Consider the following 142,098-nt stretch of genomic DNA (forward strand, 5'->3'; position numbering starts at 1 on the left):
TGAGAATGTGACTTCCCGGATGGATATGGCTGTGAATGTCGCTCATCGTATTGGGAAGAAGCAAGATGCCATCGTCAGCCGCTCGATCATCATCATCCAGTTTGCTTTTCGCACAGCGAGAGATGCAGTTTGGAAGAAAGCAAAGGAAAGCACCTTTCAGAAAGAGCGAAAATGTAGATCCGGTGAGGACTTGACTGCAGCAGACAAGGCAGCAAAGGCAAAATTGTGGCCTCTTGTACAACAGGTCCGAAATCAAGGAAAGGGTGGATACTACAGGGGAATCAGAGCCTTTTTCGCAGACAGAAAAGATATACGACCGGGGTGATTTGTTCTGTCGGTAGGTTTACCAGGTAGCTCCTTCCCCACTGCAAACTGAACGTTCTAGTTTTGAATTATGGTGTTACTGTTCACAAGTTAAGACTTTTGTTAATACATATGAAGCAACTTTTTATAGAGAGGGTAGAGTTGAGATAGCATAGGATTTTTCTTTGTATTCTGTAGATATGGACTTGAAGTTTATGTCAATCAATACCAGGGGGATACGAAACCTGTTGAAGAGAATCTTTTTGTTGTTGTTGTAAGGATTGCAAGGCAGATCTTGTATTCGTTCAAGAGACACATTCATGCAAAGAGGACTGTAATTATTGGAAAAATCAGTGGGGCAATGTCATTTTTTTGGCCCACGGACTAATCATTCAGCTGGGGTTGCAATTTTAGCACACAATTTCAATGGGAAATTTTTATTTATTTCAATGGACATTTGCTTGTAGCGGTAATCAACCACATGGATAGATTATTTGTGTTATGTAATGTATATGGCTACTGTTCTAGTCCTCCAAATAACTTACCTCTAGAGGAAATTGAAGAAATTCTTAAAGGTCTTCTGAGAAAATATCCATCCAGTCAGATTATAGTTGGTGGAGATTTTAACATGGTTTATTCTAATGAGACTGATAGATTTCCCCATAGGCCTAACATTGGTGTGAACAAGTTGGTGAATTTCGGCCAAAGGCTGTACTTATTTGACATATGGAGAGTTAAAAACCCCGGAGAGAAACAATACACATGGAATAGAGATCGTTCTTTACAATCAAGAATTGATTTGTGGGTGATGGGCTCAAGACTAGAGGTTAACACTAGAGGTAAAAATACTGCCTGCAGTCCTGTCAGATCATAAAGTCATATGGTCGACTGTAAAAATGTGCAGTAATGATGGTAAGAAATACTCTGGTGGTTATTGGAAATGAAATAACTCATTGTTATTGCATGATGATTTAAAAAATGTGATTAAGAATCACATTTTTGTTTACTGGAGTTTAGCTACATCTAATGCAGAATATGGGAAATATTGGGAAATGCTGAAATTTAAAATCCGCTCAGCCTGCATTACTTATGAAAAACGGCTTGCTTTAAGGAGATGTGAGGTAGCTGAACTCTAAGACAATTGCGGATATCACAGAGATTGAGCATATTGATCTTAATGAGAAAGCTAAATTGAATGACTTACAGAATCAACTAGATACATTGTATGAGGAAAAGGCTAGAGGAGCCTTCATAAGATCCAGAAAACAATGGCTTGAAAAAGGCAAAAAGAACAGTAGATACTGTATTAATTTGGAAAAGAGGAAACTTAAGAGTAATGGGGTTACCACTGAGGATAGAGTTGTTATCAGACTTTACCACTAAGTTTTATGAGAATCTTTACTCCTTAGATAACTATTTGAGTGACTCTAAGGATCTCCTTGATTCTATAGAGAATGTGAATTCAGGTTAGTAAAGACGGTCTTGTTGTCAAGATTTATCCATTATGGACATCTAGTACGGGGTTGCTCAGTTAAAAAATACATCTCCAGGTTGTGATGGATTAATCTCTGAATTTTACAAAACCTTCTCTGAAGAAATAGCACCATTTTCACTTGAAACCTTTAACCTCAGAGATACCCCCCTACTTTTTTCAATTTCCACCTGAAGACATATCTAACAGCCTGTAGCTCAGGCACAGAACCAAGGATATGCATATTCTTGGTACCATTTGAAAGAAAACACTCTGAAGTTTGTGTAAATGTGAATTGAATGTAGGATAATATAACACAATAGATCTGGTTTAGATAATACAATGAAAAAAACATGTTTTTTATTTTTATTGTTGTATCATCATCTTTAAAATGAACAAGATAAAACAAACAATTCAGATGATGGGGACAATTGATGGGGACAATTTCAGTGAAAAACACAAGAGGGCAACAGTACTTGTGCAAAGTTTCAGAACTTCCAAAATGAGTGTGTTACATGACATTTATCATGAAGTGACCCAGGTGTCCCACACAAGTAGCCCAAATGTACCCAAGTGGCCAAATTGGTGAAGTTATACATTTTGAATGGAATAACTATATACAAAATACCAAAATGGTATTCTAACACACCCCCTCAAAAAATGGAGAAAAAAAACATGAAGAAAAAAATGATATACATTTACAAAATAACACTTTCAATATTTGGAAGACCATCAGTCCTCTACACACAATATTATGCTGCTGATGCCAGGTGCCATAGCACATCCATGCCTGCAGAAATACATTTGGGCAGATGAACACCACTTGTGGCAGGAGCTGGATGAACCAGCTTCAGTGGGGGCTCCCATTCGGAGTCAGTGTCACTGTGAAGAAAATGTTCAGTTAGAATAGTTTCACATATGAGCCCTGTATCAACAGGTATAATTAACAGATACATAGAGTACAGGGAACATAAGGTTGAATATATTATTATAGACTTGCTAGATCTACTATCTCATTTATATTATGACATTTCAGCTAGATCTACTGTCTCTATTATATTATGACAGATCAGCTAGATCTACTGTCTTTATTATATTACAACAGACCAGCTGTATCTACTGTCTCCATTTCACTTTGGCCATTGTTGTGGGCCTGCCCTCCCCTCAACAGCCTCAAATAGGCTATTTCATTTCACAAATAATATTTTATATTATTAATTTCAAACAACGACATTAGCATGAGAAGAACTTACCAGTCCAAAACGATGTCCTCTCCATTCAAAAAATATTCCTCCATTTGGGAATCGCTAAATGAATTGTCCTCGATCAATTTCTTTTAAAATTGTGTGTACATCTGTATATCTAGACTTAGATTTAGCTTTCCCTGACTTAGTCGCCATACTGATTGATATAAACAGCTGAATATGCGCTTTACCAAAACAACGCTGTGCGCAACATGCATTGCTCCTTCCGGTATGAAACTACAATGGTGAATGACCCTCTTTACGCCAGAGTTTACTACATGGGTTGGTCTTCCAACACATAAACATTACATATTGCCGTTTACCTCAGCTCATTGGCTATCTAACCAGCTAGATTTCAAGACGATCAGTGGACATTGGGTTAAAATACAGTCAATCAACGAAACAGCGGGCAAATCATTGGTGCACAATGATGTCATTACTTGTTGTCTTCAAATTGGTTTCTTTCAGTCAATACGTCCTGCGAAATGACCCATCAGGTTGTGTTACAAACAAACCAATTGATTGCAATGAAACCAAACATGACTGGAAAAGTCACGTTCTGTGTGTGTATTTACCTCGAGTGTGTCGTCAAAAATGGAATGAGACGGAATTCACGACACAAGAGGTTCACAAAATGTTTCATGTTAGGCTATAAAAATTGATTTTTATCAAACAATAGACCATTCATTGTGTAACAATGAGCATTGGGATTGCAAACAGAGGAAGATCGTCAAAGGTAAACAATTTATTTTATTGCAGTTTGTGATTTTGTTACGTCTGTGCTGGTTGAAATAGTTGTTTTTATGGGGCGCTATCCTCAGATAATCGCATCGTATTCTTTCACAGTAAATCCTTTTTTAAATCTGACAACGCAGTTGGATTAGCAAGATTCTAGGCTTTCGAAACATGTGATAGACTCGTATGTTGTCGAATTTCATCCCGCTACAGGGTTCCCTGCGCAGAGAGGTTAAGGAGGCTATAAAGGGAGAACTACCTGTCTCTCTGAAGCAAGGGGTTATTACTCTTATACCTAAACCGCACAAGGATCTCTTAAATATTGATAGTTGGCATCCAATCACACTCCTAAATAACAACTACAATATTATAGCCTTAATCTTTGCATAAAGGTTAAAGTCTTGCTTGAATGATCTGATTGTCAATCAGGGTTTAATGAAAGGGCACCATATATCTAATAATCTGAGGCTGGTGTTAGACTTGGTTGAGTATTGTAATCTATAGTGTGACTTCCCTGTTATCCTATTTTGGTATTTTCAGAAAGCATTTGATACAGTAAGTCACAATTTCATCTTTGATTGTCTTAAGCATTTGAAATGTGGTTGTTTTTTTGTTGGTGCTATTAGAACTCTGTATAATGGTGGCAATAGCTGTATCAAACTCTGTCATGGAACATCCTCAATGTTTAACATTTACAAAGGAATACAGGTTGTCCAATTTCACCTTTTTTATTTTTGTTAGCATCTCAAATTCTATGCTCATTAGTTCATAAAAGTCCATTTGAAGGCATTACATTCCAGGCCAGAGAGATCAAGATATCCCAACTGGTGGATGACTGGTGGATGACACCTCACTTTTTTTGAAAAATGTGTCACAAACTAGATTAGCATTGGATATCGTGAAGCAGTTCTCCTAAATCTCATGTTTGGCATTAAATCTTTCCAAATGTGAGACGTTTGTTTTGAAAGGAGCTGTCAATCCAGCAGGTTGTAACAGCTCTGAAAAAGATACTGTAACCTACTTCGGTGTAAAGATCACCAAAAATCTTAAGGCTGTGAATGATTTAATTTGAACCCTGCACCTGAATCTGTCAAAACAAAATTATTCTCATGGTTAGGGAGGGATTTAAGTCTTCAAGGAAGGGTGCTTTTATCCTGAGGGGCTATCTATTGACATTCCCAAATCCTCTTGCTGTACCTTAGATAGGCTATTGTACAACTTCATATGGAAAAACAAGCCACATAAGATAAAAATAGATGTTATCACCAACAGGGTTTGTGTTAGACGTCACTCTCTTCAATCAGATATCAAAGGTCAACTGGATTAAAAGGTACATAGAAAATACTTATTTTCCACCATAATTTGCAAATAAATTCATTAAAAATCCTACAATGTGATTTTCTGGATTTTTTTTTCTAATTTTGTCTGTCATAGTTGAAGTGTACCTATGATGAAAATAACAGGCCTCTCTCATCTTTTTAAGTGGGAGAACTTGCACAATTGGTGGCTGACTAAATACTTTTTTGCCCCACTGTATATATATATATATTCCATGTCAGATATATATATTTTCCATTTTTTATTCAAATGGAATGGAGTAGAACAGCAATCACACACATGGCCACTGCGCCTGCTACTCCTCTCCATTTCCATATGAAATAGCCATTGGGTGCTGTTAGTGGAGGGCAGGCCCACAACAATGGCCGGAGTTGAATGGAACAGCACTTCACCTTAGTGACTGTTCCCTCTGCTCTATAGAATACATATGTTTATTTTATGTGATGATAAAAGGCTCATACAATACAAATATTTTTTTAAATGTTTTCTTTCACAGTGATAGCGACTCCGACTGGGAGCCCCCGGTGCCAAGCTGCCCACTCTACCTCTGCCCCCTTTACTCCTGCCTCCAGTGGTGTTCATATGCCACAGTTCATTACTGCAGGCATGACTGTGCCTCAGGGCCAAAAGGGCACAGCATGGAGGCGTTGTTGTGTTCTGTGTCGCATGAAGTCCCCCATCACCTTTACCACTTGTTCAGTTTTCCTCTGCTTTACATCAGAAAGAGACTGCAATGGAACATGGCACAGGCAGCAAAATATTGTGTAGAGGACTTCCAAATGGTCTACCCCTGTTTAAAAAAAATAAAAATAAAATGATATATTTTTTTTGTGTGTTAGAATTGCTTTTTGATATGTTGTACATAGTTATTTGCACTGTTGTATATAGTTAGATCATTTCACCAATTCGGCCACTTGGGTACATTTGGGCAACTTGTGTGGGACACCTGGGTGACTTTATGCTAAATGTCATGTAGCTCATCCATTCCTGAAGTTATCAGTCTGAAACTTTGCCCTCTTGTGTTATCCATCAAAATGATCTCCAGCATCCTATCTGACTGTGTGGCTATTCTAGTACATGTGAAATATGATGCTACAACAATAACAGAAAACGTATGCTCTTTCTCTTTTCTTTCACCAGATCTACTGTATTATATTCTCCTACATTCAATTAACATTTCCACAAACTTCAGAATGTTTCCATCCAAATGATACCAAGAATATGCATATACTTGCCTCTGGGGCTGAGCTACAGACAGTTAGATTAGGGTATGTCTTCAGGCGGAAATTGAGAACAAGGGATGCAGCCATAACAGGTTTTTTACTACAATGTCCATATATTGTAGCTGACGGCTTTTCACAAGCAGGCTTTAATGTGCTGGGCTTTGTTGTATAAACACAACTTTTCACCTGAAATATTTTATATGGAACAATGGGTCGATATTACATAGAAACAATATGTTATTTAATCATAAATGGTTCTCGAAAAACACTGTCCTTGTCAGCCAATTAGTTAATATTAGTGAGAATCTATTTACACGGAGAGAATTTATGGAAAGATACAACTTTGAGGTTTCAAGCAAGGAATATGGCACTTATTAAAGCTATACCTAGTGGGATAAAAACTTTACTTCAGAATAATGCATATTTTGGAATATCTCCGATTGTAAGCGATATCCAGGTGAATGGCATATGTCTACTAGATATGAAATTCAACAATCGTTTATCAAGGGATATTTTCTACAGGAAGCCTATTCCCTCTGCAATATTTTGTTGGGCTTCATCGTTTGATGTAAACTGGTGCCGTGCTTGGCTCACTCCACACAAATTTATATTGACCAATAAAGTAAAGGAGATCTCCTTTAAGATTATCCATAGATTCTATTCGTGTAATAGCTTGATTTCTAAATATATACCTGATGTTACCAATGAATGCAGTTTTTGTGAACTAGTAACTGAATCTATTCTGTCATTGTTTATATAGTGAAGTGTTCTGGACTGATGTAAAACTATATCTTGGCCTCATATTGCATACAACCATTGACATTTCTAGGTTTGACATATTATTTTACTACACTGGTTCCACAATTGAACGTGAGTATGTCATAAATCTATTTTATTAGGAAAGAAATTCATACACAAATCAAAATGTATGAAGGAAAAGCCCCTTTTCTTAATTTTTTGATCCGATTTGGAAATCTTTTTAGTCATTAAAACTTTAACAAACCAAAATGTTTTTAAAAATGTATTCACTACATATCTGTATTTGAATTGATATCATGTGGATTAGTTTTATTTTCTCTCATTTCTTTGTGGAATCATCTCTGGCTGTTATGTTTAGCATATTAATGTTAATACAAATTAATTAAAAAACACCACTCCCCTTACAGGAAAACTCCTGCGCACGCGCTTTTTTCTGTTCCTTTCCACACTGCTAACGCAAGTGGAAGGACTGCAAATGCATTTAACAGATTACTGTGAAGTAATATCATGATTCATGTTTATTATTACCCGTTTTATGCTCATGTTTTGAAATTATACTTCATTACTATAACAATTATCAATACACCTGAACATTAATTCAGTCACCTCTGGTCAACAAAAACGTATTTTCCTAGTACATTCATTGTCAAATTTGTCAACCAGCATCGACCCGCTCTGCCTTCTCGCAAAAGTAGCAAACTCAACAAGACCCGCCAAAAGCTCGTGCTGTCAGCGGCAGCGAGCACTCAGCCTACTCGCGCAAGCGAGGGGCAGGTGGAGGTAAATTTGCTAAACGCTAGTTTTTTATAATGCATGTCTACTAGGTTTGAGGTTTAGCGCACCTGTCTAGTGATTATTTGGCCGGGGTTCAATATCTGCCATAGTCACGATTTATTTGTTCTCCCAAAGCAACACAGGCCTAATACGTGATAAATAGCTAACTGTAAAGTAACGAGTGAGCGTTTTAGAAAATCATTGGACATATAGTCTTTGGTTTCATGCCATTTTATGTCAATCTTATTGCTGCTATAGCCTATAATTGATGCTTCGTGGTCTTATGCTGCCATCTATTGGAAATATTTAGCAATTAAACGTTCTTAATTCACATAAAGGCATTAGTGAAACAGCTGAGAAATAAATTGTATTTTTCCTATTAATTCCTGAGATCAGTCTCAAACCTGCACCACCTATACCCGCCAATTGCTGGACTTTCACATATAGGTTACTAGGTCACACCCAGTTCAAACCACATTTGAAAAATAAAATGTGGCTTGTTTATCAAGTGTTCTGCCTTGCAAAAATATATATCCTCAAATAACAAATAACAAAAAATAGCAAAATGCTTGCATAGGTTTTGATTTTAAAAAGTATCAAAACGCTACTTAGTACTATAATGGTATTTACTAACATTATTACAAAATTGTTTAAAAGTGTTCTAGGCTACTCTACCTAAGAATTAAGGTTAGGGTTAAGGCTAAAATAGGTTATACCTAGGAGGGTTAGGGTTTTTAAGGCAAAAAACAGTATAAATGTATAGCCCTCTAGCCTTCTGTGGGTACTACATAACTCATTAGTGACACTTGCTAGGCTCATAATCTGAGGTGGGCAACTGCGTCAGATCTACAAATCAATGAGCTAGACCTATCCAATTCGATTTTGCAATTCTGAACCTGCGCAGCATTCGCTCCATTCGATGCCCACTAACAGAATGACGCATATCAAAATACTCAGCAGCTATTTAGAAACAAAAGTTGTTTTTTTAAACGAAGTAATTTCTTAATTAAAAAATGTCTTACGGCTGTTTAGATCGGCAACATCTTGCAAATAGGACAAGGTCACAACAACGTGTACCCAGGAGAACAGTTAGCTTATTGTTAATAATACATTACTTGAGGTAAGCCTATGTATTTAATGTGGTCATGTCTGATTGCCAACAATAGCGAAGCAGGCATTGTGACGTGTAACAATGGACAGGGAATAAAACTTTCGGAAGGCGAGTTGGTGCTCAATAGAACTAATAGGAGTTGGCAGGGTAAAAAAATTACTACAAAACTACCGCAAGTAGTTGAGACAGATGGTAATATTATGAAACTGGGCTCTACGGCGGATGCAATGAACAGAAAAAAAATCAGAAAAAAAAAGTGTTAAAAATGTAGTGTCCAGCCTACCTGGAGTAAACAAATAACGTCCTGTCCTCTCTGATGTGCGGTCCTGAAACGATTAGCTAGCTAAACTAGCTAGTTACTGTTAGGGTTGCGTCAATTCGAATCTGGTATCAGAACAAGTTAAAACACTGAGTCACTGATTGTACTCTATGTACTTTTATTAGCTAAGCAATAAATGGCAAATGCAACTTTCCTATATACAGGCTCACTTTAATACCACGCAGGGCAGAACCGGGATCTGACAGAACGTAAGAAAACAGCTGTTCATATACTGTGATAGGCCAACAGACGGGTTGGAACTATGTCTATCACAGTAGAGGCTGAGCGTAGTTTAGACTTGCTCAGCCTATCGCAGGCGCTCAGGCTGGTCCCCGCCTCTTGGCGCTTCTTGGAGTCCACCCTCTGTCGATGTATAGATTCTCACTGTTCTGGTATCACCCCCTAGTTATAACAGTTGCTCAGTTCCTGCTATTGTGTTGTTCAGTATTTTTCCATCTCGGTAAACCTCGTGATGACCTCCCTATTCCTAATTAACCACAACTTTGTAAGATACAGCAAGTCACACCATGTGCTCAATATTGTCACATACAAACACAAGGACAAAGCATCTGCTGGGCTGTTATCTACAGTTTTGCAACATGCAGCAGTCTCAGCATGTTGCTCAGTTCTTGTCACACACACAAACAGGCAAGTAGATGTAGCAAGCAGTTGTTTAATCTCATGATGATGCTCAAGTGCACAAAGGCAGATACTTCACACAGCCAACATCAGATAATATTTAATCATATAATGGCTATAATGTAAAACACAGAATCCCACATTACTCTATTTCTGACACGTGCATAATCGGATTTATGGCGCTACAGTGTTAGCTGAGAAATATATAATAGTGTATATATCGCGCTAGCTAGTAATGTTATTTCTCTCTTCTTGCCCATGTGAAATTATAAAATGTTTTAAGAGAAGAGTAACCGGTTAGCTATTAATAACCTCACTCAATTATATTTTACCAATAGTCTCCAGTATTGATTCGCAAAATGACAACTGTTAACTAGTCGTCAGTTTCTTGCATGTGCGGAGCCCAGCTAATATAACGTTATTGATTTAGATAACTTACCGTTACTGTTCCTCAGCATGTTTTAACGGAAAATAGCTAGCCAAACAGTTAATGCCCACTACAAAACGTTTTAATATCTATTTTATATGTATAACATTAAACTATATATTTATAACTTACTTTTCTATCTCGGCGGCGTTATAAAAGTCTCAACAATGAATCTTTACTTAACGTTCGCTACATTAAAACAAGCGTTGAAGTCTCCAAATCACCTCCAGTCCAACGTCTGCATCTCATTTTAAACCTAATTTAAATATGATGACGATCTATTTTATTGACTTTGAAAAACCCATCTCGACACTTGAGCCCACCTACTCGGCTCACTTGCCTCCCATTGGAAACGGCAGGATGTGGTCTATTTTAGTATAACATCATTGGTTGTGTACCATATTAGTGAGTGTCGTGTGGTAGGGTATTTATTTATTACATTTTTCAAGCAAAGTATAAGGGAATTGTACTCCAGTCTGGTAGGTTGCGGTAATGCAACAAATTGGATACCGACCGCCGTTAAAACCTCAGAAGAAGGTTGCGCGCCATACACACACACCCACTTAATTGAGGAAGGAAGGCAGGTTACAATCGAAACTGCAGTCAACGGCTCTACAAAAGCACATTTGACCTGTTTACAAACTAAAGTTTTGTGTTGGGGTCAACAAATCTAGAAAGAATTACAGGTAAACCGTCAACCAGAAAGGAAGAGTGTCTCTGGACAACTGTCAGCGTATAAAAAGGAGAATTTTGAAGATAGTGAAAGTAAAAACTTGACGCGTTTTCTGAAGGGGCCTGCAGATTCGACAGCGACGCGTTTTCTGAAGGGGCCTGCAGATTCGACAGCGACACCATGGCTGAATGTGGTTGGGATGAGGAGATGTCAGAGGTTCCATCCCTCCTTCAGGAGGACCTGACCTGTCCGGTCTGTAAAGATCTCTACCGGGGGCCCGTTCTTCTTTCTTGCAGCCACAGCTTCTGCAAGGACTGTTTAGAGAAATGCTGGAAGGGGCCGGGGCAGAACTGTCCCGTGTGCAGGAAGAGCTGTGACGGCGAGCAACCAATATCCAACCGGGCGCTGATGGATGCGACAGAGTCGTTTCAGAAGGAGAAGCGTTGGCGGGGACCGAACGCAATCAGTAACGTGCGTCTTTGTAACCTGCATCGTTTGGCGTTTCAACTTTACTGCGTAAAGGACGAGGAGCCCGTGTGCGTCGACTGTGTCCCTCTACATCGGGCTCACGAGCTGCTGCCGCTCAACGAGGGGACGCGGTTGTGTCAGGTGAGATTGAGGAGATTATATTAACTGGGCCGGGTTTCCCAGGTGAGAGGAGTTTGTTCTGGTGAAAAGTGGTTGCATTCGTTCTGGCACCGGTTTGACTCCCTGGTTTGAGCCAGATTCCCCGCTTTTGCCGACGGCTAAATCGGCCCAAAACAAAAGTGGCAGGTTAAGCATGTGGGGTATTAATATAATACAGTGTTTTGAAATGCAAAGTGATTGCTTTTAATTTAAAAAAAAAACATTTTTCTGCCTTCCCAATTAAAACCATATGTTTCTGAACGATGCACCATGCTGCCTTGTTGACATGACCAAGCGCTGCAGATTACTGTTCAGTTGAGAAGGGCACTCCTCCCTCACCGCTTTTGCACTTTATAGGTGGTTTGAAGTCAGATATACAAATCTGATTTCTGGCCTTGCGTCTTGTCTGAACTGCTGTGGCTAGCCAAAAAGTTGGATCATGTTATACTTTGAGGCTTTAAGTGTTCTTACACTGATTTTGAACATTCAAAGCAACTAAACGTCCGCCATTTTCTTCAATATGTTTTTGGCGGACTACATCCAAAAGGTGTATTGTCACCACCTACTGGGTGGGGTAGAACTGAAATAAAAGAACGTTAATAATAATAATACAAAATTAAACACTCATATTATTCTTTAAAAAAAAAAATGTAAAAAAGTCAATATACTCCTTCACTTAGGCAAATGTACTCAGATCCCTACACCGGTTCTGGGGCCTGAGAGTGGGAAGAATTTCAGACATTCCCTGGAATGTTTCAGATGTGAAATCCTGGAGTTCTAAGAACCTTAGCTGCTTTCACAATGATTTCCAGTTTCTTTTTTCTTTTTTTGTTTGTCCTGTACAATTAATCACCTGCGCAATGAATGCAACAAAAATCAACATTCTCCACGATTAGTGTTTCAGGATCTTTCAACTGACTGACATCCAGACTGTTGGGCATACACTGCCATAGCTTCATCGTCTCTACTCGCTGCGTCAACAATTTTCACTGACTGCATAAGAGACCTTCTCAACAACCCTGATCCATTCTACTTCAACCTCCTCCATCCTAACAGGGCACTCGGGGAACTCTGGAATGTGATTCCCATCACAATGGCAACATTGTGCATCCTCAGACTCTTCAACAATGATATTCCGTTTGCAAACACTTGACACATGGCCAAACATTTTACATTTATGACATGGAAGTTGCTTTTGTACATAAACTCGCACCTCATATCTCATATATCCCAGCTTTACATGGGTTGGGAGAAATTCTTCATCGAACATCAATAACCCAAATGCTTTCCTCCTTTCCATTCACCGTGCGGGTTAAGCGACGTGAATCAACTGTTCCTGGCATGTTAATCTTAAACCATGACGCCTCACTATCCATAGAGACGCCAGATATGACACCTTTTATTGGTGACTTACTCCGATAATCATAGCATTCCACTAAATGTGTCGATAATTTGTGCATTATCCTTTTTGTTCTTTTGACACGCATGAAATCAACATCACACCACTCCTGGTCACTCTGACTCCACTTTTCCCAATGCATCCTTTGCCATCTGTGACCACAAACGGTTTTCCCCAAAAACATCCTTGCTCATGAATCGCAGTCCAACAAGAAGTGAGGCAGTATCATACCGAGGCGTATCTTGATTTTAAAATGTTTGCCCTTTTTAGCTCCGTTCTTAGATGAAATGATTGGAATACTGAAATATCTATCTTCACTCGCACCAACAGAATCAAGCATTGCTTCTGGTTCCACCATTGCTCTCCCTCCCCAAGTTAGTGCTTACAACAATACCTTAGCTTGCTACATAACTTCTGAGTGAAAGGAACCACAAGCACCACCACCAATCAGCCAAAACCATTGTGGACACACCCATCGTTACTACGACATCTAGCATAGTCAGCTCGTCAGCTAATGACTGCTGTCTGAACACACATGATTTGGTCACTTGTAACTTGCTGTTTGGACAGTCAGTATTCCTAAACAGATTTGAGCATTAAGGCCTGCAGTGTGAACAAGGCTTTATTGCCCTGATTCCCTTAGTCATCACCCAATAGCTTAGGACCTGAAACAATACTGCAAATAAGTTGCTGTATGTTTTTGAATGTTTTATTATCTGGTAGTCACTAGATCACAAACTATTATGCATATTAATTATCTTTTATGTGTTCTATTGCAGGAAGAACTGACCATTAAAGTCAACATATTGGAGGAGAAAGTGGAGACCTTCAAGAGAATGAAAAATAAATACTCTAACACAGTTGATTTCATGAAGGTACTATAATACTGTATCTGCTTGACCTGCCTACATCTACACTGTAGGGCATATCAATGACCATGACTAATGGTGAAGGTTTTGTGTAAGATAATGGGATTTGTTAGAACTAGTGAGGGCATCAAAGAGCTCTATCTAGATGTGTGTAGCCTATCCAGAGCCCAACAGTTTGATGTTCATCATTGTTCTGTAATGAGATATGTGAACCAACCTGTTTGACTGGTTATGAGTAGGGACAGACTGAGATTCCTTGAGCCACCAGAAATAATTGGAAATAATAAAATAGTTGACTGTAGATCAAACCTAGGGCCTGGAGTCCTGACAAGGAAAGCCTCCAGAGGAAACTATAATTCCAGTCTATAGATGAGTAATGTTGTGTGAGATATGAATGACGAGAGGTATGTCAGTATCATTACAAAATGTCACTCTTCCTCCAACCTCTCTCGTACCCAGAGCCAGGCTGAGCAGGCAGAGAAGCAGATCAAGGCAGAGTTTGAGAGGCTCCGTCAGGTGCTGTGTGTAGAGGAGGCTGCCAGGCTGAAGGCCCTGGCAGACGAGGAGGAGGATAAGAGATCCGGTATGGAGGAAAGGATCAGCTCCTTGACCAGTGACATCGCTGCCCTCACTAAGCTGGTCCAAACAGTAAAGAGGGAGATGGGGGCGGAGGATTTAACCTTCTTGCAGGTAAGCAGGAGGGGTCTCCCTCATGGGGGGGGGGGTCATCCTAACTGTACATTGTCACTATGCATGACAGTGAGACCTTTTTGAATGCATGCATTTGTTGATCTTATTCACAATGAACTAATGGGTTCAATTGTGTTGTTTTTCAGAACTTCCCAGCCTTAAAGAAAAAGTAAGTACAGTAACATCCTATCAGTTGCCCAACAGTTCGGGTACCCTCCCTCTAATATCATGGTCATCTTCTATGATGTCATGTTTTCACAGAGCCCAGTGGCCTCGTGAAGACCCCCAGAATCCCTCAGATGCTCTCCTGAACATGGCCAAACACGTGGGCTCTCTGGGCTACAGCATTTGGAAGAGCATGCAGGCTCACGTCACATGCAGTGAGTACATGTACTGAAGGGTTAGGGTTCTAACTTGCTACATAAGTTATGATACACAATAAAATGGGTGTGGATGGCTATATAACATGTAAGGGATCAATGTTTTGAATGAAGGAGGAAACACTTTGAGTAACAGTTACGCTTCAATCATTATGTGTCGTAACACGTCTCCCTCTCTCTCTCCAGTCCCAGTGGTGATGGACCCTAACACAGCCTCTCCCTGGCTTTCCATGTCCCCAGACCTGGCCAGCGTACGGAACAGCCCAGAGCGCCAGTCTCTCCCGGACAACCCTGAGCGCTTCGACCCCTGTGTCTTTGTCCTTGGAGCTGAGGGCTTCCGCTCCGGCAAGCAGTGCTGGGAGGTCCATGTGGGAGACAACCCAAAGTGGATCCTGGGAATCTGTAAGGAGTCTGTGGCTCGCAAGAGGAAGTTCACTGTGTCCACAGACAGGGGTGTGTGGACCATCGGTCTGAGCAAAGGGGTGTACAATGCCCTGACTGGCGAACGCACAGTGCTGGTCGTGGAGAGTCGGCCAGAGAGGATCCGGGTAAAGCTAAACATGGATAAGGGGGAGGTGTCATTTTGGGACACAGGCAACGGTGGGAAGCACCTGTGCACCTTCAAACACAAGTTTACAGAGAGAGTGTTCCCCATATTTGGTCCTGGGCTCCACACCACCCCGATGGAGGTTAAGCCGGCCAAGGTGACCATTCATACTGCGTGACAGGGCAGTGTGACAGTCACTACAGCTTGCTAAGTGTCTGGTTCAATAGCAGATGGGCAGTAGTAGTACTCGCTTGGATAGAGGTCACATGTTATGGTCAGAAGGTAGCCTAATACGTGCACTTGAATAGATGGGGCATTCCACTGTTTAAGCTGTCAGGCTGGTGTGGTTGTATTCTAGTAGTTTTACTGTGGCTATAGGTTTGCGTTGAGGTTTGGATCAAGGCTTTTTGTATGGTCACAATCATCTTTGAAAATGTGCCATAGCAGTATTCATATGCTTTCCATAGGATGTACAGTATGCAGGCATTTATTACATGAGGGATTTTTTTGACACTGATTTTCTTTAACTGGTATGTTTACATTGCTGAGCGATTATACATAAATATTTTCTTGGACTAGAGGGGATCCGGGGGTAAGAACGTATTTTCTGTCAAATTTGGCTGCGTTCTGAGATTTATTGATAATTTTGCTGATTTAATTATGTATCGGTATGGAATTATGTGAACAAAAACGAATCAAATGTTATGTCACATGCGCCGAATACAACTGGTGTATACTTTACCGTGAAATGCTTGCTTACCAGCCCTACCCAACAATGCAGAGTTTAAAAATCAAAATAAAATGGTTAAACAAGGAATAAATATATACATTGTACCAGATCAATGTGCACGGGTACGAAGTATTTGTGGTCGATATGTACATGAAGGCAGGGTAAAGTGACTGGGCATCAGGATAGATAATAAGAGTAAAATAAAGAACAGAGCAGCAACAGTAAATACGTGTAAAAAAAGTGTGTGTTGTCGGTCTGTGTGTGTGCATATGTAGTGAATGTGTGGGAGTGTCAATGTAGTGTGTTTGTGTGAGAAATATATACACTGCTCGAAAAAATAAAGGGAACACTTAAACAACACAATGTAACTCCAAGTCAATCACACTTCTGTGAAATCAAACTGTCCACTTAGGAAGCAACACTGATTGACAATAAATGTCACATGCTGTTGTGCAAATGGAATAGACACCAGGTGGAAATAATAGGCAATTAGCAAGACACCCCCAATAAAGGAGTGGTTCTGCAGGTGGTGACCACAGACCACTTCTCAGTTCCTTTGCTTTCTGGCTGATGTTTTGGTCACTTTTGAATGCTGGCGGTGCTTTCACTCTAGTGGGGTAGCATGAGACAGAGTCTACAACCCACACAAGTGGCTCAGGTAGTGCAGCTCATCCAGGATGGAACATCAATGCGAGCTGTGGCAAGACGGTTTGCTGTGTCTGTCAGCGTAGGGTCCAGAGCATGGAGGCGCTACCAGGAGACAGGCCAGTACATCAGGAGATGTGGAGGAGGGCAACAACCCAGCAGCAGGACCGCTACCTCCGCCTTTGTGCAAGGAGGAGCAGGAGGAGCACTGCCAGAGCCCTACAAAATGACCTCCAGCAGGCCACAAATGTGCATGTGTCTGCTCAAATGGTCAGAAACAGACTCCATGAGGGTGGTATGAGGGCCCGACGTCCACAGGTGGGGGTTGTGCTTACAGCCCAACACCGTGCAGGACGTTTGGCATTTGCCAGAGAACACCAAGATTGGCAAAATTGACACTGGCGCCCTGTGCTCTTCACAGATGAAAGCAGGTTTACACTGAGCACATGTGACAGATGTGACAGAGTCTGGAGACGCTGTGGAGAACATTCTGCTGCCTGCAACATCCTCCAGCATGACCGGTTTGGCGGTGGGTCAGTCATGGTGTGGGGTGGCATTTCTTTGGGGGGGCCGCACAGCTCTCCATGTGCTCGCAAAAGGTAGCCTGACTGCCATTAGGTACCGAGATGAGATCCTCAGACCCCTTGTGAGACCATATGCTGGTGCGGTTGGCCCTGGGTTCCTCCTAATGCAAGACAATGCTAGACCTCATGTGGCTGGAGTGTGTCAGCAGTTCCTGCAAGAGGAAGGCATTGATGCTATGGACTGGCCCGCCCGTTCCCCAGACCTGAATCCAATTGAGCACATCTGGGACATCATGTCTCGCTCCATCCACCAACACCATGTTGCACCACAGACTGTCCAGGAGGTGGCGGATGCTTTAGTCCAGGTCTGGGAGGAGATCCCTCAGGAGACCATCCGCCACCTCATCAGGAGCATGCCCAGGCGTTGTAGGGAGGTCATACAGGCACGTGGAGGCCACACACACTACTGAGCCTCATTTTGACTTGTTTTAAGGACATTACATCAAAGTTGGATCAGCCTGTAGTGTGGTTTTCCACTTTAATTTTGAGTGTGACTCCAAATCCAGACCTCCATGGGTTGATAAATTTGATTTCCATTGATAATTTTTGTGTGATTTTGTTGTCAGCACATTCAACTATGTAAAGAAAAAAGTATTTAATAAGAATATTTCATTCATTCAGATCTAGGATGTGTTATTTTAGTGTTCCCTTTATTTTTTTGAGCAGTGTATAATAATATACAGTGCATTCGGAAAGTATCCAGACCCCTTTTTTCCACAATTAGTTACGTTACAGCCTTATTCCAAACTTGATTAAATCATTCCCTCCCCCAATCTACACACAATACCCCATAATGACAAAGAAAAAACAGGTCTGTAGAAATTTTTGAAAAATGTATTAAAAATAAAAAACTATGACATTTACATAAGTATTCAGACCCTTTAGTCAGTACTTTGTTGAAGCCCCTTTGGCAGCGATTTCAGCCTCGAGTCTCCTTTCGTATGACGCTACAAGCTTGTATTTGGGGAGTTTCTCCCATTCTTCTCTGCAGATCCTCCCAAGCTCTGGCAGGTTGGATGGGGAGCCGTCGCTGCACAGCTATGTTCTAGTCTCTCCAGAGATGTTCGATCGGGTTCAAGTCCGGGCTCTGGCTGGGCCACTCAAAGACATTGAGACTTGTCCCGAAGCCACTCCTGCGTTGTCTTGGTTGTGTGCTGTTGGAAAGTGAACCTTCAACCCCAGTCTGAGGTCCTGAGCGCTCTGGAGCAGGTTTTCATGAAGGATCTCGCTGTACTTTGCTCCGTTCATCTTTCCCTCGTACCTGAGTAGTCGCCCAGTCCCTTCTGCTGAAAAATATCCCATTAGAATGATGCTGCCACCACCATGCTTCACCGTAGAGATGGTGCCAGGTTTTCTCCAGATGGGGTGCTTGGCATTCAGGCCAAAGACTTCAATCTTAGTTTCATCAGACCAGAGAATGTTGTTTCTCATGGTTTAAGAGTCCTTTAGGTGCCTTTTGGCCAACTCCAAGCAGGCTGTCATGTGCCTTTTACTGAGGAGTGGCTTCCATCTGGCCACTCTACCATAAAGGCCTGATTGGTGGAGTGCTGCTCAGATGGTTGTCCTTCTGTAAGGTTCTCCCAACTCTGGAGCTCTGTCAGACTGACCTCCCTGACCAAGGCCCTTCTCCCCCGATTGCTCAGTTTGGCCGGGTGGCCAGCTCTAGGATGAGTCTTGCTGGTTCCAAAATTCTTCCATTTAAGAATTGTTGGAACTGGCTAAACTTTAAACATTGAGATATTAAATAAATGATAGAGAAGAAGATGCCTTGAGTAGGAAGAGTGAAAGAGAATGGGTTTTGTGTCAGATGTTAAGGGTTCTCTGTAAAAAGCCAGAAGGCTTTGGAATGTGTTTGATGGAGGAGAGGAGAGCGATGTGTTGAAATAGGGAAGACGGATGGATATCTGTAGATTAGGTGAAGGAGGGGTTCAGGTCAGGAGGTGAGGGGTGAGGTCAGTTCCCCTTAAGGGAGTAATCAGAGTTAGTATCTGGTTACCTTCTTTCTCTTGGGCATAAACTAAGGATTGGAGAGAGGGAGTGTCTTAAGTAGGATGTATATAACCAATGGAGAGAAATGTTTTGCGGTCTGATTACAGCTGTACAAAACCTTTGGGAAGAATTAAACTTGGTTAAAGCTTCTCTAGTGTCTGTGGATTATTTACTCTGAAAAATAAGAACCTAACAGAACGATAGAGGCCAATGTGTTCTTGGGGACCTTCAATGCTGCAGAAATATTTTGGTACCCTTCCTCAGATCTGTGCCTCGACACAGTCCTTTCTCTGAGCTCTACGGGCAGTTCCTTCGACCTCATGGCTTGGATTTTGCTCTGACATGCACTGTCAACTGTGGGACATTATATAGACTGGTGTGTGCCTTTCCAAATCATGTCCTATCAATTGAATGTACCACAGGTGGACTCCAATCAATTTGTAGAAACATCTCAAGGACGATCAATGGAAACAGGATCCACATGTACTCAATTTTGAGTCTCATAGCAAAGGGTCTGAAGACTGATGTAAATCAGGTAATTCTGTTTTATTTTTTAAATACATTTGCTAAATTAAAAAAAACGTTTTGCTTTGTCCTGGTGCGATATCATGTGTAGATTGATGAGGACATTTAAAAAAACAAATCTATTATAGAACAAGGCTATAACGTAACAAAATGTGGGGTCTGAATACATTCCGAATGCACTGTGTGTATGTATGTGTCACGTTCTGACCTTAGTTCCTTTATTTTGTCTTTGTGTTAGTTTGGTCAGGGTGTGACTTGGGGTAGGTAGTCTATGTTCTTTTTTCTATGTTGTATTTCTGTGTTTGGCCTGGTATGGTTCTCAATCAGAGGCAGCTGTCGATCGTTTTCTCTGATTGAGAATCATACATAGGTAGCCTGTTAGTTGTGGGTGATTGATTTCTGTGTATTCACCATACAGAACTGTCTCGTTTTTGTTTCTGTCTTTCACTTTGTTATTTTGTATTTTCGTGTTCAGTGTCTTTTCATAAAAAATTACGAACACTTACCACGCTGCACATTGGTCCGATCTGTCATACTCCTCGTCAGAGAAAGACGAATTTCGTTATAGGATCACCCACCACAACCGAACCAAGCAGCGTGGTAACCAGGAGCAGAGGGTTCTGGACTCCTGGACATGGGAGGAGATTTTGGACGGAAAGGGACCCTGGGCACAGGCTGGGAAATATCGCCGCCCCGGGAAGAGCTGGAGGCAGCCAAAGCCGAGAGGCAGCATTATGAGGAGCTTGCACGGTGTCCCCAGTGCGCAGGCATAGCCCGGTGAGCTACATCGCAGCGCCTCGTATTGGCCGGGCTAGAGTGGGCATCGAGCCAGGTGCTATGAAGCCGGCTCAGAGCATCTGGTCTCCAGTGCGTCTCCTCGGCCCGGGGTATATAGCACCAGCCCTACGCACAGTATCCCCGGTTCACCAGCACAGCCCAGTGCGGTCTGTTCCACCCAGCCACACTGGCCGGGCTACGGGGAGTATCCAGACCTCCAGTGCGCCTCCACGGTTCGGTCCATCCGGTTCCTCCTCTACGCACCAGGCTGTCTCTCCGTCTCCTCCCTCCAGGTGCTCCCTCCTGTCCAGCGCTGCCAGAGTCTTCCTCCTGTCAGTCCTGAGCTGCCAGAGCCGCCCTTCAGTCCTGAGCTGCCAGAGCCGCCCGTCTTTCACAGCTCTGCCCGAATTTCCCGGCGCTGCCGGAGTCTCCCATCTTTTTGGGACCTGCTGCAAGGGTCTCCAGTCCGAGGTCGATGGCGAGGGTCGCCGCCCTAAAAGCGCCACTGAAGTGGGCAAAGCTTTTTCTCTGGGCTATATTCAGACACTATTCAATGTTTGTTTAACCAGTAATCTATGTTGGAATAAGTTTTGTGCTGATACTGATTTTGTAAAATAATGATGAATAAATGGATTGAGTGTTTTGAAGTCTACATAGCCCAGATTCACCACCAATGCACTTGTCAGGTGATGCACAGCAGCTATAGCCATGGTAATAAAGGTTTAACTGGTAGACACTACATCTGATTAGAGATCCGAACTACCCCACTTTGCCTTACACCGTTTCTAGTCGTCAATACTCTTACTTTCTCAGGTGAGTTTCTCTGAGGATGCAATTAATGGCAATGCTGAGGTTTACAATTTTAGTGATGGAGTGATGACGAGGAGCCTTTTGAGGTTTTCGGTGGCCAGGGTCAGAATAGTGCAGAAGGTGTTGTATGTTGAGGCAGTGAAAAACGGCTCATAGTAATGGCTGGAATGGAGTCAATGGAATGGTATTAAGCACATCAAACACATCAAATCAAATCAAATTTTATTTGTCACATACACATGGTTAGCAGATGTTAATGCGAGTGTAGCGAAATGCTTGTGCTTCTAGTTCCGACAATGCAGTAATAACGAGCAAGTAATCTAACTAACAATTCCAAAAAAAACTACTGTCATACACAGTGTAAGGGGATAAAGAATATGTACATAAGGATATATGAATGAGTGATGGTACAGAGCAGCATAGGCAAGATACAGTAGATGATATCGAGTACAGTATATACATATGAGATAAGTATGTAAACCAAGTGGCATAGTTAAAGTGGCTAGTGATACATGTATTACATAAGGATGCAGTCGATGATATAGAGTACAGTATATACGTATACATATGAGATGAACAATGTAGGGTAAGTAACATTATATAAGGTAGCATTGTTTAAAGTGGCTAGTGATATATTTACATCATTTCCCATCGATTCCCATGATTAAAGTGGCTGGAGTAGAGTCAGTGTCATTGACAGTGTGTTGGCAGTAGCCACTCAATGTTAGTGGTGGCTGTTTAACAGTCTGATGGCCTTGAGATAGAAGCTGTTTTTCAGTCTCTCGGTCCCAGCTTTGATGCACCTGTACTGACCTCGCCTTCTGGATGGCAGCGGGGTGAACAGGCAGTGGCTCGGGTGGTTGATGTCCTTGATGATCTTTATGGCCTTCCTGTAGCATCGGGTGGTGTAGGTGTCCTGGAGGGCAGGTAGTTTGCCCCCGGTGATGCGTTGTGCAGACCTCACTACCCTCTGGAGAGCCTTACGGTTGAGGGCGGTGCAGTTGCCATACCAGGCGGTGATACAGCCCGCCAGGATGCTCTCGATTGTGCATCTGTAGAAGTTTGTGAGTGCTTTTGGTGACAAGCCGAATTTCTTCAGCCTCCTGAGGTTGAAGAGGCGCTGCTGCGCCTTCCTCACGATGGTGTCTGTGTGAGTGGACCAATTCAGTTTGTCTGTGATGTGTATGCCGAGGAACTTAAAACTTGCTACCCTCTCCACTACTGTTCCATCGATGTGGATGGGGGTGTTCCCTCTGCTGTTTCCTGAAGTCCACAATCATCTCCTTAGTTTTGTTGACGTTGAGTGTGAGGTTATTTTCCTGACACCACACTCCGAGGGCCCTCACCTCCTCCCTGTAGGCCGTCTCGTCGTTGTTGGTAATCAAGCCTACCACTGTTGTGTCGTCCGCAAACTTGATGATTGAATTGGAGGCGTGCATGGCCACGCAGTCGTGGGTGAACAGGGAGTACAGGAGAGGGCTCAGAACGCACCCTTGTGGGGCCCCAGTGTTGAGGATCAGCGGGGAGGAGATGTTGTTGCCTACCCTCACCACCTGGGGGCGGCCCGTCAGGAAGTCCAGTACCCAGTTGCACAGGGCGGGGTCGAGACCCAGGGTCTCGAGCTTGATGACGAGCTTGGAGGGTACTATGGTGTTGAATGCCGAGCTGTAGTCGATGAACAGCATTCTCACATAGGTATTCCTCTTGTCCAGATGGGTTAGGGCAGTGTGCAGTGTGGTTGAAATTGCATCGTCTGTGGACCTATTTGGGCGGTAAGCAAATTGGAGTGGGTCAAGGGTGTCAGGTAGGGTGGAGGTGATATGGTCCTTGACTAGTCTCTCAAAGCACTTCATGATGACGGATGTGAGTGCTACGGGCGGTAGTCGTTTAGCTCAGTTACCTTAGCTTTCTTGGGAACAGGAACAATGGTGGCCCTCTTGAAGCATGTGGGAACAGCAGACTGGTATAGGGATTGATTGAATATGTCCGTAAACACACCGGCCAGCTGGTCTGCGCATGCTCTGAGGGCGCGGCTGGGGATGCCGTCTGGGCCTGCAGCCTTGCGAGGGTTAACACGTTTAAATGTCTTACTCACTTCGGCTGCAGTGAAGGAGAGACCGCATGTTTCCGTTGCAGGCCGTGTCAGTGGCACTGTATTGTCCTCAAAGCGGGCAAAAAAGTTATTTAGTCTGCCTGGGAGCAAGACATCCTGGTCCGTGACTGGGCTGGGTTTCTTCCTGTAGTCCGTGATTGACTGTAGACCCTGCCACATACCTCTTGTGTCTGAGCCGTTGAATTGAGATTCTACTTGTCTCTGTACTGGCGCTTAGCTTGTTTGATAGCCTTGCGGAGGGAATAGCTGCACTGTTTGTATTCAGCCATGTTACCAGACACCTTGCCCTGATTAAAAGCAGTGGTTCGTGCCTTCAGTTTCACATGAATGCTGCCATCAATCCACGGTTTCTGGTTAGGGAATGTTTTAATCGTTGCTATGGGAACGACATCTTCAACGCACGTTCTAATGAACTCGCACACCGTATCAGCGTATTCGTCAATGTTGTTGTCTGACGCAATACGAAACATCTCCCAGTCCACGTGATGGAAGCAGTCTTGGAGTGTGGAGTCAGCTTGGTCGGACCAGCGTTGGACAGACCTCAGACCACATGATTTCCATGTGGTGGAAGCCATTCTATTGACTCCATTCCAGCCATTATCTTGAGCCATCCTCCCCTCAGCAGCCTCCACTGATGCCTATGGAACAGAAGGAGCATGCTCTGCGACTCAAGATCAAAGCAGATTGATTGGCATGTGGATCTTCGAATTATGTCGCCAATCAAGGGTGTTATCTGTGGGGTGGTGCTAGAAGTAAAAGCCAAGAGTATATGGGAAGAATTGGATCAAGTGGTTGGTGTGCACTGACTGACCAGCATGGTGGATGGAGTGAGAAAGCCCACTCCATCCATTCTACTGTTTTCTGATAAAGAGTCTCTCCCTTCTCACATGCATTTGGGTGTTATGAGATTCCCTGTGAGAGCCTTCGTGCCCAAACCCATGCAGTTTAATAAATGCAAATTATTTGGTAATGTGTCAAGTGTATGTAGATGGGAGGGGTATCATATGCCAGCTGAGCCTAAATGTGGCAATTGTGAACATGCACCTGCATTTCTGAAGTGTCCTGTGTAGGGTGAAGGAGACAGAGGTGGCAAGAATAAGGGCTGTCCAGCATGTCTCCTAATCTGGAGGTGGTGAGAAGAGTGAAGAAAGGAGTGAAGTTGATGAAGTAATGGTAGTAGGAGTAGAGACACCAGATAATATTCCTTGTCAACAATCCTGACATGTGGCATGTTAAAAATCTCTTAAGGATCCGACCCTTTTTTCCAATTTTCTCTTAAAATGACTTACCCAAATCTAACTGCCTGTAGCTCAGGACCTGAAGTAAGGATATGCATATTCTTGATACCATTTGAAAGGAAACACTTTGAAGTTTGTGGAAATGTGAAATTAATGTAGGAGAATATAACACATTAGATCTGGTAAAAGATAATACAAAGAAAAAAACATGTTTTTTTGTGTGCCATCATCTTTGAAACGCAAGAGAAAGGCCATAATGTATTATTCCAGCCCAGGCACAATTTAGATTGTGGCCACTAGATGGCAGCAGTGTATGTGCAAAGTTTTAGACTGATCCAATGATCCATTGAATATCTGTTAAAAATGTTGTATCAAGACTGCCCAAATGTGCCTAATTGGTTTATTAATATGTTTTCAAGTTCATAATTGTGCACTCTCCCCAAACAATAGCATGGCATTATTTCACTGTAATAGCTACTGTAAATTGGACAGTGCAGTTAGATTAAGAAGAATTTAAACGTTCTGTCCATATCAGATATGCCTATGTCCTGAGAATTGTTTTTGTTTCTTACAACCTCATGCCAATCACATTAGCCTAGTTAGCTCAACCGTCCCGCTGGGGGGACACTGATCTCGTAGAGTTTTTTTAAGAAGGTGGACTTTGTAGCGTTTATTGCATTGGTTATCAACTGCACAGCGCAAACAGAGAGGAAATCTGTGACGGATGTTTTTTTTGTATTTTGCATGATATCGGTCCCCACTCCCCTTTCCCCGCAATGGAATGTGTTTTGTTTCAACACCCTATACACTAGGTGGCGGCAATACACTAATAGGTGTGGTCTGCAATAAAACCTTAAAAAATAAGAAGCAGTGAATACAATGGAATATTTGTTTCAATACCCTGTACAGAGGAAGTCTGCCATAAACCTTTAGTGAAAGAAGAGGAGCATTTTGTGTGGGAGGCTGCCATGTACAAAAACAACAAACATTAAGTAACATTTCACGCTGGCTAGTGTGCTAAGGCAAATTTATGAAGATGTGTCTGAAGCTGCGACAGATATATTTCATTAGTATTATGATTTAGCTAAACATCATTGAATAGATGGCTGCGCTTTTGCATCTGGAATTAGCTTGCTCGCTAACTGGCTAGCAGCAGTCCAGTAAGCGCGAGCCCCTGCGGAGGGTGGTCTGGGATTCAGGACGACGGGGACTGGAGTCCAGTGCTGGAGTCCGACGACCCTCTTTGGTAGCCACTGCTGGCTAACGTTAGCTATCTCACAATCAGTTTTGCGTTGTGTCGCTCATAACTCACTGACAATGTAGAATATCATAGGGACGGAGACACGGGATCTGGTGAGTATTACGAATGCATGGGAAGGCTACGCTAACGGTCCTCTGCTAGTGTGGTATTTATTTAACTAGGTAACGTTATCTCTTTCAAGATAGCTACCGTTAGCGTAGCGGTATTTGCTGTTAACGTTCAATACTCGCTTGCTAGCTGGTTATAACTAACTAGATACTAGCAACATACAACTTTTGTATTTAGCTATTCTGTTTACGTTAGCCAACTAATGATATTACGTTAGCTAGCCTTAGCAATAACCGTTAACGTTAGCTAGCTAGTTATGATTTGTCTGCGGAAAGTTAGCATTGTTTTGATACTGGCTAACTACTAGTAACGTTGGCTAGCTACTAGTAACGTTAGCTAACTACTCGCTCACGGTTTCCTGGCATTTAGCTATAAGTTATATACGTTTATTTTTCTTTAAATTAGTTGCCAAACGTGGTTCAATTGAGATGTTTGCTAATCAGTAAACCAGAAACCGAGCAGCACCCATAGACAGAACAACTGCGATGATGATTAGCTATGCATATCTATATTGAAAACGTCTTAATGTTTTGAGAAGTGTAACTAGAAACTATTTGTACATGTATGAAATTCAAATGAATGAGATTCTATCATATTGACAGAAGCTGAATCTTCTACAATGTGCGGGGGGGGGGGGCACGTTGTCAGTTTACAACATCACCTCTGGCTCTGACTGTTGTGACTTTACAAAATGTGAATCATTAATTTACCTTTCTTAGAGACAGAAATAATTGGAACAGTAATAACACTAGGCTCATATGAAAAGCACATTCCTTAAATTGTCACTCTGCCATCGACATAAATTAAATAATATGTTCTCTGCCAGCCAGCACATATTTTTTTTTTACCCTGTTTGGTTACTTATGAATGTTACTGTAATATGTATGTATTTAGTTTGATTGGAAGTTATTGCCTAATGCCTATCTTGTGGAGTTTTAGATTTTTGACTCTGTAAATATGGTGCTGTAACCAGAATGCAGCACTGATGTGACATATAGGATGAAATATGCTCTAGTTTTGCCTATATTGAAATGCAACTTCTTTGTAAAATATTTTTTTTGCATATGTAGTCCATCTCACTGAAGTTGCATTGCTTGTCTGAACCATTTCTAGGTTCCCGGCTTGTGAGCGAGGTAATCGGACAAGCCCATCTTCTTCACCTCCTCCATCTATTCTAGGTGGGGGAGAGGATGGCCTCCCTCCTCCATGTCCCCCTGCTGGGGTTGCTGCTGGTGGCTGTAGCCCCTGGGTGTTGGGCAGGAGACTGTAAGGGCCACAGACAGGTGCTCAGGGGCCCACCAGGGTACGTCACAGACGGGCCAGGGAACTACTCTGTAAACGGGAACTGCGAGTGGCTCGTCAAAGGTGAGTGAGCCAGTGGTAGGAAAACTGAGTGCTGTGAGGACAGTGTGTGTTGATAGATTACTTGTCTTTGTTGATTGTCAGTTTGATGTGAATACATGGGTCTCAAGATATGCCAAGGAAAATCCTGTGTCGAGCAAATTAAGTGTACTCTAAATTATATCAGACTGATGTTTCTTACCTGTATTCTCTCCAAGCCCCCAGCAGCAATTACCGTATCGTCCTGAACTTTACCTTCATGGAGACCGAATGCATGTATGATTACCTGTTCGTCTACGATGGAGACTCCTACCAGAACCCTCTACTGGCCAGTCTGAGTGGCAACACCCTGCCGCAGCCCATAGAAGCCAAGTCTGGCAAGGTAACCGCATCATTATCTATGGAAGGCGGAACTAGACATGTTCTGAGATGTCAGAGATCAACCTCAGACTGCTGGGCATTTGGGTGGGGAAACTTCATACCAGCATTAAATGGATGGATTTAGTGATGGGTTTCCATGGCCTCAATTTGATTTCAGCACAAATTTGACTTTTCTGACTCGATGGGCTGAATGGATTACAATATCATGGAAAAAATGTAATCTAGTTGTCCATTGCCCCCTTCACATCCTTTCTCTCCTCCCTCCAGATGCTGCTCCACCTCTTCAGTGATGCCAACTACAACCTCCTGGGCTTCAATGCCACCTACTCGTTCTCTGTGTGCCCTGGGGCCTGCGGAGGTCACGGGCGCTGTGACACAGCCTCGTCCCTGTGCCAGTGCCATCTGGGCTGGGGAGGAGCCGACTGCAGCACCCCTCTATGTCCCCAGGCCTGCATCCTGCATGGCACCTGTGACAAGGTAAGAAGGGGAAGGGAGACTTTATTATCCACATTGGAAACTGCAGTCTTTAGACAACATACAGACAACGTATTGGTTTATTACAGTGCAATAAAACAAAGATTGGATGAGTTAGTCGTGGATTGAAAGTGGACAGCCAACTGAGATGCTGGAGACAGCTAGCTGAGGGAACCTATGTACAAGACTGCCTAAGAAGTTAATTATTAAGCAGGGTATACGTTTTAGTTCAATCACATAAGGGGAAACCGGTGCAGCAACATAAATAAGGGTTGAATGACCCTCCTTTCCTTCACATGCTGTAATATCGTTGATTGCTGATTTCTCTCAAACTTTCTCCTTCTCTCTCTTTCTCCTTTCTCTTCCTCTCAGAGAGGAGAGCGTTGTCTCTGCAGCTCAGACTTCCTGGGCCAGAGCTGTCAGCTGGGTCTCCGTGATGACAGTGGGGCGGGGCAGTGGTGGCAGGTGAGTGGGGCCGACCCCTACATGCCCCCCCGGACCGGTTCTGCTGGGGTCTACCTGTCCTCCACTGGAGCCATGTACCTGTTTGGAGGTGAGATTGAACACTGAACAACTGTTTGTTTATTTTTTTATATAGTGGTGGATCCCATTTTACATAAAACAAGTATTATACATGCCCATGGTATACCAATAATGTATACCATTCTAATTCAGGTGTTGTTAGTTAGGGTTGTTAGTTAGCAAGGTGTTGCAAGTCAGAATGTTAGGATTGTTTTGTTTTCACTTTATGTGCTGATTCATTGTCTTAACTAGACCCGATATCGACCCAGTCAGGAGTATTGGTGGGCTTGGTTAACATTATCCCAGTTTAGATGAGTCGAGCACATGGCTTCACAGAAGACCTTGACATTATTGCTGTTAGACAACTGGCTCTGCATAGTAATCATTGTGGCTTTCAATGTATGTCATGATGTAATTGGTTAACTGGTTCTGTATGGTTGGGGCTGTTTGATATTTCAGGGTTTGACTTGAACCGAGCTTTGGGGGACCTGGTTAAATACAACTTCAGCTTGAACCAATGGGAGAACAGATCTTATGGACACTCCCCAGTAAGTGCATGCCAGAAATGTCATCTTAATAAAATATGTCAAAGACTGTTCTCTTTAGTTATTCTTTCCTGTGTTTATCTTATGCTTTGATATTTTATTCAAGATCCCAGCAAAAATCGGCTTTTCATTTATCTGACTTTCATGAAACTACATGTCCAGCACTTATTTAGCCTCACAAAGTGTTTTACCATTTTCTTTTCAAGACAACCAGGGCTACAAGTAGAACACAAAACAATTTGACATAAACAGTTACTTTCATGTGTTTTATTGACAAATGTCCATAAACAAATAAGGTCAGCCAAAGCAAAAACCTGATAAATGAATTTATATGAATGCTGTAAGTACAGAAATTGTCAGTGACAACTGTTTGGAGTTTGTGACAGCAACTACAGTATGTGAACTTATTACACTATTATAGACACTATGTCCTGGGATTCACTATGATCTTCTATGTTGAATAACCCCTTCTGTTTTAACAACTCTCTTGTAGCTTGTGAGCGTAATAGAGCAAAACATGTTACATGTACTTGTTCATGTGACTCTCACCTTTTAATAATTTGTAGCCCAAACCATTCGGACTCTACAGGGGTTTTTGTATAAAAGACCCGGCCCCAGGCCCCTTCGGGTTACACCTTGTCTCGCAAATACCACTCTAGCTTCGCCCCCATTAATCACACAGACTAAAAGGGGTTGGTTCAAAATGCATCGGCGATGCAATGGGACTCATTGGACTAAACCAATGCTCCTAGAAATCTCTCTTTCCCTCCCTCTCCTGTTAACCCATTTCTACAACACTCCCTATCTTACTGCTTCACTTTCACCCCTCCCTTTTCTCTTTTTTCTTGTTCCCACTTCCACTCATCCTTCCCTTCCTCCTGCCCACCCTATCCCAACTGCCATCTCTCTTCTCATCACCCCCCTCTTCCTCTCTCCCTTCTTTCTTTCCCTCCTCCCTCTGTCAGGCGGCTCGTCACTCCCACACGGCAGTAGAGTGGAAGGGGAACATGGTTATCTTCGGAGGAGAGCTCGCGAGCGGCGCTTTAGCCAGTGACGTCTGGATGTACCGCCCAATCCAGGATGACTGGCAGCAGCTCGGCCAATCCCATTCGCCCGGGGCACCGAGGGTGGCCAACCATGCAGCAGCTGTAGTGGACAACTATCTCTACATATTTGGAGGTAAATAACTTATTGAAATACAATGTTGTTAACTGAATTTGTAGAATAGTTTTCAAAAACTTGAAAACTTCTTGCAGAATATGTTTCTAAACACTTCTCCATTAATGTGGGTGCTACCATGATTACGGAAAATCCTGAATTAATCGTGAATAATGATGAGTGAGAAAGTTAGAGTAAATGCTAACCTCCCCTGTTATTGTAATGGTAAGATGTTAGCATGTATTGGGGGTATGATATTTGCGTCTAACTTTCTCTTTTACGCTGTACTGTTAGATCTCAGATTCCAAAAAGCAAGTTGTGCAGGCTCTAGTTTTGTCTTCTCTTGATTATTGTACAGTCATGTGGTCAAGTGCTGCAAAGAAAGACCTAGTTAAACTGCAGCTGGCCCAGAACAGAGTGCCACGTCTTGCTCTTCATTGTAATCAGAGAGATAATATACAGTGCATTCGGAAAGTATTCAGACCCCTTGACTTTTTCCACATTTTGTTATGTTACAGCCTTATTGTAAAATTGATTCAATAAATAATGTTCCTCATTAATCTACACACCCCGTAATGACAAAGTGAAAACAGGTTTTGAGAATTTTTTGCTAATATATTAAAAACAGAAATACCTTCTTGACATAAGTATTCAGACCTTTTGCTATTAGACTCTAAATTGAGCTCAGCTGCATCCTGTTTTCATTGATCATCCTTGAGATGTTTCTACAACTTGATTGGAGTCCACCTGTGGTACATTCAATTGATTGGACATGATTCGGGCTCCCGAGTGGTGCGGCGGTCTAAGGCACTGCATCTCAGTGCTAGAGGCGTCACTACAGACACCCTGGTTCGAATCCAGGCTGTAACACAACCGGCCGTGTTTGGGAGTCCCATAGGGTGGCGCACAATTGGCCCAGCGCTGTCCAGGTTTGGCTGGTGTAGGCCGTCATTGTAAATAAGAGTTTGTTTTAAAATGTCTTGCCTAGTTAAACTAAAAAAACATGTATTTTCTGTCTATATAAGGTCCCACATTTGACAGTCCATGTCAGAGCAAAAACCAAGCCACGAGGTCGAAGGAATTGTCCGTAGAGCTCCAAGACAGGATTGTGCCGAGGCACAGATCAGGGGAAGGGTACCAAAAAATGTAAACAGCATTGAAGATACCCAAGAACACAGTGGCCTCCATCATTCTTAAATGGAAGAAGTTGGGCATCACCAAGACTCTTCCTAGAGCTGGCCAACCTGAGCAATCGGGGGAGAAGGGCCTTGGTCAGGGAAGTGACCAAGAACCCGATGGTCACTTTGACAGAGCTCCCGAGTTCCTCTGTGGAGAAAATACATTCCTCAGTAAATGGCACATGACAGCCCACTTGGAGTTTGCCTAGGCACCTAAAGACTCTCAGACCATGAGAAACAAGATTCTCTGGCCTGAATGCCAAGTGTCACGTCTGGAAGAAACCCGGCACCATCCCAATGGTGAAGCATGGTGGTGGCAGCATCATTCTGTGGGGATGTTTTTCAGTGGCAGTGACTGGGAGAATAGTCAGGATCGAGGGAAAGATGAACAGAGCAAAGTACAAAGTGATCCTTGATGAAAACCTGCTCCAGAGCGCTCAGGACCTCAGACTGGGGCAAAGGTTCACCTTCCAGCAGGACAACGACCCTAAGCACGCAGCCAAGGTAACACAGGAGTGGCTTCGGAACAAGTCTCTGAATGTCCTTGAGTGGCCCAGCCAAAGCCTGGACTTGAACCCAATCAAAAATCTCTGGACAGACCTGAAAATAGCTGTGCAGTGACGCTCCCTATTCAACCTGACAGAGCGTGAGAGGATCTGCAGAGAAGAATGGAAGAAACTCCCCAAATACAGGTGTGGCAAGCTTGTAGCGTCATACCCAAGAAGACTCAAGACTGTAATCGCTGCCAAAGGTGTTTCAACAAAGTACTGAGGAAAGGGTCTGAATACTTATGTAAATGTAATATTTCAGATAATTTTTTGGGAATACATTTGCAAACCTTTATAAAAACCTGTTTTGGCTTTTTCATTATGGGGTATTGTGTGTAGATTGATGAGGGGGGGGAAACTATTTAATTCGTTTTAGAATAAGGTTGTAACGGAACAAAATTAGGAAAAAGTCAAGGGGTCTGAATACTTTCCGAATGCACTGTATGTTGTGTTTTGTGTTGACGCCCGGAAGATTAGATCCTGCTTTTGCAACAGCTAATGGGGATCCAAATAAAACACCACATTATTTGCGATTCATTCAGGACTAGTGAGTAATCATGGTAGCATCCACATTCATGTAGAAGTTTTTTTAAGAAACATTATATTCTTATTTACAATAAAGGTAACTCCAAAATGACACTACATTATTTACCATTCATTTAATTTGGACGCACAATCTGAAACACAACCGAAACAAACAGAAAATGCATCCAACAAGTTTATAAAGCCACAAGCTCAATGTAATCAATGTGTACTACGAATATTGGACCATATACTAAACTTTTGACTTCTTTAATACACACACAATGGAATTATGTACAAAAAGTGCAGTTCTATCTAAACAGTTCACCCAATATGTATTAAAATATCCTCTGTACTTTAACCTCGTAGCCCATTGTATCATTTGAAATGCAAAGTGCTGGAGTACTGCACCCAAACAACAACAAATGTGTCACTGTCTCAATACTTCACTCTATCCTAAGATTGTACCTATCCGTTGTGAATACGTGCTCTTGTAATCTTTCTCTCCTCTCCCCCTGCAGGTCGTACGGAAGAGGATATGTTCTCGTCATCTCTGTATCGGTTTGGTCTGTGGGGGTCTGGGGTGTGGGGGTCTGGGGTGTGGGAAGCGGTGCAGCCCACTGGGGGGAAGCCCCCTGCCACAGCAGGCCACTCCATGGTGTTCCACCCCCCGTCCCGGGCCCTGCTGGTCTACGGGGGCCACAGGCCTACCACTGCCAGGTACAGTTGGAGGAGGGGATTGTGGGGCTGATGGTGATGTGTGTTTATTATCAAAGTTGAAGTATGCACTGAGGGTACACTGTGTCGTGTGTGTTTGATGCTATTTGGTAATGCAAGAACAGGTTCTCGCTAGGTTCTTGGCTTCTCCAAGTGTCAGTGTCCGTGGGATTCCCAGTAGTGTTGGTATCTATTTGTGTCTCAGCAGGTGTCTGTGTTAACGTTGGACTGTTTCTATTGTATCAAATAATCTGCCTCCTTCCTGCCTCTCTCTCCCCTTCAGGTTCAGTGTACGTGTGAACTCCACAGATGTATTCCACGTGGACCGGAGGTTCTGGACCTCTTTCCGTTCCCGTTTCCCAGCCACAGGCCCCAGGGAGAGAGCCTTCCACTCAGCCACCGTCATCGGAAACTATATGGTGGTCTATGGTGAGGGGGACGTATGGCAGAGGTGGAGATCACAGAGAAAATAGGAAAGGGATGGAGACCTCTTGAATGGATTCATACAATTGTTTGCTGTCCAGCCCCTTTTCCCTCTAATATTGCTCTTATTCTCTTTCTCACTCACTCACTCACTCACTCACTCACTCACTCACTCACTCACTCACTCACTCACTCACTCACTCACTTGCTCACTCTCTCTCAGGGGGAAATGTGCACATCCACTACCAGGAGGAGAAGTGTTATGATGAGGAAATCTTCTTCTACCACCTGGGGTGTCACCAGTGGGTGTCAGCTGGGTCGAGCCTCCAACACAGTGAGTCCCTACACACACACACACACACATTCTCACTCGCTCATACACAGACATATTCATGTTGCTTTATGTTGAATCATCTCTCTCTTTTCGTACAGGAGGAGAGGCTGTGAGAGGGCGGTACTCCCATGTAGCTGCTGTGATGGAGGGCAGGGTGCTGCTGGTTGCCGGGGGTTACAGTGGTATTGCCCGTGGAGACCTGGTGGCGTACAAAGTTCCACTGTTCGTGAGCAGCGACCCAGGAGACCGGGTGAGTCAAGAAGTAAGGAAGGGGGAGGGATGGAGAGTTTATTAAGGAATATTATTGCATGGTGGATGGGGGCATATGGAATGGGGGAGAGGAGGATGGTTGAAACTGCAATTCTCTCATCTCCTGAAGCATAATGTTTTTCAGTGATAATGTTTTTTGGGGATTGAACGCAGGGCTTGTTAACATTGTATTTCTTGTGCACAATTTTGTGGTAGTTCACAGTATAGTGTGGTGCAGGGCTCTCCAACCCTGTTCCTGGAGAGATACCCTTCTGTAGGTTTTCACACCAACCCCAGTTGTAACTAACCTGATTCAATCTTATCAACCAGCAAATTATTAGTATTAGGGTTGTAGCGAAAACCTACAAGACAGTAACTCTCCAGGAACATGGTTGGAGAGCTCTGCTGTGGTGTGTATATCTTTGACTGTCCGTTTCTGTGTGTGTCAGGACGCTGTGTGTGCCGAGGCACCAGACGAGAGCATGTGTCTGAAGAACCCAGAATGCAGCTGGTGTGAGGGCCGCTGTCGGGAGTACCAACCCACCAACCCGGTAACACACCTATCCAACACCCTGCTTTTTCCATCCCTTTTTCTCCATCTTCAACCCAAACCTCCTCAATCTGTCCTCCCCATCCACCTTCTAAGAATCTAACTTGACCATGGATAAAAACAATGTTCAACTGTCTCTCTCCAGTGTGGCAGCACAGGGTGCCTGGGCCTGGCCCGCTTTCTGTCTGACTGCCAGTCCTGCCTGGTGTTCAGTGGGGCTCCTGGTTCCCTGCCCCGTGCCCCCGGTGACTTCGGCTGGTGTGTCCAGAACGAGTCCTGCCTACCTGTGTCAGGTGAGATGCACAGAGGGAGGAGGGGAAATACAAATATCAAAAGCTAAAATGCATAGGAGAAAAAAGACATGAGGGACCATGAATTGGGGCTCCCCACTAGATATCTACTGCAGCCCTCATCCTCCACATACAACACCCATCTGCCAGTCACATTCTGTTAAAGGTCCTCAAAGCACACACATCCCTGGGTCGCTCCTCTTTTCAGTTCGCTGCGTTTAATCTCCATCTCGTCATTCAAAGAATCAATCATGGACGTTCTTACTTACAGTTGTGGCTGCTTCGTGTGATGTATTGCTGTCTCTACCTTCTTGCCCAATAATGTTTGTACCATGTTTTGTGCTGCTGCCATATTGTCATGTTGTGTTGCTACCATGCTGTGTTTTTATGTGTTGCTGCCATGCTATGTTGTCGTTTTAGGTCTCTCTTTATGTAGTGTTGTGGTGTCTCTTGTTGTGTGTGTGTTTTGTCCTATATTTGTTATTTATTTTTAATCCTAGCCCCTGTCCCCGCAGGAGGCAATTTGCCTTCTGGTAGGCCGTCATTGTAAATAAGAATTTGTTCTTAACTGACTTGCCTAGTTAAATAAAAATGAAAAGTATTGTAAGATTAAGGTCTGGTACTGTGTGTGTTGTTTAATGAGCTCTCCCTCTCGGTATTGCAGATCAAAGTGCTTGCCGTGTGGACCAGATCTCAGGGGCGTATGGCTGGTGGGGGGAGCGTACCCGTTTCCTCACCTCACTCCTTTCCTGTCGCACTGAGAACTATGTCCCGGGGCTGCACCTGCTCACCTTCCAGCACCCCCGCAATGACTCCCAGCCTGACAAGGTACAGAGGCCACGCCAAGTAAGGTTGTCACATTGCCAACATCGCAATGCTACTATAACTGATTTTCCATGGCAAAAAGGAAAACACAAAGCAGACATAACTCTTTGGTCTTTTAAAAAACCTACTGTATGTAGATTGTGTGTTATAGCTTGGAAAATAAACTGAATTCTGGGTGACATCAGACTGCTTGTTTCCAACATTGGGACTGTTTCCTCAGAACATTTACTCCGCTCCATGTTTTGTGTCATGCCACAATTACCTCTGAGTATCAGTATACTGGTACTACTCGTGACAACCCTACCGCCAAGTATTGTGGTCCTGTGTGGCTCGTGGGTTCGATTCCCTCACAAACACAACCAGTCATGATGTTTTCATCTGATTTGTCAAACAATCCCTTCAAAGGGCTCCTTTACGAGGTTATCCAGGCACATTCATCCACTCTCAACATAGTTCCAGCCTCCAAGCAGTGGTGAATGGAAAGCCACATCTTTTGCACAAAACACCAAAAAGTGTAATGACATTTGGCGATTATCATTAGGCAATAATTTATGCGTCCACTGCTGTCCTGGTGTCGGCCACTTAACTCTGGCTTGTCAAAATGTCAGTGTTCTCGTCGAACCACATCACAGTTTGGAGTGTAGGCTAATACCACCCATTTATTTTCAAGTCCATTCGCAAATGTTTCATGCCTCTGACATGCGGTAATGAAAAATAATGGAGTAGTAGCCTACAGTTTTCTTGACATTTTGTTTGAATTATTATGATAGGCCCGTGTTTTACCGGTATGGCGTACCCCCAGTTTCTTTTGCAAGGACACTGTACCACCTTACCTCTACTTCTAGCTATACTGTGTCTCTAAAGCCCCTCTAAATACTTACCCTCCTCCCACCCTGCTTAAGATACTGTGGGCTTCCCAAACTCTTATCTGACTGAATGTAATGCTGCTGACTTCTGACATGTTGTACCTTGCTGTCTGTTGTAACACCACCCTCCAATCCCTCTTGAACCTCCACGCCTTCAGGTGTCCATCCTGCGCAGCACCTCCATCATCCTCAGCCCCACCACAGAGATGGATGTCACCCTGCAGTTCCGGGGCTTCATCCACCCTCTGTGGGGTGCCCCTCCACCTGCACCCCCTCCCACCGAGACAGTTTCCATGTGGGCCCGGATACAGAGGCTACACTTTGAGGCCCGCATGGCTGCTGGACCCAACTCCCTGCAACTGGTGAGCGAGGGAGAAAGCGCGGGAGATGGTCGCTTACATTACACATTTTTTGAGAGATACGAGTAGATCCAGCCTGTAATTTGTTTTACTGAACTCTCTCACTCCCTCTTCCTCCTCCACTCAGAAGGAGGTGGTAGGTCGCTGGGCAGCTCACCAGGAGAAGGAGACGAAGCTGCTGTCCCGTCCTGACATGGGTCGTCTGTTTCCCAACCTGACCCGGGGGAACCGCTACCTGGTCCAGGCCGAGGGATACCTCAACAACTCAGGCTCTGGACAGACCAGTGAGATGGCCCTGACCTGGAACAGAACCGCTCTGCCCGGCGGAAGTGTGAGTACCAGCTGACAATTACACATTTTATAAACAAAAGGTTTTCACAGTAATACTGAGGCTCAATACCCTTAACATCAATATTGAAGATGTTTGTTTCTCCCACTGTCTCTCAATCTCTTTTTTTTGTTGATCTCCTTTCTTTCTCTCTGTAGGAGATTTCCTTCCTGTTCTTGGAGCCGTACCGTTCTGGCTCTTGCTCGGGGTACCAGTCTTGCTTGGCATGTCTGTCAGACCAGTCCTGTGGCTGGTGCCCATCTCTGGGCCGCTGTCTGTTCCGTGCACTGCCTGACCTGGAGCCCTGCCCGGAGGACCAGGGGGGAGGGGAACGCCACCTGCTGCTGGCCCCGCCACAATGCACCCTCTGTGAGGAGTACAGGGACTGCTCCGCCTGCACTCAGGTATTTAACATACAGAACACACCACTGCCATTAGCGTCATAAAACATTTTATATTTTTATACTCCCCTTATAGATCTTATAGACCTTTGACTCTTATGATCTTTGGCCGACAGGACCACTACTGTGAGTGGCAGATCAACTCCAGCAAGAAGGGTGACTACCAATGCAGCCGACGGGGAAGACTGGATGGATCCATTCGCGACCCAGAGAGGTGCCCTAAAGTCTGCAACCAGTGAGTACCCACTGTCAGGCTCATCGTAATATAATGTTGCTTGGGGCAATTACTTCTAGGTTATGTAACTCTCTCCACCTCTCTCTCTCTCTCCCTTCCCCACCTCTGTAAACAGGAGGAGGACGTGTGGAGAGTGTCTGTCTAACTCCAGTCAGTGTGCGTGGTGTGAGTCGGCCCAGGCCTGCTTCTACTTCGCTGCCTACCTCACCAAGTATCCCTACGGAGAGTGCAGGGACTGGTATGACAGGTAAACCATTAGAACCAATGAGCTGAACTCCTGTAGTCAGCAGTTTAAAATGGAGGTTTAATCTTATTTCTCTTTCCTATTTAGAATCTATTATGTACCAACAACGTTCAATAACCTTTTCTCTCTCCCTCTCCCTCCTTCCCCCAATCCTCCCTCCATCCCTCTCTCCCCCACTCCAGTGTTCACTCAGTGCCCCAGTGTAAGCAATGCTCAGCTCTGGTCACCTGTACAGACTGTCTCCAGACGTTTCAGTGCGGCTGGTGTGGAGACTACAACAACCCCACCATCGGCAGGTGTCTACGAGGAGACTGGGGAGGGATGGACGACCCCTCTGTGTATAACTGCAGTGTGGCTGTCGATGAAGTACGGGCTACCAGGTATGATGACCAGCAAACTACCATACTTCAAAATGCTTACTTACCCAGGTTTGACTTCAACTGAGGACAAGCCCACAAAATGGGCTGTGGTGATGGAAAAAATCATTATCTGAGCAGGTCCAGTGTAACTAATGCCTACGTACACTGGACCTGCCTGTGAAGTTACCATGTCAATACCAGACCACCTCTCTGCATTAGGATGTAATGCTGAACCTTGTTATTCCTCCTCCCCCTCTAGTCCTGAGCCCCAGACCTTGGCCCCTCCACGGCCCATGGAGATGGAGATGGAGCTGGAGCACATGGAGGAGGGGGAGAGGGACCCAGTCTGGTCCTACCCCAGCTGTCCCGATGTGGAGGAATGCAGGCTGGGCCTCCACAGCTGCCACCCCTTCGCCACCTGTGTCAACACCCCCACCTCCTTTGAGTGCCACTGTGAGAGGGGCTACACCGGGGACGGCACCCTGCACTGCAACCAGACGTGAGCCTCTCTCTCTCACTCCCTGACGCTCTTTTTCTCTCCCTCTCATCCTCCCTATCATGACAAGCCCTTTTCCCTTCCACTAGCTTTTATGTCTCGTTCTCTGAATAACTCTATTCTCCTAAAACCAACCTCTCTCTTTCTGCTCCAGTTGTTATAATGAGTGTCGTGAGGGCCAGTGCAGCGGCAGCCCGCGGTTTGAGTGTGAGTGTTCCCTGGGCTGGACATCTGACCCAGCCACACTGGTGCTGAGCGGGGTGGAGTGTGACGTGGACTGTGGCTGTAACTTCCACAGCACCTGTATCACTGCCCCAGGCATCTGTGACCACTGCCAGGGTGAGACAGACATAAATATCAGCCCATTCTAAGCCTTCCAAAAAAGGAAAAATTACAGCAACACCCCAAGATGACCAGAAAAACTAAATATACAGTCGTGGCCAAACGTTTTGAGAATGTTAAGAGAATTATGTTCTCAATATTCATAAACTGAACTTCAATTAAACTACTCGGTCTGCTACCAAGAATTTGTAAGATTCTTGTTGAAATGAAACAGACAGAGGCCAGTCTACAATAGTCAGCAACGTTTATTTACGTTTATTTACAAGAGCTCTACCAATCATCATGTACATTGATTTATATATCTCCCATTTCGTCATAAATGTCCCTCCTCTCAGACAATGACAATCTAGTTTACAAGTCTTCTCCTACGCATACATCGCTTATCACATCCTGCTTGGAATCATGTTACACAATCTACTGCAAGCCCAAGGTTTCTCCCCTCCCTAGGTGGGGAGACTTCCTTCCCTGTTATAAGTTTCACAGTGGTCACAAGTTGTCTGCCACAGTTCCTTGCCTGGTAACAGTCCCTCTTTTCTTATGGACAAACATTCTTCATCATTATACAGAGACAGGGTAGAATTCTTTTAGATATAGTCCTATCATTACTTTAAATGTATACATCATTTAGTCATTATACATCAAATTCATAACAGAGAATGACACAAATATTAATTTCCACAAAGTTTGCTGCTTCAGTGTCTTTAGATATTTTGATCAGATGTTACTATGAAATACTGAAGTATAATTACAAGCATTTCATAAGTGTCAAAGGCTTTTATTGACAATTACATGAAGTTGATGCAAAGAGTCAATATTTGCAGTGTTGACCCTTCTTTTTCAAGACCCCTGCAATCCACCCTGGCATGCTGTCAATTAACTTCTGGGCCTCATCCTGACTGATGGCAGCCCATTCTTGCATAATCAATGCTTGGAGTTTGTCAGAATTTGTGGGTTTTTGTTTGTCCATCCGCCCCTTGAGGATTGACCACAAGTTCTCAATGGGATTAAGGTCTGGGGAGTTTCGTGGCCATGGACCCAAAATATCGATGTTTTGTTCCCGAGCCACTTGGTTATCATTTTGCCTTATGGCAAGGTGCTCCATCATGCTGGAAAAGGCATTGTTGTTCTCCACACTGTTCTTGGATGGTTTAGGAGAAGTTTCTCTCTGAGGATGTTTTGGTACCATTCTTTATTCATGGCTGTGTTCTTAGGCAAAATTGGGAGTGAGCCCACTCCCTTGGCTGAGAAGCAACCCCAGACATGAATTGTCTCAGGATGCTTTACTGTTGGCATGACACAGGACTGATGGTAGCGCTCACCTTGTCTTCTCCGGACAAGCTTTTTTTCCGGATGCCCCAAACGATAAGAAAGGGGATTCATCAGAGAAAATGACTTCACCCCAGCCCTCAGCAGTCCAATCCCTATACCTTTGCAGAATATCAGTCTGTCCCTGATGTTTTTCCTGAAGAGAAGTGGCTCCAAAAGTCTTCTGCCTGCTGCCGTTCCTGAGCAAGCTCTGTACTGGTGGTGCCCAGCTGAATCAACTTTAGGAGGAGGTCCTGGCGCTTGCTGGACTTTCTTGGGCGCCCTGAAGCCTTCGTCACAACAATTGAACCGCTCTCCTTGAAGTTCTTGATGATCTGATAAATGGTTGATTTAGGTGCAATCTTACTGGCAGCAATATCCTTGCCTGTGAAGCCCTTTTTGTGCAAAGCAATGATGACAGCACGTGTTTCCTTGCAGGTAACCATGATTGGCAGAGGAAGAACAATGATTCCAAGTACCACCCTCCTTTTGAAGCTTCCAGTCTGTTATTCGAACTCAATCAGCATGACAGAGTGATCTCCAGCCTTGTCCTCGTCAACACTCACACCTGTGTTAACGAGAGAATCACTGACATGATGTCAGCTGGTCCTTTTGTGGCAGGGCTGAAATGCAGTGGAAATGTATTTGGGGGATTCAGTTCATTTGCATGGCAAATAGGGACTTTGCAGTTAATTGCAATTCCTCTGATCACTCTTCATAACATTCTGAGGTATATGCAAAATGCCATCATACAAACTGAGGCAGCATACTTTGACACATTTAAATTTTCACATTCTCAAAACTTTTGGCCACGACTGTAGTTTATTAATTTCAAAAGTTATAACTTTCTCTAATTAGTTAATGTGCTCTCCGTTCTCCCTTCTCCTCAGATTGGACAATGGGTCTCCAGTGTGAGCACTGTCGACCAGGGAGTTTTGGTTCTGCGCTGGCCGGGGGCGGGGGCTGTGTGCCCTGCCAGTGTAACGGCCATGGAGGCCCCCTCCTGGGCTTCTGCCACAATCAGACAGGCCAATGCTACTGCACACACCACACCCAGGGACCACACTGTGAATCCTGCTTGCCTGGATATTACGGAGACCCCAGGTGAGGGGGACAGACAATGGACTCTGGATGAGTGGATGTATTATCCCCAGTGAGGAAATTAGTTTTGCAGCATTACAAGGGGAAAATAATAGGCATTCTGTAATTGATCTGTTTTATAGAACAGTATGTGTACTGTGCATCAGCAACTAGTTGCTATGTGCTCTGTAATTAAGAACCTGCTTCACTATACATTTGAATGTTTGAATTTCTCTCACTTAATGCATATCACTTATACAACTCTCTCTTCCTCAGGAATAATGGCACCTGTTTCCGTCAGTGTCAGGGGCGCTCTGTGATCCTGTCCCACCAGTCACCCCTCTCTGAACTCCCCATCTCGTCCTCCCTGGGGTGGCGAGGGGGCGTCGGGGGGAAGGGGGGGCTCTCCCACTGTCTGTGGGTCCTGTCTGTCTCTGAGCACTTGGTCCCCTGTGAGCCTGGCGAGCTGTGCCCTCCTGTGGCTCTCACCCTGCACCCAGACTCCTACACACAGTGCACTGTGAGTACTAACTACACACTAACTCCTACAACACAGACTGATGTTTATTGTGCTGTAGTGAACAGAGCCACCAGCATTCCCATGGCCTGAGATGTATTTTCTGTCTCTCACACACAGAGCTCCTACGTTTACGTGTTTGATGGCCTGCCTCGTTTCTTGAGCAACGGGGTGGTGCACTCAGACCACAACCTGATTGGCGCGTTCTGTGGGACGACCCGGACTCAGCCAATTACAGTGGAGGCCACTTCAGGTTAAAACTTCTAGTCATTTTTTAAAAAGTTTTAAAATAAAGTTTTTCTCCTTCTCCTTATTTTCTGACTGTAAATATCATGACTAGTATTGAAAGATTCCCTCTCTGATCCCTCTGTTTTTCTCTCCCAGGTGTGATTTCTGTGTACTTTGAGGCCAACGTCTCGTCCGACCGCCCTCAGGGTTTCAACGCCTCCTTCTGGGTGCGGCGTTGTCGTCAGGTTTCTGAGGCGGGGGAGGATGGGTCACCCGTATGCCAGGGAGGGGCGCAGTGCAGCGAGGGGCTGTGCCAGTGTACTCAGGGGTATGGGGGACCGTACTGCGACAGGCCCCTCTGTCCCGAGGGCTGTGGGCTAGCAGAGGGCCGAGGCTCCTGTAACTTGGTGAGAGGGACTGAACACTAGCACTGTGACTGCAAGACAGTTTGAATGCTCATTGTTGTTTTTTTGGTGTTTTGATGTTTTCCTCTTTGTTTATCCTGTTCCTATATATTGCAGTCTCTTGTGTGTCTCTAATGTTAACCCTCTCTCTCTCTATGTGTACGTTTTAGTCTCTGGGAGTGTGTGTATGTGCAGACGGTTGGGGCGGCTCTGACTGCTCCACCCCTCTGGACTCCAGCAGCCTAGTTTGGGAAACCCTACTGGACACACAGCTCACAGCGGTAAGAACCAGGACACACATATATAAAAACACTCCCACCACAGAGTGTCACATTGTTAACTTCTTGGCGCACCCATCCCGTTAGCGGGATCATTTTCGTCAACATCCTCTGAATTGCATGGCGTCAAATTAAATCACTAAAAATATTTAATTTTCATGAAATCACAAGTGCAATATAGCAAAACACAGCTTAGCTTGTTGTTAATCCACCTGGATAGCTTTTTGGCGAAAGCTATCCAAGCGTTTATGTTAGGACATCTCTCTCAGCAGACAAAACATTACAAACAGCTAGCACCAAAGTAGATTGGTCACGAAAGTCAGAAAAGCAATAAAATGAATCTCTTACCTTTGATCTTTGGCTGTTTGCACTCACGAGACTTCCAGTTACACAAAAAATGTTATTTTTGTTCCATAAAGATTATTTTAAAATCCGAAATGCCTCCATTTGGTTGACGTGTTATGTTCAGAAATCCACAGGCTCGAGCGATCACGACGGGGCAGACGAAAATTCCAAATAGTATCCGTAAAGTTTGTAGAAACATGTCAAATGTTTTTTATAATCAATCCTCAGGTTGTTTTTACAATAAATAATTGATCATATTTCAACCGGACCGTAGCTTTTTCTATAGGAGTGAGAGAGAAAATGTCTGCTCCAAGCTGCTCACGCATGCAAAACTCTGCTGGCACCAAGCCATCCAATGACGCGATGTGATCTTTTTCGCTCATTTTTCTGAATAAAAGCCTAAAACTATGTCTAAAGACTGTTCACACCATGTGGAAGCCATAGGAAAATGAATCTGGCTGACTTCCATTTAAATGGAGGGAAGGCATGCAATGAATCAGAGAGGTTTCAGGAAAAACAGCACTTCCTGGGTGGAGTTTCCCCAGGTTTTTGCCTGCAATATCAGTTCTGTTATACTCACAGACAATATTTTGACAGTTTTGGAAACGTTAGAGTGTTTTCTATCCTAATCTGACAATTATTTGCATATTCTAGATTCTGGGCCTGAGAAATAGGCAGTTTCATTTGAGTATGTTTTTCATCCAAACATCAAAATACTGCCCCCTACACTCAAGAGGTTAAACTTCCCCCTCCCTCCACAGAACCAGGCCCACAGGTTTCTCCACCGGATGGGCCATTCTCTAGTGTCTGGGCCCCAGGGGAACCTCTGGATGTATGGAGGCCTCTCTCTCTCAGAGGGCATCCTGGGAAATGTCTACAGGTGGGGGGGATGACTTTTTAATGCCTGTGTTTTTATTAGCGTTCATTTAAAGATGCCTTTTATGAAACAGCAATTTTTTGTTGTTGTTGTAATTGTTTGAAATGACAAGTAACAATTAGTATACTTTATTAGCATATCAATTAGTTTCTCTGTCTTTCTTCCCTCTCTGTGTTGATTGGTGGGTTCAGGTACTCTGTGTTGGAGCGGCGCTGGACTCAGATGCTGACCAGTTCAGTGGAGGAAGGCTCCACCCCCAGCCCCCGCTACCACCACGCCTCTGCCCTCCTGGCCAGTCATGAGCCTCTCTCTGACGCCCAGGGAGCCACTCACAACCTCATGCTGGTGGTGGGCGGTGTCACGCAGAAGGGCGTCGCCATGGACACGTGGAGCCTCAACCTCAGCAGTCTGGTGTGGAGACAGCACAAGGTCAGAGTTGGTTTGTTTAGTTTTAGTTATCCACCATCTTGCCTTACTTGAGAAAATATAGGAACAAAAAAACACTAAACATAAAATATTGGTTAACTGTCAGCCTACACCGCACGATTCAATTTACTATAGACTTCTATGTAACCAATTAGTCTGTGTCCTCTTCCCCCATAGAGCTCAGTGCTGCCACCGGTGGCAGGTCATACTCTAACGGTGCGTCGGGACTCCTCTATGCTGCTCATCGGAGGTTACTCTCCAGAGAACGGCTTCAACCATCACCTGCTGGAGTTCAACATCCACTCTGGCAACTGGACCGTCGCTCCCCACACCGGCACACCTCCTACAGGTCAGAAGGACTTCCACCTGCACTCATTAACTCACTTAGTACCTGCCAATCTGGAAAGTCCCTACTCAGCTTTCGTGGAACCTCTCCCACTAAGTAGGCATAGAATATAAAGATTGAGGTGCATCCATTATGGTTGGAGCAAAGAGTTATTTCTGACACCATGAACTGTAAACTGCTGTCCCTTATGATGTTGCATAATTTACCAGTCTGTTGATTAACCCTTAACCCTCCCGTGTTGTCTCTTGACTGACTCCTGTGTGTCCTGTCCTCTCTTCAGGTCTGTATGGCCACTCGGCTGTGTACCACAAGCAGACAGACGCCGTGTACGTGTTCGGAGGCTACCGCTTCCACGTGGAGACAGTGGAGCCTTCAGGAGAGCTCTACAGTCTCTACTATGCCAACCTCACCTGGTCCCTACTGGTCCCCTCACAGGGGAATAAGGTAGGTACTACCACGGCAGCTTTACCACGAGAACATGCTTCTTTCACAACTAGCTAACCGGTATTTAAACAGCTTTTACATGTTCCCAGGCTGGTCTTAATTGATGACATCGTCATTATATCTTAACAATTTTTCTTATATTAACACGTTCTTTTTTCTTTCTCCCTCTCTCACTTTCTCCCTCTTTCTCCCTCTCTCACTTTCTCCCTCTCTCTCCCCAGCCCCTGTCCCGTTTCTTCCACGCTGCAGCCCTGATAAAAGACACCATGGTGATCGTGGGAGGGAGGACAGGAGTGGAGGACTACAGCAACACAGTGTCTCTGTACCAGATCAACTGTAACACCTGGATACAGCCAGGTAACTGTGTGACTGACACTACATGTGGCTAGCCAAAACACTGCGTATATGCTCAGTTTGATGATGATGTGGAGATTATCCTTCCTCTCGCTCAGACTCGGCGGTGGGCGAGCCGGTTAACCGTTCAGTGTCTCTGGCCATGGTGGGCTGGGGTGGGCGGCTGTTCCTCTCTGGGGGGTTCAACGGGGTCACCCTGGGGCGTCTTCTCACCCTGACCCTTCCCTCTGACCCCTGTGCCTTGCTGCCCACGCCCGAGGCCTGCAACACCACCACAGGCAGCTGTGTCTGGTGCAGGGGTACCTGCGCCGCCTCTGATACTGCTGAGAGGTAAAGCTATGGTTATCATGGGAATTATGTTGTTTCCAAGTTGTGACTGTCTTTTATTTTGGAGGTGTTTCTTGGTGTTGTCACTTTATGTAATCATGTTTATTCTTTCCCTATCTCAGAATTAGTGACAAACTATCCCTTCTCTCCCTCTTTATGGTGTGTTGTCCCTGTCTCTCAGACTGGGCTGTTCCATTGGTCAGTCTCCCTGCTCCCCCACCCCTCGTCTACCAGACCAGTGTCGCAGACTGAAGACCTGCAGCGAGTGTCTGGCACGCCACCCCAGGACCTTCTCTAGCCCCTCACAGGTAATATACACACGCAAATGCACACAAACATCAGCTCAGACAGTACACACACACACACACACTAACCTCCCCTCTCTGTCAGTCCCAGTCTGCTCTGCAGTGTAAGTGGTGCACCAACTGTCCAGAGGGAGCATGCATCAGCAGTACAGTCAGCTGCACCTCAGAACACGACTGCAGGATCAACCAGAGAGAGATCTTCCTGTCCAGCAACTGTACTGAGACCAGCTGTGAGGCCTCCGACTGCCCCAAGTGCACCGCCTCAGGGAAGTGCATGTGGACACGCCAGTTCAAACGCACCGGTGAGAGACACCTCCATTCACCTTCTATTGCTAGGGACAGGATTCTATGGGTAGACCACTAGACTAAGTTGTGGCTGAAATAACTGAGAACTACTCTCTTACAAGTTGTGTTGCGGTCAACCCAGGCGAGACCAGGCGCATCCTGAGTGTGAACCCCACCTACGACTGGACGTGCTTCAGCTACGCCCTGCTCAACGTGTCCCCCATGCAGGTGGAGTCCTCCCCTCCTCTGCCCTGCCCGCCCCCCTGCCACCACCTCAGCACCTGCAACCTCTGCCTGGGCTCCCGGGGCTCAGACGGGGGCTGGCAGCACTGTGTGTGGAGCATGGCACTGCAGCAGGTAAGACGGAGACAGACTGTGTGGGTGGCGGGGTAGGGCCATATCTATGTCAATGTTTTGCAAAAAATATATTTCTGCATTGTAGCTTAAAAAAATGAACACGACTATATTTCTGCCCTCCCTTCCCTTCCCCCTCTCCTCTCCAGTGTGTGAGTCCGTCCTTCGTGCCTCTGCGCTGTGAGGCGGGTCAGTGTGGTCGTCTGCTGTCTGGTGGGGACTCTTGCTCCCCCCAGTGCGCTCAGCTCACCCAGTGCTCTCAATGCATCGCCTGGCCCCAGTGTGGCTGGTGTGCTGCCCAGGGGGGCAACGGGGCTGGACTCTGCCAGCAGGGAGGCCTCGACGGTGAGGGGAACAGAATTAAGTAGATCTTGAGAATATCCTTTTATAGGATAGAATAATAGATCCTGTGTGTGTGTGTGTGTGTGTGTGTGTGTGTGTGTGTGTGTGTGTGTGTGTGTATATATATATATATATATATGTATATATTACAGCAAGAGAGAATAAAATATGAGCTTTATAGAATACAACTTTATTGTCCGACATTTAGTGTTATATTCTCTACTCCCGATAACTAACTATTTCAAGTTACCTCTTCTCCTCACTTTACCCCGTGTGTGTGTCAGGTGTGAGTGAGGGAGTGTGTCCCCAAGGAAACCGTAGCTGGTCCTTCCTCCACTGCCCAGAGGAGGATGAGTGTGCCAACGGCCACCACCACTGTAACATCACCCAGGACTGCCATGACCTGACCCAGGGATACCACTGCACCTGCAAGCAGGGCTACGTTCTCAGCCGGTAGGAAGCCACACGTCACAATCATCATTAACGGCAGAAGTAGCAGCACTTGGATACCTCCACAGCTATACACACACACAACCTCATCATCATCACAATCATCAGTACTATCACTCCACCTGTCCTGCAAACACAGCTACATATTCAGTTGGTATACATACATAGTATCCTGAGAAGGTTCTACAGCTGTATCATTGAGAGCATCTTGACTGACTGCATCACCGACCTCGATCGTATGGCGCTACAAAGGGTTGTGCGGACAGCCCAGTACATCACTGGGACCGAGCTCCCTGCCATCCAGGACATCTTTATCAGGAGGTGTGGAAGGAAGGCCCGAAAAATTGTTAGACTCCAACCATAGACTATTTTCTCTGCTTCCGCACAACAAGTGGTACCGATGCATCAAGTCTGACACCAACAGGCTCTTAAACAGCTTCTATCCCCAAACAATAAGCCTGATAATTAGCTAACAGAATAGCTACACAGACTGAGTTTGTCTTGTATCTTTATTGACCTTCTATTTCAATATTTGCACTGTCTCTAAGCACACTCACAGGGCCCTACACACTCACACTGTCACTCCAACACACACACACACACACACACACACACACACCATCATCTGCTAACTCACACATAAAATGCACATACATTTATACTGACTCTACACACCCTCCCACTCACTCACTCACATACAAGCTGCTGCTACTCTGTTTATCTTATATCCTTTTGCCTAGTCAGTCACTTTATCCCTATACATATCTACCTCCATCACTCCAGTATCCCTGCACATGTAAATATGGTATTGGAACAGACTTTCTAAATATTTATTGTATATAGTATCCTTATTGCTTACTTTGTGTATTTCATATTTCTTATTTCTCGTGTTTTTTTCTAGTAATACATTGATTATTGCATTGTTGGGTTTTGAGTTTGCAAGAAAGGCATTTCACTGTACTTGTGCATGTGACATTAAAACTTGGAAACAAACAGAGCTACAAATTCAGTAGACACACACACACACACATATACATACATAGTATCTGTTTGTTTCTCCTCTTTCTCTCTACTCCCTCTCTGCAGTGCGTCAGGCCAGTGTGAGCCAGTCTGTGCTCAGGGCTGTGTCAACGGGACCTGTGTGTCCCCGGGAGTGTGTCAGTGTCACTTTGGCTTTGTGGGGGACAACTGCTCGTCTCAGTGTCGCTGTAACAAACACAGCAACTGTAAAGGAGTGTCTGAGCCTGACAAGTGTCTGGAGTGTAAAAACAACACTATGGTGAGTGGGGCAGACACACACGCACATATATACACACACACTCAGTATTTCAGCACATCAACTGTAAGATTATGCATGTCACAGCCCAGTGTGTATATTGAGTGCCAAAACACTAGTGACACACTGGTGCTGATCCCAGGTCAGATTCTCAGTTCATTCAGTGTATCCTATACGGATGTTTGTGGCTCTCTCTCTCCTGTTCCAGGGTGATCACTGTGAGAAGTGTAAGCCCCTGTATGTGGGGTTGGCGGTGGGCGGGGGGACGTGCCGCCCCTGTCGGGAGTTCTGCAGGGGGAACAGCGCAGTGTGTCTGTCCCGGGACGAACACAAGAGGGCGCTAGACCACCCCCAAGACCACCCTCTGGACCCAGACAGAGTAAGTGCTTTGAGTTTATTAATGCATTACTTTGGATCTGATCAACAACATCTTTTGTGGTCATATCAAATTTTATTAGTCACATGTGCCGAATACAACAGGTGTGGACCTTACAGTGAAATGCTTACTTACGAGCCCCTAACCAACAATGCAGTGTAAAAAAAATACGGATAAGAAATAAAAGTAACAAGTAATTAAAGAGATTTATGTGCAAGCTAGAAACTCACTGTGTAGGAACGGGTATACCACCTTGGATGTCATTTAACTGCAATTCTCTTGTTGAACTCCCTCTCCTTTATCAGATTGTTCAGTGGGTGTCGGAGGGTCCTACAGAGGACTCAGCGGTTTGTGTGAGCTGCCAGAACAACAGCGTGGGGGACAAGTGTGAGAGCTGCCTCAGCGGCTACTTCCTATTGCAGGGGAACTGTGACAAGTGAGTAGTGATTCCTTTCAAATGAACCTCTAGCCACATCTAATTCACTTGCAATCAGTGGTGGAAAAAGTACTTAAAATCTCATACTTGAGTAAAAGTATAGATATCTTAATAGAAAATGACTCAAGTAAAAGTGAAAGTCGCCCAGTAAAATACTACTTGAGTAAAAGTATTTGATTTTAAATATACTTAAGTATCAACAGTAAATGTAGTTGCTAAAATATACTTGATTATCAAAAGTATGAATAAGTTAACATTTCTTATATTAAGCAAACCAGGTGGCACAATTTTTATTTTTATTTTTTATTTACGGATAGCCAGGTTCACACTCCAACACTGACATCATTTAAAAAAGCATTTGTGTTTAGTGAGTCTGTCCGATCAGAGGCAGTAGGGATGACCAGAGATGTTCTCTGTTTAGTGAGTCTGTCCGATCAGAGGCAGTAGGGATGACCAGAGATGTTCTCTGTTTAGTGTGCGAAATGTGACAATTTTTGTGTACTGCTAAGCATTCAAAATGTAATGAGTACTTTTGAGTGTCGGGGAAAATGTAAGGTGTAAAAGTACATTTTCTTTAGGAATGTAAAAGTTTTCAAAAATATAAATAGTAAAGAAAAATACAGATACCACAAAAAAATACTTAAGTAGGTCTTCAGTACTTTACACCACTGCTTAATGGATGAAAGGGACATGAGCCATATTTTGGTGTTCACACCCATCCGAATCAAATCAGTTTATTTGTCACATGCACCGAATACAACAGGTATTAGAGTGAAATGCTTACTTACAGGCTCTAAACAACAATGCAATTTCTAAGTAAAAAAAGGTATTAGGTGAACAATAGATAAGTGAAGAAATAAAAACAACGGTAAAAAAACAGTGAAAAATAACAGTAGCAAAGCTATAATAGCAGCAAGGCTATGTACAGGCACCGGTTAGTCGGGCTGATTGAGGTAGTATGTACAGTGGGGCAAAAAAGTATTTAGTCAGCCACCAATTGTGCAAGTTCTCCCACTTAAAAAGATGAGAGAGGCCTGTAATTTTCGTCATAGGTACACTTCAACTATGACAGACAAAATGAGGGGGAAAAAATCCAGAAAATCACATTGTAGGATTTTTTATGAATTTATTTGCAAACACACCAAGACAATCGTGGGGTCAAAATGATCACAAGAACGGAGAGCAAAAATCCCAGACGACTGTGTGATCACGCTCTCCGTAGCCGACGTGAGTAAGACCTTTAAACAGGTCAACATACACAAGGCTGCGGGGCCAGACGGATTACCAGGACGTGTGCTACGGGCATGTGTTGACCAACTGTCAGGTGTCTTCACTGACATTTTCAACATGTCCCTGATTGAGTCTGTAATACCAACATGTTTCAAGCAGACCACCATAGTCCTTGTGCCCAAGAGCACTAAGGTAACATGCCTTAATGACTACAGACCCGTAGCACTCAAGTCCATAGCATGAAGTGCTTTGAAAGGCTGTAGTCATTTAGGCATGTTACCTTAGTGCTCTTGGGCACAAGGACTATGGTGGTCTGCTTGAAACATGTTGGTATTACAGACTCAATCAGGGACATGTTGAAAATGTCAGTGAAGACACCTGCCAGTTGGTCAACACATGCCCGTAGCACACGTCCTGGTAATCCGTCTGGCCCCGCAGCCTTGTGTATGTTGACCTGTTTAAAGGTCTTACTCACGTCGGCTACGGAGAGCGTGATCACACAGTCGTCCGGAACAGCTGATGCTGTCATGCACGCCTCCAGTGTTGCTTGCCTCAATGCAAACATAGAAGTGATTTAGCTCATCTGGTAGGCTCGTGTCACTTGGCAGCTCGCGGCTGTGCTTCCCTTTGTAGTCTGTAATAATTTGCAAGCCCTGCCACACAAGACAAGCGTCGGAGCCGGTGTAGTACAATTCAATCTTAGCCCTGTATTGACGCTTTGCCTGTTTGATGGTTCGTCGCAGGATTTCTTATAAGCTTCTGGGTTAGAGTCCCGCTCCTTGAAAGCGGCAGCTCTACCCTTTAGCTCAGTGTGACTGTTGCCTGTTATCCATGGCTTCTGGTTGGGGTACGTACAGTCACTGTGGGGACGACATCCTCGATGCACTTATTGATAAAGCCAGTGACTGATGTGGTGTACTCCTCAATGCCATCGGAAGAATTCCGGAACATGTTCCAGTCGGTGATAGCAAAACAGTCCTGTAGTTTAGCATCTGCTTCATCTGACCACTTTTTTATAGACCGAGTCAGTGGTGCTTCCTGCTTTAATTTTTGCTTGTAAGCAGGAATCAGGAGGATAGAGTTGTGGTCGGATTTACCAAATGGAGAGCGATGGAGAGCTTTGTACGCTTCTCTGTGTGTGGAGTACAGGTGATCTAGATTTTTTTTTTCTCTGGTTGCACATTTAACATGTTGATAGAAATAAGGTGGAACTGATTTAAGTTTCCCTGCATTAAAGTCGCCGGCCACTAGGAGCGCCGCCTCTGGGTGAGCGGTTTCCTGTTTGCTTATTTCCTTATACAGCTGACTGAGTGAGGTCTTAGTGCCAGCATCTGTCTGTGGTGGTAAATAAACAGCCACGAAAAGTAGAGCTGAAAACTCTCTTGGCAAATAGTGTGGTCTGCAATTTATCATAAGATACTCTACTTCAGGGGAGCAAAATCTAGAGACTTCCTTAGATTTCGTGCACCAGCTGTTGTTCACAAATATGCACAGACCCCCCTCGTGTGCTGTTCTATCTTGCCTGTGCTGCATATATCCCGCTAGCTGAATGTCCATGTCATCATTCAGCCACGATTCCGTGAAACATAAGATATTATAGTTTTTGATGTCCCGTTGGTAGGATATTCGTGATCGTTCCTCGTATAATTTTTTGTCCAATGATTGCACGTTGGCGAGTAATATTGATGGTAACGGCAGCTTTCCCACTCGCTTTCTGCGGATCCTTACAAGGCACCCCGCTCTGTGTCCTCTGTACCTGCGTCTCTTCCTCTTGCCAATAACTGGGATGTTGGCCTTGTCAGGTGTTTGGAGTATGTCCTGTCTTTGTCTAATCCAATGTGAGTGATCGCTGTCCTGATATCCAGAAGCTATTTTTTTGCCGTAAGATACTGTGGCAGAAACATTATGTACAAAATAAGTTTACACACAAAGAAACACTTAATTGCACAATTGGTTGGGCGCCCGTAAACTGCTGCCATTTCTTCCGCCGCCATTTTCCTTCCGCCGCCCATTTCCAAACTGTGCACTTCAGAAGAGTGTTCTTGATGAAGGTGTGATTCTGTAAAAAGCACTTTGGAGGGCTGAATCCCACAGAGAACTGAAATGCTCTTTGTTCCTCCCACCTGCAGGTGTCAGTGTAATGGCCATGCGGACACATGTAATGAACATGACGGCACAGGCTGCCCATGTCAGAACAACACAGAGACCTCTTCCTGCCTCAGCAGCCCGCAGAGCGACAGGAAGGACTGCTACAGAACACAGGTATGGATAGGATGGTGCAGGCACTAGACACAGTTTACAAGCAGGTATACTGATACAGCAGGGGGAGTCCTGAATAAGGATACCTTGATATTCCTGGTTGTAAAGATCACATCCATATACAGACAATAAGCACAGTACTTACATGCACTTGTATTTCTTGTTTCTTCTCTCTATCTGGAATCCTCCACGCAGTGCGCCAAGTGCAAAGACTCCTTCAACGGCACACCGGTAAACGGGCGCCAGTGCTACCGGCAGTTCAATGTGGACAATGAGTGCTGCTTCGACCCCACCTCTCAGACAAATTGCTTCCACGATCCCACCATCCGCAATCTGCCCAAGGGACGCACCGTCTTCTTCGCTGCCCAGCCAAAGTTCACCAACGTTGACATCCGGGTCACCATCGACGTGACCTTCGGGGAGGTGGAGGTGTACGTGTCCAACTCCCACGACACCTTCATCGTAGAAGTGGACCGCCACACAGGCATCCACGCCATCAAGATCGAGGACGAGTCGGCGGCCCGAGGTGGGGCGGGCGGGGGGGATAAGGAGACGCCTCCATCACCTTTGAAGGTCTATGCCAACTCCTCATCCAGCCTGGCTGGGCCCATGCTCCCCAACACCCCCCTGCAGCTCCACGCCAAGCCCCAGGGGGCGGACAGGGAGGTACGGGAGGCCAAGACGGAGGGGCTCATCTCCTACATCACGGTGTGGAAGCCCCAGACGGTACTGATTGTTCGAGGTGTCCGTGACCGTGTGGTCATCACCTTTCCCCATGAGGTCCACTCCCTGAAGTCCAGCCGCTTCTACATCGCCCTGCGCGGTGTAGGCACAGAGGAGAGACGAGGCGAGTCCCAGGGCCTGCTCTTCCTCCGCCAAGACCAGGCTCACATCGACCTGTTCGTCTTCTTCTCTGTTTTCTTCTCCTGCTTCTTCCTCTTCCTCTCTGTCTGCGTCCTCCTCTGGAAGATCAAGCAGTTCATGGACTTCCGCCGAGAGCAGAGGCGTCATATCCAGGAAATGACCAAGATGGCATCCAGGCCCTTTGCCAAGCTCACTGTCTATTTGGAACCAGAGGAGCCCCAGCTCATCTACCTGCCCTCCACAGGGGGCGGAGGGGTGGGGGGCAATGCCGTGTCCCTGGCCCATGCACGTACAGGCAAGCTGGGGGGCATTGTAGTTGGCCAGAGGGGGCGAGCTGGAGCCATCTCCTACAAACACGAGCCAGGCTCCGGCCCCACCGTCCACCACCACCTTACCCTGGGTGGAGGGGGCAACAGTGGTCAGCACCTGCCCCTGCATTACCTCAACACCCACCACTATGTCCCCACCACCGCCAACACCACGGCCTCGCACCACCACCACCCGTCCTCCCACAGTGGCTACCAGCACTTCTGCCGCTCCGACCCCTTCTTGTCCCAGCTCATGGGCTTCTCCTACTCCACCTTCAAGGTGGGGCCCATCACCCTGGAGCCCACGGATGACGGCATGGCCGGGGTGGCCACCGTCCTCATCCAGCTGCCGGGGGGCATCCTGGCCCCTAACCGCGCCTGCCTAGGGTCCGCCCTGGTCACACTACGGCAAAACCTCCAGGAGTACTGTGGTCACGGCAATGGAGGGGGACACCCCGGGGTGGGAGGGGGGCGCAAAGGCCTGCTAGGGCATCAGCACCTCACCACCATGGCTATGTAGAGAAGAGGGGGAGAAAGGAAAAAAGAAAGTGGGTAAGAGAGAGAGAGGGGTATGTGGTGGGGTGGTAGTAACATGTTAAGAGGTTAGAAGAGAGATGGGGAGTAATGTGAAAAAGGCCATACAGGAGAAAGTTATATAAGAGTCTGTTGAAGTTGATAGGATGATACCTGTATTTACACTGTTTCAATATTGATTGTCTTTTATTCCGTTATGTATCGCTATATTTCAAACGCTTCACGTGACCAAGCCAGCTATCTCTAAAATGCACTACAACTACACGTTATATCAGCTCAACCATTCAGTTGCATCCTGACTGCGTCCGCTATCGAGGTATGAGTGCAGTCGACAACAAGAGACTTTTGCTGCACTGTCGTTTTTTGGAATGACCAATTAAAGTAGGGATGATAACTACTGGCGTTGGAACCAACATGTGCTTTATACCCCAAAAGGTGACAATCAAACATTACCATTAAAAACAAGAGACAGAAGGGGCAGTCTACCAGGATGTGCAACATTGAATTGACATGATAGGAAAAATTCAAAAGTGATGCTTGTTGTCAATGTTTTTTATATCATGGTAGTAATGATGAGTAATATTAATTGTAACTTAATATATGGCAGGCTTTTAAGCTACGTGTCTGATATTAACTCATAACCCTAAGTATATATTTGTGCATGTTCATTCACAGGACCTGTTACATAGTTCTTTATCGGTTGTTGTATTTGTTTCTCTGCTCATCTGCCTCCGGTTCTTCTGTCTTTGAACTCCCAGGCCTACAACTAACAATCCTGTTGTGTAATGTTTCCTATTGTGAGGCTTATGGAGAACATATTAAGCAAAGCAACACTTTTGACACCATTTCATATCTGTTTAAATTGATTTTGTTTCAAATGAAGGATTTAACTTGGTTGTTATAACAAATAACAGCTTTCTTGTTTAGTAGCATTGCACCTAATTAAGGCAAATTGTAACACTATCTTCAGCTACGCTTGAGTCCGGTCACAAGCATTATTAGACTGGTTACATTGTGCTTGTCTTGTATTTGTTTACGTGTTTAACACTTTTTTAAAACCATTTTTAATTTGCTCTTTTTTTTTAAGGGAACACTGCCCTGGTGAGGAGTAGGTGCCAATATTAAAAGTGCAAGAAATATGACACACCTCTTCTTGTGCATGTTTTATTTTTAGTGGAAGGGAGGCGACAGTTGCGATAGACTAGTTATATTCTCTTTTATTATTTAACTAGGCAAGTCAGTTAAGAACAAATTCGTATTTGCAATGACGGCCTAGGAACAGTGCCTTGTTCAGATCGGGAATTCGATATATCAACAAGACTATAGGCGTTCGTAAATTCGCTCTGGCTATCGGGTGCAATGATTGAATAACATGTATGTGTACATGTATTTTGCGAGGCGAGCGGTGTGTGTGCCAGAGCGCAGAATAACTGATGCATTTACGAACGCTCAACACCTGTTGAATATGGCCGGTGTCGGTAAACATCGGCAAAAACATTTAATTAAATTGTTTCCAGCAGCACAGTTACAGTCGCCAACGCTCTGGATAACTTGAAAACCGCCTAACCAGCTCTGCTAGGTCAAGTAAAATGGTCAGAGTGCGGTGTTCTCTCATTTATGTCTGAAAGTAACTAGCAAGCTAGCTAACTTTAGGCAGTTAGCTTGGGTGTTTGACTGCCGTTGTGAGTTCAGAAGGCTCGGATCAACCCTACTCCTCGGCCAGAGCGTCCACATGTCAGGTCTAAATTATTTTAAGTGGTTAAAATGAATTGTTTTACTTAGTTTAATGTTTGATTTGGTACGTTTAAATTATTCAGTATTGACTTGTTTTTATCGCCAGTAAGAAACTGCTAGTTGCGAAAGTAATAATCGCCGAAAATGTATTTTCAAATAATTATTTGTCGAAGAATTTTAAAAAATTTAAGAGGCATATTAAGACTAAAACGTTAGTGTGTAAGTGATAACACTAGTTCAGGAAATGAAGAAATTTATAAAAATTCTGCAATTAAACAACTATGCAAAGGTGTGTGCATTAAGAAAATACCACATTTTCAAAGATTTTACTGAGTTAAGGAAATCAGTCATTTGAAATAAATTCATTGGGCCCTAATCTATGAATTTCACATGACTGGGAATACAGAATTGTCTGTTCACATATACATACAAAAGAAAAAGGTAAGGGCGTGGATCAGAAAACCAGTCTGTATTTGGTGTGACCACCATTTGCATCATGTAGTGTGACATCTTCATATAGAGGTGATCAGGCTGTTGATTGTGGCCTGTGGAATGTTGTCCCACTCCTCTTCAATGTCTGTGCGAAGTTGCTGGATCTTGGCGGGAACTGGAACACCCTGTCGTGCACAACAATCCAGAGCATTCCAAACATGCTCAATTGGTGACATATCTAGTGCATATGCAGGCTATGGAAGAACTGGGACATTTTCAGCTTCAAGGAATTGTGTACCGATCCTTATGTCGTGGGGCTGTGCGGAAACATGAGGTGAAGGTGGCGGATGAATGGCACGACAATGGGCCTCAGGATTTCGTCACGTTATCCTTGTGCATTCAAATTGCCATTGATAAAATGCAATTCTGTTTGTTGTCCGTAGTTTATGCCTGTCCATACCATAACCCCACCGCCACCATGGGGCATGTTGACACAAGCACACTACTCCAGCGTGCCAGTAGCCATCGAAGGTGAGCATTTGCCCACAGAAGTCAGTTACGATGCCCAACTGGAGTCAGGTCGAGACCCTGATGAGGACGACAAGCAAGCAGATGCACTTCCCTGAGACGGTTTCTGCAGAATTTCTTTGGTTGCGCAAACCCATAGTTTCATCAGCTGTCCAGTAGCCTGTCTCAGACAATCCTGCAGCTGGATGTGGATGTCCTGGGCTGGTGTGGTTAGACATGGTCTGCGGTTGTGAGACTGGTTGGATGTTTGAGGCAGATTCAATTAACATTCCTGCAGTCAGCATGCCAATTGCAGGCTCCCTCAACTTGAGACACCTGTGGCATTGTTGTATGACACACCTTTTAGTGGCCTTTTATTGTCCCCAGCTCAAGGTGCAACTGTGTAATGATGTGTATGGTCCGTGTGTCTCAGTTGGTTGAGCAGGGTGCTTTCAACACCAGGGTTGTGGGCTCAATTCCCACGGAGAAATAAACTATGGGATAAGAGTGTCTGCTAAATGACTGAAATGTAAATATATTCATGCTGTTTAATCAGCTTCCTGATGTGCTACACCTGTCAGGTGGATGGGTTATCTTGGCAATGGAGAAATGCTCACTAACAGGGATATAAAACAAATTTGTGCAACATTTTTTTGAGAATCTTTTTGTACATATGGAAAATTTGATCTATTATTTTAGCTCATGAAACATAGGACCAACACTTTTGCGTTTATTTTTGTTCAGTGTAGATTACTTGCTCAAATAGAAGCCTGTCTCTAATAATGGCCTATTATGTAGTGATTTAATAAAATAAATGCCTGGGACATTAATTTATGGTAATTTAAGACTACTAGCCTTGTTAGTTGAATGATTCCACTTTTGACTAATTATCCATAATTGTGTGTTATCATTTCCTAGCAGCCTAAGTCTGCAGTGTTGGGTGTATAGGCTGTAATGGTCCTGGGATACACTATCAAAGTGCAATGAAAAGAAAGTGATTTTCGTAGCCGGTAAGGAGAGCATTTTCCTAACCTTAACCAGTCTCCTAACCTGCTACGAAAAAGTCACTAAAATATTGAAGTGCCTTGAGAAGAGTTTTCCTTATGGTCCCTGACCTAGTCTAGCTCGTCTTGGTAAGGCTGATGCTCACTGACACTCTGCTTCTCTTTTCACTCAGAATGCGAGTAAGGAGGATATTAGAGGCACTTTAGTCAACAAGATGAAGATGAAACAATGTGCAAAAACTAAACCACTGCACAAAAAATCAAGGGGACTAAACACCATGGAAAACTGGGTATAACACAAACTGAACATTACCCACAGTCAGGTGATGACTCCACCGGCAGAGATGAATCAGATTGTACCCTCTCAAATAGCACCAGTTCAACTCATCATTCAGATTCTAGTCCACTCCACAAGGATCCTGTGGTAGTGCTAACCAGGTTGGCTGAGGTAAGTAGGATTAGTGTTTTCTAATGTTCCTAGTATTGTGACAAGATCATTAAGATTGTTAATGCATACTTGTAGTTTCTGTATCTTTCTAATCCATAAGGTGGTGGTTAAGACACTTCTGAGAGACATTAAAGTGTGTTTGGTGAAAGAGGAGACGAATGTCAGGAGGGATGAAGACAACCATGGAGGCAGGACATACTGTTTAACATACTCCAGTCTACTCCCAACAGTGCAGTTTAAATGGGTGATGGTTACTGGAACATTCATATTAATATCGGCAAGGACTATTGATTGAGGAAAATTACATGTACCATTATGGTCTCCCCTTTTCCCTCCTCTTATCATACCCATCTCTTCTATCCCTCACTCTCAGGTAATTCTCCTCGGTTTTTCCTTGTCCACACTGCACCATCTCCTTTACTGACTGTTATTTCTTAGAGAATCACATCAAGAACAAACACCAGAAGCAGTACCTGGCCATGTTGAAAAGCCAAGTCTCAAAGAGTAAAAGAGTGTACGGCCCCACACACAGCTGTCCCCACTGTAGCTGCATGTTCCATACACCACGACAGCTAGACATTCATACCCGCCAGGCCCACCCCTCTGCCCGTCCCCAGAAACCTGCCCCTCCCCGGAGAACTGGCCGTCCCCACAGGGTTCAGGAGAAATTCCACACCTGCCCACAGTGTTCCCGCAGAATCAAGTACCTGGGCAGCCTGCTGAAGCACTACAAGAGTTAGCACAACATGTCCATTGTTCGCACCGATGGACACATCAGTTGCGCGGACTGTGAGAAGAGCTTTGAGAATTTCTGGAGCCTGGGGCCTCACCGGTGTCACGAACCAGAGGGTTCTAGACCTAAGGACACTAAACAGGTGATCTGTCTGGAAGTCGGTTTCCAATGCTTAGATTGTGGCAAGATCCTCACTACTCTTACAAGCCTGAACACTCACATGCGCATCCACACTGGTGAGAAACCTTATGTCTGCAAGGAGTGCGGCAAGCGCTTCTCAGATACCAGCGCTTATCGTTATCACTTGTTAATACACAATGGGGTCAAGCCATTCAAATGCCAGGACTGAGGGAAGGATTTCAAACAGAAGTCGCTCCTCAGGAAGCACATGACTGTTCACTCTGATGAGAGAAAGTACTCCTGCTTCCAATGCGACAGGCAGTTTTCCTGAAGTCTGAATCTTCACCTGCGCACACACTCAGGGGAGAGACCTTTCAAATGTACTGTCTGTGGTAAAGACTTTGCTGACAAATGTTATCTGAAGACTCATCTGAAGATCCACAACAACCAGAAAAACTACCATTGTGGGGTTTGTGAACAGAAGTTCATAAGGATTGGGGTGCTGAACATACACCTGCGCTCACACACCAGTGAGAGGCCTTACCATTGCACAGTGTGTGACAAGCAATTTGCCGGACTTGACCACCTGAAGAACCGCCAGCGCACTCACACGTGAGAAACCATACACCTGTACCGAGTGCGGTAAAAGCTTCACTCAGTCTGGAGATCTGGCTAAACACAAGCGCCACCACACTGGGGAGAGGCCATTTGAATGTTCTGAATGCCACAAACTGTTTATCTGCTCAGGTTTTCTGACCCTGCACATGAGGACCCACAAAATCCACAATGGGAAACGTTATTCCTGTCCCCTCTGCTTTATCAGCTTTGCTCGCAAGTCCAACCTCTCCAAATACCTGCTTAGATGTCATAAACCTAAATGATAATGATCTATGTTTTTAACATAACACATTTTATGAAGCTGTTACTCTTATGAATTAATAGGAGTGGAGTCCGATCTCTTGTCAGGGATGGATGTGTGACCACAAATGCTAACGAAATGTTGCTCCCCTGTTTATGATAACGCCACAATGGTTTAGCAGTCCTCCAGTTGGGTCACACAGTGAGCTCCATGTATTGGGACAGTGACATGTTTTGGATCTGTACTTCAGCACTTTGGATTTGAAGTGATACAATGACTGAGGTTATAGTGCAGACTGTCAGCTTTAATTTGGGGGTATTTTCATCCATAGCGGGTGAACTGTTTATAAAGAACAACACTGTTTGTACATATTCCCTGCCCGTTTTAAGGGAAACGTTAAATTATTTGGTCCCATATTCCTAGCACGCAATGCTTACATCAAGCTTGTGACTGGATGCATTTGCTGTTTGTTTGGGTGTGTTTCAGAGTATTTTGTGCCCAATAGAAATGAATGGTAAATCATGTATTGTCACTTTTATTAAAAATAAGACTAGAATGTTTTCTTCTATATTAGTGGCTACCAAGATTACGGATTATCCTGAATGAATCGTGATTAATGAGTGAGAAAGTTAGAGGCATAAATATCATACCCCCCGACAGACAATATCTTAACCTCCCATGTTATTGTAATGGTAAGAGGTTAGCATGGGGTATAATATGTGTGTGTCTGTACTCTTAACTTTCTCACTCGATATTCACAATGTATTCAGGACTATTAGTTATCATGGTAGCATCCAACAAGTTTGTTACTCTACTATCTTGATGTAATCATTTGGTTCCTAGGAATATGGAACCAAATACTAAACTTTTGACTACTTCACTACACAAGTGAATTTGTCCCAATACTTTTGGTCCCCTAAAATTGAGGGACTATTTTCAAAAAGTGGTGTAATTTCTAAACAGTTCATATGGATAAAAATACTCAAATATTAAAGCTGACAATCTGCACTTTAACCTCATAGTCATTGTATCATTTCAAATCCAAAGTGCTGGAGGTACAGAGCCAAAGGAACAAAACAAAAATTCACTCTCCCAATACTTTGTGCTCAGTGTATATTAGGTTGTTACTTTTGTTTTATGGTTATTTGTTTTTAACCAGTAAAATGTAATCTACATAATCCCCAAAAGTAATTATCATGAGGGCCATGAACAATAACTAGTAATGCTGTATACTCAAAGAAGGAGTTTTATCTAACTTTTCTGGTAAAAAAAAAAAGTTAAATTACTGAGATGGTCACTTTGAGGACACAAGCTCAAGTACACAGTACAAATATGATGCATAAAGTTTCATTGTATTTCCTATTCAACAAAATTGTATGAATAAGGCTTGAAATGACTTGCTTTCTGAATATAGCATAAATAAATTATAAAATGACAAAGATTTCATGTTCCTTATAACTTTAAATGACATATTTGTATGTTTACTGTCAATGTTTGCCCCCATTGCTGTGAACGTCTCACAGAGCTCTAGATTGGCTTCATGAACTCGATAGGAACTCTCCTTTCATTTCATATTAATATTTTTTGTTTAAATCTGAATTATTTTAGATTATTGGCTATAAATCAATCTCTGAATGTGCAACTGTGATGAAACCACTCCTGATGTGCTATGATGCAAGCATTTCAGGCATGTCAGTGGCTGTGATGTTGGGTTCAACCAGGAGCTGGAGAGTTGGAAGAGCAATTGAAATGGTAGAAGGGACATCCCAGCTTCAAGTGGTCTAAGATTTCATATCCTACGTTAGAGGGTCTGAACCTGTACCAGAACAACAGAGGTCTCCCGAACGGGACCTTAAGTCTAAGAGGTTTTAAACACTAGTTGTTTTTGTATTTTTTTATTTGCTCTTTAAACAACAAATAAAATATACTGATGTACAGAAGATGGTTTTATGACTGATTGTCCTGGTGATCTGTAGGTGATAATACATTCTGAAAGATCTTCAGTTTTTTTGCTTTGTGTTTTTAGTGTATTCCTTGATTTGGAAAATTAATTTATGTAATGGTCTAGTATTGTTAAATATGTTTATATCTAAGTTAATTAGTTAGAGACCACATGATTTGTTTCAGTCCATACGCCGTCATTGGCCGTTTTCTTTGTTTATTAAACCTTTATTTAACTAGGGACGTCAGTTCAGAACAAGTTTTTATTTACATTGATGGCCTAATCCGGACGAAGCTGGCCAATTGTGCGCCACCCTATGGGATTCCTGCTCACGGCTGGTTGTGATACAGCCCGGGATCGAACCAGGGTCTGTAGTGACGCCTGTAGCACTGAGATGCTGTGCCACTCAGGAACCCTGCACTGGTTGTGATTTATTGCGTTACCAAACATTTGAACATGGCTGACAAGCATATAGTATTATTTCTCTCTCTCTCTCTGTATGTTTGTGTGTGTTTATATACTGTGCATTCGGCAAAGTATTCAGACTCCTTCACTTTTTCCACATTGTTATGTTACAGCCTTATTCTAAAATGGATTAAATACCTTTTCCTCAATTTAAACACAATACCCCTTAACGACAAAGCAAAAACAGGTTTTTAGGGTTGAAAATATGAAATTATATTTACATTAGTATTCAGACCCTTTACTCAGTACTTTGTTGAAGCACCTTTTGGCAGCGATTACAGCCTTGAGTCTTCTTGGGTATGACGCCACAAGCTTGGTACACCTGTATCGGGTGAGTTTCTCCCATTCTTCTCTGCAGATCCTCTCAAGCTGTGTCAGGTTGGTTGGGAAGCATCATTGCACAGCTATTTTTAGGTCTCCAGAGACGTTTGATCGGGTTCAAGTCCAGGCTTCTGCTGGGTCACTCAAGGACATTCAGAGACTTGTCCTGAAGTCACTCCTGCGTTAGCTTGGCTGCGTGCTTAGGGTTACTGCAGACATTTTTTTGGTACCCTTCCCCAGATCTGTGCCTTGACCAAATCCTGTCTTAGAGCTCTACGGACAATTCCTTTAACATCATGGCTTGGTTTTTTTCTCTGACATGCACTGTCAACTGTGGGACCTTATATACATTAAATTACATTTTATTGGTCACATACACATGGTATGTGAGCAATAAAGTGGAGCGAAATGCTTGTGCTTCTAGTTCCAACAGTGCAAAAATATTTAACAAGTGATCTAACAATTCCACAACAACTACCTAATACACACACATCTAAGTAAAGGGATGGAATAAGAATATGTACATATAAATATATGGATGGGCCATGACTGACCGGCATAGACGAGATGCAATAGATACATCTGGGATGAGTAGTGAAAGATATGTAAACATTATTAAAGTGGCATTATTATAGTGACTAGTGATCCATTTGTTCGATTGGCCAATGATTTCAAGTCTGTATGTAGGCAGCAGCGTCTCTGCGTTAGTGATGGCTGTTTAACAGTCTGATGGCCTTAAGGTATAAGCTATTTTTCAGTCTTTCAGTCCCAGCTTTGACACACATGTACTGACCTTTCCAAATCATGTTCAATCAGTTGAGTTTGCCACAGGTGAACTCTAATTAAGTTGCAGAAACATCTCAAGGACAATCAATGCACCTGAGCTCAATTTTGAGTCTCGTAGCAAAGGGTCTGAATACTAATACTAATTGAAATATCACATTTACGTTTTTTATTTGTAATACATTTACAAAAATGTCTAAAAACCTGTTTACGCTTTGTCATTATGGGGTATTGTGTGTAGATTGATGAGGGGGAAAAACGATTCAATACATTTTAGAATAGGACTGTAAACATAAAATGTGGAAACGGGCCTGAATAGTTAACGAATGCACTGTATATATTGTGTTTTTATTTTATGTAACTTGGCAAGTTAGTTAAGAACAAATTATTATTTACAATGAAGGCCTACACAAGCCAAACCCAGACCACGCTGTGCCAATTGTGCACCGCCCTATGGAACTCCCAATCACGGCCGGTTGTGATACAGCCTGGATTCAAACCAGGATGTCTGTAGTGACACATCTAGCACTGAGATGCAGTGCCTTAGACTGCTGAGCCACTCGGGAGCAATATAGTGCAGACATAGGTCTACGGTGCAGACTAGTAGCTAGTTTGTTACAGCATTAACAAAGAGGCCAGTGCCATAAAAGGCACTTTCTGACATGGTAGCAACCCGCAACATTATGATCATGTTGGGAATAGATCACTGATATTGCTGGTGTTTTGTTTATAAATAGACGAGCTAGCTATTTACAATGATGGCCAACCAAAAGGCCTCCTGCTGGGATGGGGGCTGGGATTAAAATATAGGACAAAACACATATAAAAAATAAATAAAAAATATTGGGACAAGAGAGACAACACCACATAATGAGAGGCCTAAGACAACAACATAGCATGGTAGCAACATGACAACAACATGGTAGCAACATGACAACAACATGGTAGCAGCACAAAACATGATATAAATATTATTGGGCATAGACAACAGCACAAAGGGAAAGAACACACTGTATATAGATTTTTCTATTGTGTTATTGACTGTCTCTTTATTCAACCAATGTGTAACTCTGTGTTGTTTGTGTCGCCCTGCTTTGCTTTATCTTGGCCAGGTCACAGTTGTAAATGAGAACTTGTTCTCAACTGGCCTACCTGGTTAAATAAAGGTGAAATAAAAATATATATATATAAAAAAAGGTAATACATCACGCGAATCAGCCACAACTGTATGTATATATAGTATGTATATAAAGTATGTATATAAACTCTATATCTATCTATATTGTATATCTATGGTAGTATCGTTCCTACATTTTGACTACCATTTATTATGTACATGATTCCACAGGAATATTCCTTTAAGGATACACACCCAATCAACAGCCTCTTAATCTTTGGCTATTACCTGATTGGCCAGTTGTCCCCGCTAAAGTAAATTGTTTTCTGGTTTTAATCTCGGCCAGTACGAAATCCATGCTGTTTTATCCGTGAAGATTAACGAGAAATAAAAACTGTTCCTGGTGAATTTGGTAATTGTTGGGTGAGACGGGTTAAAAGTTGTCCAACGTTAGCGTTCTTGCTTGCCAGTTTATAGCGTTGAATTGCAGGTGGTGGTTTGCTATTTTAGCTCGCTCTGTTCTCATCAACAAAGATCCTTATTAGCTAGCTACCTAGCGCTAGCACAAATCAATTTAGTGCAGACACAGGTCTACGGTGCAGACTAGTAGCTAACTTGCTACATCATTAGCAAAGAGGCTAGTGCCATAAAATGCACGTTCTGACATGGTAGCAACCCGCAACATTATGGTAATGTCAATAGATCGCCGCGGTTGGTTTGTTTATAAGTAGTCCTGTTAGCTAGTTCCGAACATTTGATAATGTAGCCTAATGTTACATTTTTTGTGTTGGATGTGTGATGGCCTGGTCTAACTCTCGAGTTAAGTCAGCTTGGTCTTTTGCCCACAGAATTCAAAGAAAGATGAATGTTAACCAGGCTGAGGTACTCAAATCAACTAGATGGAGAACAAACCTGGAGAAAGTTAACATAACCAAGAGGACTAAACATTCCAAAACGAATGGGGTTACTTTGAACTCCATACAAGTAAAACAGAAACCAAGAAACTTTGAGCAGAAGGAAATTGGGGACGGTGACCGTTCCAAACTTTCCTTGCTGAAGAAGCCTGTCAAGCAACAACAAACTACATCCAACCAACCGACCATTGGTAGTCAGATATCATGGAGTCCTCTAGTGCTGTTAACCAGATTGTCTAAGGTCAGAAGAGTTAGTCTTTCCAAACATGTGACAGTTAATAACTAGTCGAGTATTTAGATTGTTGGTTAATGCATGCTGTTTTCTCATCAATATAATCCATAAGGTGGTGGTTAAGACTCTTCGGAGAGATACTAAAGTGTGTTTGGTGAAGGAAGAGACAGATGCCAGGAGGGATGAAGACAACAAGGGAGGTAGGATATAGTGTTCATACATCAGTCTACTCCCAATACTGCAGTTTAACCCTGTAAGAGCCTTAACTCATGTCAAATACTACATAGTTCATCTCCTGTGACCCAGATATAGCGCTAAGTGATTAGTGCTTTTTGAGGTCTGTTCGGTTTCAATTAAAATAATAAGAGGTTCATGGTTTTCAGTTTGGATCAGTTTTTAAAACCTTAAATGCACCATGCATTATGTGGGTTGAATGCTGTAACATGGAATATAACAATTAATGAAGTTAATTTGATGCCCATTACTGCTTATCACTTATTAACCATAGTTTATTCCCATTACTTTACTTAGAATATTTGTGTATTACACTTATGACTTTATTATTACATTCCAAGTCATCATTTCCTCTCTATAGAGCTGCTGTCTATTTTCTGACAAAATCACTGTTTTAGTAGTTCAATGTAAATAAGGCATACTTTTATGACTGAATGATTACCAACTATCAATCACTTAGATCATGTATTTTCAGATAAAGATACCTCTCGAAGCAACTGCTCTCGATCGTGCATTCGAATGGCTCTTTTACATAGCAGGCGTAAAAGAAACGGACCGGACAAGTAGGCACGCAATTGATTATGGTCATTGTAGTTAATTACTATGTTTTCTTTGCAAAACTATGTAGACTATTTGGAAACTACAACTCCATACTACATTGCAGAGTTTGGGCTTGATCTGATTAATCTCTAGAGAAACTGTGCCTTGAGCTCGCATAAAAATAAATTGAATTTTAATAATTGAACCGACGTCGGTAATTTAGTTTAACAAATTTTTAAATAACCAACATTTCGGTTAATCGCTCAGCACTACCCAGATGTATCTCTTAGAAGCATTTGTTGTGTTCTATAGTCTCTAATATGTAGTGATTATGTAGAAAACAAGTGTTGCAAAAATCCTTGGGTCTCACAGGATTAAATGGGTGAATTAAATGTCAGCAAGGATTTTTAACATTTTTTATGAGGAAAATAACATTTCTGTCCCCTTTCTCTCCTCTTATCATACCCTTCTTCTTTACCTTCCTTCCTTCCACCCATCTCTGTACTCAGTCTTGTCTCCTCAGTTCTTTCCTTGTCCACACTGCACCATCTCCTTTACTGACTGTTATTTCCTAGAGAATCACATCAAGAACAAACACCAGAAGCAGTACCTGGCCATGTTGAAAAGCCAAGTCTCAAAGAGTAAAAGAGTGTACGGCCCCACACACAGCTGTCCCCACTGTAGCTGCATGTTCCATACACCACGACAGCTAGACATTCATACCCGCCAGGCCCACCCATCTGCCCGTCCCCAGAAACCTGCCCATCCCCGCAGGGTTCCGGGGAAACTCCACCCCTGCCCGCAGTGTGCCCGCAGATTCCCTTACCTGGGCACCCTGCTGAAGCACTGCAAGAATTTCCACAAAATGGCCGTTGTTCGCATCGATGGACACCTCAGTTGCGCGGAGTGTGGGAAGAGCTTTGAGAATTGTTGGGGACTGGGGCCTCACCGGTGTCACGAACCAGAGGGCACTAAACCTAAGGACACTAAGCCTGTGATATGTCTGGAAGTCGGCTTCCATTGCTCCGAGTGTGGCAAGATCCTCACTACTCCTACAAGCCTGAACACTCACATGCGCATCCACACTGGAGAGAAGCCTTATGAATGCAAGGAGTGCGGCAAAAGATTCTCGAATAGCAGCAGTTTAGGCAAACACCTGCTGATACACAAGGGGTTCAAAGAATTCAAATGCCAGGATTGTGGGAAGGCTTTCGCCCAGGCAAATCTTCTCAGGAATCACATGACTGTTCACTCTGGTGAGAGAAAGTTCTCCTGCTCCCATTGTGACAAGCGGTATGCATACAGGGGTAGTCTGGAGCTTCACCTGCGCACACACTCAGGGGAGAGACCTTTCAAATGTACTGTATGTGGTAAAGACTTTGCTGACAAATGTTATCTGAAAACACACCTGAATATCCACAATAACCAGAAAAACTACCATTGTGGGGTTTGTGGGCGGAAGTTCATAAGGCTTGGGTTGTTGAAGTTACATATGCGCTCACACACCGGGGAGAGGCCCTACCATTGCACAGTGTGCGACAAGAAGTTTTTTAGACTCTCACACCTGAAGAACCATCATCTCACTCACACAGGTGAGAAACCATACACCTGTACCGAGTGCGGTAAAAGCTTCACTCAGTCTGGAGATCTGGCTAAACACAAGCGCCACCACACTGGGGAGAGGCCATTTGAATGTTCTGAATGCCACAGCCGTTTTATCTGTTCAGGTTCTCTGACCCTGCACATGAGGACCCACACTCACCGTGATGTAAAGCCATTCTCCTGCCAAGAGTGTGGGAAGAGCTTTTATGAACAGAGTCATGTAAAAGTCCACATGAAAATCCACAATGGGAAACCGTATTCCTGCCCCCACTGCTTTTTTTGCTTTGCTCGCAAGAGCAACCTTTCCAATCACCTGTCTAGATGTCCTCAACTTAAATGAGTTAAACCTATGAATGGGGGGGGGTTTGTTCCCTTCAGTGGTTGATGCTGGACAACAGATGCGAACTGTACCCCTACTGTGTATGGTAACTCCATATCACAGAATCTACCTATGATACCACAATGTCTTTAGCAATACTCCAATATGTTCATATACATTAGATTGTTAGTTACGTTTTTGTCTGTTTTTAACCTGTATTTTATGTTTTTAAATTTGTACTGAAGGGACAGTGATGTACAGAAGATTGTTTGACTGATTGTCCTAGTGATTAGTAGGTGATGATGTTTCGAAAAGATGATGGGATGTTTATTTTCCTTTGTGTTTGTGGTGTATACCTTGATTTGGAAGAAGAAGAGCATTTATGTAAAGGTCACACCCCTAGTATTGTTATAAACATGACATTAGATTCATGGGGCTCCCGAGTGGCGCAGCGGTCTAAGGCACTGCATCTCAGTGCTGGAGGCGTCACTATAGACACCTGGTTCGAATCCAGGCTGTATCACAACCGGCTGTGATCGGGAGTCCCATAGGGCGGTGCACAATTGGCCCAGCGTCGTCTGGGATAGGCCGGTGTAGGCCATCAGTGTAAATAAAAACGTGTTCTTAACTGACTTGCCTAGTTAAATTTTAATGAAAGGTAATTACATAAAGACCACTTGAACAGTTGGAACACATGATTTGTATCAGTCCATAAGCCATCATTGGCCTGCACTGGTTGTAATATTGCAGTCCTAAACTTATGAAGCCATACTTCTGCCAAGAATGTGGGAAAAGCTTCTATGAACTGAAACACTTTAGATGCCACATGAGGACACATGGGGGAGATATCATACCCCTTCCCCCTTGCTTCTCCAGCTTCACTCACAAACCAAATCTCTTGAAACACCTGCCTAATGTTGTAAATGATCATGATTTGCCTTTTTTATTTAACACCATATATAATGAAACGCATTGTATTCATAGGTATCACTTGGAGATGACTCTGCCACTGTGAAATTCTAATGTTATAATGGATCGTCATTAGGTTATAGTTACATTGTTTAATGAACTATGTTTTGTACTTTTTCTGTATTTTTTTCTTAATTTCTTCGCTTTTTAAATGATATACATGAGATTTGTATGCCGACTCCTGGTGATGACTGACAATAAAGATGCCATATTTCACAAACTGTCACGTCTGTTTTGTGCTTAAAGGTAGACTCAGTAAAATGAAGTTGCCACGAGCAGCACCACAGATAATGCGATGAGGGAGATGCAAAACTGCTCTCACGTGGTATCTGTGCCAGTGGAGGCTGGTGGGAGGAGCTATAGGAGGATAGGCTCGTTGGAATGTCTGGAATGGAACAGAGTCCATGTTTTTGTTTTATACTGTTCCATTCCAGCCATTACAATGATTCTGGCCTCCAATAGCTCCTCCCACCAGCCTCCTCTGATCTACGCTATGTGCATGGGTCACTTCATACTATTACAGCGTGATAGCACCAGGACCAAAACCGCAGAGAGATTTAGCCTCGCACTTCAATGCACTTAGTTCTTGTGGAAATTGACCTGCTATGTTGTTTACTTTGTGCATGTACGTCATATCGTTGAGTCTACCTTTAACGTAAATCCACATCACTCCCAGAGTAATGTCAATTCAGTTAAGTTGGGTTAACAGGGTTACCACTTGAACAGAGAACCACCCATCCTGTCATTAACTGATTTGGACCAGTCCATAAGCTAAGAACCATCATTGGCTTGTAGTGGTGTTGATATTCCCTTGTCCTGTACAGTATTGGTTCCCAACTAAGGGTACAAGCCTAGGACCCCTGGGGGTACTTGAGAAGACTCATGAGACTATAAGCCTACTGGTAAAATGTACATTATGGTACACTTCAAGGGTACTCCAGGCAAAGCAACATTTAGTTGGTGGTACAGTATCGTTCCTACATTTTGACAGAAGAGGCCTGTTATTATTGCAATAAAATAACTTTTTATTATCATAAACATAACACATTTCCAATATAATTTATTTTGAGGAATATTTCTTTAAGAATCCACACCAATAAACCGCCTCCAAATCGTTGCATATCGAGGAGCCATTACCTGATTGGTCAAGGCCACGTGTAGTAGGCACTTTAAGGACATAAACTAGGATGTGCAACGTTTTTATGGCGTCGACAAAGGTAGGCGAGGCTGTGTTGGCCCTTCTATCATTGAGCATTTACGAGATATACAATAATACGTTAGCCTTTGCTGTATTATTCTCATCAACAAAAACGAGACTACTCGTTAACGACTAAGGTGAAACTCCATATGATTATTCATTTTCGTGTTCGTGTGTTGCACCAAAGATACTGGATATACGAGATGCTTGTCTCTGCCCTAACAATGGGGATTCGTTGTCTACAGAGTATAACGGCGGGCTCCCCCCTATTCCTTTCTTTAGATAGGTGGATACGTCTCGTTTTTTGAATATTCTATGAGGGGTGTTGACCGCCGCCTGTAAAACAGTCTCGAATTTCATCAGGGACAACTCTTGTATAAAGTGTTTTTTCTTAAATCTGCCTGGATGTCAGTGCATCACACTTATATCAGTATACTCGTAACAACCTAAGCATTACCGAACTTCTATTATATCAAATAAGCCACACGTATAAAAATAGAATTTCCTTTTTATCTTGACCAAATTCGACACTCATTGCCCCGACCCCATACAAAAACTCCTCACATAAATAATGATCGTGGACAGATTTTGGGCAGAGACACGCTCTCGCTTTGCCTCTTCCTATCTGGTTGCACTTGCATTCAGTAGCATCTATGGATTACATAGAATAGACGTAAACGGAAGAATCAAGGACAGGACGGTTCCAGGGGCTATTTATTACTCTGATGCTGTTGCAAAACGTTTCTTTAACGGAAGCAAAAGGAACGAAACGGGGAGGGACTTATCTGAATTTGTCCAATAGAAACTCGTGGTTGGACATGATTACACCCCTGATGTTCTGAGATTCTCTCTGGTGTTTACAAAACCACTTCTACTGTGAGATTATTATATCATGAGGATGCTGCTAGATTAGCATATCAGGGCCTGTTTAAAGGCGTTACGTGGTCAATCTGATGTTTGCATTGGCCGTTCAGCATTTACAACGATAAGCCTCTGTAGAAGTCAGGACATGTATACTTATTGCGCTTTGCGGAGCAGCGCATATCTGTTGTAAAGGAAGTTGTCAAGGAATGAGTTTGTGTTTATACAGGACCTCCCATCCCCACCTACCGTCACCCAACCATGTCAATGCGAAGGAGCTATATGGAGCCCTCCACATTGTTACAACATTTGTGAGGCGCACGGCGGTGCTGTATGGAGCTCAATTTGGCCTCTGCATGCGACCAGAGGCTCCGGGATTGCTTTACACCATCCATATAGAGCCTCTGACCACATTTTCGGATCAAGCATTAATCGGCTCTTTTTTTAAACGGTAGAGCAAAGGATGGCACTATATGGGAAATTAATTGCCGCAGTATTGCCGTTATAATGACTACATTATGCATGGAATGCCAATGCATAATTGTATAAAAGTGTGTATTCTCTCATTTAAAATGTATGTTGTTCTGTACCTATCTATTAATGTTATGTAGGAGTAGCTGCTGCTTTAGCAGTAGCTAATGGGGATCCTAATACAATACTAATACTAGCAGCTCAAGACATAAGCTAGTTAGACTGCTGCACCATTTGAGATCCCTAAACGAAGGTACTGCATCTCAGAGCTAGAGGCGTTACTACAGACCCTGGTTCGATATATTAGTATGATCCCTGCCTGATATTGCTGTCTAAGGGATGATGCTCAATAAAACCTGGTATTTTCCCCACAGAATTCAAATGAAGAAGCACTCCAGCAAGATGAAGAGCACACCTGGGTAAAAGCAACACAACAAAACTAAGATGTCTAAACACCATCAAGACCCCATCAAAACAGAGTGTGGAACACAGTCAGATGATGTTGACTGCAATAGAGAAGAACTAGACATTAGCCAATCACCCTACATTACTAAAGGGGTATGTATCAGCTCCATCCAAATCAAAGAGGAACCAACAGACTTTGAGCAGCAGGGAATGGGAGAGGAACCAAACCGTTCTGTTCCTTCCTTCCAGAAGAAGCACATCAAACATCAAAATACATCCAATCCAATGACCGGGTGTAGCCAGATATCAAGGTGTCCTGTGGTGACGCTAACAAGATTGTCTAATGTAAGAAGAGTTAGTGGTCTTTCCCAACATGTGACAGTAACTAGACAATAGTATTTAGACTTTTGCTTCATGCATACTGTGGTTTCTTCGTCTTTCTAATCCATAAGGTGGTGGTTAAGACTCTTCTGCGAGACACTAAAGTGTGTTTGGTGAAGGAGGAAAACCCAGACGAGACAGATGGAGGTAGGGCATAGTTTATACATCCAGTCCACCCTCAACACTGCATTTGAAATGGATGATGGGATTACTTGAACATCATTTGAACATTAATTTACCAAACTTTGAAATTAATTTTCAGCAAATATTTACTCAAGCATTTTTTTGTTGAATGAGGAAATGTAGGAAATCACAACTATGTTCTGTTTCCTCTCCTCCCATCGCTCTCTTCTCACTCTTTCTACCATCCTTCCACTGCTCTGTCCCTCTCCCTCAGTCTCTACTTCTCAGTTCTTTCCTTGTCCACACTGCACCATCTCCTTCACTGACTGTTACTTCCTGGAGAACCACATAAAGACCAAACACCAGAAGCAGTACCTGGCCATGCTGAAAAGCCACGTCTCAAAGAGTAAAACCGTGTATGCCCCCACACACAGCTGTCCCCACTGTAGCTGCATGTTCCATACCCCACGGCAGCTACACGTCCACACCCGTCAGGCCCACCCCTCTGCCCCGCTAAGGAAACTCCACCCCTGCCCTTATTGTGCCCGGAGCTTCCAGTACATAGCCAGACTGCATACTCACTGCAAGGTTTGGCACAAAATGTCGGTCGCTTTCATCGATGGGTACCTCAGTTGCGCTGACTGTGGAAAAAGCTTCAAGAATTCCTGGGGACTGGGGCCTCACCAGTGTCACAAACCTGAGGACACTAAGCCTGAGGATGGCCCTGTCTATATGAACATTGGCATGCCATGCTCAGAGTGTGGCAAAAACTGCTCTAGTCCTCGGAATCTGCGCATTCACATGCGCACACACACCGGCGAGAAGCCTTACGTCTGTAAAGAGTGTGGCAAGAGCTTCTCAGAAGACAGCAGTTACCGCAAACACATGATGATACACTCGGGGGTCAAGCCATTCAAATGCCAGGATTGTGGAAAGGGTTTTGCCCGGATGGGGCGACTCCGAGTTCACATGACTATTCACTCTGGCGAGAAGCCTTTCTCCTGCTCCAAATGTGACAAGCGGTTTGCATACAAGGACTGTCTGAATCTTCACCTGCGCACACACTCAGGGGAGAGACCTTTCAACTGTACTGTGTGTGGTAAAGACTTTGCTTACAGAAATTATCTGAAGTTGCATCTGAAGATCCACAACAATGAAAGGAACTACCATTGTGGGGTTTGTGGGCTGAAGTTCATAAACAGTGCAGCATTGAAAACCCACCAGCGCACACACACTGGGGAGAGGCCTTTCCATTGCACAGTGTGTGACAAGACATTTTTTCGACATGAACACCTGAAGAACCACCAGCGCACTCACACAGGTGAGAAACCATACACCTGTACCGAGTGTGGTAAAAGCTTCACTCAGTCTGGAGATCTGGCTAAACACAAGCGCATCCACACTGGGGAGAGGCCATTTGAATGTTCTGAATGCCACCGACGGTTTATCTGTTCTGCTGATCTAACCAGACACATGAGGATCCACAATAACTCACGGCCATATCCCTGCCAAGAGTGTGACAAGAGATTCCGCTTGGCCAACCACCTTAAAATTCACATGAGGACCCACACTGGGGAGAGACCATACTCCTGCCCCCGCTGCCATCGCACCTTTTCTCGCACCCACCACCTCACCGGTCACCTGCCTAGATGTCGCTGAATGATGAAATTAGACTATATAAATCAACTTTTTTACTCTTATTGTAGTTATTTAATAAGGGAACAGTGGGGTACAGAAGATGATTTTGTGCCCGACTCTGCCCTGGTAATGCTAATAAATGTTAATGACAATAAAGGCCTCTATATTCTGTTGTGTAGTTTCTGGTGTTTTTGTGTATGCCAACTTGATTGAGTTGGAGGCGTGCATAGCCAATAAGAGAGTCATACAACATACATTTCAGTCTCCCAGTATTCATTGGACTGCACTGGCTGGTTTTGATATTGCAGCATGTCTGACTCTGCATATTACAATATGCAAGCTACTGAAGAGGAATGATTCAAGCTCATAAAGTCTGCATGGTCAATCCGCCATCTGCAGTGGCAGTATAGCATTTACTGAGATGCAGCCACCGTAGTAGTCAGAGGAAACAAACTTTTTAAGTAAGTAGGTTTGTGTTTATACAGGACCTTCTGCCCCCACCTACCGTCAACCAATCATGTCAATGCTGAGCTATAAAGAGCCCTCCACATTGTTACAAAATGTGAGAGGAGCACAGCGATGTGGTACGGAGCTTGATTTGGCCTCTGCATGCCTCCGGAGGCTCACACCCGCCATACAAAGCCTCCGACCACATATGCAGATCAAGCATAAATTGTTTTTTAGGCTACACTATCATTCCCACATTTTGATAGACAAATGAGGACATAGGGGCATTCTCAATTGGTTAGCTAACTCTTCCATCCTCTCCTTGCCTCCTTTTGAAAAAGGTCAAAGGTGATCAAGGAAATTTGCATCCTGTAGCTCTAACTCCAAAAAGTTTTGGGACACTAAAGTCCATGGAGAATAAGAGCCCCTCCTCCCAGCTGCCCATTGCACAGAGGCTAGGTAACACTGTCACCACCGATAAATCCACGATAATCGAGAATTTCAATAAGCATTTCTCTACGGCTGGCCACACTTTCCTCCTGGCTAACCCAACCCCAGCCAACAGCTCCACACCCCCCCCAGCTACTTTCCCAAGCCTTCCCAGCTTCTCCTTCACCCAAATCCAGATAGCAGATGTTCTGAAAGAGCTGCAAATCCTGGACCCGTACAAATCAGCTGGGCTAGACAATCTGGACCCTTTCTTTCTAAAATTATCCACCGCCATTGTTGCAAACCCTATTACCAGTCAGTTCAATCTTTCTTTCGTATCTCCCGAGATCCCTAAAGATTGGAAAGCTGCCGCAGTCATCCCCCTCTTCAAAGGGGGTGACACTCTAGACCCAAACTGTTACAGACCTATATCCATCCTGCCCTGCCTTTCTAAAGTTTTCGAAAGCCAAGTTAATAAACAGATCACTGACCATTTTGAATTCCACCTTCTCTGCTGTGCAATCCGGTTTTCGTGCTGGTCACAGGTGCACCTCAGCCATGCTCAAGGTACTAAACGATATCATAACGCGCCATCGATAAACGACAGTACTGTGCAGCCGTCTTCATCGACCTGGCCAAGGCTTTCAGCTCTGTCAATCACCGTATTCTTATCGGCAGTCTCAACAGCCCAGGTTTCTCAAATGACTGCCTCGCCTGGTTCACCAACTACTTCTCAGACAGAGTTCAGCGTGTCAAATTGGAGGGCCTGTTGTCTGGACCTCTGGCAGTCTCTATGGGGTACCACAGGGTTCAATTCTCAGGCCGACTCTTTTCTCTGTATATATCCACAATGTCGGTCTTGCTGCGGGTGATTCCCTGATCCACCTCTACGCAGATGACACCATTCTGTATGTATCTGGCCCTTCTTTGGACACTGTGTTAACTAACCTCCAAACGAGCTGCAATGCCATAGAACACTCCTTCCATGGCCTCCAACTGCTCTTAAATGCTAGTAAAACCAAATGCATGCTTTGCAACCGTTCGCTGCCCACACCCGCCCGACTAGCATCACTACTCTGGACGGTTCTGACTTAGAATATGTGGACAACTACAAATACCTAGGTGTCTGGCTAGACTGTAAACTCTCCTTCCAGACTCACATTAAACATCTCCAATCCAAAATTAAATCTAGAATCGGCTTCCTATTTCGCAACAAAGCCTCCTTCACTCACCCCGCCAAACATACCCTCGTAAAACTGAGTTTTTGTATGGAGGTCAATGAGTGTAGAAATTGGTCAACATAAAAATGAATGGCTTATTTGCTACGTGATATTTATTTGATCGAATAGAAGTCGTGTAATGCTGAAGTGTTTAAAAGTGTACTGATATAAGTAGGACACCTGACATCCTGGTAAAAAGATGGCTATGCATATTCTTGTTATGAGGCTTGTAGCGTAGCATCTCTCAGTTAAATACGGGTGGTTGACGTAAACAACCCTCGTCGAATACTCAAAAAGAATTACAATTATGAGACGCATTCACCATTCAAAAGAAAGTATAGGCGGGAGCTAGACAGCCCGCTGTGCTGATTTGTGAACATCGACTCCCATTGTTCGGGCGAAGAGATATGTATCTTGTCAGTATATCTATAATCTTTGGGTATAATAATAACTGGAGACTGTGTCCAAGATTTCCGCCTGATGTTTTCAAGGTAATCTACTCACATTCGCATACACTGATTCATGGACCGTCTACATCTGGTTTATATGGACCAACATCACATAGCGCACTAGCATTCAGTGTGCACAGGGAGCAGTGACGACATCACACGTCATCCCTAAAACATGGCAGACATTGGATGAATATAAAATGTTAATATTTCGGCTGTGAGTGATTAAAAAATAATTGGCCTCAACAATTATTTGAATAATTAAATGTATGTTTTGTGCACAAAGGCTATGACTAAAGTGTCTTATTAAGAATGTTCAAATCTGACTTCTCGATGTGGTCATGTTTCGAAATGTTATTTCTGGGCCGAGCGTCAGTTAAACTGTAGTACCGAAGCTAATCTCTAGGAGCAGTCGAAATGGTGCATCTCCGTGGCCCCTTGATTCTGCCCCATTCAGAAATGGGTAGTTCTACTTGTGATCCTTGGGACGTCCCTGCCCTAACACTAACTGTAACCTTAACCCCTACCCTTCCCTACCTTAACCATAACCCTTACCTAACCCTTTCCTTAATTAACCATTTTACATTTCAACTTCAATGGTGTAAAGTCAGAGTTGGGATGTCCCAATGAACCCGGATAGCATGGATCTTTAGCAAAATCGCAGATTTTTATAACTAACCCAAGATAGACCACAGCCTGTCATTTCCAATGGGAACAAATAAGTCATAGTGGGCAGAACAAGCAAGGACGTGGGCATAGCCAAGCACAAGCTAGTGAGATCCTATTGGCCGTTCTAGCAAGTATTTGCATTTTTCCGTTAGGGACCGCCTACTCTGTGCGGGTGTGCATACAAACATATATTTAACAGATGTTATTGTAGCGAAATACTTGTGTTCCTAGCTCCAACAGTGCAGTAATATCTAACAATTCACAACAATACACAAATCTAAAAGTAAAAGAATGGAATTAAAAAATATATAAATATTTAACACAAGCAATGTCGGAGTGGCAAAAATACAAAATATAGTAGAATAGAATAGAGTATGTACATGAGTAAACAGATGAGATGAGTAAACATTATTAAAGTGACTAGTAAGCATTTCACTGTAAGTTCTACAGGTCTACCTACACATGTTATATTCGGCGCATGCGACTAATAAAATTTGATTTAAATTAGTGTTCTATTATTAAAGTGGCCAGTGATTCCATGTCTATGTATATAGGGCTGCAGCCTCGAAGGTGCAGGGTTGAGTAGCCGGGTGGTAGCTGGCTAGTGATGGCTTTTTAACAGTCTGATGGCCTTGAGATAGAAGCTGTTTTTCAGCCTCTCTGCCCTAGCTTTGGTACACCTGTACTAACTTCTCCTTCTGGATGATAGCGGGGTGAACAGGCCGTGGCTCAGGTGGTTGATGTCATTTGATCTTTTTGGCCTTCCTGTGACACCGGGTGTTGTAGGTGTCCTGGAGGGCAGACCGCACCACCCTCTGGATAGCCCTGCGGATTTGGGCGGTGCAGGTGCCGCACCAGGCGGTGATACAGCCTGACAGGATGCTCTCAATTGTACATCTGTAAAAGTTTCTAAGGGTCTTAGGGGCCAAGCCAAATTTCTTTAGCCTCCTGAGTTTGAAGAGGCACTGTTGCACCTTCTTCATCACACTGTCTGCATTGGTGGACCATTTCAGATTGTCAGTGATGTCTACACCGAGGAACTTGAAGCTTTCCACCTCCACTGCAGTCCAGTCGATGTGGATAGGGGTGTGCTCCTGTAACGGATGTGAAACGGCTAGCTTAGTTAGCGGTTGTGCGCGCTAAATAGCGTTTCAATCGGTGACGTCACTTGCTCTGAGACCTTGAAGTAGTGGTTCCCCTTGCTTTGCAAGGGCCACGGCTTTTGTGGAGCGATGGGTAACGATGCTTTGAGGGTGACTTGTTGATGTGTGCAGAGGGTCCCTGGTTCGCGCCCGGGTATGGGCGAGGGGACGGTTTAAAGTTATACTGTTACATTGATGCTGTTGACCCGGATCACTGGTTGCTGCGGAAAAGGAGGAGGTCAAAGGGGGGGTGAGTGAAACGGTTAGTGGTGGTGCGCACTAAATAGCGTTTCAATCGGTGACGTCACTTGCTCTGAGACCTTGAAGTAGTGGTTCCCCTTGCTCTGCAAGGGCCGCGGCTTTTGTGGAGCGATGGGTAACGATGCTTCGTGGGTGACTGTTGTTAATGTGTGCAGAGGGTCCCTGGTTCGCTCCCGGTTATGGGCGAGGGAACGGTCTAAAGTTATACTGTTCCACTCCCTCTGCTGTTTCCTGAAGTATACGATCAGTTTTTTCATTTTGTTGACTTTGAGGGAGAGGTTATTTTCCTAGAACCACTCCACCAGGACCCTCACCTCCTCCCTGTAGGCTGTCTCATCATTGTTGGTAATCAGGCCTACTACGTTTGTGTCGTATGCAAACTTGATGATTGAGTTGGAGGCGTGCGTAGCCACGCAGTCATAGGTGAACAGGGAGTACAGGAGGGGGCTGAGCACGCACCCTTGTGGGACCCCTGTGTTGGTGATCAGCGAAGTGGAGGTGTTGTTTCCTACATTCACCACCTGGCCTGTCAGGAAGTTCCACAACCCATTTGCACAGGACGGTGTTCAGACCCAGGGCCCCAAGCGTTAATGATGAGCTTGGACGGTATCATTGTGTTGAAGGCTGAGCTATAGACAATGAACAGCATTCTGCCGTAGGTATTCATCTTGTCCAAATGGGATAGGGCAGTATTCAGTGCGATGGCAATTGCATCCTCTGTGGCTCTATTGGGGCAGTAAGCAAATTGAAGTCGGTCTAGGATGTCAGGTAAGGTAGAGGTGATTATGATCCTTAACTAGCCTCTCAAAGCACTTCATGATGACAGAAGTGAGTTCTACGGGTGATAGTCATTTAGTTCAGTTACCTTTGCTTTCTTGGGTGCAGGAACAATGGTGAACATATTGAAGCAAGTGGGGACAGCAGGCTGCGATAGGGAGAGATTGAACATGTCTGTAAACACTCCAGCAACCCAATTCGCCCTTCCACTCCTTCTAAACAACTTTTTTTTTTTTAAACTTTGGTAAAGGGTAAAATCAACTAAAATTTGTCCACTCTGTTCGTAACAGATTCTAGTTTTGGGAACAGAAAACTGTATTGAGATCAAACGTTTCGTCAATGAGATCATTAGCATAATGTTCCAAAATCCATCTCACTACATCTTCAAATTCGCCATTGGGAGTTTTCCATAGGAATAGGTGGATGACGTCAGCGCTATCGCCATCTAGTGATTTTAACGCTGTCTATGCTTCAATGAGAGGTGGCAGGCTTTCTCCCTGGGTAAAGCGGTGGTTTGAAAATATGTTGTTGTCTTTGATACTCGTGCCCCTCTTCACAACAAACCCCCTCAATTATGGGAGTCTCGGACTAAAGTATGTAGCGAACGACAGAGCAGCGGAAGAATTTAGTGCAAGTCATCAGGCTCATTCTTATTATACTTCAGTGGCCAGGCTAGACCAATGGGCGTCTTCTCATCATATACGTTGTGAAGTGAAGTGCTTCAGATTTATACATCCGGTAAAACATCTGGTACCTTGTTCAATGGTTTCCACTAGTTACCAAAGCCACAAAATCAAAATTGGTTTCGACATAAGGTTAGCAGTGTGGTTAAGGTTTAAACCCACATTTTTGAGAAATTGTAGAAATAGGTTCCGTGTGTTTCATTTGGTAGAGTATGGCGCTTGTAACGTCAGGGTTGTGCATTCGATTCCCATGGGGGAACGGTACAAAAATGTATGCATTCACTACGGTATATGAGTGTCTGCTAAGTGAGGTAGAATGTACAAAAGAGGCGGGGTTTATAACTTTGTGGCTGTTGTAACTAGTGACGACCTTGTTCTATCTGTGGTGGAACGTTGTGGACATAGACCAGAAAGTGCAGCGTTTTATGACGTCAGCAAAGGAAGCGAAGCTGTGTGCCATTCTATCATTGAGAATTTCAAGATACAAAGTAATTGGCCTTTGCTATGTTGTTCTCATTTACAAAGACTAGGCTACTAGCAGCTCAAAACAGTAGCTAGCTAGTTGGTTGCAACAGTAAGTAGAGTTTGCTGCCTGTAATATAACCCTATAACGAGCTATGCTTATGTCTTGAGCGGGTTGGGAGCAACATGAATGCTAATGTCATATTGAAGGGTTAGCTGACAACGTCACGATAACGATGCTTCAATGGGGCAGAACTCCTTGTGTTTTGATTCTGGATGTCCAACTAGCCAAAAATGACTAGAAGCTGCCGTGTGGGGAATCGTTTCATATCGTTTCATTCGTTTCTTGATAGAATGTCGTTTTTTGAGGTGTTTTAACTGTTGCCACGTCATCTATGCTATAATGGCTAATTTCCGCTAGCTAGCTAACCAACAACTGTAACGATGTATTTGAGAGACAGGTTCTCATTTTGCAGCAAATGTATTTATGTATTCAATAGACATTGGAGACGAAATATAGTTTTACATGTTATCAACAATTTAAGACACCCCGGTTTGTTTTGCCCTAGTTGTGTGCGCGTCGGTTTTGTTGCTAAACAACCAACCAGTCTAAAGGCCAATTATTACTGGTAGGTTGACTGTTAGGAACGTATGCAGTTACATTTACTGTTCATGCAGACCTGTGGTTTCTTCAATTACCTGATGATTGGTCAAATCAAATTGGATTGGTCATATACACATGGTTAGCAGATGTTATTGCGAGTGTAGCGAAATCTAATATAAGTAATATTTAACAATTACAAAACAAAAGCCTAATACCCACACATCTAACTAAAGGAATGACATAAGAATGTATACAAATATGGATGAGCAATGTCAGATTGGCATAGGCTAAGATGCAATAGATGTGAGATGAGTAATTCAAGATATGTAAACATTGTTAAAGTGGCATTATTAAAGTGACTAGTGTTCCATTTATTAAAATGGCCAATGATTTCAAGTCTGTATATAGGCAGCAGCCTCTCTGTGCCTGTGATGGCTGTTTAACAGTCTGATGGCCTTGAGATGGAAGCTGTTTTTCAGTCTCTGTCCCAGCTTTGATACACCTGTACTGACCTCACCTTCTGGATGATAGCGGGGTGAACAGGCAGTGGCTCGGGTGGTTCTTGTCCTTGATGATCTTTTTGGCCTTCCTGTGACTTATAATGTTGCATGGTTTATTAATATGATCACTGCTTGGTATAGCTCTCTAAGGGTGATGCTCAATAAAACCTGCTCTTTTCCCCACAGAATTCAAACGAAGAAGCACTCTAGTCAACAAGATGAAGAGCACACCTGGGGAAAAGCAACACAATAAAACCAAGCGGACTAAACACCATCCAGACCCCATCAAAACAGAGTGTGGAACACAGTCAGATGATGTTGACTGCAATAGAGAAGAACTAGACATTAGCCAATCACCCTACATTACTAAAGGGGTATGTATCAGCTCCATCCAAATCAAAGAGGAACCAACAGACTTTGAGCAGCAGGGAATGGGAGAGGAACCAAACCGTTCTGTTCCTTCCTTCCAGAAGAAGCACATCAAACATCAAAATACATCCAATCCAATGACCGGATGTAGCAAGATATCATGGAGTCCTGTGGTGACGCTAACAAGATTGTCTAATGTAAGAAGAGTTAGTGGTCTTTCCCAACATGTGACAGTAACTAGACAATAGTATTTAGACTTTTGCTTCATGCATACTGTGGTTTCTTCGTCTTTCTAATCCATAAGGTGGTGGTTAAGAGTCTTCTGCGAGACACTAAAGTGTGTTTGGTGAAGGAGGAAAACCCAGACAAGACAGATGGAGGTAGGGCATAGTTCATACATCCAGTCCACCCTCAACGCTGCATTTGAAATGGATGATGGGATTACTTGAACATTAATTTACCAAACTTTGAAATTAATATTGAGCAGAGATATTTACTCAAGCATTTTTTTGTTGAATGAGGAAATGTAGGAAATCATAACTATGTTCTGTTCCCTCTCATCTTTCTCTTTCTACCTTCTTTCCACTGCTCTGTCCCTCTCCCTCAGTCTCTTCTCCTCAATTCTTTCCTTGTCCACACTGCACCATCTCCTTCACTGACTGTTACTTCCTGGAGAACCACATAAAGACCAAACACCAGAAGCAGTACCTGGCTTTGTTCAAAAGCTATGTCTCAACAAGTAAAACTGTGTGTGCCCCAACACACAGCTGTCCCCACTGTAGCTGCATGTTCCATACCCCACGACAGCTACACGTCCACATCTGTCAGGCCCACCCCTCTCCCTATCTAAGGAAACTCCACCCCTGCCCCTATTGTGAACGCAGCTTCCAGTACATAGCCAGACTGCATACTCACTGCAAGGTTTGGCACAAAATGGCTGTTACTTTCATCAATGGATACCTCAGTTGCGCTGACTGTGGAAAGAGCTTCAGGAATTCCTGGGGACTGGGGCCTCACCAGTGTCACAAACCTGAGGACACTAAGCCTAAGGATGGCCCTGTCTGTCTGAACATCGGCATGCCATGCTCAGAGTGTGGCAAAAGCTGCTCTAGTCCTCAGAATCTGCGCATTCACATGCGCACACACACCGGCGAGAAGCCCTACGTCTGCAAGGAGTGTGGCAAGAGCTTCTCAGAAGCCAGCAGTCATTGCAAACACATGATGATACACTCAGGGGTCAAGCCATTCAAATGCCAGGATTGTGGAAAGGATTTTGCCCGGATGTGGCACCTCCGAGTTCACATGACTGTTCACTCTGGCGAGAAGCCTTTATCCTGCCCCAAATGTGACAGGCGGTTTGCATACAGTTATTCTTTGAAGCTTCACCTGCGCACACACTCAGGGGAGAGACCTTTCAAATGTACTGTGTGTGGTAAAGACTTTGCGGACAACGGTTATCTGAAGACACATCTGAAGATCCACAATAATGAAAGGAACTACCATTGTGGGGTTTGTGGGCTGAAGTTCATAAACAGTGCTGCGTTGAAAACCCACCAGCGCGCACACACTGGGGAGAGGCCTTTCCATTGCACCGTGTGTGACAAGACATTTTTCCGACACGCACACCTGAAGAACCACCAGCGCACTCACACAGGTGAGAAACCATACACCTGTACTGAGTGCAGCAAAAGCTTCACTCAGTCTGGAGATCTCACAAAACACATACGCACCCACACTGGAGAGAAGCCGTATGAATGTTCTGTCTGCCACGGCTGCTATACCTCTTCAGGGGATCTGGGCAAACACATGAGGATCCACAATAACTCACGGCCATATCACTGCCAGGAGTGTGACAAAAGCTTCCGCATGGTCGGTCACCTTAAAACTCACATGAGGACCCACACTGGTGAGAGACCATACTCCTGCCCCTGCTGCCATCGTACTTTTGCTCGCGCCCACCACCTATCTGGTCACCTGCCTAGATGTTGCTGAATGATTAGATTATTTATATACAGTCAACTCTTTTACTCTTGTAGTTATTTAATAAAGAACAATGATGTACAGAAGATGGTTTTGTGCCCAACTTGGTTGTGTTAATAACAATAAATGGTAATGTCAATAAAGGCCGCTATAATCTGTGAAATATGCCATGCCTGTTGTGTGGTTCTGGTGTTTTTTGTATGTTTTCCTTGAGCTGAAATAAGAGAGTCATATCACATACATTTCAGTCTCCCAGTTTTCTATTGGTAAACCATCATTGGCCTGCACTGGCTGGTGTTGATATTACAGTAAATTGTACATTTCATATTACAATTGGAAAGCTTTTGAAGAGGATTGATTCACCAATTTAGTCTATTTGTTTCTGAAATCCAAGACCTAGGGCAACATTGTTAGTGTGGGAGTCAACCTGTCTGCCTATGGAGAATCAGGACAGTAAATAAAAGGGTATGCTCCATCTTCTTTACAACAGGTGCTTTAGCCTTACAATAACTATCTTCTTGCTGTTACAATGACCACAATTCGTCCTTGATTAATAAGATTAGAGTCCAGAACTGGCATAGCGACAAAAAATTGCTGATACAAAACTGATACTTTTGGCGAAAATGTATATATTTTTAAGAATACACACCAATCAACAGCCTCTATTTGTTTTTGCATATAATCGAGGGGCCATTGTTTGATTGGTCAGGTACCGTGACGTTTTAACTGCAGAAAAGCTGTTAATGTTGACAAGATAGTCAAGTGACCGCTCAAGCAATGGAAATACATGTCCTCCCTCAATGAAGGAAGACAGGCGGGATCATTCTAGCCAATCACGGGGCAGATAAACTTGGGCACAACAGGCAGTACTAAGTCGTTTTTCTCCTAGCTACCGCAATGCCACGTGCAACCACTTATATCCGTACATTTGTAACAACCTAAACATTACGAAACTTATATTTGATTAAAAAAAGCCTCACGGAATTCGACACTCATAGACCTCCATACAACAAAACATTTATCTCGCGGATATATTTTAATGAGAGTAAAGCCTCTCGCTTCGCCTCTTCCTCTGTAAGGAAACGCATAATTCTTCCGGAGTAGCGAAACTTTATTTTCTATTCGTGAGTATTTTCTACGAGAAACAAACTTGTTCTTCTCATGGTTAATATCTTTACAATCAGTATTTGGTGGGTGATATTTAGTCGTCGAGTAGTAAAGTCGCTTAAATTATCTACAATCGAGCTAATCTTGTTAGCTAACGTTAGCTAACGTTAGCCAGGCGAAGAGAGTCCATTTCTGACCCAGAAAGATATGCAACCTAGCTAACTTAACTAACCTCCCAATTATATGGTAAAAATGTATGATGTTTTCAAATGCTCTCCTCTGCATGTTAAACCTATGATTTGCGACGGTACAGAAACTCGGTGCTACTGTCTTTGATAGTAGTATGTCCAGGTGACCGTTGTTGTCAAGGTGTCCTAACACCAATAGAACCTAGCGGTCAAACTGGGAAATGGTTCAAATCGTTTGTCCACCATACATTTTTCCCATAGGGAATTGAAGAAACACTTCAAATAAGGGCTGTGTTTCGTGGAAGCTTACCCTGGCATGACGTTTTGATTACCATGTAAATCTCTTTTGGACAAGGTGACCTTTATCAATATATTCAGCTCTATTTACTATCAGATCCAAAAATGGCTAATTAGAGTCCAAGTAGATATGCAAGACTACACATTTAATTTTGGAGGGGGTGAATATATTGGTAAAAGTCACCTTGTCCAAGAGAGATTCACATGGTTATCAAAAAGTCACGCCAGGGTTAACCTACACGAAACCAAGCCTATATATGAAGTTTCTAAAATCCCCAATGGGGAAAAATGTATGGTGGAAAAACAATTGGAACCATTTCCTTGTTTGACTGCTAGGTTTTATGGGTATTATGACTCGTACTGTGATGATAATGTTGTGCAATTAAGGTATGTCGAAATCAAAACCATAAGTCTTGTTTACTAAGGCAGAATTGTGTTTCCACCAGCCTAGTATTTTGTTTACTCTGTAGTATCTACAGTTGAAGTCAGAAGTTTACATACACCTTGTAAGCCAAATACATTTAAACTCAGTTTTTCACAATTCCTGACATTTAATCCTAGTAAAAATTCCCTGTCATAGGTCAGTTATGATCACCACTTTATTTTAAGAATGTGAAATGTCAGAATAATAGTAGAGCAAATTATTTCTTTCAGCTTTCATTTTTTTCATCACATTCCCAGTGGGTCAGAAGTTTATTTACACTCAGTTAGTATTTGTAGCATTGCCTTTACATTGTTTAACTTTGGTCAAACTTTTCGGGTAGCCTTCCACAAGCTTCCCACAATATGTTGGGTGAATTTTGGCCCATTCCTCCTGACAGAGCTGGTGTAACTGAGTCAGGTTTGTAGGTCTCCTTGCTCACACACGCTTTTTCAGTTCTGCCCACAGATTTTCTATAGGATTGAGGTCAGGGCTTTGTGATGGCCACTCCAATACCTTGACTTTGTTGTCCTTAAGCCATTTTGCCACAACTTTGGAAGTATGCTTGGGTTCATTGTCCATTTGGAAGACCCATTTGCGACCAAGCTTTAACTTACTGACTGATGTCTTAAGATGTTGCTTCAATATATCCACACAATTTTACGCCCTCATGATGCCATCTCTTTTGTGAAGTGCACTAGTTCCTACTGCAGCAAAGCACCCCCATTATTGCCAAACAGTTCTATTTTTGTTACATCAGACCAGAGGACATTTCTCCAAAAAGTACAATCTTTGTCCCCATGTGCAGTTGCAATCCGTAGTCTGGCTTTTTTTATGGCGGTTTTGGAGCATTGGCTCCTTCCTTGCTGAGCGGCCTTTCAGGTTATGTTGATATTGGACTCATTTTACTGTGGATATAGATACTTTTGTACCTGTTTCCTCCAGCATCTTCAAATCAAAGTTTATTTGTCATGTGCACCGAATACAACAGGTGTTAGACCTTACAGTGAAATGCTTACTTACAGGCTCTAACCAATAGTGCAAAAAAGGTATTAGGTGAACAATAGGTAAGTAAAGAAATAAAACAACAGTAAAAAGACAGGCTCTATACAGTAGCGAGGCTATATACAGACACTGGTTAGTCAGGCTGATTGAGGTAGTATATACATATAGATATGGTTAAAGTGACTTTGCATATATGATGAACAGAGAGTAGCAGTAGCGTAAAAGAGGGGTGGGTGGCGGGACACTGCAGATAGCCCAGTTAGCCAATGTGCGGGAGCACTGGTTGGTCAGCCCAATTGTGGTAGTATGTACATGAATGTATAGTTAAAGTGACTGCATATATGATAAACAGAGAGTAGCAGCAGCGTAAAAGAGTGGTTGGGGGGCACACAATGCAAGTAGTCCGGGTAGCCATTTGATTAACTGTTCAGGAGTCTTATGGCTTGGGGGTAAAAACGTTTGAGAATTCCTTTTGTCCTAGACTTGGTACTCCAGTACCGCTTGCCATGTAGTAGTAGAGAGAACAGACTGTATATGACTGGGGTGTCTGGGGTCTTTGACAATTTCTAGGGCCTTCCTCTAACACCCCCTGGTGTAGAGGTCCTAAATGGCAGGCAGTTTAGCCCCAGTGATGTACTGGGCCATACGCACTACCCTCTAAGTGCCTTGCTGTCAGAGACCGAGCAATTGCCCTACCAGGCAGTGAATCAACCAGTCAGGATGCTCTCGATGTTGCAGCTGTAGAACCTTTTGAGGATCTCAGGACCCATGCAAAATATTTGTAGTTTCCTGAGGGGGAATAGACATTGTCGTGCCCCCTTCACGACTGTCTTGGTGTGTTTGGACCATTCTAGTTTGTTGTTGATGTGGACACCAAGGAACTTGAAGCTCTCAACCTGCTCCACTACAGCCCCGTCGATGAGAATGGGGGCGTGCTCGGTCCTCCTCTTCCTGTAGTCCACAATCATCTCCTTAGTCTTGGTTACGTTGAGGGATAGGTTGTTATTCTGGCACCACCCGGCCAGGTCTCTGACCTCCTCCCTATAGGCTGTCTCGTCGTTGTCTGTGATCAGGCCTACTACTGTTGTGTCATCTGCAAACTTAATGATGGTGTTGGAGTCATGCCTGGCCACGCAGTCGTGGGTGAACAGGGAGTACAGGAGGGGACTGAGCACGCACCCCTGGGGAGCTCCAGTTTTGAGGATCAGCATGGCAGATGTGTTGCTACCTACCCTCACCACCTGGGGGTGGCCCGTCAGGAAGTCCAGGATCCAGTTGCAGAGGGAGGTGTTTAGTCCCAGGATCCTTAGTTTAGTGATGAGCTTTGAGGGTACTATGGTGTTGAATGCTGAGCTGTAGTCAATGAATAGCATTCTCACATAAGTGTTCCTTTTGTCCTGGTGGGAAAGGGCAGTGTGGAGTGCAATAGAGAGCATCATCTGTGGATCTGTTTGGGCGGTATGCAAATTGGAGTGGGTCTAGGGTTTCTGGGATAATGGTGTTGATGTGAGCCATTACCAACCTTTCAAAGCACTCCATGGCTACGGATGTGAGTGCTACGGGTTTGTAGTCATTTAGGCAGGTTGCCTTTGTGTTCTTGGGCACATGGACTATGGTGGTCTGCTTGAAACATGTTGGTATTACAGACTCAATCAGGGACATGTTGAAAATGTAAGTGAAGACACCTGCCAGTTGGTCAGCACATGCACGGAGCACACGTCCTGGTAATCCGTCTGGACCCGCGCCTTGTGTTTCAACCTGTTTAAAGGTCTTACTCACGTCGGCTACGGAGAGCGTGGTCACACAGTCGTCAGGAACAGCTGATGCTCTCATGCATGCCTCAGTGTTGCTTGCCTTGAAACAAGCATAGAAGTGATTTAGCTCATCTGGTAGGCTCGTGTCACTGGGCAGCTCGCGTCTGTACTTCCCTTTTGTAGTATGTAATAGTTTGCAAGTCCTGCCACACAAGATGAGCGTTGGAGCCGGTGTAGTTTGATTCAATCTTAGCCCTGTATTTGTGCTTTGCCTGGTTGATGGTTCGTCGCAGGGCATAGTAGGATTTCTTGTAAGCTTCCAGGTTAGAGTCCCACACCTTGAAAGTGGCAGCTCTACCCTTTAGCTCAGTGCGAATGTTGCCTGTTATCCATGGCTTCTGGTTGGGGTATGTACAGTGAGGGGGGGGGAAGTATTTGATCCCCTGCTGATTTTGTACGTTTGCCCACTGACAAAGAAATGATCAATCTATAATTGTAATGGTAGGTTTATTTGAACAGTGAGACAGAATAACAACAAAAATCCAGAAAAACACATGTCAAAAATGTTATAAATTGATTTGCATTTTAATGAGGGAATTAAGTATTTGATCCCCTCTCAATCAGAAAGATTTTTATACAGGGAACGAGCTGAGATTAGGAGCACACTCTTAAAGGGAGTGCTCCTAATCTCAGTTTGTTACCTGTATAAAAGACACCTGTCCACAGAAGCAATCAATCAATCAGATTCCAAACTCTCCACCATGGTCAAGACCAAAGCGCTCTCCAATGATGTCAGGGACAAGATTGTAGACCTACACAAGGCTGGAATGGGCTACAAGGCCAAGCAGCTTGGTGAGAAGGTGACAACAGTTGGTGTGATTGTTTGCAAATGGAAGAAACACAAAAGAACTGTCAATCTCCCTCGGCCTGGGGCTCCATATGCAAGATCTCACCTCGTGGAGTTGCAATGATCATGAGAATGGTAAGGAATCAGCCCAGAACTACTCGGGAGGATCTTGTCAATGATCTCAAGGCAGCTGGAACCATAGTCACCAAGAAAACAATTGGTAACACACTACGCCGTGAAGGACTGAAATCCTGCAAAGCCCCCAAGGTCACCCTGGTCAAGAAAGCACATATACATGCCCGTCTGAAGTTTGCCAATGAACATCTGAATGATTCAGAAGACAACTGGGTGAAAGTGTTGTGGTCAGATGAGACCAAAATGGAGCTCTTTGGCCTCAACTCTCTGTGTTTGGAGGAGGTGGAATGCTGCCTATGGCCCCAAGAACACCATCCCCACCGTCAAACATGGAGGTGGAAACATCATGATTTGGGGGTGTTTTTCTGCTAAAGGAACAGGACAACTTCACCGCATCAAAGGGATGATGGACGGGGCCGTGTACCGTCAAATCTTGGGTGAGAACCTCCTTCCCTCAGCCAGACCATTGAAAATGGGTCGTGGATGGGTATTCCAGCATGACAATGACCCAAAACACATGGCCAAGGCAACAAAGGAGTGGCTCAAGAAGAAGCACATTAAGGTCCTGGAGTGGCCTAGCCAGTCTCCAGACCTTAATCCCATAGAAAATCTGTGGAGGGAGCTGAAGGTTCGAGTTGCCAAACGTCAGCCTCGAAACCTTAATGACTTGGAGAAGATCCCTCCTGAGATGTGTGCAAACCTGGTGGCCAACTACAAGAAACGTCTGACTTCTGCGATTGCCAACCAGGGTTTTGCCTCCAAGTACTAAGTCATGTTCTGCATAGGGGTCAAATACAGTGGGGCAAAAAAAGTATTTAGTCAGCCACCAATTGTGCAAGTTCTCCCACTTAAAAAGATGAGGCCTGTAATTTTCATCATAGGTACACTTCAACTATGACAGACAAAATGAGAAAAATCACATTGTAGGATTTTTAATGAATTTATTTGCAAATGATGGTGGAAAATAAGTATTTGGTCACCTACAAACAAGCAAGATTTCTGGCTCTCACAGACCTGTAACTTCGTCTTTAAGAGGCTCCTCTGTCCTCCACTCGTTACCTGTATTAATGGCACCTGTTTGAACTTGTTATCAGTATAAAAGACACCTGTCCACAACCTCAAACAGTCACACTCCAAACTCCACTATGGCCAAGACCAAAGAGCTATCAAAGGACACCAGAAACAAAATTGTAGACCTGCACCAAGCTGGGAAGACTGAATCTGCAATAGGTAAGCACTTTGGTTTGAAGAAATCAACTGTGGGAGCAATTATTAGGAAATGGAAGACATACAAGATCACTGATAATCTCCCTCGATCTGGGGCTCAATGCAAGATCTCACCCCGTGGGGTCAAAATGATCACAAGAACGGTGAGCAAAAATCCCAGAACCACATGGGGGGACCTAGTGAATGACCTGCAGAGAGCTGGGACCAAAGAAACAAAGCCTACCATCAGTAACACACTACGCCGCCAGGGACTCAAATCCTGCAGTGCCAGACGTGTCCCCCTGCTTAAGCCAGTACATGTCCAGGCCCGTCTGAAGTTTGCTAGAGAGCATTTGGATGATCCAGAAGAAGATTGGGAGAATGTCATATGGTCAGATGAAACCAAAATAGAACTTTTTGGTAAAAACTCAACTCGTCGTGTTTGGAGGACAAAGAATGCTGAGTTGCATTCAAAGAACTCCATACCTACTGTGGCATGGGGGTGGAAACATCATGCTTTGGGGCTGTTTTTTTGCAAAGGGACCAGTACGACTGATCCGTGTAAAGGAAAGAATGAATGGGGCCATGTATTGTGAGATTTTGAGTGAAAACCTCCTTCCATCAGCAAGGGCATTGAAGATGAAACATGGCTGGGTCTTTCAGCATGACAATGATCCCAAACACACCGCCCGGGCAACGAAGGAGTGGCTTTGTAAGAAGCATTTCAAGGTCCAGGAGTGGCCTAGCCAGTCTCCAGATCTCAACCCCATAGAAAATATTTGGAGGGAGTTGAAAGTCCGTGTTGCCCAGCAACAGCCCCAAAACATCACTGCTCTAGAGGAGATCTGCATGGAGGAATGGGCCAAAAGACCAGCAACAGTGTGTGAAAACCTTGTGAAGACTTACAGAAAACGTTTGACGTCTGTCATTGCCAACAAATGGTATATAACAAAGTATTGAGAAACTTTTGTTATTGACCAAATACTTATTTTCCACCATAATTTGCAAATAAATTAATTAAAAATCCTACAATGTGATTTTCTGGATTTTTTTTCCTCATTTTGTCTGTCATAGTTGAAGTGTACCTATGATGAAAATTACAGGCCTCATCTTTTTAAGTGGGAGAACTTGCACAATTGGTGGCTGACTAAATACTTTTTTGCCCCACTGTACATATTTCCCTCATCAAAATGCAAATCAATTTTTAACATTTTTGACATGCGTTTTTCTGGATTTTTTTGTTATTCTGTCTCTCACTGTTCAAATAAACCTACCATTTAAAATTATAGACTGATCATTTCTTTGTCAGTGGGCAAACGTACAAAATCAGCAGGGGATCAAATACCTTTTTCCTTCACTGTACGTACAGTCACTGTGGGGATGACGTCCTCGATGCACTTATTGATAAAGCCAGTGACTGATGAGGTATACTCCTCAATGCCATTGGAAGAATGCCGGAACATGTTCCATTCTGCAAAACAGTCCTGTAGTTTAGCATCTGCTTCATCTGACCATTTTTTTAATAGACCAAGTCACTGGTGCTTCCTGCGTTGTTTCTGCTTGTAAGCAGGAATTAGGAGGATAAAGTTGTGGTCGGATTTACCAAATGGAGGGCGAGGGAGAGCTTTGTACGCGTCTCTGTGTGTGGAGTACAGGTGATCTAGAATTCTTTCCCCTCTGGATGCACCTTTAACATGTTGATAGAAATTTGGTAGAACTGATTTGTTTCCCTGCAGTAAAGTCCCCAGCCACCAGGAGCACCGCCTCTGGGTGAGCAGTTTCCTGTTTGCTTATTTCCTTATACAGCTGACTGAGTGCAGTCTTAGTGCCAGCATCCGTCTGTGGTGGTAAATAAACAGCCACGAAGAGTGGAGCTTAAAACTCTCTAGGCAACTAGTGTGGCCTGCAATTTATCACAATATACTCTACTTCAGGTGAGAAAAATCTAGATACTTCCTTAGATTTTGTGCACCAGCTGTTATTTACAAACATAGGATATTACAGTTTTTGACAGTACGCGTCTCCTTCCTGAGCGGTGTGACAACTGCGTTGTCCCATGGTGTTTATACTTGCGTACTATTGTTTGTTCAGATGAACGTAGTACCTTCAGGCGTTTGGAAATTGCTCCCAAGGATGAACCAGACTTGTGGAGGTCCATAATTTTTTCTGAGGTCTTGGCTTATTTCTTTTGATTTTCCCATGATGTCAAGCAAAGAGGCCCTGAGTTTGAAGGTAGGCCTTGAAATACATCCACAGGTACACCTCCAATTGACTCAAATGATGTCAATGAACCTTTCAGGAGCTTCTAAAGCCATGACATAATTTTCTGGAATTTTCCAAGTTGTTTAAAGGCACAGTCAACTCAGTGTATGTAAACTTCTGACCCACTGGAATTGTGATACAGTGAATTATAAGTGAAATAATCTGTCTGTAAACAATTGTTTGAAAAATTACTTGTGTCATGCACAAAGTAGATGTCCTAACCGACTTGCCAAAACTATAGTTTGCCACAAGAAATTTGTGGAGTGGTTGAAAAACAAGATTTAATGACTCCAACCTAAGTGTATGTAAACTTCTGACTTCAACTGTATCTTGCTAGCCCTTGACCATGACTCTCAGTTCAGTTCCATTCCATCTGAGCTATGTATATATATTTTACATACACACACACAGAGTGCCTTCAGAAAGTATTCATACCCCTTAACTTATTCCACATTTATTGTGTTACAGCCTGAATTCAAAATGGATTAAATATATTTTTTCCCTCACCCATCTACACACACTACCTTAGAATGACAAAGTGAAAATGTGTTTTTAGAAATGTTTGTAAATGTATTGAAAATTAACAACAGAAATATAATTTACATAAATATTCACTTCCCTGAGTAAATAGTTTGTAGAAGCACCTTTGGCTGTGATTTACAGAGTCATTTTTGGTAAGTCTCTGAGAGCTTTGCATACCTGGATTGTACAATATTTTGCCATTATTCTTCAAGGTTTTCAAACTCTGTCATGTTGATTGGTTATCATTATTAGACAGCCATTTTCAAGCCTTGCCATAGATTTTCAAAACTAACTAGGCCACTCCGGAACATTCAATGTCGTCTTGGTAGGAAACTCCAGTGTAGATTAGGCCTTGTGTTTTAGGTTATTGTCCCGCTGAAAGATACATTTGGCTCCTAATGTCTGTTAGAAAGCAGTCTGAACCAGGTTCTCCTCCAGGATTTTGCCTGTGCTTATAGCTGTATTATGTTTAAAATTCCCTACTCCTTGCAGATGACAAGCATGCCCATAACATGAGCAGCCACCACCATGCTTGAAAATATGAGGAGTGGTACTCAGCGATTTTGGATATGTCCCAAACATAAACTCAGGAGAAAAAAAACGTCCTCTCACTGTCAACTGTGTTAATTTCAGCGAACTTAACATGTGTAAATATTTGTATGAACATAAGATTCAACAACTGAGATGTAAACTGAACATGTGCCACAGACATGTGACAAACAGAAATGGAATAATGTGTCCCTGAACAAAGTGGCGGGTCAAAATCAAAAGTAACAGTCAGTATCTGGTGTGCACACCAACTGCATTAAGTACTGCATTGCATCTCCTCATGGACTGCACCAAATTTGCCAGTTCTTGCTGTGAGATGTTACCCCACTCTTCCACCAAGGCACCTGCAAGTTCCCTGACATTTCTGGGGGGAATGGCCCTAGGCCTCACTCTCCAATCCAACAGGTCCCAGAAGTGCTCAATGGGATTGAGATCCGGGCTCTTCGCTGGCCATGGCAGAACGCTGACATTCATGTCTTGCAGGAAATCACGCACAGAACGAGCAGTGTGGCTGGTACCACATGAGGGAGGAGGATTTCTTCCCTGTAACGCACAGCATTGAGATTGCCTGCACTGACAACAAGCTCATGCTGTGACACACCATGTCGGACCCTCCACCTCCAAATCGATCCCGCTCCAGAGTACAGGCCTCAGCGTAACGCTCATTCCTTTGACGATAAATGCAAATCCGAACATCACCCCTGGTGAGACAAAACCGTGACTCGTCAGTGAAGAGCACATTTTTCCAGTCCTGTTTGGTCCAGTGACGGTGGGTTTGTGCCCATCGGCAACATTGTTGCCGGTGATGTCTGGTGAGGACCTGCCTTACAACAGGCCTACAAGCCCTCAGTCCAGCCTCTCTCAGGCTATTGCGGACAATCTGAGCACTGATGGAGGGATTGTGTGTTCCTGGTGTAACTCGGGCAGTTGTTGTTGCTATCCTGTATCTGTCCCCCAGGTGTGATGTTCGGATGTACGGATCCTGTGCAGGTGTTGTTATACGTGGTCTGCCACTGCGAGGACGTTCAGCTGCCCGTCCTGTCTCCCTGTTGCGCTGTCTTAGGCGTCTCACAGTACGGACATGGCAATTTATTGCCCTGGCAACATCTGCAGTCCTCATGCCTCCTTGCAGCATGCCTAAGGCACGTTCACGCAGATGAGCAGGGACCCTGGGCATCTTTTTTTTGGTGTTTATCAGAGTCAGTAGAAAGGCCTCTTTAGTGTCCTAAGTTTTCATAACTGTGACCTTAATTGCCTACCGTCTGTAAGCTGTTAGTGTCTTAACGACCGTTCCACAGGTGCATGTTCATTAATTGTTTATGGTTAATTGAAAAAGCATGGGAATCAGTGTTTGAACCGTTTACAATGAAGATCTGTGAATTTATTTAGATTTTTACGAATTATCTTTGAAAGACAGGGTCCTGAAAAAGGGATGTTTCTTTTTTTGCTGAGTTAATAATGCTTTCTATTCAGGACAAAAAGTATATTTCTTTGTCATATTTTTTTGCAGATCAACAACATTGTAGTTATTCCACAATACTAACCTAAATGACAGAGTGAAAGGAATGAAGCCTGTACGGATTAAAAATATTCCAAAACATGCACCCTGTTTGCAAGTAATACTTAAGTAATACCATCCATTAAACTCAGTAGCTGTTTTAAAGTCATTGGCCTCATGGTGAAATCCCTGAACAGCTTCCTTCCTCTCTGGCAATTGAGTTTGAAAGGACGCCTGAATCTTTGTATTGATACACCTTCCAAAGCCTAATTAATAACTTCACCATGCTCAAAGGGATATTCAGCATCTGCTTTTTTTTTTTTTTTTTAATTACACCTACCAATTGGTGCCCTTCTTTGCGAGGCATTGGAAAACCTTGCTGGTTGTTGTGGTTGAATCTGTGCTTGAAATTCATTACTCGATTGAGGGACCTTACAGGCAACTGTATGTGTGGGGTACAGAGATGGAGTAGTTATTCAAAAATCATGTTAACTACTATTATTGAACACGGAATGAGTCCATGCAACTTATTATGTGATTTGTTAAGCATATTTTTACTCAAACTTATTTAGGCTTGCAATAACAAAGGGGTTGAATATTTATTGACTCAAGACATTTCAGCTTTTTTTATTAATAATTTAAAACTACAAAACAAAATCCACTTTGACATTATGGGGTAGTGTGTGTAGATTGACACAATCTCAATTGAATCAATAAAAAATGTGGTCTGTAACACAACAAAATGTGGCATAGGTAAAGGAGTGTGAGTACTTTCTGAATGCACTGTGTATGACTCTGCATTATACAAAAATAGTCATTTGACTAAGGTGTCTTCTGTAGTGGGTAGTTTTTGTTAAGAGCAGTGATGCTCGGCCTGAACATTTTGACACGCATCACTTGCGGTACGGTTTTGGAAGCATAAGGACCTTATCTTTCATATTGGCGAGAAATAATTTTTAAAAAACAGGTTAAATTGATACACACCTTTTTATAGGGTTAGGGTTCCCCACATGGCCTTATTTCCATGTTACAGTGCTTGTTTACGAAAGACAGTCGACTACCTGTGCTAATTAGCTTACAGTAAGTGTATATTTTGCATTTGTGAAATTATTTTGATGTGAGATGAAAGTAGAGGGATTTATGTTTCTAGAACCGTACTGCAATTTAAGAATCAATTCACATTTGAGTATTTGACTGTTTTGAATTCCAGAGCCAATTCACCCTTTAAACAACATGTAAGGTCCATCGACTAAAGAGTAACGTTGCTAGCTATTTATTCACCCATGGATTAGCTATGTAAAAATGCATGTTGTAACCAAATGCTCTCCTTAGTATGTACCAGCCTGTTTGTTTTACTTTGTGGTGTTGGATAAGATGATTTGTCATGCTGATTCCTAACCTGGTGTCTCTGCAAGGGTGATGTTTATTCAAATCAAGTCTTTTTTTTCACAGAATGCAAATGAAGAGGAAGGTGTAGACAATAACCAATCGACAAGATTCAGATCAAACCTGGGAAAAAGCAACGCAATAAAACCAAGATGACTAGAAGTCATCGTGACCACATCAAAACAGATTGTGAAACACAGTCAGATGATGTTGACTCCAGTAGAGAAGATTCAGACATTGGCCAAGCCCACTCTCTCAGCAGTAATGGGTTTACTTTCAACATCATCCAAATCAAAGAGGAGGAAACAGACTTTGACATGCATGAAACAAGTGAGGAACATAATGGAATCAGATCAAATTGCCACTTGGATTCTAGAGCACTCCACCAGGATTCTAGAGCACTCCACCAGGATTCTAGAGCACTCCACCAGGATTCTAGAGCACCCCACCAGGATTCTAGAGCACCCCACCAGGATTCTAGAGCACTCCACCAGGATTCTGGAACCATCAAAACCAAGACTGAAACAGATTCTGTTTACATTAGCCAAGGAACGGTGGAAATTAAGACTGAGCAAGATTCTGAAATCAGAGTGGTTAAGACAGAAACTAAAGTGTACGCCCCCTCACACAGCTGCCCCCACTGCAGTTGCATGTTCCACACTCCACAGCAGCTACTTGTCCACACCTGCCAGGTTGCGAATTCTGACAACATTGTTGATTTTTTGTTGAAGACCCCGTTTAATTCTTTGGAGTCCACAGAAAAGGTGCGAATTAAAACAGAGGGTCGACCTCTGCCTGAAATCAAGTACATAAGGAAGGATGACAAAGTGAGGAGGGCGTTCAATACCAACTGGTATAAAAAGTATCAATGGCTAACAGGTAGTCTTTCATCAAGCCGCTTGTATTGCTGGCCTTGTCTGCTCTTTGGAACGTTTGAGCCTTGGGCTAAAGGGGGGTTCAGTGACCTAAAGAACATTGACCGTTCAGCTAAACGGCATGACGAAAGCCGGGAGCATCTCAACTCCTATGCGAAACTCAAGCTTTTGGGACAGCCGAGTCATTGTGCTAATCACTCACTCAATGAAGGCCTGCGTATTCAAGCTGCGCAACACAACGAAAAGGTCAGAAGAAACAGGGATGTTCTCAAACGCCTCATTGATAGCATTGCATTCTTAGGCATGCAAGAGTTGGCTTTTAGGGGGCACGATGAGACGGAAAGTTCCGCTAACAAAGGCAACTTCAGGGAATTGGCAGAGGTAATCGCGCGGTATGATGCTTTACTTGCTCAGCATATGGAATCTTCAACTGTGTTCACTGGAATGTCAAGAACTATTCAGAATGACTTGATAACTGCTATCGCATCATCAATTAGAAGTGAGATTAAAAGCGAGGTTGACGCTGCTCCATTTTTCTCATGGCAAATGGATGAAACTACAGACCATTCGCAGTTGTCTGTCATTGTCAGGTATGTGGATGATCGGGGGTGTGTCCAGGAGCGTTTCTTGGGCTACTTTGATGTGTCAGCTGGGCGAGATGCACAGTCTGTGTTTGATCTAGTGAATTCGGAGATGTCAGAGTTTAACTTTGTGGAGAAACTAGTCGCTCAAACATATGATGGCGCTGCTGTAATGGCTTCTGATTTAAATGGTCTGCAAGCAAAAGTAAGAGCTGTAGCTCCGAGGGCCACCTTTGTGCATTGCTATGCACATCCCCTCAACTCCGTATTAAGCCAGAGCGTGAAGTCTATGCCCAAGACCAAGGTTTTCTTTGCCACACTGGGTGGCTTCGCAACTTTTTTTTGTAAGTCCACCAATAGAATGCTGCTAGAAAAGGCCGCTTGTGCAAGTTTGCCCAAAAACGCACCAACACATTGGAATTTCACGTCCAGAGTCGTTAACACGGTGGCAAAAAACTTTGAGCATCTGTTGGACACATTCACAAGTATCACAGAGCATCCTAACGTGGATGATGACACGATTTTTGATGCAAATGGGTTCAAGACACAGCTGGAAGATTTTCATTTTATTTTTTTACTTCTCACTTTTGAATATATATTTGCTTGCACAGATGTGGTTTTTGACAGTGTGCAACAGAATGCCATGGATGTAGAATTTTGTAAGAGGAGGATTGAGAATCTTTTACTCAAGATAGAGGAGCACAAATCTGAAGAAGAATTTAGTGCTATATATCAGAAGGCTTCGAACATGACAGATGATCCAGAGTTGATGCACAGAAGGAAGCGGAGGCAGGGCACTCAGGATGTACTGCAGACGTACAAATCACTGTACGATTCAATTCATGACAACATCAAGACACAAATAGCACAGAGGTTCCAAAGCCTGGACAGCAGGAGATACATGGAGTTGTTAGATGATGAGAAATTTGAGTCATTCCGGAGTGAATTCCCTGCAAATGCAATGGAAAGCCTGTCCCAGAGCTATGGATGTTTTTTTAACATGGAAAAACTGAAAAATGAGCTGCAAGTGTTCTACTGTGGTGAGGAGCTTCAAGGGAACAGTCGGAAACTGTGTGACAGAATCTTGCATTTCAAGGGGTGTGGATTGAATGAAGTGATGCCTGAGGTGTACCGGCTCATGTGCCTAGTTGCAACTATAGGGGCAACGTCAGCGGGCGTGGAGAGCAGATTCTCTCGTCTGAAGAGGCTGAAAAGCTACACAAAGAACACCATGGGACAAGAGCGACTCAAGAACCTGGCAATCCTATCCATAGAAAGGAGAATTCTTAAATCATTGCAGAAGAATCCTCACTGGTATGAGAGGGTCATTGACCAGTTTGCCAACCAGACTATGAGAAGAATGGACTTTATATTCAAGGTAACATTAAATTAAACTTTTTTAAATTGTGCTCTTTTTTTATTGCATCCATATGTGTAATAGATTGTATATTTCTGTAAATAGTTTTCTTTTCGGCCCAACTGTGTTTTGAATTGGTTTGTTTCCAACAGTGATTGAGACCGGATGGTGGAAACTCTCTGAACTACTGAGAGGGAGTAAAAGGTCCCATGATGCCAGTAATGTATTAAAAGCAGCGTGTAGCTCCTGTTTGTAAGCATGTGCACATGTCCACATCCTCTCATTCTTCCTCTGGAGACCTCAACCCTTCTCATGCACTGCAGTCAGCGTTGACTAAAGCTTTCAGTGTCATCGAAAGATGTCAAACAAACTGACCGCTGCTGCTGCTACTAAAGAACATTCAAACTTAAACTATTTTGCTGAATGCCTGTTTTCCTTTTCTAGTTTATATGCCTTTTGGACCCTGCACCCAAAGACTTATTTGAACTGTTGAGTTGAGCATGCCAATTCTTGTTTTTGTGTTGTATTTTATCGTTATTATGGATCCCCATTAGCTACTCTTCCTGGAGTCCAGCAAAATTAAGGCAGTTATAACATTTTTGTAGTTGATTAACAAGGGAAAAGTGATGTACAGATGATGGTTGTATATGCCTGACTTACTGCCAGGGGATGACAAAAGTAACAATGATTGCTGTGAATAAAGTATGTGAAAGAGGACACGTTTGGTAATTGCACATTAGACATGACTTTAAAATCAATTATATAGTAAACATTAAACAGCCTGTCATAACTGATTTGTGTCAATCCATATGCCATCAATGGCCTGCACTGGTTTTGATTTTGCACCATGTCTCAGTTGCTAATAATCATACACATTCATTCTATTGAAGATGATTGGGCCAAGCATGAAGGCCACATTGTCATTCCCACATCTTAACAGTGATGGTCTCTACCAATTAGATTAGGGTTCCTATGCTATTTTCTCCATTCCAGCCATTACAATGAGCACGTCCTCCAATAGCTCCTCCCACCAGCCTCCGCTGTAGTTTAGATATTGGTTACAATAACCGTCATCTTGCTAATTCAATGGACACATTTAACATTTGACAACACTATTACAGTAAATACTGCTTTGATAAAGCTATAAAATGAGGATGCAACTGATACCAAAAGATACACCAAAAGTATGTGGTCACCCCTTCAAATTAGTGGATTTAACTATTTCAGCCACACCCGTTGCTGACAGGTGTATAAATATCGAGCACACAGCCATGCAATCTCCATAGACAAACATTGGTAGTACAATGGCCCGAACTGAAGAGCTCAGTGACTTTCAATGTGGCACCATCATAGAATGTCACCTTTCCAACAAGTCAGTTCGTCAAATTTCTGTCCTGCTAGAGTTGCCCCGGTCAACTAAGTGCTGTTATTGTGAAGTGGAAACGTCTAGGAGCCACCGCAAAGTGGTAGGCCACACAAGCTCACAGAACGGGACTGCTGAGTGCTGAAGCACGTAGTGCGTAAAAATCGCCTATCCTCTGTTGCAACACTCATTACCGAGTTACAAACTGCCTCTGGAAGCAACCTCGGCACAATAACTGTCGGGAGCTTCATGAAATGGGTTTCCATGGCCTAACAGCCTGGAGTGGTGTAAAGCTCGTCGCCATTGGACTCTGAAGCAGTGGATATGCGTTCACTGGAGTGATGAATCACGCTGGCAGTCCGATCAACAAATCTGGTTTTGGCGGATGCCAGAGAACGCTACCTGCCCGAATGCATAGTGCCAACTTTAAGGTTTGGTGGAGGAGGAATAATGGCCTAGGGCTGTTTTTCATTGTTTGTGCTAGGCCCTCTAGTTCCAGTGAAGGGAAAGCTTAATGCTACTGCATACAATGACATTCTAGACGATTGTGTGCTTCCAACTTCGTGACAACAGTTTGGGGAAGGCCCTTTCCTTTTTTAGCATGACAATGCTCCGTGCACAAAGCGAGGTCCAAACAGAAATTATTTGTCGAGATCGGTGTGGAAGAACTTGACTTGCCTGCACAGAGTCCTGACCTCAACCCCATTGAAGACCTTTGGGATGAATTGGAACGCCAACTGCGAGCCAGGCCTAATCGCCCAACATCAGTGCCGACCTCACTAATGCTCTTGTGGCTGAATGGAAGCAAGTCCCTGCAGCAATGTTTCAACATCTAGTGAGTGGGAAGGCACCAGAAGAGTGGGAAGGCATTCCACTAGATGTTGCTCTTATAGCAGCAAAAGGGGAACCAACTCCATATTAATGCCCATGATTTTGGAATGAGATGTTTGACGAGCAGATGTCCACATACTTTTGGTCATGTAGTGTACTTTTAACTGTTTCATTTCTGTGCTGATAACATAGATAGATAGAAGACTCATCTTTGTATATGTGCTATTACAGCAAATGTTTTTTTATAACTAACCCAAGATAGACCAGAGCCTGTCGTTTCCAATGGGAGCAAATTCATCATAGTGGGCAGAACAAGCAAGGAGGTGGGCAGAGCTAAGTGCGAGCTAGTGTGATCCTATTGGCACGTTCTAGCATTTATTTGCATATTTCCATTAGGGAACGCCTACCTTGTAAAGTGTGCATGTGTAATATCTCAATTTGCCCTTGCACTCCTAAACAACACAATTTTTGTAAAACTTTGGCAAAGGGTCAAGTCTACAAAATGCAGTCCACTGTTACGGATTCTAGTTTTGGAAACAGAAAACTGTATGGAGATAAAATGTTTCATTGATTAGAACATTTGCAGAATGTTGGACAATATCCATCTCGCTCCATCTTCTCCTACTGCTGGCCACTGGTCTTCATCTCTTCACCACATTTTGTAGTGCGTAGAAACGCCAACTGGATGCTTCACGTTTACATCCAGTAAAATATCTGGCTCATTGCTCTATCTGTGATTATAGTGTCTGTGACAGCATGGGCAGTGACATTGTGGTAATCTCCATTTTGAGGTGGTCAATTTTCTTCTTCACAATTGGCTGATCCCTCCTGATGGCCTGGTTGGACATGACTGCAACAGGGTCTCCAGGAGTGATCAGCCAATGAAGTTGTAAATCCCACCCAGTTGGCTACATTAAAATGGTGGAATCCCTCAATTGTGCTGGCCATGCTAATTCAGCCTGTTGGCCACTAGAGGCCTCTATCGTTCTCTATGGCAGATACTTTTTGGCGAGAATGAATCAGTCGCTTCATCTTTGCACATGACCCAGGGACCTTTGCCTGATTGGTCAGGTTTCGTGACATTAACAATCCAGGAAATGCAGCGTCTTTCCAGTCAAAGATGGTGGATAAATAAAGATGTCCCACTCAGGCCGTTGATCATTGAAATAAAATGTTCAGTTCCGGTCTGCTTAACGTGGTGGCTGTCCAATGCATTAGCAGTTTGGTCTGGTCTGCTTGGTTCATTGACTAGATGAACCAGAACAATTAGAGAGTGGGATGTCTCGCTTCCTCTTCCGTCTCTGTTTCAGATGACAACAATCAGAAATAAGGTAGCTAGCAAAGCTATTTTCAAAACTTTGCTAGCTTGCTTTTTTAAATTTTTTATCCGTGAGCATTTATACGAGAAATACAACTTTTTCCTCTTGTGGTTGTCTTCATAATCAAGATAGCTACATTTGGTGGGTGACAATCTTACAAAGTAGCAAGTTAACGTTAGCTAAAAGACACGCTAGGCTATCTTGCTACAACTATGCAAGCGTATAAAGGTTACCAACGGCGGCGTAAAAATATAGCTAGTTCGGTTGTAACCAAAAGTTACACTGCATGCTAGCAGGATGTGCATTTGACCGTGGTAAACCAGACTTCAGCATAGCTAATGCAGAATTTGGGTTTCTTACTTTTTACATGTTGGATGGGTTATTATGATACCTGGTAGCTCTCTGTAAGGGTGATGTTCAATCAAACCTGGTCTTTTCTCCACAGAATGTAAGGTAATGGGAAGGTGTTGACCTTAGCAGAGACACACTAGTCAACAAGATGAAGAACAAATCTGCGAAAAAACAACACAAAATCAGGTCTAAACACCATCGAGACCCCATCAAAACAGAGTGTGAAACACAGTCAGATGATGTTAACTGCAAAAGAGAGGAACCAGACATTAGCCAAGCTCCCTCTCCCAACACTAAAGGGGTAACTTCCAACTCCATCCAAATTAAAGAGGAACCAGCAGACTTTGAAGTACAGAGTCATTGCTTCGATTCTAGAGCACTCCACAAGGATTCTGGAACCGTCATAACCAAGACTGAAACAGATTCCGTTTACATTAGCCAAGGAACAGTAGAGGTAAAAGCGGAGTATGATTCTGATACTGAAATACATAAGGTGGTGGTTAAGAGAGAAACTCAAGTGTGTTTCATGAAGGAGGAGAATGTGGGTGAAGAAAACACAGATGAGGACACCGAAGACAGGAGGGATACAGACAGCAACAGAGGTATGCATACACACCCATCTTTAAAATCTGTGCAATCTTTAAATTTGCTTGAATATTTGATATTGACTGACTAGGCTAAATGGCTATTTGATATCGACTTTGAATTTAAGATTCATCATGAAAATATAGGACTACTCTCGTTTACTTTTGAAATTATATTCTTTCTTATTTTAGTTTTCATGTCCCTCTTCTGTAAATCAAATCACATTTTATTCGTCACATACACAGTTTACAGCAGGTATAAAAGGTGCAGTGAAATGTGCTAGCGCCCTCAACTATGCAGTGCATCAGTCAATAGCAATAATAACAATAAAAAGATTCAGGTCAAAAATACTCTTATTATAACCATCTAGTATTCTCCCTTTGTCTTTTTCAACCCTTGCTTCTACCACTCTCCCTCAGTCTCTTCTCCTCAGTTCTTTCCTTGCACATACTGCACCATCTCCTTCACCGACCATTCCTTCCTGGAGAAGCACATCAAGTGGAACCACCAGAAGGAGTATCTGGCCATGTTGAGAAACAGTTTTTCAAAGAGCAGTGGAACAGAGACAGTCCCAACACACAGCTGCCTCCACTGTAGCCTCATGTTCCAAACCCCACGGCTGCTTAGCATCCACACCCTCCAGATCCACCCTTCAGCCACTCCCCGGAAACCTGCCCGTCCCCACAGGGTTTCGGTGAAACTCTACACCTGCCCACAGTGTGCCCGCAGATTCAGGTACCTGGGCAGTCTGCAAAACCACTGTGAGCTTTCACACAAAATGGCTGTTGTCAGCACCAATGGACACCTCAGTTGTGCCGATTGTGGGAAGAGCTTCAAGAATTGTTGGGGACTGGGACCTCACCAGTGTCACGAACCAGAGGGCACTGAACCTCAGGACATTAAGCCTGTGGTTTGTCTGGATGTCGGCTTCCATTGCTCAGAGTGTGGCAAGATCCTCTGTAGTCCTCAGAGCCTGAACATTCACATGCGCATTCACACCGGAGAGAAGCCTTATGCCTGCAAGGAGTGTGGCAAAAGATTTTCTGAGAGCGGCAGTTTACGCAAACACCTGCTGATACACTCTGGAGTCAAGGCATTCAAATGCCAGGAATGCGGGAAGGATTTTGCCCGAATGAAGGGTCTCAGGAGTCACATGACCACTCATTCTGGCAAAAAGCAGTACTCCTGCTCCCACTGTGACCGGCAGTTTGGATACAAGTCTAGTCTGACCATTCACCTACGCTCTCACACAGGGGAGAAACCCTTTCACTGCACAGAGTGTGGTAAAGACTTCTCTATCAAGAGAAACCTGAGGCTTCACCTAAAGATCCACAACAATGAGAAAGGCCACCAGTGTGGGGAGTGTGGCCTGAAGGTGATAGACATTGGGGCGTTGAAGACACACATGCGCTCACACACCGGCGAGAGGCCTTACCACTGCACAGTGTGCAGCAAGCAGTTCATTCGACTGGAACATCTGAAGAACCACCAGCGCACTCACACAGGTGAGAGACCATACGTCTGTTCGGAGTGCAGCAAGAGCTTTGCTCAGTCTGGAGATCTCACAAAACACATACGCACCCACACTGGAGAGAAGCCGTATGAATGTTCTGTCTGCCACGGCTGCTATACCTCTTCAGGGGATCTGGGCAAACACATGAGGATCCACAATGGCTCACGGCCCTTTCCCTGCCAGCAGTGTGACAAGAGTTTCCGCTTGGTCGGCCACCTTAAAACTCACATGAGGACCCACACTGGGGAGAGACCATACTCCTGCCCCCGCTGTCTCCGGACCTTCGCTCGCACCCACCACCTCTCTGTTCACCTGGCTCAGTGTCACTGATTGATGATAATGATTTGCCTGACTGTTGCGCATTTCTCAAACTCATTGCATTATGCTTTATGGGGGTAACTCACTCTTTCCACTACTCCCAATGTGTAGCCCTTACCTGGGGGATCAGCCATATTTTACCAGAACACTGAGGTGGTGGGGGAGGGGGTATTTGGCTGACTATTACAGCGGACAAACAAGATGTAGGAAGCATCAATTCAAAGGTCCAAGAGCTCCAGACATTGACACTCCACTAGATACAGCTAGATGTTGGGCAGAGTTTTTAGTTTGCATGCAGTTTCAGATTTGTTTTCTGGACATTTAAGGGATAGTTCACTACAAAATACAAATGTATATACTTTCCCAATTATCATGGCGTTAGGTGTAGATGATTCATCAAAACGTCAAGATGTGATTATAGCGCAATAAAGTAAGGTAGACGTCTATCATGTCAGTTACTATTTTGAGTGAATTATCTCTGTTTCGTACTATATCTAAAGTCTTGACACTATTTTACTGAATGTATGATGACAATTTCTTTCTTATGAAGGTGAGCAGATTGGGTCCCTGCAGTACATACAAGAAACAAATACTCTTTATACAGCCTATGTACTGAACCTATAACCTACTTTAACTGATAGTGTTGTCTTGGTGTGTGTGATAAATAGTAGTGTTATCTTGGTGTCTGATAAATAGTGTTATAACTGATTAATTACATTGTATTTATTCTAAATGATTAGGCAACTGTTTATTATAAGAATGTGTCAATGACTTGATATCTACTAAGTCATTACATTGACTAATAAATATGAACAATGTTAAGGCTGTTTAACCAAACCTTGCACAATGCAATAAATTATTTCAAAAAATGGTATTTTGATATATTATTTAATTAGGTAGATGTGTTTTGTTTTGAAGCTTACCATTTCTGTACAATGTAAGCCTAATATATGCTAGGAATTAATATAGCACGTACAGTGCCTTCAGAAAGTATTCATACCCCTTGACTTATTCCATATTTTGTGTTCAGGCCTGAATTCAACATTGATTTAAAAATAATAATAATAATAATCTCACTCATGTACACACAATACCCCATAGTGACAAAGTGAAATATGATTTTAGAACTTTTTGCAAATGTATTGAAAATATCTCATTTACATAAGTATTCACACCACTGAGTCAGTATTGCAACTGTGAGTCTTTCTGGGTAAGTCTCTAAGAGCTTTCCACGCCTGTGATTGTGCAGCATTTGCCTCAGCTCTGTCAAATTGGTTGTTGGTCATTGCTAAACAACCATAGATTTAAGTGAAAGATCTGTATATAATGATGAGATGCTCATGTCTCGGCCCGGAGTAGTTTCCCAAAGGCGGGAAGGTAGCCCACGGGAAGGTAGCCCACGGGAAGGTAGCTCACGGGAAGGTAGCCCACGGGAAGGTAGCCCACGGGAAGGTAGCCCACGGGAAGGTAGCCCACGGGAAGGTAGCCCACGGGAAGGTAGCTCACGGGAAGGTAGCCCACGGGAAGGTAGCCCACGGGAAGGTAGCCCACGGGAAGGTAGCTCACAAAAAGGTAGACCACGGGAAGGTAGCCCACGGGAAGGTAGCCCACGGGAAGGTAGCTCACAAAAAGGTAGACCACGGGAAGGTAGACCACGGGAAGGTAGCCCACGGGAAGGTAGCCCACGGGAAGGTAGCCCACGGGAAGGTAGCTCACAAAAAGGTAGCCCACGGGAAGGTAGCCCACGGGAAGGTAGCCCACGGGAAGGTAGCCCACGGGAAGGTAGCTCACAAAAAGGTAGACCACGGGAAGGTAGACCACGGGAAGGTAGCCCACGGGAAGGTAGCCCACGGGAAGGTAGCTCACAAAAAGGTAGACCACGGGAAGGTAGCTTAAGCCCATAGAAATGCATTGGCTTATTTTGGACAGATTTTTGTGAGAGTGAACCCTCTCGCTTCGCCTCTTCCTTTCTGCTGATATACACTAATATTGAGTTGCACCCCCTTTTGCCCTCAGAACAGCCTCAATTCGTCAGGGCATGGACTCTACAAGGTGTCGAAAGCGTTCCACAGGGATGCTGGCCCATGTTGATTCCAATGCTTCCCACAGTTGTAGGCTTGATGTCCTTTGGGTGATGGACCATTATTGATACATACAGGAAACTGTTGAGTGAGAAAATCCCAGCAGCGTTGTAGTTGTTGACACAAACCGGTGCGCCTGGCACCTACTACCATACCCCATTCAAAGGCACTAAGCTATTTGCTGCTGTGCATTCTTGAAATCACTTGCATCGTTTGAACTTGTGTTAAATCCACTCCTCAGGTCATTGAGGACCACAAACACTTTTGTCCCTAATAATATCCTAAAGTAAGCCAGACAGTCATCACCTGGGAACCTTACTCACATATTAATTTACAGCCTGAATATGCATCACTTGGACTAGGGTCCCAAACAAGCTTGTCTGTGTCAATTCAAAGGGAATTGCTCTATTATTTTTACGTCTGTGATTACGAGGACGTAGCTGTAACTACCACTCGGGCACAGATAACATAGATGTATTTAGAGCTAAATAATATTGAGTGTACCTTTGTTTAAAGCTGGAATCAATATGTTTTAAACCGTGTCCATTTTTCATTTAGCCGCGTCATGTCTGTGCAGAGGAGGAGCCGGGAGATAAATGGTCTGGATCTTATAATTCCCCTGTTGCCGTTATCATAATTGTTGAACAACCACGGTTTTTAAAGATCGGGCGTTAGGGGAGGCAGGCCACACAAAGAATGTTAATAGATTTAGAAAATTGAGATGGATTGTGCAGCAGACACATTTAGAATGTTCCATTGGTTTGGCAGGAAGATGGACAAATATGATCAGGGGTTGTGGTGGGGGAATAAAACAGAGTACACACACAGGGCAGCAGCAGAGAATGCATCCTGCCTCACAGATAAAGGTGTTAGTGTGAAGATATGTTGAGTGAGTGTGTGTCTCTGTTATGGTTAGTACTGTAATGGCCGGATGTGTCATAGTTTGAAGTCCAGAACTGCCTTAATGCAGATGAGTTCACCCGTGAATTGTCACTGAAGGGTCCTAATTGACAAGCAGTTCCTTTCTCGGGGCAGCAGGGGGAAACCGCTAGCTGTCGTTGGATGCTTCAGCCAGGGAATACAGGAGGAAATCTTTCCAGTCTCTGAGTTGGGGGCAGGCAGGAGGAAGAGCTTGTGCTGTTAAATGGCACAAACTAGAGACTGCAGTTAACAGACTTAGCACATTGTTTCAGATAAGCATAAGAATGTTCGAATCAGAAGGTCTCTATTCCATTTGATAATGTATTATTTTATCTATAATGTTGATCAGTGTTACATGTATTCTTGTATCTATAGTGTTGAGCAGTGTTACATGTATTCTTGTATCTATAGTGTTGATCAGTGTTACATGTATTCTTGTACCTATAATGTTGATCAGTGTTACATGTATTCTTGTATCTATAATGTTGATCAGTGTTACATGTATTCTTGTATCTATAGTGTTGAGCAGTGTTACATGTATTCTTGTATCTATAGTGTTGATCAGTGTTACATGTATTCTTGTACCTATAATGTTGATCAGTGTTACATGTATTCTTGTATCTATAATGTTGATCAGTGTTACATGTATTCTTGTATCTATAATGTTGATCAGTGTTACATGTATTCTTGTATCTATAATGTTGATCAGTGTTACATGTATTCTTGTATCTATAGTGTTGAGCAGTGTTACATGTATTCTTGTATCTATAGTGTTGATCAGTGTTACATGTATTCTTGTATCTATAATGTTGATCAGTGTTACATGTATTCTTGTATCTATCATGTTGATTAGTGTTACATGTATTCTTGTATCTATAGTGTTGAGCAGTGTTACATGTATTCTTGTATCTATAGTGTTGAGCAGTGTTACATGTATTCTTGTACCTATAGTGTTGAGCAGTGTTACATGTATTCTTGTACCTATAGTGTTGAGCAGTGTTACATGTATTCTTGTACCTATAGTGTTGAGCAGTGTTACATGTATTCTTGTACCTATAGTGTTGAGCAGTGTTACATGTATTCTTGTATCTATAATGTTGATCAGTGTTACATGTATTCTTGTATCTATCATGTTGATCAGTGTTACATGTATTCTTGTATCTATAGTGTTGAGCAGTGTTACATGTATTCTTGTACCTATAGTGTTGAGCAGTGTTACATGTATTCTTGTATCTATAATGTTGATCAGTGTTACATGTATTCCTGTGTTTTTTTAGAACCTGTAGAGAGAGACAACACAGCCAACGCTTTTGTGTTTCCTATTTTGGAACCAGTCATTGTGTCCAATGACAAACATCTCTCTCCTACATTCTGTCCTATGTTCTATAATATTCACATAATTATGGCATGATGCATCTCTTCCCTCCCTTCAATAATATATTTTTTCTCTCTATGGCTCTTATTTTCCATCCATTATCTTTCCCCAGCCTCAAATACATTGTATTTATGGTGCTCCAGTATACTCTATGAATGTCTGACTCTGCAATGACATTATATTTCATCAGTACAATATAGATGGTAGTATTGCGGATACTACTGCAAATCATCAACAAATCGAAACATGAAACCAAACATTTATTTAGCCTTCGACATCCCAAAGACAAATGGCAAAAGCATTTTCAATCTGTCCCCCTGACAAGACAGTTGGTAGTCTTTTAGGTTGCAGTCTGAAAATTGAATTACCTCATATTGGATCCTATAAAAGTCCAGTTGGGGGGATTTTCTTTCTGTGATGTAATTTGAGGTATCCAATTTTCCTCGTATTAACTGTCTATATTTTTGTCAATTTGGCAGAGGAACACATTGTACGCGTTGGTGCTTCGATGTCACCGGTGTCGTCGTGGTACTGTGGTTTTGCTCTCGTCGGCCCTGGAGGTCAGTGTGTGGGAAGAGAGGGTGGCTCTATGGGGGCTTTGGAGCCGCTCTCGGCCTGCCCCTTTGGGCTCCACCAGGTCCGCATCCACTCCTCTCATTCATGAAGGGGTCAAAATACGGGTCAAAACATCCCGTTAGACTCTGGAGAGACGCGCTGGTGTGTAGGCGTAGATGAAACTGGGTATTTTGGGGGGGCTTTGGTATAGGCTGCAGCTGGTAACAGTTCTTTCGCTTCACTCTCTCACAAGTCCAAAGACGCCTAAAACTATTGCTTTACACAAAAGAAGAAGGAAAAAAGCAACTCAATTGTTTGGTAAAGAGTGCTATGAGGAGGCTGGTGAACAACGTGGGTATGTAAGTGGGGTCGCGACCCAAAGTGGACCACTGATATGTTAATGGTGGATCGTGACATGTCAGAGCAAAATATATATATAGCCTATATATTTTTACATTTATTAGGAACTCCCTCTGGGCTTTCAACTTACGGTTGAGAGTTAGAATAGTACACAAGGTGCGATTTTGAAATTTGGTTGTGCCTCAGCAGGTTTCATCTTGTTATGTCAATCACTGACAGTCACTCAATTAGTCATGTCATCAAACAATTTTTACATGGTAAATTAATCTAGCCAGTTTATCTAAAGTTGAAGTAATCAAGGCTGAATACCATCTGGGCATGGAGGGCACACAGACCCACAATGCTGTTTACTTTCTGCATCTACGTCATATCTCTGAGTCTACCTTTAAAACTGAAAAGATTTCACTCCATCCCATGGCAAGTTGAGTAGAATTGCTGAAAAGTGTTATAAAATTGCAAAAAAGCCCCCCCATAAGGGGGCATGTTTTTATGAGCTTGGGCCCATGGAAAACACTGAATTTCTCATTTAGGTCCCAGAACATTCCCATTAAGTTCAAGTTATGGTTTTATCTAATGTTAGGATGATAACAAAATGTTTTTTGTTTTTTTTAATTACCCAAAACATTATTATGGGAACTTTTAAAGAATAGATGAAATGTGTTCTGGGAACATTCTGTTAACATCAGGTGAATGTTTTTTGCACCATAAAAGAATCAACCACACAACTGGTAGAATCAACCACACAACTGGTAGAATCAACCACACAACTGGTAGAATCAACCACACAACTGGACAGTTTTTGTATTTTGAGAACATATATTTTGTGATATCCCCATAATGTTCTCACCAGACTTTCTATAGACCTAATGAAACATTCTGGGAACCTTTTAAAGAACAGATTAAATGTGTTCTAGGAATATTTTTGCAACATCAGGTGAATGTTTTATATAAACATTCTATAGTCATCAGCACGACTGGACAGTTTTTATGTTATAAGAACATTCCCACAACGAATGTTCTGGGAACTTTCACAGAAACAGTTTTGGTTTGCTGGGCAGGCTGAAAAAGTATAACAACCTCTGTCCTAGACAATTTCTGCCAATTATTTGTTTCACACACTCTGGCATGTAGGCCTATAGATAGGGCCTGTGTTTTGAAGATCTGACCTAGAAAAACTCAGGGCCTTATTTATATAGCCTATATGGTTCCAGAGGTTTTCCTAGTCAGGACATGTAGTGTATGTAGTGAGGACTTCCAGGGCTATCTCTAACAGGAACTGCTAACCACTTTCTCTTTGCTTGATCATGGGCTTGTCCAGCTGTACCATCCAGCTAGCATCTGTCGTGGCCGCTGCTGTCGGGCTCTCTGACCGTGGCCTCCCTCCTCCTCCATCCCATGTAACCTTTTGCTCCCTCTGTCTGTGTAGGGAGGGATAGAAATGTGGAGGGTGAGAGAGACTGACAGTGTGCGCTCCCCTGCTCAGTAAATATGAACTGCACCCAGCAGACAGACTCATTCATCACAGGGGAAAGGGAGAGAGGGAGGAGGGGGACAGAGAGGGGCAGAATGGAGGGTAGAGGAAAGGAGCAAGGAGGAGCGGCAACAGAAGTGACCACCGTATAGCCAAAGAAGAAGGGAGAAAGATGGAGAGGGGAAGTTGGAGGAGGCAGATAGGAGAGGACGAGAGGATTGAGGGATAAATAGAGGATAGTGGATGTATTTGGGGCAGCATGGGAAACAGGAAGACTGATGAAATGTAGAGGGACAGAGAATGTGTTCTATATTGTTTGAGCTCTGACAAGTGTAATTCCTGACAATGTGTAGATCCTGATGTCATTCTAACTCTGAAGACAGACAGGCTTCGGATCTCAATTTTAGAGACTTGTTGAACCTCAGACCTTGGCCTTCAATCACTTCATTTCTTAAAGGGAAGTGTCTTGTAAGGGATTTCCACATCAACCAAACAAAACATATATTTACTGTGTTGTGGTTATTTTCCTTCTATGCTTTTTACACTATTAACCCTAGTTTGGATGCCATTAGCATTATGTTGAGGCCTTTCCTACTGAATTACAGTGGGGAGAACAAGTATTTGATACACTGCCGATTTTGCAGGTTTTCAAAAATCCAGAAAATCACATTGTATGATTTTTAAGTAATTAATTAGCACTTTATTGCATGACATAAGTATTTGATACATCAGAAAAGCAGAACTTAATATTTGGTACAGAAACCTTTGTTTGCAATTACAGAGATCATACGTTTCCTGTAGTTCTTCACCAGGTTTGCACACACTGCAGCAGGGATTTTGACCCACTCCTCCATACAAACCTTCTCCAGATCCTTCAGGTTTCAGGGCTGTCGCTGGGCAATACGGACTTTCAGCTCCCTCCAAAGATTTTCTATTGGGTTCAGGTCTGGAGACTGGCTAGGCCACTCCAGCACCTTGAGATGCTTCTTACGGAGCCACTCCTTAGTTGCCCTGGCTGTGTGTTTCGGGTCGTTGTCAAGCTGGAAGACCCAGCCACGACCCATCTTCAATTCTCTTACTGAGGGAAGGAGGTTGTTGGCCAAGATCTCGCGATACATGGCCCCATCCATCCTCCCCTTAATATGGTGCAGTCGTCCTGTCCCCTTTGCAGAAAGCATCCCCAAATAATGATGTTTCCACCTCCATGCTTCACGGTTGGGATGGTGTTCTTGTGGTTCTTCTTCCTCCAAACACGGCGAGTGGAGTTTAGACCAAAAAGCTAAATTTTTGTCTCATCAGACCACATGACCTTCTCCAATTCCTCCTCTGGATCATCCAGATGGTCATTGGCAAACTTCAGATGGGCCTGGACATGCGCTGGCTTGAGCAGGGGGACCTTGCGTGCGCTGCAGGATTTTAATTAATGACGGCGTAGTGGGTTACTAATGCTTTTCTTTGAGACTGTGGTCCCAGCTCTCTTCAGGTCATTGACCAGGTCCTGCCATGTAGTTCTGGGCTGATCCCTTACCTTCCTCATGATCATTGATGCCCCACGAGGTGAGATCTAGCATGGAGCCCCAGACCAGGGGTGATTGACCATCATCTTGAACTTCTTCCATTTTCTAATACTTGCATCAACAGTTGTTGCCTTCTCACCAAGCTGCTTGCCTATTGTCCTGTTGCCCATCCCAGCCTTGTGCAGGTCTACAATTTTATCCCTGATGTCCTTACACACCTCTCTGGTCCTGGCCATTGTGGAGAGGTTGGAGTCTGTTTGATTGAGTGTGTGGACAGGTGTCTTTTATACAAGTAACGAGTTCAAACAGGTGCAGTTAATACAGGTAATGAGTGGAGAACAGATGGGATCCTTAAAGAAAAACTAACAGGTCTGTGAGAGCCGGAATTCTTACTGGTTGGTAGGTGATCAAATACTTATGTCATGCAATAAAATGCAAATTAATTACTTAAAAATCATACAATGTGATAAACTGGATTTTTGTTTTAAATTCCGTCTCTCACAGTTGAAGTGTACCTATGATAAAAATTACAGACCTCTACATGCTTTGTAAGTAGGAAAGCCTGCAAAATCAGCAGTGTATCAAATACTTGTTCTCCCCACTGTAACTCAAACTAGCACATTAAACATTACCAAGGCAACTAGACCATTTATACATCATTAGGCCTATACCTCATATACCATCACTTTCAAATTCCCCTCTTCTCCACTGACCCTCCAACTCCTCCATTGAAAGCACCTTCCCGTTCCTCTCTCACCCCAAACCTCCCCCTCTCTGTCTTTCCCTGCATCTCTCCTTCCTCCACAAAGAAAGACAGGAGAGAGGGAAGATGGCGTGTGGCAGATGCCATATTTCGACTTTCTGTCAGTATGATTAATATTGACACGGTGTGTTTCTTACCAGAGGGTTGTTGACTGTGTGTGTTGTGTTTTGATTTCATTATTCTGTGCTCAGGCAGTTTTTCTTAAAGATCATACAATAACAGATGTGGGGTCTGAAATAGAGACACAGATATCAGGATGGGTTGAGTGCACTGGTCATATCACTAGTAGAGACATTGGTCATCAGTCCTCCTATCCGGACATGTCTTACCCCCTCAGGGTGGGCTAAGCAGAGGCCTTATCAACTGTGACAACCCCCCCACCCCACCCATGTATGTCTATGCCTGTGTTCATATTTCTAAAGAACTTCCCCTCTGGACTCGAGAGGGATTTAGGCTAATCATTCATTTCAGTGTGAACAGTTGAGAAGGCGGAAGAATCAAATCAATATCTAAATGTTGACTGCTGACGAGAATAAATGAAGCAATGTGATGGAAAGGGAAAGGTTGAGAGACAGGAGAGAGAAAGAGGACGGGAAGGAAACAAGGAGAAACAAAGATAAACTTTTACGAATAAACAAATAAAAGGCGAAGCCGGGAAGAGAGTGCTAGATACGCTAGAGGCCGATGGGGGGGAAACAGTTGTCGCTGGAGACTTGTATTGACTTTTCCCCCTCCTCAATCGCACGTGACTGGAGCCTGTGTGGGGGCTGAGAGAGAGACTGAAGGAGAAATGAGAAAATAAATTACTCTGGAAAGATATGACGATAGGCTACACGCAGCTTTAAATCTGAAAGGGAATTCGCGACACACTCGACCAATTTGTCACTGCGCTCTTTACCTTTTTTCATTTATTTTTTTGTACTTTTCCCCCTATTATTTTCTCCGATGCCCCTAATATACCCCACCATCCTGTTCCATCCATTCTCTTTACACATTTCCCACTTTGTTTTTGTCTTGGTTAGGCTACTATTCGCCTAATATTTGCCTAAAATTGTATCTGTTTGTATTTTTCTTTTTTTGCATTAGGCTATTATGTATTACTAATAATAAGCTACCTGCCTACATTTAACCGAAGATCAACCCATTTCATGATGCTACTCTCAGTGTGGGATCATGCTACTTACCCCATAGGCTACCCAAAACGAGTGTCTTCATTTGTGTCCGTTTATAATTTATGACAAATCCATAAATCTATCAACCTAAACTACTTGTCTTTCAATAGGTCTGCCTTCATCTGTAACTACACCCAAGAATCTGTGCCCACTCTCCCTCCTTCTCCTCCCCAAACATATCAACATCTAAGAGAGAGGTGGGAAATGAGATGCATCGGGGGGGGAAAGAATGAGGGGAACCAACAGTAAAGGATGGTTGGAAAAAGGGTGGAAGAATGAAATGGAAAAGAGAAAGGCAAGAAAACGCAGACTTAAAGTATACCCCCCTCTTTTATTTAATTTAGACGCGAGGCGAAAATCGATCCTGCCATTCGATACGCAATCCGAATCAAGGCGAATTAAGCGGGCGGAAATTAACTCTGAAAATATTTTTGATGGAGTGGCTTGTAGTCTCTCGGCCAAATGGACTGCAAAGTGGAACAAATGACAGGGGCCTAGTGGTGGAGACAGCGCCGCTCCATCTTCCATTAGGCCGTAATGGGATAGGTCCAGCCCCCTAGCTCGACTCGGCTGCATTAATCAAAACAGCCGCTATATGAAGATTTATGGTTCTCCCCTCGTCTCCGCTCCACTCCAGCGCCGCCGAAGCCAAAGCCAGTTCTCGGTGTGTGTGTGTGTGTTTGAAGAAAGGAGGGGGTGATCTCTCTCTCTCCACATACCTTGCATATACACTAACAGACTCGCGTGTCTCGCTATGTGCACATGCTCCTTTATTCCGGGACTGTGTAATCGTATCTTGTCATTTTTGTCTACATGCATGTCGTAGGACCTGTTTCTTCGAATGGTGCCTCTTATGGAGCTCGGTGATAGTCTATACTTCATGTTATACAGGGTAACAGGATGCTTTGGTTCTGGGTTTCTACAGACTACATTCATAGTTTTAATATGTACTGTATGTCTGTGACGCTGAAAGGCATTTGCCTTCTTTCCATCTGTTTTTCTTTTATTACTGTTTATGACTGAACAGACTGAACAGACTGTTTTTTTCCGAACCACAAACTTTTCATGAACAAATAAATCCTTAGGATATCACTGGCCAACAGTCCTTACTCTCAGGCATTCAAAAGTGAGACTTTAATGATAGTTCAGCCTAGTTGCTGTACTGAACCATCCTTCCAGGTGGTTGATCTGTGGCCCAGTGAGAGATAGAGAGGTAGGGCCACTGCTGTGCTGGGGCAGGGGGAGACAATCTGACTGACTAGCATTATGTCCTGGGAACAAGCCAAAAAACTTAAGCCCACTTTTGATGAAATTAGACTGATCGACCCACCACTGAGAGACCCTGTTTGAATGTGTGTGTGGTTGAAACAGGGGGCAGGATTGGAGGTCTCCCAATGGATGACCTCATGCCGTTGTCCCTTATTTCCCAATCTCTCTCACGCACACATGCACACACAGTGAGTTCTCTCCTTAACGCCTAACTTCTCCCAGCTATCTCCTCTTCTCTTCCCCCTACCTCTTTACTTCCTGTATCTTCTCCATTTTCCTTTCTCTTTGAGACCCATTATTTCTACCTGTCCAGTCTCTTTCCCCTCTATATACCTCCCTATCTTTTTCCACTTTAGCCTATTCCCTTCGACCCCCGTCCCCCGCCCCTAGCTCTCCCATGCGGATAACCAAACCAACATGGAGACATCTCTATATCCATCTATCTATCTCTCCTTTCCTTTTGCCCTCCCTCTTTTCCCTTTTCCCTTCTTCTCTTTCTTTCACTGGCGCGTGGAGGGGAAGCTTGCTGCCAGTTTCAGTCTGCCGAAGGGTTTATTTAAATTAGAAACGCTTCAATCTCCTCCCCCTCTTTCTCTCATTCTCTTTCTCTCTCTCTCCCCTTCTTTCCCTCTCCCCCACCGTCCTGTTGAAGCCTCCAGAGTCCAGTCAACACTGGGCAACTTTGTTTGTAGATGGAAGGGAAAGAGTGGAGGACGGACGGGGAGGAAGGAAGTGAGGAAATGAAGGGGGGGAAAGTAGAGGTGGGAGAGAGGGAGTTAGAGAGAGGTCAGGGGAGACCTGCTAGTCAGTGTTCGTTAGTTCCTCCCTCCTCTCATGGCTCATTCCGCTCCGATTAGGCCTTTTAAAATGTCCTCTTCACTTGACTCTGTCTGTAGGCTACCGCTCTGCCTCCTAGACATCCTCCTAGACATAGCACCCCTACCCTGTAGGCTACTGCTCTGCCCCCTAGACATCCTGTCAGAGCACCCCTACCTTGTTCTCTTTTCCTCTCACTCTTTTTGTTTCTGTCTACTCTCTTCATATTTTCTTCTGTTCTCTTTTGGCCTCCCTATCTGTCTGCAGTCTCCCTGTTTCACAAGCTTGTTCTCTTACTAAGTCTCTAATTCCTCCTGCTCTATCTCTTTATCTCTGGTCTGTCTATCTGTCCATCATTTGACTCCGGTGAGTGAGCTGCATGGCATGGGTCAGTCGAGGCACCTAATCATCCCTGTAAATAATGACCTTGCCTTTTAAACCCTTCTTTCCCTCTCTCCCCCTCCTCCCCCTCTCCTCACCCCCACCACTCTTTGCCTATTAACGCACAATTATGTGAACGGGCCTCTTGGCCGTTGCCGACACCGACGTAAAGGAAACGAGGTGTGGAGAACATAGAGGCAAGTCTCTAATGGCTGACTGACATCAGACAAGCTCATAGATCATAGGATTATTAATAACACTGTTAACCGGCCCAGTCAGGACCACCATCATCAACACAGACAAGTCTTAATGCACACTCTGATCATCTCTCATTCCCAGCACACAGCTCTATGGCCTGTCATGTAGGCTCTTGGAGGTGGCACCCATTTAATTTGAATCACTTAGATGATGCCTCTACAGATGTAGGATCTTAATTTGATCACCCTGTTGCAGGACATTTAAAACTTGAGGTTCAAAAAGGCTTCTGAAGTTTGTAAATTTCACTTAGAAATTTCAGACTTGATTTCCCCTCATGAAAAATATGTAAAATGTCCATTCATTCTAATCCACATAATAATTCACATTTCCTGTTGGTGCAGGATTATTTTCCTGCAGTAGCAAACTGGCTCAAATTAAGATCCTACATCTATAGCTCACTGGTGTTGGTATAGAGATGCTGATTGGGTTATGATGATTCCAACTGTGTTGATTGGGTTATGATGATTACAATGGTGTTGATTGGGTTATCATTCTGCAGTGCGCTGAGATATTCCCTGTGACTTGTAGATAATGGGCAGGGAAATGTGGCCTTTAAGGCAGTGAGGGCCCATCTAGGGAGGGGAGATTGAAAGGCAGCAGGGAATGAATGACCTGTCCATTTAACCAGCCGGGCTCAGAGAGATGGCAGGGGAGCGGGGCGTCTCTGGAGAGCAGGGTCTGGGGAAATCACACTCGCACTTCCACCAAACAACTGGATCCTATAGGACTGAGCTGAGGGAGCTATAAACAGGTCAAGTTGATCCATTCTCCATCCACTATCATGGTTTGTTTCTATACTGTAAAAGAGAATCACATTTGTGTTGTATGATTGAATGTGTGTGAATAATTTGAAATCACAGTCTAAAGCCAGTGACTCACGGTCAATGCTTCCTAGGCTTCTAATAAGGGACCTACACCAACTGACATAAATTAGTATACTTTATTCACCTCATGTTTAATCATAGTGTGTTATTTCTCCATTGGTCTGTCCAGAAGTCTCAGATAGCCCTTAGGTGGTGTCGACTATTTACAATTCTAAAGGGAAAAAATTATAATATGGCTGATGGTCCCAGTCCATTGCCCTGTAGTGCTGAAGGTTGGAAACTGAACACAGCTGTAATAGCTGTCCATGGTTCTGGAATTTTAACATGAGGTATTCTGCAGGTGACAAAGTCACCACAGATCTCTTAGGAGATGGTTGGCCAACAGTAGTGTTGCTAATGCTAGCTCATTGATCCTTCAAGTGATTATACTAATGAAATGCCTTCTATGAACTTGCATTGCATTAGAACATGCATTAATTTATTCACCATTAGGTCTTAGGTCTGATGCCAAACTAATACAGAGTTAGGGCTTTCCTCTTTGTCTGGAATATAGGTTACCTTCAGCACATCACCCAGACCTTGACCCCTGTGACCTTTGACTCATTCCACTGACCCTAAAACAACGGAAGTGGCAATTGTATCTAAAATTGTCGATGCATCATGTTTGATTATCTTTACAGATTCAATGAGCGGGAGGAATGGGACTCTACTGCACAACAGACAAAGTCAGTACTTTCATATCAAAAGTGCTCTATACTTGCCCAATAACAGACCTACTGATGTTTGAAATGATTTGTTTGGCTTTGGGAGATAAATAGTGTTCTGTTGGCCTGTCTTTGTTTATTGTGCCCTTTTGATAGAATATTTAGCAATAGGCAATTTAATTGGCATTTGTGAAGAGGCAGTACTGAACTACATTATGACTGTATCCTCATTATTCCAGTCTAAAACATTTAAACGGTTGTAAAGGCATGAAATAATTAAATAATATTGCTAAAGAATAATATTTTATCTCTAGCTGCCTTATTTTGATGGATGTCTGTTTATGATTCGTTCCGCCAAGAAATTCCTACAACATTTCCTGATAATATATCAATTTATCAGCCGAGATTTCTATGTTCATTTTCACCCCTCCCCCTAAAATAAAGCGTCTTACTCCTAAACGATCTCGAACTAATTAAGCAAGCGTTAATTAAAAATTCGAGAGAGTATAAACGTAGAGAATTGTTGTGGAAACGTTGAAGTTAATCAAGCTTTGAAATTATTGATAACATCCTTAGAACAGTGATCGATCGGTAAGACATTAACTGATAAAAAATAAAGCAGGGATTGTGTGTGTGTGTGTGTGTGTGTGTGTGTGTGTGTGTGTGTGTGTGTGTGTGTGTGTGTGTGTGTGTGTGTGTGTGTGTGTGTGTGTGTGTGTGTGTGTGTGTGTGTGTGTGTGTGTGTGTATTCTCAGGAAAGCACATCATCTATCTCTGGATGTAACTCTCTAACAGTAAAAGTCCATAAGGCTTGTTTTCAATCCATATGTTATAGTACGTTATAATGTACTTACTAACAATGGCCAAATGTCATCACTGATGTTGTACTAGCTAAATCCCCTTTACATAAAAAAACACAAGCTGTGACCTCATATGTAGTTAGTTATCCGTGTATCGATACTCAATTGATGTGTGCTGATGCCAGTGCTTCCTCTCTTTGCACGCGTTATACAAAACAGCATGTTTTCACATGTTTACATGTTTTGTCCCCTGTGTGTCTGTTTACGCCTGTGTCAATGCCTGTGTGGCATGTACTTACAAGGCGCTTCATCATTCCGCCAGCTATAGGAGCAATTCACCCATAAAGTGAGCCTTTCGCCCATAAATAATATTCAAGTCGCTCTATTGTTAAGTGAAAAGTTGACTGGTGTTTGATTTTTTCTTCTTATTATTTTTCCTTCTTCTTTTCCGCGGCGACCTCGGGTTAGGACTCATACATCACGGGATGACAGGTATAGAAAGGCCCTAAATTAGCAACTAAATCGAATATTGATCAGCTATGTGCGGCCCTGCTAGTCGCGGCTGCTTGCGTTTTTTTTACAGGGAAAGAGAGGAGAGAGAGCGAGAGATAGAGGAAGGATGGAGGGGTGGGGGTGAGAGGTGCCACTGTGTGGGTCTCTCACTCTCTCTCCCCCTTCTCTCTCCTTATCCTTCTCTCTGTTTGAGTTTGAGTGCTTGTGAGAGTGTCTTGTGTTGTATATTGCTTTGCCATAAGAGCCATTGACACCGTTTTTATCTTCATCCGATTGAGTTTACTCGTCTGTGCGTATCATTTTCTGTACCCTTCCGACTAAATATATGCAAAACGATTGATGTATACGCCTCCGTATTAACTCTCCCCATTCTCTTTGGTTGAAGTGTTGTTAAATTGGCGTGCCGTTATTAATGATACAATGATGACAAACGTAGACTCCCATTAAGATCATTGTTAGCTGCTGAGACATTATAGCCTACCCCCTTCCCTTATCACATCTGTCTTCAGAGGGAGAGAAAAAACTTTCCATACATCCATCCATAAATCAACAATAGCCATATGCAAAATCCTCTCCCACTTATTTTGTTTATTTTAGTTTTCAGCGCATGCTTCTGAAGTTTAAATAAAGTATCTCATTACCCATTTGACTATTGGCCTGCGCTGTTTATAGATAATTTGCTTGATGGCGGTGCCCCCTCCCCCATGTTAGAATGAGAGAGAAGTCGACGGCGCACACTGTTTGATGAAACGATCAAGGGCTTTCCCTGGGAAACGTTGTTTGTCCGGTGCGGTGACGAACCAAACCCAAGGCCGGGGAGTGGGTGGTCAAGGTTCCACCGGGTCACTGAGATTAGTCCCGGCGAAGTCTTTAACAAAGGGCCGGAGCGTCAGGTCCGCTAAATCCAGATCAAAGTATCGGGTGTTGGACAAGCGGGGCGTAAAACAGGGATGAGCTGTGGATTTACAACGGGCTAATTGGAAATTAGTCTGTAAGTCCATTAAAAGAGGTGGTTCCAACATTCTGCTTCTCGTTTAGGCCTCTGTCGTCCCACTACTCCCTCATAGGCCATATCGAAACTGTTGTATACGGTTCTCATATAGTCATAGCCTAGGCCTATGGGATTCAAAATGTGCAGCCTACAATATCCTTTTCATATTAGGCCTATAGCCAATGTTGCTATATATGAGTTTCATTGAACGCGGAATGACAATGCCAGGCGTTAGCTATTTCAGCACCATGGACAGCGTCAGGTCAGCACCTCGCTTTAGGTCAGCGCAAGATCGATTTCACGTTGCAGATTCCTTATAACTCAAGACTGCATTACTTTTTGAACTTTGTAGGCAGTTGTTGTCATTCTAACATTTTCCTATGACATATGTGGGCCACGTATATTCCATCATAGAGATAAATAGCCTATAGCACCGAATAGGCCTACTTTTTCTTCCGTCTCATTTGTCTGTTTTGCACTTACACTTCAAGATATATTTTAACGACTGTTATCAGTTTTTCATGCGAAGAGGACGACTATAGAAAATAGCAGAAGTTGTCAGAGATGCGCACCCCTTGTCACGCGCCTCTTGGCTAGCAAGTTGTGTAGAACTTTGCTCGAGGGCATTCCGGCAACCATCTGTTTCCGGAAGATCTCTAAGCGCAGGGTAGGAAGCGGAGTTCGCAAATTTACGGGGAAAGGTGGTTGTCTGCCAATACGCCTGTTACTGTGAAAATGCTCCGTTTGATTTATTTTCTCTCTCCACTCAACTTTTCTAAAGACCTAACAGGAGGTAAGAAAATACATGCTATCTTCCTTTTCCTTTTTTCCTTGGCAGAACCAGAAATAAACAAACCTCCTTCCTACCGCCACACACTAGCCCAGGCTATAAACACCCACATCTTCCCATCAGATTAACGGTCTTCTTTTAGGCTGAAAATCGTAATTCAAAGGATATCCTCAACATACTGAGTTCATATAGGGTTCATATGAAAGTGACCAAACACTTGCGTCACAGGCTTATTCCTATATCACTAATGTATTACCTATCTTACATTACTTCATTTTATCGAGTTACATTGCATTAAATGTATATACTGCAAGTGTACTTCTCATAAACAGAATCTGAGCTATGTGTATTCTTTCATTTCAGAAGAGATCAAAAACTTGCACATTAGAGAGACAGAGAGAGACAGGGAGAGAGGGAGAGCGACAGAGAGTGAGAGAGACAGAGAGAGCAAGAGAAACAGAGAGAGAGAGAGATGGATAGAGGAAGATTGAGCAAGATGGAAGGAAGAGAGACCAGGGAAAGTACAGGTGGGTTGAAGGTTGTCAACAAATGAACACTGTTCCCATTCTGTTCATTAAGAGAACGTCTGGCGCAGAACAAGGTGTGCGTGTGTGTTATCAAGGTGAACTGGCAGAGAGACAAAGCACCTCTTCGAGGGGAAGTGCCCAAGGCAGTCAATGGCTTATACAGTACATGTGATTATATACAGTGCATAGATTAGAGGAGTGGAGTGCTTCCCAACTGTGGGCACTGGAGGGACACACACAGCTGATTCATTCTGGGGTGTATCTTAAGACTGTGTCCTAGCCTGTGGTGTTGGTTTTGTTTACAGTATAGGTCCCAAAATTGGTTTGCTACATTTCAGCCCACAGGTTGAGGACCACATATTAGAGGGTTTTCTGTTTCTGACTGGTGGTTGTTATTGTATGTCTAACTACATCTTATGGTCAGCTAAATAGCTGGTCCCAGGCCTGTCATCTTGTTCTGCTCATAAAGGTTAAGATTAAAGCTAAGGGAGGGAGAGCTGATCTTAGATCTGATCTGTTGTTGTTGACTCCAACAGCGTCCAATGATTTGGGCCAGATCCAGAGAGGCTATAGAGCAGGTGGATGCTCCACTGTGTATTTGCTTGAAAATTATAATTGAATTCTGTTCATAAAGGTTAGACGTAATAGACATTTATATTTACCATAGCAAAGTTCCTTTAGGATTTGGAGAGTGACATACATGGATGAGTGATATTTTGTTTCACTCTTTGAGGGTGTAAATTGATCAGAACAAAAGAGCAGAAGGTGAGAACCAACAAAAGAAGAAACAACAAGAGAAGCTTTAGATAAAGGAAGAAGAGGAGTCGGTTGTTTGAGACGGAAACTAAAGATGCAGCAAAAGGCCATTGCCATCCAAGCAAAGAGTACAAATGATAGAGGGATGAAGTAACCATAAAAAAAAGAGGTAAAGAGAAGGAGAGAGGAAGAGATGAATGATGGATAATTGCATTAGAAAGAAGAGAGGGCCAGAAGGAAGGAAATGATTAGAGGAGGAGGGACTGATATCCGATAGAGAGGGAGAGATGGGGCTTGCTTACCGCCGCCGTTCAATACACACTGACACTCTCCCTCTGTGTCAACACATACTGTGTGTGTGTGTGTGTGTGTGCACATCCTAGTCCAGTGGCATACCCACTCTTGTCCACTTCTCGCTACATTTCAGTCAATCTCTCTCATTCGCTTTGTCTCAGTCCATCTTTCTCAATGCTTCCTCTCAATTTGAGATTACAATCCACATTATTGAAAAGTGTGAAAGTCCTATATATAATGAGTACCTCGAATCCACTGATTTGATAGTGTGAAAGTCCTATATATAATGAGTACCTCGAATCCACTGATTTGATAGTGTGAAAGTTATATATATAATGAGGACCTCTAATCCACTGATTTGATAGTGTGAAAGTCCTATATATAATGAGGACCTCTAATCCACTGATTTGTATAGGTGTCAGAAACAGATTGTCTTATTCCTCTGAGATGGGCTCATATTTACACGTCAGTACTTGTTCTGTGTATTTTGTTGTCCATTGCTTTTCAACCATACACACACTCTCTCTCTCTTTCCCTCCCTTCATTCCTTTCCATGTTGATATAGGACTTGCTTTACTGTGGATACAGATACTTTTGTACCTGTTTCCTCAAGCATCTTCACAAGGTCTTTTGCTGTTGTTCTGGGATTGATTTGCACTTTTCGCACCAAAGTACGTTCATCTCTAGGAGACAGAACGCGTCTCCTTCCTGAGCAGTATGACGGCTGCTTGGTCCCATGGTATTTATACTTGCGTATTATTGTTTGTACAGATGAACGTGGTACCTTGTGGTGTTTGACAATTGTTCCCAAGGATGAACCAGACTTGTGGAGGTCTACAATGTTTTTTTCTGAGGACTTGGCTGATTTCTTTTGATTTTCCCATGATGTCAAGCAAAGAGGCACTGAGTTTGAAGGTAGGCCTTGAAATTCATCTACAGGTACACCTCCAATTGACTCAAATGATGTCAATGAGCCTATCAGAAGCTTCTAAAGCCATGACATCCTTTTCTGGAATTTTCCAAGCTGTTTAAAGGCACAGTAGTAATAGTGTATGTAATCTTCTGACCCGCTGGAATTATGGTACAGTGAATTATAAGTTAAATAATCTGTCTATCAACAATTGTTGGAAAAATTACTTTGTCATGCACTAAGTAGATGTCCTAACCGACTTGCCAAAACCATAGTTTATTAACAAGAAATTTGTGGAGTGGTTGATAAACAAGTTTTAATGACTCCAACCTAAGTGTATGTAAACTTCTGACTTCAACTGTACCTTTTGTCATTGACCCCTGACCTGTGTGCCTGGGCATTGACTGTCTCTTCTCTCCTCGTGTCTCTGGAGCTCCCTGGCAATACTTACCTGGTTTAGACACCCTCCCTCAGCGCTGTGGTCAGAGAGTGGGAGAGACCAGATGCACTGGAGCATCAGGAGATGAAGAGGACAAAGGAGGAGCGAGAGAGGGGGAGGGAGAAAAAGAGAGATGGGGCAGTAAAAGTGATGAAGATCAACATGTTTAAAAAAGAAGTGAAAATGATATAGCTGTAAGCAGATGTCCATTGACACAGACATTCATACTCATTCATAAAACACATACAATTAACAGAAATGAAAAGTTGAAAATGTGTTTATGACAATACACTTCATAACTCTGGCTGCATCTACAGTAGAACTGGATGTTCCATCTAGAGTGTGTTTCATGTTATTCCTAACGTGCATGTCTCTATCAGCCCTATTTTCCAGTCTACTCCACCTCCACCACGCTCTGCAACCCTTTCCTTCTCTCCCTCTTTCCTCTTTCCATTCCCTCTTTTTCCCTTGCTCTACATCCATGTCACTTTGATTTCCCTGTCCACTGGCCTGCAGGATGTTTATGTGTGTGTGACTATCGTCTGTTAAGAGAGTGTGACTTAATTGTGTAAAGCAGTTTTGCCATCCTAAGTGAATCACCACGTGTCCTTTAGCACATCAAGATATGTGGCATCGGAATCACACTGAAAGTTTGAATGTACTGCTGACACACACACACACACACACACACACACACACACACACACACACACACACACACACACACACACACACACACACACACACACACACACACACACACACACACACACACACACACACACACACGGTATGTGTTGACACATCTCTATTCCATCTGTATGGGTGTGTCTGAGCACATTTGACACTTTGCCTAAGCTATATATTTATATGTATATCAGCGTGAACAGTGTGTGTGTGTACACTGCTGTGTCTAGGCTTGGTGCTGGATGGGCCAGCCTGAATGAGAGTAGACAGTGGGCGCGTGGAGAGTAGGGGAGTGAGAAGGACGTAGCGCGGGTGGAGGGGGGAGAGAGGAGAAAGCGTTAGGCCGAGGGGCCCCCCTCTCCTAGACAGTTTGACTGATGACATGCATTAAACAGTTAATCTGTCTGATTGAATGTTTGCTTCCTTCAAATTGAAACATTAAACAACAAGGCGAGAGAGAGGGAGGGGAGAGACGGAGGAGGAGAGAGGGATATGGCTTCATCTATTGCCCAAATCATGCAAAGCATGGGACTGGAATATTTAATACTGCCCTGTGAGCCAGAGAAGAGGGAGAGAGAAGAAGAGGGAGATTGGAAGGGACAGAAAGGGGCTGTGAACGAGAGGAAAGAGAGGACGGGTGGGAGAGGGAGGGATGGATGAGAATGGAAAGGCCTTGGGTGGGTGGAGGGGGGAGAATGAAAGGGTTAGAGAGAGTCAAAGTTATGAAGACAAAAGAGAGGGATAGAGGGAGGGGGAGAGAGAGATAGAGGGAGGGAGGGGGAGGGAAGTAGAGGTAGAGGTAGAGGTAGAGGTAGAGGTAGAGAGAGAGAGAGAGAGAGAGAGAGAGAGAGAGAGAGAGAGAGAGAGAGAGAGAGAGAGAGAGAGAGAGAGAAGAGAGAGGTATTAAGAGAGAGAAGAATAGGCCTAACGAGAGGTATTGAGGTGAAGGTTTTGTACGGTTATCCATGTAAGTGTAAATAAGAACAAACTTATCATCACAGTGATAGGGAAAAGGAGGGTAATCGATGACATTAATCAATCAATTAACTACCAAGGAGTAAAGAAACCCAGCAGTATTCTGGACCGCAGGGCCTGGATTTGAAGTCCCCTCTCCTCATGTCATTAAAAGTACCTTCCTTTCCATAATGATGTCTTTTAACACAGAATTAAGAATTAGAACATTTAATATGATCTCTATGTTCTAACATTTGTTCAGATTACCTCTCCCCCCTCCTCCAGTAGGCTTTTCCTACCATGCTTCTCAACGTGTTATTATGTTCACTACCATGTCTGTCTTCTTAGTTTTTATTATAGCCTAACTAGGTTATACTTCCTCAGGTTGTGACCTCTCTCAGAAAGAAGCACAACCCCAGTCAGCCATCTCTCTGTGAAACCAACATGGAGACGACAGAGTCTGTCTGTCTATCTATTTGTACTGTTGTTTACACTTGAGCATGTCTGACCATATGACATGTCTATAAAGGTGATTCTAGATATGATAGCAAAATCAGAAAGGCAAGATCTTCAAACTTGTTATTAATATAAATTTGTTGAGATTGAATATAAATACTGAGAGTAACAATTGTAATGCCTGCCAATAATGGTCCCCTCATACTAGAAAACAGTCATTTTACTAATGAGTGGTTGCTGTCAAGTGCTGAAACGTGGCTATAGTCTGACAGTGCCTGCCGGGGTTGCTGTCCAAGGTCCTGAAACATTTGCTGCTGCTAGGAGTCCCGGACATTAGCTTTAATGTTTACAATACTGTTAACAGACAGATGCATAGATGGACTGACAGATGGACAGAACAAGACAGAAAGAGCTGTTACTGTGGTGAGGATGGTGAACGATTGGGAGGAATTGGGTGACCCCCTCTAGGTAATGTGATATGTAATTTACCCTCAGCCTGACCTTGCTCTTCCCTGTATCCCACCATCACAACCCTCACAATATATTTCCCTCTGTCGCAAGTGCATATTCTCAACAATGACCTGTCATTTTCTTCCCCGGCTGATTTTGGCCCCGCTTTAGGACCAGGGCATATAATTGCACAAACAGACAGAGATAATGGCTTGATGAACACGAGTCTATATCGTCAACAGGCGCCAGAAACCCAGAAGCAATATGAAAACATGTATAGGTAGGTAGCAGGATGGACAGATAAATGGATAGGTAGGTAGCAGGATGGACAGATAAATGGATAGGTAGGTAGCAGGATGGACAGATAAATGGATAGGTAGGTAGCAGGATGGACAGATAAATGGATAGGTAGGTAGCAGGATGGACAGATAAATGGATAGGTAGGTAGCAGGATGGACAGATAAATGGATAGGTAGGTAGCAGGATGGACAGATAAATGGATAGGTAGGTAGCAGGATGGACAGATAAATGGATAGGTAGGTAGCAGGATGGACAGATAAATGGATAGGTAGGTAGCAGGATGGACAGATAAATGGATAGGTAGGTAGCAGGATGGACAGATAAATGGATAGATCTCTTAGAGAAGGTCAAACTCCTGTGGCCAAGCTCTAAGACCATCATGAAGAGAAGAGAGAATTGATCGCCGCATGCTCCCAAAGGGGCTAAAATGACCAATAAATTATTTTGAGGGTGAGGAACATTCTATAGGGAGGGAAGGAGCAAGGAAGGGGAGAAAAAAACAACCCTTTCTTTGACTGTATATAATGACCCAGGTAAACTGCTGTCAAGAATAGCTCATGGATCTTCAACCGGATTGTTTGGGTTTAGAACCCAGAGTTGTAGAAGGTCCATGCACCTCTCTCTCACCTCCCTGAAATAATGTATTGGTGGATAGTTGTGTCTCTTGTTCTTCTTAATGTCAGCACTACCAGAGCCCTTTGGCATAGGCCTTTGATTATTGACATCACCAACAAACCCCTCTTCCCCCACTTCCTTGACGATTGATGATTCCATCCATCCCTCTCTCTGCCAGTAAGGAGTCCCAAAATGATCCCCTCATCACAAGATGGTGTCTCCTATTAGTGCCCCAAAAATATATGATCCTCTCCTCACATGGCGCCTGTGTGCAACCCCATAACACATCCCCCACTTGATGAGTGATAATAAGTGATTCCTTCAGCAATTAAGGCTTTATTCTATACACCCCCCCCACCAGCACTCCAGCTATTTTATTAATGTTCTGTTGAAAAACAATGGCCCTAGTACAAATACAGTAATGTACACACACTTGTGCCATGTCATGTCATACCTGGACCACCTAGTGAGTGATCCCTCAGTGTGATGATGGCTCTGGTTCCTCCCCAGCCTGCATCCGTCTCTGCGTGGCTAATGACGCTCAGATGGATTGAGCGAGACACAGCCAATGGCCCTCCGTCACCAACAGAGGGATGGAGGGGCACGAAGAACAGGGGCGGATATGCAGATTGGGGAGGAGATGAGCGTGTGTGAAGACAGAGATAGATAGAGAGATCCACGAACGGGTAAACAGAATGAGGTTGATTGCTACCACAGAGAGAGGCCATTACAGCGAATCCGCAAACTAATCATAATGAATCACTTACTTATTAAGTGTTAATTACAATGCGCAAATACATCCCAGGCAGGGAGGCATGGGCGTAGCTAGGCCTGGGTGGGTGCTACTTTCTGGAGGGTGCAGGCCATATTAATTTTTTCGTATGTATTAATTTCCCTAATTAAAACAACAAGGCTGAGATAATAAGTGTTTTCTTTGTGAGAAACAAATGAAGGCTGAGAAAAGCAATATGAAGCGGAACGTGGCTCAGTGTAAACACTAAATCATATAAAGTGATGGTGCTTGTTCAGCTGTTCATTGTTAAAATGGCTTTATATCCATTGGGTTGGGTTGGGTTTGGCTCCCCGTCCCCATTTAGTTATTGTTATTACCTCAAACCACCCCCGCCACACTAAAGTAAAGAAAACATACTCATCCCCCCCTCTCTCTTTCTCTCTTGTGTTACAACAACAATTTAATGAGAGAATCTTTTCAACCGTTGCCATTGAGAATATGGATATTTTTGAATGCATCCAGGTTTAGGTGGCAAGTTAATCTGCTCACTAAATAGCCTACAATACTAGGGCCTACAGTACTAGGGCCTACAATACTAGGGCCTACAATACTAGGGCCTACAGTACTAGGGCCTACAATACTGGGGCCTACAATACTAGGGCCTACAGTACTAGGGCCTACAATACTAGGGCCTACAATACTAGGGCCTACAATACTAGGGCCTACAATACTAGGGCCTACAGTACTAGGGCCACAGTACTAGGGCCTACAATACTAGGGCCTACAATACTAGGGCCTACAATACTAGGGCCTACAATAATAGGGCCTACAGTACTAGGGCCTACAGTACTAGGGCCTACAATACTAGGGCCTACAATACTATGGTCTACAATACTAGGGCCTACAGTACTAGGGCCTACAGCACTAGGGCCTACAGTACTAGGGCCTACAGTACTAGGGCCTACAATACTAGGGCATACAATACTAGGGCCTATAACACTAGGGCCTACAATACTAGGGCCTACAATACTAGGGCCTACAACACTAGGGCCTACAGCACAAGGGCCTACAGTACTAGGGCCCACATCACTAGGGCCTACAGTACTAGGGCCTACAGTACTAGGGCCTACAGCACTAGGGCCTACAGTACTAGGGCCTACAGCACTAGGGCCTACAATACTAGGGCTTACAATACTAGGGCCTACAATACTAGGGCCTACAGCACTAGGGCCTACAGCACTAGGGCCTACAGTACTAGGGCCTACAATACTAGGGCCTACAGTACCTGGGCCTACAATACTAGGGCCTACAGCACTAGGGCCTACAGCACTAGGGCCTACAATACTAGGGCCCACATCACTAGGGCCTACAGCACTAGGGCCTACAGCACTAGGGCCTACAATACTAGGGTCTACAATACTAGGGCCTACATCACTAGGGCCTACAGGACTAGGGCCTACAGTACTAGGGTCTACAATACTAGGGCCTACAATACTAGGGCCCACATCACTAGGGCCTACAGGACTAGGGCCTACAGTACTAGGGTCTACAATACTAGGGCCTACAGTACTAGGGCCTACAGTACTAGGGCCCACAATACTAGGGCCTACAGTATTAGGGCCTACAATACTAGGGCCTACAGCACTAGGGCCTACAGTACTAGGGCCTACAGCACTAGGGCCTACAGTACTAGGGCCTACAGTACTAGGGCCTACAGTACTAGGGTCTACAATACTAGGGCCTACAGTACTAGGGCCCACAGGACTAGGACCTACAGTACTAGGGCCCACAATACTAGGGCCTACAGTATTAGGGCCTACAATACTAGGGCCTACAATACTAGGGCCCACAGTACTAGGGCCTACAATGCTAGGGCCTATAGTACTAGGGCCTACAGTACTAGGGTCTACAATACTAGGGCCTACAATACTAGGGCCCACAGGACTAGGGCCCAGTACTAGGGCCACAGTACTAGGGCCTACAGTACTAGGGCCTACAGTACTAGGGCCTACAATACTAGGGCCTACAGTACTAGGGCCTACAGTACTAGGGCCTACAGCACTTCGGCCTACAGTACTAGGGCCTACAATACTAGGGCCTACAGCACTTCGGCCTACAGTACTAGGGCCTACAATACTAGGGCCTACAGCACTAGGGCCTACAGTACTAGGGCCTACAGTACTAGGGCCTACAGTACTAGGGCCTACAATAATCTACAATACTAGGACCTACAGTACTAGGGCCTGCAGTCCAGGCCCCTTCAAACAGTAACCCCTCTGAAAACCATAAAATCAATCAAAACTCTTTCCCAGTTAATTGTCAAATGTTGACATTCTCTTCCAGAATCACCAAAATACTATTCTAATAGGGAACTAAACTGATTTGACAATTTCTGTTTTCGTTTTTTTCCGCCGTTTTTTTCCTCCTCCCTCTTTCCTCAATGCATTTTCTCAATTTCCTCATCTTTCTCTCTCTCAGCCCGAGTGGCCCACCTGAGCGTCTTTGGTGAGGGCGGGGAGCAGTAATGGCGTTAATGCTCAGTAATATGAGCCAGATATTATAATCTAAACACTGTCACATTGCGTTAGCCGCGGGAGACTGACGTGTCAATGCCGCGTTGCGCAGGTGAAGCATAGGGCTCAGGAAGCGTGGCCCGGTAATCGTCGAAAACAGACACGTTTATTTCAGGGTGGGTTCTTGTTTGTAGAATTTATTTCAGCCTATGGTTTGTGCGAGGTATAGGGAGTGAAATGCTCATGCCTGTGTGTGTGTTCGCGCTGAGTGCGCGCTTGGCTGGTGATTTATGCGCGTGTGTAATTGAGTGTTAATAAAGGTTTGTCCGGAGCGCGTGTAATTGTGTGTTCAGGACCCACCATGTGCGAGCGTGTGTGTAATTGGGTGTTATCGATGCTGTGAGTGTTTGTGTGAGTCTCAAAGTGCGTTTGGACAGATCACGGGTTGAGTGGAGGCCTCGTTGTGAGGTAATGCTCTGGAAAGTTCTCCTTGTTTGTTATCAGGATTCAGACATTCCCCCTAAAAGATGGCCAGTTTTTTTGTGGATCGCTGTCTGTAAATTGCCTGGATTTACTGAAATCCTTATAGTGCTTGTAGTGTTTTTATTTCTTGTCGTCAATCATACAAGGAAAAAGAATATTGAAAAAAAAACATGTACAGATGATTGTGGGTTTTAAAACCTTAAAGCCACAGTCTGTAAGACGTTCAGTGGTTTAAATTGCCATTCTCATTTAACATGTACCATTTCATATTACTGCAGCTGGTCTATATCCTATGTGTATGGTGTCCTATATTAATGTACTGTATTTCTCTGGATGTGTGGTGTGTTATAGTGGTGTATGTATTCAGATGTTCTATAGTGTCTAGTGTTTAATACTAGTATGTAGTGTAGTTGCTTGTGGTCTGTGAGCATACACACACACACATACATATATACACACACAGTTGAAGTCGGAAGTTTGCATACACCTTAGCCAAATACATTTAAACTCAGTTTTTCACAATTCCTGACATTTAATCCTAGTAAAAATTCCCTGTTTTAGGTCAGTTAGCATCACCAATTTATTTTAAGAATGTGAAATGTCAGAATAATAGCTGAGAGAATGATTTATTTCAGCTTTTATTTCTTTAATCACATTCCCAGTGGGTCAGAAGTTTACATACACTCAATTAGTATGTGGTAGCATTGCCTTTAAATAGTTTCACTTGGGTCAAATGTTTCGGGTAGCCTTCCACAAGCTTCCCACAATATGTTGGGTGAATTTTGGCCCATTCCTCCTGACAGAGCTGGTGTAACTGAGTCAGGTTTGTGGGCCTCCTTGCTCGCACACTCTTTTTCAGTTCTCTCCACACATTTCTATAGGATTGAGGTCAGGGCTTTATGATGGCCACTCCAAAACCGTCACTTTGCTGTCCTTAAGCCACTTTGCCACAACTTTGGAAGTATGCTTGGGGTTATTGTCCATTTGGAAGACCCATTTGCGACCAAGCTTTAACTTCCTGACTGATGTCTTGAGATGTTGCTTCAATATATCCACAGTCCCTCCTGCAGCAAAGCACCTCCACAACATGACGCTGCCACCCCCGTGCTTCACAGTTGGGATGGTGTTCTTCGGCTTACAAGGCTCCCCCTTTTTTCTCCAAACATAACAATGGTCATTATGGCCAAAAAGTTATATTTTTGTTTCATCAGGCCAGAGGACATTTCTCCAAAAAGTACAATCTTTGTCCCCATGTGCAGTTGCAAACCATAGTCTGGCTTTTTTATGGCAGTTTTGGAGCAGTGGCTTCTTCATTGCTGAGCGGCCTTTCTGGTTATGTCAATATAGGACTCGTTTTACTGTGGATATAGATAATGTTGTACCTGTTTCCTCCAGCATCTTCACAAGGTCCTTTGCTGTTGTTCTGGGATTGATTTGCACCAAAGTACGTTCATCTCTAGGAGACAGAACACGTCTCTTCCTGAGCAGTATGACGGCTGCGTGGTCCCATGGTGTTTATACTTGCGTACTATTGTTTGTACAGATGAGCGTGGTTTTGGAAATTGCTCCCAAGAATGAACCAGACTTGTGGAGGTCTGCAAATTGTTTTCTGAGGTCTTGGCTGATTTCTTTTGATTTCCCCATGATGTTAAGCAAAGAGGCTGAGTTTGAAGGTAGGCCTTGAAATAGATCCACAGAGACACCTCCAATTGGCTCAAATGATGTCAATTAGCCTATCAGAAGCTTCTAAAGCTATGACATCATTTTCTGGAACTTTCCAAGCTGTTTAAAGGCACAGTCAACTTAGTGTATGTAAACTTCTGACCCACTGGAATTATGATACAGTGAATTATAAATTAAATAATCTGTCTGTAAACAATTGTTTGAAAAATGACTTGTGTCATGCACAAAGTAGATGTCCTAACCGACTTGCCAAAACTATAGTTTGTTAACAAGAAATGTGTGGAGTGTTTGAAAAACAAGTTTTAATGACAGCAACCTAAGTGTATGTTAACTTCCGACTTCAACTGTATATATAATATGCTTAGTATCGTGTGTATATTGTGTTGTATATATATAGTTGTGTGTAGCATGTGTGTTGTGTCTGTACTGTTTGTAGAATTGTGTAGTTTGTGTAGCGAAGGTGTGTGTATAGCCTGAAGGTGTCTGTAGTGTTGCGTAGCGTAGTTGTTTGTTGCATTGTGTAAGGAAGGCATGTGTCTTGAGTTGTGTGGTGTAGGTGTGTGGGTGTGTTAAGCGTTGTGTAACCTAGGTGTGTGTGGTGTGGGTCCTGTTTAATTGATGCAGGCTGCCCATCGATCCCTCCCGCCCGGCCTAATGAAGGCCTGATTGGTTTGTGAGGGCTGGCTGGTTCTGCTCAGCTGCCTGCTGCCGGCCCCGGCCCCGCCGCACACACTAATCCACACACACACACCCTCAATTCACCATCACTCTTTTCTCTTGGTCTCACGCTTTGTCTCTGCCTGTCTCTCTCCTCTGCATCTCACTCTCCGTGCTCTGTCTCGTTCTACCACTGTCTCCCTCTGTGGCTCTCTTCTATTTCTCTGTTCTACCTCATCTATCATAGACATTTGACCCCAACAACACAGTGTAACAAGTCTGACACCTAGATTTAGTCACACCCCTCTGTAAATGTGGACACATAAATGTGGACACACCAGTGGCTGTCCTCTGGTATCTTCCGTATATTTCTATATCTGTGTCTCCCCTTCAGTGGCGACCCGTCATTCAGGGCAGGTTGGGCAGAGACAAAAAAAAAGACTTGCCTGTTTTGCATGTTATTTTGGCATTAATACGATGCAAACAGTGTAAAAAATATATATATATCATTGAGTTAATAAAGCTGAATGCAAACAAAACATTTTTGTTTTCTTGAGTAAGTCAGCTCCAAAATGCAGGTGTTCCAGCCTAGTCTAGTGCTTTCTGTGGTGGTGGGGCAGCCAGAGTTACATTAGAAGTGCCCATCCAAGAAGGCTCAAGGTCATTGGCCACAGATAAAATTACGTCAAATCACAATATATATCCAGTAGCTTTGATCGGACAACTTTCAAAATCTTAGCTAGCAGTCATCATCATGAATCAAGTCAACAATCTACTGGCAAATAATTTTTAATCCTTGTTATATGAAGAGAAATAATGGAGAGAAATTATAGATGAAATGTATTGGTTATCTCCCGAGTGGCGCAGTGGTCTAAGGCGCTGCATCGCAGTGCTAGCTGTGCAACTAGAGATCCTGGTTCAATTCCAGGCTCTGTTGCAGCCTGTCGCAGCCGGCCACGACCAGGAGACCCATGGGGCGGTGCACAATTGGCCTATGTCGTCCAGGTTAGGGGAGGGTTTGGCTGGCAGGGATGTCCTTGTCCCATTGCGCTCTAGCGACTCCTGTGGCGGGCTGGGTGCAATGCCAGCTGACAAGGTCGCCAGGTGTACGGTGTTTCCGCTGATACATTGGTGCGGCTGGCTTCCGGGTTAAGTGGGCAAGAAGCAGTTGGTTGTGTTTTGGAGGACACACGGCTCTCGACCTTCGGCTCTCCCGTGTCCATACAGGAGTTGCAGCGATGAGACAAGACTTGAACTACCAACTGGATATCACAAAATTGGGGAGAAAAAGAGATAAAAGTAAAAATAGATATATTTATTTTTTAAATGTGTGGTGCTCATAAACATTACACAACAAGTTGGAAATCGCAATTTCAACCATGAGTGGTTTGGAAGGAATCAGTGGCTAACTGCAAGTGTTGCAAAGCTAACTGCAAGTGTTGCATTAGCCTGCTATTCAGTGGAGAGGCTGTGTGGTCCTAAATGTAAGATTAAGGGTCTCTTATCCTAGTTTAAAATTATAAACATTCAACATTGGCTATGCTGTCAATGAAGCATGATTTGTGCTGCGCTCAAAATAACTGTTAACTTGGAACTACAAAATCTGACTTTAGTGAGTTCAAAACAACTGGGAACTCTTGAAAAACGAGCTACGACTGGGAATATACGTTTTGAACTTTCATCCAACTCGGAATTATAAATCAGGAACTCGGGCCTCTTTTTAGAGCTACGACCTGAAGATCACTGACGTCATCACGATTCAACCTTTTTTTCCCTGAGTTGTCTTGAAAGCACCATAATTCCACAAATGACCACTGCGCCATCTTCCATCTTCGTTCAAGTGAGCACAGCACAACATGTTCAGCACAAAAATGTATTGTATACTTCTGCATAAATTATGTAATATGCCAGGGAGATATGTATACTGTAGCCTAGAAAGTAATACTAAATCAAATCAAATCAAATCAAATTTATTTATATAGCCCTTCGTACATCAGCTGATATCTCAAAGTGCTGTACAGAAACCCAGCCTAAAACCCCAAACAGCAAGCAATGCAGGTGTAGAAGCACGGTGGCTAGGAAAAACTCCCTAGAAAGGCCAAAACCTAGGAAGAAACCTAGAGAGGAACCAGGCTATGTGGGGTGGCCAGTCCTCTTCTGGCTGTGCCGGGTGGAGATTATAACAGAACATGGCCAAGATGTTCAAATGTTCATAAATGACCAGCATGGTCGAATAATAATAAGGCAGAACAGTTGAAACTGGAGCAGCAGCACAGTCAGGTGGAAGTTGAAACTGGAGCAGCAGCATGGCCAGGTGGACTGGGGACTTAGCTTTTTGGACCAGAATCTCTTGGCAGAATCTATTTTGAAGCTGAATTGGGACTATTACCGAACTTTGCGTCTATGTCCATATGGTTAAAAGTGCTTTAGCTCCAACATGTCTAACTAGCATCCACTTCTTATATTTCGTAAACCTATTTTTTACTGCCATGTTTTTGTTAGGATTTGTATTTAGTATTGGATGCTCCTTTTACTGTGTTAGCACTAAGTGTATGTTGTGTAGTAAACTGTTAGTAGCACATGGACCTCACCCTAATGATTGTCTATTTTCACCTCTTAATTTCACCTACTGTTCTGACTTGGTGGTGCACATGTAGCCTATATCCTGTTTTTGAGAAATGTAATCATTGAATATTTGTCACGCCCTGACATTAGATATCTCTGTTTTCTATATATTTTGGTTAGGTTAGGGTGTGACTAGGGTGGGTACTCTAGTTTTTGTATGTCTAGGGTTGTTGTATGTCTAGGGTTTTTGTAGGTCTAGGGGGTTTTGAATATCTATGTTGGCCTGATATGGTTCACAATCAGAGACAGCTGTTTATCGTTGTCTTTGATTGGGGATCATACTTAGGCAGGCCTTTTTTCCCCACTTTCTGGTGTGGGATCTTGACTATGTGATGTTGCCTGTCAGCACTATTTTGTATAGCTTCACGTTTCGGTTGTTCTTTATTGTTTTGTTTAGTGAGTTTCAGTTTATTAAAATATGTGGAACTCTACACACGCTTGCGCCTTGGTCTCATTCATACGACGAAAGTGACAATATTGTAAGAGCTTTCATTGTCTGCTTATATTCCCACTTTATTTATCCTACAGTTCTGACTTGGTGTACAGGGAGAACACTGTAAGAATGGCCCATGTTCTGAATTCTGTCACTGTACATTTCAAAAGTGCTGAACAAATAGTTATATTGACTACGTCCATCTTAGCTCGCTCATTAATGTCTTAATCGAAATTCCAGATTGCCTCTTATCCACTTGTCATCCCCTTATGCCATAGTTTGTACATCTCAATTGTCAGTAGAAACCACATTTGTTGAAGAAAGTCAGCCATAGCTATGTTTTTTTGAAAGGCAGTAAATGAGGCTGAATTAACTGTTTCGCTGCCAGAGAAGGCTCTGCTGATAGCCAGGTGTAGCCATGGTATAGTGCAATTTAATGTATTGTGTAGTGTTATGTAGTGGC

General features: G+C 43.6%; 7 protein-coding genes and 1 pseudogene across 18 annotated transcripts; all 8 read left to right on the forward strand.

The window, feature by feature from the left end:
* Positions 1-10,902: 10,902 nt before the first annotated feature.
* Positions 10,903-16,542, forward strand: LOC112226283 (zinc-binding protein A33). Its single transcript, XM_024390665.2, has 6 exons — positions 10,903-11,625; positions 13,822-13,917; positions 14,371-14,601; positions 14,748-14,770; positions 14,863-14,981; positions 15,168-16,542. Exons 1-6 carry the CDS (start codon positions 11,197-11,199, stop codon positions 15,704-15,706), a joined length of 1,437 nt encoding a protein of 478 aa, XP_024246433.1. The 5' UTR covers positions 10,903-11,196; the 3' UTR covers positions 15,707-16,542.
* Positions 16,543-25,751: 9,209 nt separating this feature from the next.
* On the forward strand, positions 25,752-57,087 carry LOC112226164 (multiple epidermal growth factor-like domains protein 8). Of its 2 annotated transcripts, none has more exons than XM_024390462.2 (43): positions 25,752-26,292; positions 27,422-27,673; positions 27,868-28,031; positions 28,298-28,507; positions 28,877-29,057; positions 29,486-29,574; positions 30,537-30,750; positions 33,499-33,697; positions 33,978-34,123; positions 34,341-34,451; positions 34,550-34,713; positions 35,150-35,251; positions 35,396-35,543; positions 36,205-36,368; positions 37,390-37,593; positions 37,718-37,921; positions 38,077-38,322; positions 38,436-38,554; positions 38,670-38,801; positions 38,981-39,178; positions 39,417-39,656; positions 39,808-39,992; positions 42,191-42,404; positions 42,657-42,900; positions 43,018-43,150; positions 43,282-43,532; positions 43,700-43,810; positions 44,914-45,032; positions 45,221-45,458; positions 45,633-45,804; positions 46,082-46,245; positions 46,467-46,602; positions 46,698-46,929; positions 47,108-47,234; positions 47,317-47,533; positions 47,659-47,873; positions 48,020-48,215; positions 48,497-48,665; positions 49,749-49,941; positions 50,147-50,317; positions 50,620-50,750; positions 54,110-54,242; positions 54,435-57,087. In XM_024390462.2, exons 2-43 carry the CDS (start codon positions 27,499-27,501, stop codon positions 55,929-55,931), a joined length of 8,658 nt encoding a protein of 2,885 aa, XP_024246230.2. In that variant the 5' UTR covers positions 25,752-26,292; positions 27,422-27,498; the 3' UTR covers positions 55,932-57,087. The 2 variants fall into 2 exon arrangements, with proteins under 2 accessions (XP_024246230.2, XP_024246238.2); XM_024390470.2 differs by having other exon boundaries at positions 34,550-34,701.
* Positions 57,088-60,447: 3,360 nt separating this feature from the next.
* Positions 60,448-63,722, forward strand: LOC112244190 (annotated as a pseudogene).
* A 2,979-nt stretch (positions 63,723-66,701) lies between these two features.
* Positions 66,702-71,436, forward strand: LOC112226292 (gastrula zinc finger protein XlCGF57.1-like). 3 transcript variants are annotated; one of them, XM_042309097.1, is made up of 4 exons: positions 66,702-66,822; positions 67,259-67,565; positions 67,669-67,756; positions 68,840-71,436. In XM_042309097.1, exons 2-4 carry the CDS (start codon positions 67,272-67,274, stop codon positions 70,270-70,272), a joined length of 1,815 nt encoding a protein of 604 aa, XP_042165031.1. In that variant the 5' UTR covers positions 66,702-66,822; positions 67,259-67,271; the 3' UTR covers positions 70,273-71,436. The 3 variants fall into 3 exon arrangements, with proteins under 3 accessions (XP_042165031.1, XP_042165040.1, XP_042165042.1); XM_042309106.1 differs by having other exon boundaries at positions 66,715-66,833; XM_042309108.1 differs by lacking the exon at positions 66,702-66,822 and adding an exon at positions 66,842-67,099.
* A 913-nt stretch (positions 71,437-72,349) lies between these two features.
* On the forward strand, positions 72,350-76,468 carry LOC112226235 (gastrula zinc finger protein XlCGF57.1). 3 transcript variants are annotated; one of them, XM_024390623.1, is made up of 5 exons: positions 72,444-72,555; positions 74,125-74,308; positions 74,405-74,500; positions 74,608-74,683; positions 74,934-76,468. In XM_024390623.1, the coding sequence occupies exons 2-5, from the start codon at positions 74,195-74,197 to the stop codon at positions 76,316-76,318; spliced, it is 1,671 nt and encodes a 556-aa protein (XP_024246391.1). In that variant the 5' UTR covers positions 72,444-72,555; positions 74,125-74,194; the 3' UTR covers positions 76,319-76,468. The 3 variants fall into 3 exon arrangements, with proteins under 3 accessions (XP_024246388.1, XP_024246391.1, XP_024246383.1); XM_024390620.2 differs by lacking the exon at positions 72,444-72,555 and adding an exon at positions 72,350-72,437 and having other exon boundaries at positions 74,125-74,500; XM_024390615.2 differs by having other exon boundaries at positions 74,125-74,500.
* A 6,207-nt stretch (positions 76,469-82,675) lies between these two features.
* LOC112226216 (gastrula zinc finger protein XlCGF57.1) lies at positions 82,676-86,455 on the forward strand. Of its 4 annotated transcripts, XM_024390589.1 has the most exons (5): positions 82,676-82,862; positions 84,127-84,314; positions 84,411-84,506; positions 84,614-84,689; positions 84,917-86,455. In XM_024390589.1, exons 1-5 carry the CDS (start codon positions 82,691-82,693, stop codon positions 86,299-86,301), a joined length of 1,917 nt encoding a protein of 638 aa, XP_024246357.1. In that variant the 5' UTR covers positions 82,676-82,690; the 3' UTR covers positions 86,302-86,455. The 4 variants fall into 4 exon arrangements, with proteins under 4 accessions (XP_024246357.1, XP_024246349.1, XP_024246365.1 ...); XM_024390581.1 differs by having other exon boundaries at positions 84,127-84,506; XM_024390597.2 differs by having other exon boundaries at positions 82,780-82,948; positions 84,127-84,506.
* Positions 86,456-87,169: 714 nt separating this feature from the next.
* Positions 87,170-102,994, forward strand: LOC112226488 (zinc finger MYM-type protein 1). 2 transcript variants are annotated; one of them, XM_024390849.2, is made up of 3 exons: positions 87,170-87,413; positions 99,533-102,300; positions 102,432-102,994. In XM_024390849.2, exons 2-3 carry the CDS (start codon positions 99,619-99,621, stop codon positions 102,432-102,434), a joined length of 2,685 nt encoding a protein of 894 aa, XP_024246617.2. In that variant the 5' UTR covers positions 87,170-87,413; positions 99,533-99,618; the 3' UTR covers positions 102,435-102,994. The 2 variants fall into 2 exon arrangements, with proteins under 2 accessions (XP_024246617.2, XP_024246623.2); XM_024390855.2 differs by lacking the exon at positions 87,170-87,413 and adding an exon at positions 87,472-87,642.
* A 2,664-nt stretch (positions 102,995-105,658) lies between these two features.
* Positions 105,659-109,433, forward strand: LOC112226507 (gastrula zinc finger protein XlCGF57.1). Of its 3 annotated transcripts, XM_024390881.2 has the most exons (4): positions 105,659-105,933; positions 106,238-106,597; positions 106,676-106,745; positions 107,148-109,433. In XM_024390881.2, exons 2-4 carry the CDS (start codon positions 106,292-106,294, stop codon positions 108,569-108,571), a joined length of 1,800 nt encoding a protein of 599 aa, XP_024246649.1. In that variant the 5' UTR covers positions 105,659-105,933; positions 106,238-106,291; the 3' UTR covers positions 108,572-109,433. The 3 variants fall into 3 exon arrangements, with proteins under 3 accessions (XP_024246649.1, XP_024246640.1, XP_024246632.1); XM_024390872.2 differs by having other exon boundaries at positions 105,660-105,804; positions 106,238-106,745; XM_024390864.2 differs by having other exon boundaries at positions 105,661-105,933; positions 106,238-106,745.
* Positions 109,434-142,098: the final 32,665 nt, after the last annotated feature.

Source organism: Oncorhynchus tshawytscha, linkage group LG03, assembly GCF_018296145.1.
Source record: "Oncorhynchus tshawytscha isolate Ot180627B linkage group LG03, Otsh_v2.0, whole genome shotgun sequence".
Classification (NCBI taxonomy): Eukaryota; Metazoa; Chordata; class Actinopteri; order Salmoniformes; family Salmonidae; genus Oncorhynchus; species Oncorhynchus tshawytscha.

Coding starts and splice junctions, on each gene's coding strand:
- LOC112226283 (XM_024390665.2), top strand. CDS start 11,197: ATGGCTGAATGTGGTTGGGATGAGGAGATGTCAGAGGTTCCATCCCTC. Junction 11,626..13,821: donor AGGGGACGCGGTTGTGTCAG/GTGAGATTGAGG, acceptor GTTCTATTGCAG/GAAGAACTGACCATTAAAGT. Junction 14,982..15,167: donor GCAGGCTCACGTCACATGCA/GTGAGTACATGT, acceptor CTCTCTCTCCAG/TCCCAGTGGTGATGGACCCT.
- LOC112226164 (XM_024390462.2), top strand. CDS start 27,499: ATGGCCTCCCTCCTCCATGTCCCCCTGCTGGGGTTGCTGCTGGTGGCT. Junction 35,544..36,204: donor GTCCTGCCTACCTGTGTCAG/GTGAGATGCACA, acceptor TCGGTATTGCAG/ATCAAAGTGCTTGCCGTGTG. Junction 50,318..50,619: donor ACCCTCTGGACCCAGACAGA/GTAAGTGCTTTG, acceptor CTCCTTTATCAG/ATTGTTCAGTGGGTGTCGGA.
- LOC112226292 (XM_042309097.1), top strand. CDS start 67,272: ATGAATGTTAACCAGGCTGAGGTACTCAAATCAACTAGATGGAGAACA. Junction 67,566..67,668: donor TGTTAACCAGATTGTCTAAG/GTCAGAAGAGTT, acceptor ATAATCCATAAG/GTGGTGGTTAAGACTCTTCG. Junction 67,757..68,839: donor GGATGAAGACAACAAGGGAG/GTAGGATATAGT, acceptor CTCTGTACTCAG/TCTTGTCTCCTCAGTTCTTT.
- LOC112226235 (XM_024390620.2), top strand. CDS start 74,195: ATGTCTAAACACCATCAAGACCCCATCAAAACAGAGTGTGGAACACAG. Junction 74,501..74,607: donor CGCTAACAAGATTGTCTAAT/GTAAGAAGAGTT, acceptor CTAATCCATAAG/GTGGTGGTTAAGACTCTTCT. Junction 74,684..74,933: donor CCCAGACGAGACAGATGGAG/GTAGGGCATAGT, acceptor CCTCTCCCTCAG/TCTCTACTTCTCAGTTCTTT.
- LOC112226216 (XM_024390581.1), top strand. CDS start 82,691: ATGTACAAAAGAGGCGGGGTTTATAACTTTGTGGCTGTTGTAACTAGT. Junction 82,863..84,126: donor TGAGAATTTCAAGATACAAA/GTAATTGGCCTT, acceptor TTTTCCCCACAG/AATTCAAACGAAGAAGCACT. Junction 84,690..84,916: donor CCCAGACAAGACAGATGGAG/GTAGGGCATAGT, acceptor CCTCTCCCTCAG/TCTCTTCTCCTCAATTCTTT.
- LOC112226488 (XM_024390849.2), top strand. CDS start 99,619: ATGACTAGAAGTCATCGTGACCACATCAAAACAGATTGTGAAACACAG.
- LOC112226507 (XM_024390872.2), top strand. CDS start 106,292: ATGAAGAACAAATCTGCGAAAAAACAACACAAAATCAGGTCTAAACAC. Junction 106,746..107,147: donor GGATACAGACAGCAACAGAG/GTATGCATACAC, acceptor ACTCTCCCTCAG/TCTCTTCTCCTCAGTTCTTT.